At 36.7% G+C, this 144,179-nt stretch overlaps 1 long non-coding RNA gene across 2 annotated transcripts; it reads left to right on the forward strand.

The window, feature by feature from the left end:
* Positions 1–13,626: 13,626 nt before the first annotated feature.
* On the forward strand, positions 13,627–115,057 carry LOC148056736 (uncharacterized). 2 transcript variants are annotated; one of them, XR_015702777.1, is made up of 5 exons: positions 13,627–13,762; positions 94,680–94,787; positions 101,874–101,950; positions 113,980–114,048; positions 114,987–115,057. It is a non-coding gene; the product is annotated as an uncharacterized LOC148056736 (long non-coding RNA). The 2 variants fall into 2 exon arrangements; XR_015702776.1 differs by lacking the exon at positions 114,987–115,057 and having other exon boundaries at positions 113,980–114,521.
* The last annotated feature ends 29,122 nt before the right edge of the window (positions 115,058–144,179 follow it).

Below are 144,179 nucleotides of genomic sequence, written 5' to 3' on the forward strand. Positions count from 1 at the left end.
CTGGCTGTGCCCCCTCCCAGCTTCTTGTGCGCCGGGCAGAGCACGGGAAGCTGGAAAGTCCTTGACTGGTGTGAGCACTACTCAGCAACAACTAAAACATCAGGGTGCTATCAATATTATTCTCATACTAAATCCAAAACACAGCACTATGCCAGCTACCAAGAGGAAAACTCACTCTATCCCAGCTGAAACCAGGACAGAATGTATATCGCTGCTTCTGCTTAAAGGTCTGCCTGTATCTTACTGTGTAGTTGTCCTTAGCCAAAGATAACAGAAAAGATAATTCCTCTCTTCTCTCTCTTTAAAAATATTTACGTTAACATGTCTGAGATGGGATTTGCACTGTGTTTACATTTCTGGAAAACTACGAAGTATGATGTTCCTGCTAGACAGTTGGGTTTTTATACTTTTTATGGCCCAACTTCAAATAAACAGCATTTTTGTTCAGTACTTGGATGTCACTGAAATAATCAAAGGATTAGGTTAGATGAAAGATTAACACCAAGAACTACAGTAGACTGCATGTGTACCATTTGTAAAATTGGAAAATTGTTGAAAAGCATAGCAGAGAGCACAATGGCTTGTACTTTATGCAGAAAAACACAGGACATAGTTGAGAAAGAAAAAGACACTTGGCTGGAGATACATGGTTGGTAAGCAGTCTTCCAAAGGAAATAGCAGACGTAGCATCTTCTTTTACTCATTTTACCTTTAAATTTTTAATTACTTTATGTATTTGGTTTAAGATAAGTGTGTTTATTTTTCATTCTTGTGTCTTCACCCCTGGTTCAGGCATAAGCACTTTAGTTATCATGCATTCACTGTGTTAATCTCTCGACTATAAGCTAACTTTTGACTGTTCTGTACTTGTGTCATTGTACTTCTGAATGTTGCTTTAGAAACTTATTTGAGAACATGTAGTATTGAAATACTGTTTTTTCTTTTCTGATGTATTATGACAGCGATCAGCTAGCTATGTAGATCTTTTTTCATAACTGAATCACAGGTTGCCATCTCTTTAAGGTAAAGGTATACTTATTTTCAGAAGACACATCTCTGTCATCTGAATTAGTATTTTGTGGAGTACTTTGAATATTCTGAACTATCACCCACTGACACACAGCTGTGTAAAGTACTTGTCTAACTGACTCCTGATACTAAGAAAAGGTTTTGTATCTGTGATGGAAGCACGCATCCTTTCAGATAGGAGATGTGTGTGTTGGAATGCGATGTGTAGGCGTCATGCATATGAAGACAAAAATTTTCTCAGTGCAGAATTCTATAGGCTGTTCTCATCATAGTAGATGTTATTAGAGAGTTCAGTTTTTTGACTCTTCCAGCTGACTCCAGAGGAGTTGTAAATTTTTTGTGTTACAGCTGGTTCACACACTTAGCATTTGAAGGCAGGACTTAAAATATCCTGATACCGTAAAGAACAGCAGGCATCATACTTGACCAACCTAGCAGCCTTCTACAGTAAAATGACTAGCTCAGAGGAAGAGGAGAGAGCAGTGCATGTTTTTGATCTTGGCTTTAGCAATACTTTCAGCACTGTCTCCCGTAACTTCCTTATGGACAGGTTAATGAAGTATATACTAGGTAAGTGAACAGTGAGATAGACTGAAAGTAGGCTGAACTGTCAGGCACAAAGGGTTGCCAGTGGCAGGATGAAGTCCATCTGGAGGTCAGTCACTACTGACATATCCCAGTATCAATACCGGGGCCAAAACTGTTAAACACTTTTAGTCAGCTGGATGGAGAGTACAGTGTGCACCCTCTGCAAATTCACAGGTGATAGAAAGCTGGGAAGAGTGGTTGATGGATCAGATGGTTGCCAGGACAGACTAGATGTGGGCTGACAGGAACCTCATGAAGTCTAACAGATAAGTGTGAAGCCTTACACCTGGGGAGGAATAACCCCATGCAGAGTACAGATTCAGGCTGACCAGCTGGAAAGCAACTTTGCAGAAAAGGACCCAGGGTTCTTGGTGGATGCAAAGTTCAACATGACCCACTGATGCACCCTCACGGCAAAGGAGGTTGAGTGAGTGAGGTGTTCTTTCCCCTCTGTGCATCCCTGTTGAGACAGATATGGAGTGCTTTGTCCACTTCTTTGCTCCTGAGCACAAAAGAGACACTGGGATGAGTCCAGCAAAGGGCCACAAAGTTGATCAAGGGCTTGAAGAATCTGATGTAAGAGGAAAGATGGAGCTTGCATTGCTTGGCCTGGAGAAGAGGAGACTCAGGGTGGGGGAGGAGGGGACTGTTAAGATTTTATATACGTGTATAAAATACATGCTTTGACAAATAGCTAATGGAAGGGAGTAAAGAAGATGGAGCCACACTCTTCTTCCCATGGTGCCTAAGGGACAAGATACAATGAACACAAATTGAAGCACAAGAAATTCTGTTTAAACATAAGCTTTTTCACAGTCAGAGTGGTCAAACACTGGAAGAGATTGCCCAGAGAGGTTGTGGAGTCCTTGTCTTCACAGATACTCAAACCCAAGTGGACAATATCCTTAGCAAGCTGCTCTAGTTGACCCTGCTTTGAGTGGGGGGGCTTGGACTAAATGGTCTCCAGAACCTCTGTGGTTCTGTAATCCTACTATGGAGTTTGGGCAGACTCTTTGGCGCCAGCATGTTAGTTAACTGAGTCGCTGTTCCTTTTCAGTTTCTGTCTGTCCTTAATGATGGTACTGCTGACCGCAGTCAGAATTAACAGTTTGTCGAGATGTTTAGTTAATCTTCCACACTTTGGATTTCGTTGTTTTTGTGGTAGTGTCTGCACAAGGGAAATTTCCTTTCTGTCATAAAGAAATACCAAGATGAGTTTTTATCAAGGCTCACATATTTACTCTAAATGCTGATAGAGCAGCTTGTTGCTATGTTAAGTTGTTTAGTTGGAGGCACTGAAAGAATATAGTGAATCATTTTATAATCTGTAGTTTCAACAAGCATGTAATAAGAAGAATCCCTTGTCCTGTATGGGTGTGGTTAGAAAGTTGTCTAAAATAAATGGAAGTACAGCAAAAATTCTGCCACTGTGTCCTACTTACTTGAAGATTACAAATCCCACTGAAAAGTCACGGTAAGAATATGTGAGACTGTAAAAACTAGAGTTGAAGTGGGGTCATCTTTCCTTTGTGTTACTACCCCTCTGAGACAGATTTAACTGGCTAAAAATCTCTGAGAGTCTGCTTGGTATCACAGTTAAAAGTATCTGCTTTGTCTGACCAATATTAAAGTGTAGTAGACTCCAGATTCTATCAGTTAGCCAACCTTGATTTTATATGTCCAGTATAATTAAAATAAGATTCTTAAAACAGCCAGGGAAGCTTAAGAGTTAATACTTAGATATAAAATTCCTGATGTTTTTTTTCTTGAATGCTGTTATTGCAGAAAGCTTTCGGAGTTATCTGAACTGATGTTGTTTTCAAAAGCAGGATGTGCCCTTTAAAACAAATCAAGGGCATGTCTGAACTCTTAAATTTTTTTGAGTTATTACTGTTGGAAAAGAGGTCAGATTAACTGGAAGATGTCTCTGCTGGAGTTCTGAAACCTTGGCTAGTTTCTCACTTCAGACCTGCTTTAGAATAGTGATACACAAAGAAATAAAAGGAATCTCAGGGTTTTTGTTCTTTTTTTTTCTGAAGAATGATGTGACCTTTTCAGGGAAAGAAGTCTACAACGCCTGAAGTCACAATATATCCACAAACAACTCTAAAAATAATGGCTTACCATGTTTTTTTTAATTTTCAGTCTGAATAAGTTGAAGATTGTATTTAATGTGAGAGTTATACTTGAATATTTGAGTAAAAATACATACTGTAATTAAACACTCATCCCTTTCTCTTGTGCTATGAGGTATAAGTTAAGATAAAATATTCATTAATAATTAAGTTAGAGCCAAAGAAAGAATGATTCTGGGTAAACTAAGCAGTTAATCTCATTGCAGTAATAGATCGTAATTGTGATTTTAAATATGGTCTCTGAAGGCTGTGTGTCCTTAGCAAAAGCCCAGTAGAGACTAAGGCGTAAGTTTGGAAGATGCCAAAGACCTTTCTTTTTCTCAAGGGCCATCAGGTCCCAGGAAGACACAGTTTGGCCGCGGCATAGAACTAGAACCGACGGTCTGTATCGGGGGAGCAAACTTGTCCAGAGCTTCCCTTCTCCTGTCTCTCACAGGAAATGGTGTTTTGGCATTAAAGGGTGAGTCCATAGTAAGCAAATTGTTACAGTAAGACAAGATACAGGCAAGTATCTCTAGTCTCTGTAGAAGAGTTTGTGGTCCTCTAGAAACAGCCACAGGAAGAAAAGAACTCCTGAGAGTTCAGGAACTGCAGTGGATTTTCTGACTGTTATTGGAGCAAAGATGAAACTTATGGGAAAGAAAACCCATAAGGTTGGCTGTAGTTTTGAGTCTTCAAGCCAAGACTCATTGAAGTCTGAATTAAAACCTATGCTGAAGAGGGGCAATTTGAACTAAACCAGATAATTAGCTCTTTCTATTTAATTGTTGCAAGTGGTGATTTCAGAGGAGGGAGTATCGCCTCGTGGCAGTGTGATGTACTAGTCTCTCTAAAAATAGGTAAGATTACAAAAAGAAGGGGGCTTACTGAATGTAAATGCCTGACTGTGATACCTCTGAATTAGCTTGAAAACAAACCCAATAGGGCGAATCATTTATTGGTAACCCAATAGATATATTGTGTATGACCCATATTCTTAGTAAAGATGTCAGCAACTGTTTTATTATATACATATATGAGATTATATTTAGAAATTAGTGTTGAAAAGGCATGTTATGTTATCAGGTGGTTTGTCTGCCACTGTGCCTTGAAGTTGTCTCTTTGCTCACTAGCACTGTTTTCTTTATGTCAATTTTTTTTAAGGTCAGGTATATGTTCAGCAACAAAAAGGATAGTAAAGATGAAGAGCGACAAAGATTATCAGACTTGGTAGCATTACTTTACATCAGAAAAATAGATTATTGTACCTAAGGCCAATCAGATATTTTTCAGCAAAACAGTGTTTTCTTTTGGGAAGTGTGGATTTTGTTGAGTTTGAAGTGTTTTCTTTGAAACATCTTGGCTTAAAGAACTTCTCATGTAGAAGGCCCTGGGAATTCTGGTTGTTACCAAGTTTTTGAGGGAAACCTATCCAAGAGAAGCAATTGTGGAAAACAGGGAGTCTAAAGGGTAGCACAAATCATCCTGAAAAACTGAGCTAAAGTAGTAGCAAAAATTACCAGTGAATGAGGTCTTAATCCTTTTCTACCACATCCATTTCTAGACTTTTAAAAATTATTTTAATTATTATTAACTAGCTAGCTGTGTATGCAGGTGAGTGGTACACAAAATTTTATGTTTGGGTAATTGCATTACCTCATGTTTCTCTAGAATGGAACAAATGAATCTTGGGTTTTCTAATAGTTTTCGTGTTTGTTATTTTTATGTACTGGGCAGAAAATAGGAGTTGGAAACCTGTTGCTAAATATACCCCTGAAGTCAGTGCAGATATTTTACAAGTTTCAGTGCTTGCTGGTAAGCTTTCTGTTGTAGGTGGAAATAGTATCTGTAAAGATCATCATGACAAGAATTATCAGAGCTGTGGAATAGCATTTGTGCATGGAGAGTGAACTGAAGCTCTCACAGCTCGATTACAAGGATGACTGAGAGTTTTGAGTGATGTATACAAGATTGAGACTGTGTTGAAAATATGAGTAAGGAACTAAAGATGACCATTTTTCAGAATACAATAATTTAAGAGCACCTGTTGGATTTACTGGACATCTAAATAAATTTATCTAAAGCAAAGAAAAGGGAATATATTTTTGTCCATGCAGTATTAAATTGTAGTACTCACTGTCGTGGTATATTATAAAGTAATCTTAAGTGATAATTAAACAAGGAGCTAAAACAATTTGTGGATATTACATATAATGCACTTTATGACTAAATAAAACTCGAAACTGTAAACTGTTGAAAACAGAGCAATCATACATATGTACCTGTTTCTGATTCTCCTTTGTAGATGTTTTTCAATGTCTGCTACCAAAATACGTTTTTCATCTGCTCCGATATGGCAGCATTTAGGTTTGTGGAGGGTGTGTGTATATATAAACAGCTGTAGACGTAGCTATTGTATAATTTCCATTGTAAGAAACACCTTCACATGAGCAGCGGCTCTACATACTTGAGTAGATGTATTCTTCCAGCATACTATCAGTTGTTAAAGGTTGAAAAAGAGAGGATCTTTTTATGGCTATGGTTGCTGTACACAGCAATATTAATTCTAATAAATTGGTCTGGTGGTGGAAGGGCTTGTAATTGAAAGGCTGTTAAATGTGTATGTTAGGTTTGACGTTTTGTCTGGTAGATGGTCTGTTTATTAAATTTTCCTTTCGCTATTCACAAAGAAAAGTTCTAGTTTTGCTGTGATTTCTACAGAAAATTTTTACTTTGCCCTATTTTAACACTGTGTTAGAATGTTTTTTACTTAGTACAGGCAAATGCTTCGTTCCATGTTTCTATCTCTTTGTGTATATACATGTTCTCTTCAGATATATGATACAGTGGAATATCAACTAACTTGTCAAGCTAATATATTGTGTTAGAAATATGTACTAAAGAAAATTGTTACTTAAAACTACAAAATACTGTGTATAATACTAACAAATTTAGTGATTATAATTGCTAGAAGGTCTACACAAATATATGCTTTAGATTTATTCCTCTGAACAAAGGCAATGTCATGTTTTGATTGTATGTGAAGAAGTTTCCTTAAGAGAACTGAAAAGGAAGGTAATTTTGCATTGTCTTCCTTCTGTTAATGCTACGTTTGAAAACTGACAATATTTAAATAACCTCTTACATTTTTGCAGTAGCTTCTTTTTTAAGAAATCCGCCAATGTTTTGCCCTAAATGTTTGCCTAAATGTTCTAAACAGAAAACTGATCCTTACCTTTTTAAAATTCCTGGGCTGACCATTTTTCCAGTATTCTTTGGGTAAAGAGCTCAGTTTCTATAGACTTTCTAACTAATATTTTTTTTTTAGTTATATGTTGTTTTATGTACTTTGTAGTACTTTGTAAAGACAGACAAAATAAAATTAGGACTAAAAGTCTAAAAAGCAAACATTTCTTAATGTGCTTTATCAAAACATTCATTCTAAAGTATTTTTGTTTAATATACACAGAAACTAAACAAAGATTTTCTTTTTAGGATCCCCGAATAATTCTAATCTCAGCAGTTTTCACTCCTTAAGTACTCTGGTGAGCATTGTGATGCTTAATAGGGGTCAGAATATATTACGTGACCACTGTGCTCAGACAATGTTTACAGAGCCTATATTTTAAGAACCATTTTCACTGAATTGCCTTGTTTTATTTTAATGAATAGAATTGATTCAAATTTTAATAAATGGCAAGTAATTAAAACCTGATTAAAACGTCTTGGTTTATAATGCATTTTAACGAGAGAGGGAAATGAAAGAAGAAATAGCAGTGAACAATAACCGACATCCCTGTTGTGATGTAGTAGAATAAAAAAATCATGTGAACAAAAGTGCTTCAAGACTTGAAAAGTAACAAAACACAGATGCACTTTACTGTATGAACAGGTTATGTTACTGTTTGAAAACTAATATGTGTTACAGGTAGAAAGAAGCTGTCTCGTATGAAGCTTTCTCAGAGTAGTGTCCTCAGTCCAAATCAAAGTTACAAATGTGGGATGTGTAGTTGGGACAGAAGATGGTTTGACTGTCACGTGGAGAAGGCTTCATGACCTTGCAGGTAGGAAAAATAAAAGGAAATTCAGTACTATAACATGTACATAGGTAATAAAGGTCATGTATGTAAGGAATGAAGACTGTCAGTAATAATGGATGAGAAGGCTGCTGACTTGATCTGATCACTGTGGGCTGTCAGTGTAACGCTGATAATAATAAAAAAAAAATATTCTGAGAGGGAAATATTTATGCCACCTTATCTGGAATACTCTTTACAATTTGTATCAGCTATATTAAAGAAAGGATTACTTTTGGCTGGCATATATTTATGACTAAGTGATCAGAAGGCATGTTATATGGAGCAGCAGTTTTAAGAGTAGAATGAAGGAGCTTGATATTGTATGGTTGTTATTGACAAAATTATTATAAGGGTATTATTGAGCTGTAAAATATATAGAAAGAAGAGAAGAGGCAATAAGTATAACAATGAAAAGCTTTTTCAGCACATGAGCAAATAGGAGTGAACTGGCTATATCAATATGCTGCAAATGAGAAGTGACCTAACTGTCTTAAAAACATGTCAGTTTTCTGACTCACTTGCAGAAATTAAGATTACATTCAATTAACTGTGAACAAAGACTGAATTCTACCATTCAAGTTTTTGTCTGTGAATAAGGGGAGGAATGTCAGAAATAGCCCTTCGTTCCCAGTGAGCTGAAGTAATCCTGTCCCAAGAGCCTCTATCTCCTGTTCAGCAGCATAAATCCATGAGAAGGTTTGAAAATAACAACCACTTCTGAGACTGATATGTGGGTTTTTTGAATGATGTAATGTCTCATACATTTGTCCAGTTACCTCTCCCTTGAAAGTAAATTAGGCACTCGCAGTCTCGCTGTAGAGTGAGCATTGTATTTATAGCAGATTTTTCTCAGTTATTATGCAGATTGGTGCTTGATCGCTTCAAATCTGCAGTAGCAGGGCATAGAAGCAAAATGCACTCTTCAAACAGTTGCAGTTATTTCTGTGGAACCTTTGTGGAGCATCAGTAAGCCCAAATACTATTAAAGCAAAACTTTGAGCCAGTGTAATCGTAGATTTGGATCTTGAACAAGCTGTGAGTAGTGATAAGTGGACTTACTGAGCCCAGAGCTGGCTGAGTCAGACCAGTGCACTTGTCCTTTTTACAGATGAGAGATTAGGGATGTTTTTTTTTTCTTCTTCTTCTTCTTTCTCAGAAGAATGCTTTATTTTCCACTGATTGTGATTTATCACTCCCAGAGGTAATCTACTGGGAAACAGGAAGACTTGAGGAAGGACTCCTAAACTACTAGGTGCTTACAGTCATCTGAATCAAAAATTCTCTCCAATCCCTCCTCTCTTCTCAAACTTTCTGCTCCCTGGGACTAACTTTGGCCCTGCTCATTTCCATGAGATACTAAACTGTATGTTAGAAAGCAATTTGTTTAAAAAATTTGTACAGCAAGGTAACTACCAAACTGTTGTATGCTTATCCCTGTACGTCATCCACTACAGATCTTTTCTTTGATAATGTTACTTATTTTTTATCACCCAAGAATGTTGTTAATCACCTGTGCACAGTTGGTATTGATGACAGTGAAGTATTTCAAGGTTTGACGAAAAGTTTAGCAGAAGCTTTGACATGCTTTAGTGATAATAAGAGATAATACTAGAATAAAAAAAAAATACCATTCAGAAGCTAGGTAACAAATAAAATGATCAGTTTTTAAAAAGATATTTAATTGCACTAAATGTAAATCTAATTATTTTTGTGTCCTGACTCATGATATTTGAACTTTATGGTTGGCAATACTGAGACTGACAAAAAGAAAAATACCAATTGGTAACTGTTAGTGTCTTTTTGATAAATAATTCATTGAGAAATTGCTTAGTGTTCATCGCTTACAAGAAAGAAAAACAAGAAAGAACTTGAAATTCTGTTCAAAGCAAAAAAAGGTATACTTTTAAATACATATTTGTACTGAATATTTTCAAAAGTCAAACTAGCAGACACTGTATTAATTCTGGGAAATCTCCTATTAGTCAAACAGAATCTGTCAGTTTAAACTGGTTTCAGTGTAAATTTTTTGGAAATTACTGGAAATCATGTCATTAAAGACAGCTTAATAATGTAAAAAAATCTTGAAATAGTTAACATAGATGTATGTGACAACATGGGCAAAAATGAACTATGTTTGGAGAGCAGTTGCTTCACTAGTACTAAAGCATGTCACGGTGCTGAAGGAGGAAAGAGCTTCTAATGCAAAGTGGTGTTTGCCCATGAAAAAGATGCCTGAGCCATGTGTTTAATAAATACAACAAATAAAAGAAAATTCATTTTGAAGTTGGAATTTAATAACTTAGTCTAAGAAATGCATGGCAGCAACATATAACTGGAGGAAAGAGCACATCTGATTTTAATTTCTTTAGTTCCTAATATTATCTAAAAGGTTGCTAAGCTTCCCATCTGTATTTCTAACTTGTGACTCTGCTTGTCTTCCACGCAGAAATGATATAAATTCAGAGTCTTCTGGGAGTTAATTGAGATATTAAATAATTGCATTTAGACATCTAACAGCCATGTCTTTGCTTAAAGTGTTATAAACCCTTTATTCTCTTCGGACCCATTAAGCTTAGAGAGTTACTCAGGGCCTTTGGATTCTTGCATAGCATCCCGCAGCTGAAACTTTGTGTCTCCTGTAAGGTAAATTTCTCTCTATAAAAACAAGAAAAAAATAAAAAATCTGCCCTTCACCCATGGTTTCTGAGCTCCTGAATTTTGTCCTTTTACAGACTTGTAACATTGTTGCTTGTTGCATTACTGTCTGATGTGCAAATGTTAATAGCATATTTTCCTCCCTAAAAAATACCCTATATCTCATGAGATATGAGCTAAAACTGGGATTGTACATAATGACCTCAGGTTCACTCTTTCAGCTCTTTCTGACAAGCAGCAGGGACATTACCTACAATGTCTTTTCAAGTTGTAATGGAAATAGGAAATCCTTTTAATTTCTGTGTGTTATCTTTGAATATACAAGAATGTGTGAGGAAACCTGCATGAGAATTTTTAGAGAACTTGGGTAGCAAACTTTTATGAAAGCAGCTGTAAAATTTGCAAGATTAGAAGGATTTGCTCTAAAGGCTAAAAAAGAAAAAGACCACGTGTAGGTGAGCTGTCTAGGTTCCTCTTGTAAATAAGTGATGTATAAAATGTGTACAATGTAAAAAAAGGAAATACTGTAAGCTTTACGTTTTTTAATTCTGTTTTACTTAAGAGTAAGTTTTACCTGCTGAAGCTCATTTCTTGAAGAAGTGGATGTATGCAACAGGTGACCTGTGAGCTTACAGAAACACTGGCTACAGATTTATCCATTCTACTGGAGTATAGTAAGATATTCTAGGATTAAGAAATCTGTCCACCCTGGTGCTGATTAAACTTTTAGACATCCATAATGTTTTCCACCGTGCAGCTGAGAGATTTGTGATTCGTGCATTACGATGTGGTTAAAACATCAACTCTCTTTTCTAAATAAAGTTGTCATCTGCGTACCAGTTGTACCAGTGACAGTAAAATCTGTGCTCTTCAGAGACGAAGCACCTACTTGGAAACAGCTGTCTGGATTAAAGATACTGTTACCTTTCCCAAGTTATTGTGGTCCAGGCTGAGGCACATAAAGAGCGACACAAGGATTTCTAATGTATATACAGAAGTACACCAGGTGCTCAGAAGGGGTATGGAAAGGCCAGGTCTAGGTGAAAAACTAGTTTGTAGTAATGTGTAGCTTTCATTTAGGGGATCTTTAACAGCTGAGAGCAAAAGTCCTATTCATCTGCTCAAACTATATCTAGAACAACTTGTGTGATAGGGCCCTACTGAAGTGCAGTGTGTGTGTGCATACAGCAGCCATAAAGTGTAAAGAGATTCCAGACTTGCTCATGCTACAATCCTAGCACCGTTCTGATTACAAAACCGATACAGTTTTGTTTTTTTTTTTTTTTCCCACAGAGGCAAAGGTGGAAGAAGCAGCTCTAGAACCCAGAGTGATTTCTGTTGTAAAGTTTGATAAGATGACAGGCTCCTTTGCTGAGGATGTCAGTTTTATGGTGCATCTCCCCATAACGGCAGGGAATCGTATCTATTTTAAGCCTGCCCGACTTGTCTTTGTTTTTACTTTTTACCTCCTGTTCGAATTTCCAGACAAGGCACAGAGCTGCTGTTTGAGCTCTAAGTGAAATTCCTTCTCTGCTTGACTGTTCGCTGTCAGGCAGTGCTAACAGGAAGCCTTCCCAGCAAACTCTTAGGTGGAATAAGCTCTGATAACCTGAAAGAGGACTTTTTGTTGTGACTCCCCTAAACCCCAGAGGTGTGGGTTGTCTTTTCCTCAAAGCACACACTCCTCTAAATGCCAAGATGTTGGTTCTTCTCTTCCTCAAAGAATACAGTCACAAAGCTGGGGGGGTGGGTGGGGGTGGAGAAAAAGACCTTTTAAGAAAGAGATTCCTTTTTTAGTCCTTTTGAGTGTCTGGGAAATGGAAGCAATGGAAAGTAATGTGCCAATTCTCAAGGGCAGTCTGCAGGTTGATTCTTTTTCAAAAGAAAGGATGGAGTTAATGCATTAGCTTTACTTTTACTGTAACCCAACCTCTGTGGCTGCTCTAATACTGTCAGTTACCTGCAGTTTTGTTCCTACTGTGGTAGCACTGAGAGGTCTCATGCTCTTTTAAACAAGCGGGAGGTGAGGGGCAGAGGGAACCTTGCTGTTCTTAGAGCAGGTCTGCACACTCAACCCGGCACATCCACATCCTAACCATACAGAAGAGTTATGTGGTTCCTTTGGTATTAGTGTAATTTAGAAACAAGTTAGAAGTAGATGAATGCTGGGTGTTTTCCTCTTGTGCAGATTCTTTGTTAATACCTGCTGGGGAGATGTCTGGCAGTATTTGGGATGCTAGTATGGCTTAAGGTCCTAATGTTCAGTTTTTTGCCTGTGCTACTTTCTCTGTCGTCTTGTGGCCATCTTCTGTTTGCTTCAAGGAGCTAAGAAACTAAGGATAAAATGGAAAGCAATTCTTTTTTGAAATGCATTCGTGGTTAAAGCCAACTTGTGTAGAAATCAGTGAATGAAAACTGTATTTAGAATGAGACTTTAAGAGGCTGTTGTGCAAGTGGTAATTTTGGTTGCTTTGTTCAGTATTTATTTTGATTAACTGAAATGAATAGTTCCTCCACAAAGTACATTGAGCAATCAGTCTGTGACTGATGAATAATTTCTGCTTCCTGGAGCTTGCTGTAACTTTAAATGGTTCGATGTATTCAGGCTGTGTCACTTGTCAGTGCTGCATGGTGCCGTAGCCCAGATCAGGCACAATGGAGATCAATAACTGAAGGGGGTTTCCATTCAAATGAGAACATCTTGGGACAGTAGTGAAATGCAGCAGAATGAGTCCTGCCAAGCTTGCGTGGAGGGGCTGGGGATTTAGAGTGAATCTGTAAGGATGAAGATTAGAGGCAGGTCTTAAAAACAACAGAACCTGATAAATCCAAGGACATTTACTTACAGGTAAGATAAAAAGTAACAGAGAACTGCTTATCTCAGCTTTCTACATGTCTAATATGTGAGAATTGCTACTGGGCAATGACAGGAGAATGCATCAGCTGTGTTGGATCAAGTATTGAATGTAAACTTTGTATGAATCATGTTTGGAGAGGCAGCTCGTTTGAAGAGGCAGGACCTGCGTGGCACCACTGGGAGGGCAGTTCCCAGCTTCAGCTTTGCTCTCTGGTTTCTTTGCAGCTCCAAGCAATGCCACGTGTCTGCCACAGCCAGTCAGTTCCTGTGTTTGCCCAAGACAGGCTTTGCAGTGGGATAAGAGGTCAGATTGTGTAAACCTTGAAGTTACTGTGTGGAATTTTCCTGCTTTAGGTAACTGGCAAAGTGCACCTCCAAGGAGCATATTGGAGTGGCTAGGAAAACCTAGGCATGTGCAGGCCAGGATATGCAGCCAGTTGGTAAGTGTCATCCTGGAGTGGGGAGAGGTAGCTGTGTAACAGTGTGAAAACTGCCTTGAGATGAAAAATCAGTTGTGTAACATCTTTCAAGTCATCTCAGGAAGCAACACCTAGTCATTAGCTTGCTGCTGTTGTACTAGCCAGACAATTTATTGTTAAATGCTTGTCTGTAAAGAAAAATCTGCTTTTTCTGGGAGCTCTCGATAGCACTGACATTTACTCAGAGTAAATCTAACATGGATTGGCTCAGAACAGTACAGCTTGACAGACATGACATTTACTGCTGCCATACTTTAACCAATATTGTGATGATAAGGTCTTGGATATCCAATGGAATTGGTGAAATACAATTTTAAACCTAATGGATAGTCTATTTACCTTTACACTAAGCTGTAAGAAGAAATAAATTAAGGATCTTTCCATGCTTCTTGGTATACACTGAAAAAAACTCATGAATTAAAATTTACCCTTATTTCCATTGTCTCCAGACATTAAAAGCACAAGTTAGTTTTTCCTGTCCTTTTTTGGAGTTTATAAGTCTGTTTCCCACAGCCTTGCTAAACTGTAGGTCATACATGATCTTTAAATACTATACAATTATTATAAAAAAGGAAAAGGCATTTGTTCACATTCAGTGCCATCCATAAAAACCAAGAGAGCTCTTGCTGTAAGTGGCCTTTGATAGTTTTCCAGACTTCTTGAAAAATTCAGCTTGAGTTATAGTCCTGTCCTGCCCTGTGCAGTTAAGTTCTGTGTTTTCTGCTAAGTCTAATATAATAAATGAAACAGCACTTAGTGCACATCTAATGCTAGACACCTTATAGCTATGTGCTGGGATTGCAATACGATGCATTGCATGTTTTTTTCTGTGGGATACTAGGAAATTAATTATGGAAAGAGACTGACGTTGACAAAAAGGTGTAGCACTCATTAAACAGAATTTTTGGAGGTCTGTATGTGCTAAGGATTTGTATTTCTTAGAAAATGTTATTTGCGCACCTGTTGGTCTTCTAGTGATGGTGCATGCAAATGCATTGATGCTTTCTAAGTGTAATACCCCACAGTTTCGTTCTGTCCCTCTGTGTCCATAGCAGCTTCTTTTCCTTCTGTTTTCCTTCCAAGATGAAATCAGTGACACAAGCTGGAATTTATCCACTGATAGACTGCAGTAGAATGGCAAGTGGTATTTGTACGCGGTTACTTTAGAGTTTCTTAAACCAGCTTTAGTAGTGCATCTCTTAGATTTTAGTGTCAGTGTTTTGTAGTATAAAGTGTATAAATTAAAGTTTTATGATATACAATGTAGCATTGAGGATTTGTTTTCATAAAATTTAAAAAAAGTATCTAAGTGAAAGGTGTGTATTTTCCTCATAGCGAACACTTTAAAAAAAGAAAAAAGCTATATCATAATGTGCCTAATAAGCACAGACAGCTACAAGATCTTATCTAGCTTCTGAATTTTAGAAATGTTCCAACTTTTGAATTTTGTTACTTTAACTGGCTCGCAGTGGGTTTGTCATGAGTTGCTAAAAGGTAGTTAGTGAAAGCAGTGCCTTGTATAGCTACCCCACCTTCGGGTTTGCATTTATTGTTATACTAATGAAAACCGAAATTATCATGATGAAGCAGGCATATTAATCATAGACCCAGTTTTGATGCAATGTTTGAGAAGCTTCAATGAATTCCATAAATTAATTACCTTATAAGATCAATCTATTTTTAGGTGTAACTCTCACTGTAAGCTTGGGACTGTTTGTGTTTTTTGAGTGCATGTTGAGATCAAATATTTTGGTGTGGTGGGAGATTGAAACATGAACCAAAGACAATGTTTAGAGGCTTCGCTAGTTAAACCATTTTCTTTCCTCCAACCATATGAAAAATTTCTAAATTAGATTAAACTGGCAGATCCCTGTGGGTGTAAGGATTACCATGGTACTGCCTGCAAAAGAGTCCTTGCCAAGCTAGGAGCCAAGGTTTGATGTGCAAACCCCATCAGTACTCATCTGTGGCCCCTCATAAAGCTGATCCTGAAGGTGAGCCATGGCAGCTCCCCTGAAAGCAAACTAAAGCCCTTCCCCTCACTTACACCAACCCAACTCCCGCATCCTGAAGCAAGTCATAGAATTTTCTTATGGTAATTAATCCATCGGGAATAAAAGGTCTTGGTGAAAGAGGGGAGGAAAATACCAAGTTGGAATTACCACTTTAAAAACAGTGTGCTGGAAAAATATTGTAAACATTACTAGTATTCAGCGTAAGTGGGGAATATCTTACAGGAAATGAAATAATGTATTATTAAAAATATGAGTATTTTTATTTCCACTAGGAAATGAAAGAATTGCATGAGGATATCTTCTTTAGCTTTTTTCATAAATCATTCACATAATATTTCTTCCTTAATATTAGTCATAAGTTCAATTATCAGTAGTGTAGTGTGTCAGGAATTATTTATGTCTTGATGAGATCTAATTATATATGAGTTTATTTTGCCAGATTCTTTTTTAAAGTGTGTTGAAATAAAGGTTACTGTCCTTCATGGTTTAAGATAATCAAATTACACATGCAGTGTTATGGGGGGGGGAAGCAATTACCAGTCATGCACGCACAATTAAAATAAGTTTTGAAGCCTTCAGAGAGCTTTAACATTCCATTACCATTTGTAAGTAAGAATATTGTCATAATAGTTTATAAAGCTGCTAGAAAATCAGAACCTATTCTTTTTAATGCAGACGCCTTATAAATTTATTTCAGTGGATCTTCCCTTTGAATGAGTATAACATCTTTAGTGAACAGTGTAGTAGTTCTGTTGAATGATTCCAAATTATGAAGGTAGACATAGGAAGAATTAAGGAAAAACTGAATTGTACATCACCCTGGAGAAAGTAATCTCAATTATTTTAAAGCTATAACTAACTAGATCCTCTTGCTTTTCTGACTCTGGTAGGTAGCTCTTGCTTAGGTAGGGGGATTGGCCAAGAATATTGAATGAAACATTAACTCTTTGGAAGAATTTGAACTCATCAGTGTTCTACCTGTAAGTGCCCTTTGAGCATTTAGCCATTTGAGTATTAATGGTTGCGTTGTATTTTTGAAGGAACCGGAACATTATTCCAAACAATATATTGAATCACTATCATATGGCAGAATAGTGATTAGCAGTAGAAATGACACGAGGCTTGATTAAAGAAATTAAAATATTACAAGAACGTATCAGCTAGCAAATGGAACAGGACTCTTATAAGGCATCTTATGATCAAGTGCTAGTTTTGGGACTAGGACAAACTCTGCTTGCTTTGTAAGGTGCTTGCTATGTATGGTTTTGTGGAAAAGGATGCCAGGGAGTGTTGTTTACCATAAAAAATCAACATGTGTTCTGTCTTTGAAACATATGCCAACGAAGGAAACATCATGCAGTTTATGTCAAGGTGATGGCCATATATCAGAGTAAGAGAATTTTCCTTAATACGCTCTGGAAATAGCAAAGACTAGTACCAGTCAATAAGCTCAAATAGCAGCTGTTCGGGAGTTTTCCTTTTTCGGTCTGTCATAGTTCAGTGCCATCAAGTCTGATTAGTCAGAACGTATGCAAGGGGAGCTTGCTCTCCCAGGATTAAGTAGATGAGTGACCCATTTTACAAAAGCAGGGCCTTTCTGTTCAGTTTGAATTTTGTCTGAATTCAATGTGCACAAAGAATTTCTCACTACAGTGAACGTAGAGCTTGGAAAAGCTATTTTTACTCGCTTCTGTTGTAGTTCTGCTGTCACCTGCAGAACAGATATTAAAGCCTTGTGTGTGAGCCGTCTGCTAGCTTCAGCAGGTGTTTGCTTCAATTGGTGACTTTCCTATTTAAGTACTTGATCACATGCGTGAAATTAGTGTATCCGATTTCACTCTAAGATTCTACAGTATTGTGTACATGAAAAGAATAAGTCCTCCAATACCGCAACAAGTGAGAACGGAACCCTTGTTTCATGGGTTACTGAAAACGGCAGAAGTTACTAACCATTAGTGGAATGGTTGAAAATGCTCCTTTTGTTCCCTCTGACCCCCAGGAGTTGCAAGCTTTTAGGCAAAGGACCTTCTCAGCAAGGTGCTGCTCTTATTAGCAATCAACGCTGGATTTTAATTTAAGCATATCAGAATAGCTGTCATAATTCAACTCAGATCTTCAAAACCAGTTGAGCTTCTTTAAAGAATAAGGCAAAATTATATGAATTACATGCTTAAATCTGTGCACTTCAATCCAGATTTGAAGTGAAGAGAAGGTGTTATTAATCAGCCTGTGGATAAGTTTTAAGCTGTAAATTTAAAAACTGTAAACTTCCGTGTACTTAGAAAATGACAGTTTATCAAAATAGAAGTGTTCATAAATTTCATAATTGCAGAAATAAAGCCTGAGGTTGGGGTTCAGGGAGGGCTTGGGTTTTGTTGTTCTCAGGTTTGGTTGTTTTATTGTCAGGTCAAAAAATGTTGAGCACTTGATGATTTTTATGAAATTAAAGAGGACTTGCAGGTATATGTTCCTTACAGAAATGGTATCACAAATCCACAAAGAGCAATATCTGCAATCGGAATTTGAATGCAAAATGTAATGATCAGTAATTTAGACTGTAATTTGGTCTGTGACTGAATTGCTTCATGAATTTTTATGATGTAGAAAGGAGAATATTCTGTTAAGTGGGGTATGTGTGTATTTGCGAATTAAACAAAATTTTCAAAGCACTATGTTAGAACAAGGTTTGTAATAGAGTTCGTATCTTTTGTTAGACTAATTACCATAATTGTAAAAAAGTAGGAAAGCTTTTAATCTCGCAGACCCTTTTTCAGTTCTGGAGAGAATTTGAGAAAACTTAGGCCCCATTTGTGCTCAACTTCTTGTATAAGCAAAGTTACAGATAAATCATGGAAGATACTGAATTTTGCCACTTGAAATGGGGCTTGTACAACATAGAAAGAAAAAAAAAAAAAAGAAGCTGAAAAAAACTGGGGCTTGCTTGTGTACTTAGACCATCATGGCAGCAGCAAGACTACCCAAATTAAACTGGCTTTTGGAGGGATAATGTTCCTTATTTCTTTAACACATATTTTCCTGGTAAGTGGAAAGACAGTATAAAACAGCATGTATGTGCTGTTTTGAAGGTGTGAGCAAAGATTGCCTAACTCAACAACGCATAATTGATGAGATGCCGTTAAGATTTAATGATTCTTTCAAAAGTAACTTCAATTTCTTTTGCCCCTTCCCCCCTTTTTTGTTAGCCTTTAGCAATTTGGGGTTATATTTTTACACTCATCTTTGAAACTCAGAGGATTGATTCCCCCTTCCCCTCTCCCCCAAACTGAGCTAATGTTATTAAATGATGTTTTTGGCATGATTGTGTCAAGTGAGCCTTTCCATACAGTAAGAAAAAGCGTTATGCATGGAAAACTAATTTATGGTGTTCGTTGGATAATGTGCCAACTTTTCTAAAGATCACTGGAAAAGCATGATAATTAGTCTACAGTGTATTCTTCTTTGGAAGCTCTGTCTTCTGCAAAATCTTATCTTCGAAATATTTGAGATTTGGAAAACAAAGATAGCAGGAACTGTGTTCATTTCCCTACAGTTAGAAACCTGATTGTACAAGTCTTTCTGGGAAAACCTTTGATCAGGAGGCGGAGAATGTCCTGCTAAATTTGTAGAAGGTTTGAAATAGCTTCTTTTGTATGTAAAAATTGCAAACCGAAATATCTGAATGTTGAAATCACTGAATTTCTGTGGGTCACTTTTTATCCATCATTTTGTGGCTTACATATTAAAGCATGCACATTAAAGCGTTCTGACTGTGTGTAACTGAGAAGCAGAAGTTACTGGTTGAAAGTTAGAAACACAGAAGGTAACAGCCAACAGTGGAAAATATGAACTTGCTTAAACTGCGTACTGACAGATATTGATGTAACAAAGTTGTAAGTAATGGTGACTGGTGACATCCCAGTGGGAAGGTACTGGCATGTAAAGGTATGTGCCGACTCATTTTAAATCTACAGTAGATCAAAACAAGGCAGGTGTGAAATGTCATTGCGGTATTGCAAAGCTGGAAGAAGCTGACATTCTTGACAACAACTGCCACTGTTGTATTAGTGTTACTTCTGAATGTCAGTCGTTCTTCATCTGAAGAGGGAATGACCTACTTGGAAAATCAAAGTAACTTGCTCTTGTCCTTCAGGAAGTAATGCCACTTTTTTTCCGATTGAGTTACCACCAATTAGTAGATGGTGTATGAAACTACCACACGCAGACTTTGCCCTAGGCTGCAGAACAGGAGGAAAATTCAGAGGATAACCGTGTTTAATGGTACCTTGGCAGATCTAACCATTTCTTTAGGGTTTAGAGCACAGTGTTCCATTTAGATATGGTCAGCTTGTGAAGGACTAATTAAAGAGGGAAACTCTGTATCTTTCAAGAGGAAAAGATTAGAATTAATTTTTTCAGCATATAGGATCCAGAATGTTAGTGATGAAAAGATAAGGAACAGGGAAGGCTGTAACCTGATGCTCTTACAGCGAAGAATATTCCCCTAGATGAGTGTCCTCTTTTAAGAGGAGTATCCTAACAAATGTAGCCAAAACTGTCAGGCCTTTCATAAGCCAAGCTGTCAATTGCTGGCAGAGCTCAGCTGGTGTCTAAATGAGAGCACACATTTGATTGTTTTATTGTGTTCCAAAGGGGACTTGCTATTGAGCTCCGAGTGTCACAGGGAATGTTAGCAGCCTGCTCAAGAGGAGGAAACCTGGAAATAAATGCTCTGATAGAAACCAAAATCAATGTAAAACCCCAAATTATTAATTTCCAGCTTCTGTTTTAAGTCCAAGATCAGAACCCCTGTAAGAAAAAGGAGGGGGGGAATCCTCTTTACTGTGTGCAAAATAACTTAGTGATGTTGGTTCTACTTTGTTTACTGCCCATTACTAATATTAAGAGTGTAAGAGAAGGAACAGCTGACCTCATTTTTCAGCAATGATTTTGCAGTTTTTATCGCAAAATTGAAAAAAAAGATGTGTAGATACTTTTAAAGGTAGGGGAAAAGACATAAAAGGATAAATAGAACTATAATCTGTTTCTTATTCCCACTGTCACGCAGTTTGTCCAGACTGAAGTTTAATTCACCTTTGCTCAAATTGTCAGAAGTTTGTTTACTGCTATTTAAAAATCAGAAGGAAGATGGTAGGGTTCATAGAGTTGGATGCATCCTTTATGGTATTACCATTTTTATTGGTTTTGAGCCTCCACAGACAGTACAAGATCTGTCCGAGTTTCATGGTGTAGGAGCAAGGCAGGGAGCCTCGATGTTTATATTTGTGGTCCTTTTCCTGCTCTATCATTGCAGGCTATGGCTGTTAGACAGATTTTGGTTATCAAGGGAATGGTATGGCAGTTCTCCATAACCTTTTTGTTGTTAACAATCTCATCTCTGATGGCGAATGGAAATGATGCTAGACAGTCAAAGCCAGCTTTAATACGCAGCCAGTGGAACCACGGAAGCAAGTGATGGTGAAGTGGAACAGCTTTGGAATTTTCTGTTTCAGTGTGCAGGAGAAAAAACAGGTTTTGTACTTTAATTTTGCTGTCCACCACCAAGGACCGAGTACCTTCTCATCCTGTAGCATCCATAGAGAAATTAGTCAGAGAAATCAGTGCAACAACATAAGAGGAGACAATATCAAATAATAGAAAATAGTTGTTTAATCCGGTGTCAAGCTCTCTAAGACAGGATCAACTCTATCTGACTAGAAACCCCACTTCCCAGAGGTTTATTATCCTCTGCAGGTTACTAACAGTGGTTCTCAGAGGTAATGATGATGAAGAAGAATGTCATCAATCATCCCACATTGTCTGCGTTAGACCCTCTGGATGCTGTAAGAAGAATATTGAGCTCCTTTCTTTTTTGACTGTGAGATTCAATTCTAGCACACTTGAAATTGTAAGTAGACGATGAGTAGAGAGGAGAGCTGTCCACAAATCAGATTCTTTCTAGTTTAAATGCTATTTATTCCAAACAAAGTATCTGAAAAACAGCTGAAGTTTTGAAAGCGTCTGCGTGAAGGAGATAACAACGGTATTTTTTTCCCCAAATATTGAAACATTTCCAGTAGGAGATAAAAGAGAAGAGGTATCTATTATAGTACTTTCTGGAGTTCCTGGGGTTAACGTTCCTCAGAAAGATTTTGGAAGTTTACATCTTGACATGAGTCCCCGTTTCCCAGTTATGTGAAAATTGCAGATGTTTTTACCATTGCAGTTAACTCATCAGTAGCTGGGCAACCCTGAAACTTGGAAGTGGGTTCTCATGAACCCAGGGGTGAAGCTTCTAGGCAAGTCTTGGAAGTCTATGAGAACCAACTTACACAAATGCATTGCTTTCACAGACCCCTTTTCCTTACTAGCTGAAGCGGGGAGACAGAAAACCAGTGAAAATATTCTGTACTTAAAGTGAAAATCTGGGTTGAGGGGGAAAGAGGTTCCCCTTTTAAACCAAGAGCTAAAGCTTAGTGACTTACCAGTGCTTTTAGTAAAAAGTTATATATTGCATTTAATGCCGTTAGTGCGACTTTAAAAGAAATCTTAAGAATTCTCAAACTGTGTAACAAAACCCAGAATATATGTAAAGTGGACTATGCATTCGTTTTTATTTGTTAGCTAAATATTGTTGTAATAGTGAATAGTTAATGTTGTAAATAATTGTTAATTTTGTAATTTGTTAGATAAATATTGTAGCTAACAGTTGTATATTAAACTCATATCCAGCATCCTAGGTATTTAATGTTTCCATATTTTTTTTTTAATTCATGGGCTTTTGAACTCCAGAGTAATTAAAAGTTTAAAGAATATGTTCATTACTTCACCACAGACCCTGGCAGTTCTTACATTAATAGGTACACGAAAGCATTAGTGAGAAGTTGCCCTTTTACAGTCAGGTGGTAGTCACTAAAGACTTTGTGATCAATGATAATTTCTGCTTTGATAACCAAACTCTGATGGAATTGTGATTGGATCAAACCAGCAAATCAAAGCTCTGATGACATAATTTATTTCTCTACGCTATGATTATTCTTTTGCAAAAAACAAAATGAAGTCCATATTTTCTTTCAATGAATATGTTGCATTTAATAAAATTTAAATATAACTAGAGCACAAGACTTTAATGATGAATATTCTAAAAATTTCTTTATCAAGTAGCTTTGCATGTGACGATGATGGTTTTTTGCATTTACCAAAATGATTGTCTTGAAATAATATGGAAAGATTTTCTATTACTTAGACTACAGAGGTTTAGTTTGTATTGCCAAACCAAAATGAGAAACAGTTGTTAAGTGGTAAGCAGCATTTAAAAATTGCTGGCCTTTTGTACCTATGTTTACATTTAATGCTCAGTCTGAATTTTCTGATGCATTATGGTAATAAAAAATGCACTGCATTTCCTCTAATAGTGGTAGCCTTTGACCCTCTTGGCATCAAGAGATAATAACAAGCAAAGTAGGTAAACAACATATGCTTGCTGCATTCTTAAGCTTGAAATTGGCATCTGGTGGTGATGGAAAAACTATTCCAAAGCAGGATTGTCCCTGCTTTGAGATTTTATGCTATTTAGTAGCTCACAGGAGCTGAATACCTCAGTTGGTGTTCTGTTTGAAAAAGTTTACTCGTTCCTTGTCCTCTTACAGGAGAACAAAGCAAGCCAGGGAATCCTTGTGTTGGAATCATACCATCAACAAGCTGAAATACCAATGGAAAGGGGATGGTTGCACAGCATACAGTGATATGGTGTGGAGATTGCTGAGACAAGGCTGGAACAGAGCGCTCTGGCTCCGAAGGAGTACCTGTTTGCTGCTGCTTTTCAGAGCTAATTAATGGGGTTTAGTGCCTTTTTCCCAAGGTGTGTTACTTAGCAACTCTCTCACCCCCTAGTTCAGACCTGTAGTACAACACTGCATCCCCGAAACCTTGCCTTTTACGTCAATGTTGGCATCCAGACAAAACCCAGACCTCATTTTGAGAAACTGACTTTCAGAATAAATCATTTTGATCTTGTATTTTTGTCATAAAACAAGAGTGACTGGTAGTGGAAGACGCCAGTCCTGGGCTTTCTTAATGAGAGCTACAAGAAACGGGTATGATCTTCATAGGCACTTGTCTCTGGTAGCTGGAAAGTCCTATCTTCTCTCTGATGTCATTTCACGTTCACATACGGAAGAGGACCTTCCAGTCTCATGAGCTGTCAGAAAATCCAAATATATGTAGAAACTGTACTGAAGAAAGCATTTGTAGAAAGAGAGGACTGGAGTAGAATTTATATATTGATGATGAGGATTGAAGAGTGAAAGGCTTCTTTCTGAGGACTTGAAGGTGAGTGAGTACTTGAACCTCAAACCATTAATGCAAGGAAGTGGTCAGTACTGGTTTGTTTGGAGAGGATGATAAATACTTTGAATTTATAGATTTCTTTCCAGCAACTACTTTTTTTCCCTCCTGTACTCTTTAGGTAGATCACTGTATTTCCTAAAAAGGAGTGTAATTTTTGCTATTTCCAAATGAATACTGTAGCTGGAACTTGCAGAATAATTATCATATTTATTATAATACATTATATGAAAATAAAAAATAAATGAAAACTTTTTTGGGGGTAAAATATGTTAACATGGGATTGGCAGATTATCCTTATTCTTCAAAAAAGGAAGCATGCAAGGCTCTGTCTTCCTCCTGTTTGGAACATGAAAAGAGTGGTGAAAGCAAACTTTTCAACTCAGTCTTTAAACAGCACAACTACACACACATGAAAACACATTGTCAGCACTGATAAGAACTTGGGGTTCACAAAGAGAATTCAGCAGTCACATCATCTTTGTGTTAAGTCGTAACATGAACTCATGGTATGTAAAAGGCCAAAAACACCTGCTGAGTGCTACTATGCAAGACATAAGTCAAGGAAGTTGCTGAACTACAGGTATGTGTCAATCTGGGACTAAGCAAATTACACGTAGAAAAAGTTACTGTTAGTACGAATCAGAAATTTGAAGGCCAAGCCTGAAGCAAGTAAGATATTCTGTGATCATTTATGAAAAAGGAGTTTAAAAACTAAAAACAAATGAGAACAACTTCATGGTTAAAGCACTGCCATTACAGTGCTCCACATATAAGCATCACCAAATCTCTTCCATAAAATTGTGAAGTTCCAGTTGGTGGATCTGGGGTAGATTTCTTCCAGACTTGAATCAATATAGGAAACTTATTCAGCCACCTTTGTCACCAGCTCTCAGCTTGGTGGTTGCCTTAATCTCTAAAGCTTTCAAGCTGTTTCTTGCCTGACACCACATATGCTATGCCGGTAGCATGTCGACATTTTTATTCTCTCAACTGCAAAGAAACATAAAAATAATATGAAAGAAAAAGAAGCTGTTATGAGCACCTGGCCTAGATTTGAATCCTTTTTAAAGCAAAATGGTTCATGGTAACTTTGAATGTACCCTGCGTTTTCTGGGCTTTGTAATCTGCTGTGGAATCACTTCTGGAAGGACTGCTAAGTCTATGCATTAACTGATTCCTTGTAATCTCTATTAGCTTGAAGTAAAGCTAAAAAAGCCTAATGGTGCCATTGAATACTCATTTTCTCTCTTTTTATCCTGCTAATTTCTTTCAGACTGTGCCGCTCTGAAATACTACAGCAAATGTTTATTAGTCTGTGCATGTCTTAACTGGTATGGTCACACCATGGTGGTTAGTTTGTTGTAGGAGAGCAATGGGGTAAAAGCTTTGGTTGAGGATAAGGAAGGTGAGAGAGGCAAATTTCTGGAGCATTAGTGACCAGAGCTTGGGCCTCTGAGGGTACAGTAGATACCAAGACAGAAGCCTGAATGGCAGTGTTCACTATTGTGGAATAGCTTTTTTTTTTTTTTTTTTTTTTTTTTTTTTTTTTTTAATGCTTCAGTGGTAGGGTTCAAAAATCTTCACTTTCTGGTGTGCCCCTGTGGATTAAATGATTGCCTGTGGTAAATTATTACCTCTTGTTCTTTTTTTTTTTTTTTTTTTTTTTTTGGTAAATTTTATAAGTGTTGAACAAAATCCTGTTTTTGTATATCCATATCCCCACAGGACACTGATCTATGTTTTATTAAGATATATGCATTACACATGAAGTTAACGTGTTCTTAGTATTCTGCCTTTTCTTTAAAAGGGTAAGGTCCCTTTGTAATGTAAATACCAGTCTCCACTCAGAAGAAAAACTAATGTGCAAGAAATTCTGAGATATAGGTGCATTAGGGTTTCTTTGGTTTGCTTGCTGTGTGTTGTTTTGTTTCATTTTCCTCTTACCAGTGTATTTCTACATCTGTCCTGGTTTGGGACTATGGTGAAAGGATTGCGACAGTATATCTGAATGGCAGTTAATGAAAGCTTTTTGTGGTAATGCTTAAAAAAAAGGGAATAAAACAAAAACCAAAACCTAAGAGATGCCTCAAGGGGCACAATTCTTGCACCTATTAGCACAAATTACACCTTGATCTTGCAAAAATTTGCTAGATTCCTTTTTTCTACAAGAATTCACAGTGCCATACAACCAAAGAAGAGTAACATAAATAATGTTCCAGTTGCTGCTTTTGTGTATAGCACATGATTACATGGAGGGACTGTCTATGTCAAAATTGGAATGCAAAGAAATACCGTCATGTTTAAAATTTCAGAAGGCACCTTATTCCTAGTGGTAACAATGTGATGCTTAAAAGAATTCTGGTTGCTTGTACTTCTGCGCTCAGCTTTTGCATTCAGATGTTTTGTTAGGTGGTTTCAGTGCTTGGTTTTCTTTCATAGCAATCATTTTGCAGTATTCACAGGTGATGAAAATAAGTTACTTGTGTGAAATGAAAAAGAACTTTGTTGATGTTATAAAGTCTGTTTTGTTTGGAGCATGTTTTCTCAAAAGTGTTTTAAGTTACTGAAGTGCAGATGGCTTGCTCTGTCAACTGAAGCTTCCATTGAAAAGGTGATCTGATTATATCCAAAATGTGGATTTGAAAAGCATGTAGTAAATAAAGGCTGGAACACTTAACAGAGTTGAGGATTCATGGAAGGAAAATCCATCAGCGATTTCTAAGAGTGGTCTCTCTGGCTCACGGAGCTTTTTAGATCTCGTGGATCACTGAATGCTGGCAGTGTGCTCTTACACTTTTCTTGGCAATTTACTCTTAGTTCCTCTTACGGTTCTGGGTCACAACAGCTTTTACTACATAAAGCTGTTCTTATTTGTACCCTGCATGCTTTGAACAAAAAGAGACCAGATCCGGAGGAAAAAATATTGGGTAAAGATTGTATCATAATCTGCAGAGGTGCATGCGTGTACATGGATGAAGTCCTTCACTTAATGCAATGGCAACAACCTCAGAGTGTTTCACATCTCTTCTGCTTGGGAGGACCTGATGGCACATGTACAAAAATTACTGTCTTTTAATACTGTTTTCACAGGGTGATTCTCTAACAGGTTATAGCTAATTACCAACACAGCAGTATTTTTTGCAGCCTCCTGGAAGGGACATAGTAATGCCATAAAGTGAATGGCCAGTGTTTCAGCTGTTTTATTTCTGCTCTTCCCAGAAGAACAGGTTATAAATATGCATCACGAGTCAGTATTTCTTTCCTGTTTAGACTGCAATAATTAATTTTATATGTTTTTCTCCATTTTAATGGCTCACATTTTCTCTTACCTACCAAGTTCAGAGGCTTTGGCCTAGCAAATTGTCCAGGACCTTTTATTTTTAGAGTTGCCAAGTCTGGAAACTACTCGTGCTTCTGGGAAATGTTGTCTGTGTATTTATAATCCTCAAGCTATAGGGAATTTATTGTCCTTCAGTAAGCCTCCTATGTAATTTTGGCATATGATACTAGTTACTTAGGGAATTTTTACATTTGGCAGGAGCAGTGCAACTTGCGCTTTGAACATTAAAACAGCCTTCATGGGTTTGGATGGTCTGTCTTCACTGTTGATATGCTTTGTGAAAAGGCATCCAAAGCAAAGATAATTTTCTTCTTCCTTGCTTCCTTCATATTAGACATGGCATGTTTAAATTACAGAATAAAATTACGATAGTAGTCATACTCTATACTATGCTATATTAGTGGGATAACTTTCAGGATAGGTATGTTCATTTTAAGCAGCAGAAATATTACCTTTAAACTCCTAGGGAAGCGCATACCAGGGATTCATACAGGCCAAACCAAAGATTGTCATGACCTTTTCCAAGCAATGATCACCAAGGTGGGTTTCGTTGTTTTGGTTGGGGTTTTTTGTTTAGTTTGTGTTGGTTGGGTTTTGTTTGGTTGGTTGGGGTTTTTTTTGTTTGTTTGCTTTTACTAAAGTGCCTTGCCAAACTGTAGAGGCTTTCAAATGTGTTGCTGTTAGGGATGATGTCGATGGTGGAGGATGGTTATCTCCTCTATGCAGTTCTGTTTGTTTTAATTCAGTGTATGTTCTTCTTTGCTCCTGGAATCAAGGGCATCTCTGACTACACACGTTCTGGCTTTGCCTTCCTTCCTTCCCTTGCTACCTTTTCTCACTTATATCTTATTTCTCTTCCACTCTGTACAGATACAAGCGTATGCCTGTGATCTAATGAATTTGATGGCAATTTGTCAATGATCAATACTGCTGTGGGTTAAAACTAGATAACTCTGCATATAAAGTAGTGTCAAACTTTGTTTTAATTTGGTACAGTATTTCTATTTCAAGTATTTATCTGTGCACTCAGATCCTATCAATAAGACTTAGACTGATGCTTAATGCTAAAGAGGTTTTCTGTATCAATGCTATAGGCAATAAAATACCTAAGCACATTCATAACTTTATTTTAACTGGCTTTTGAATTACGTGAAGAACTCTTTGCAGAAGGTGTGTAATGTTACACTAAAATGCTTAGGATACTCAAACTCTTATTATTATTGTATGTCAGCCTATCGTTAACTCCTATTGAGAAGTAGTATGTCTCTGATAGTGCAAACAGGAGTCTTCAAAAATTTCAAAAAGTTCTGGAAAATGTAGGTATTTGACTGTGCCATTGAACACTTAGATAAACTTAACTCTTTGATATTGACTGAAGTGAATGTAAGACAAATGGGGGAATTTGACTCTGCCACTGTAAGATCTAGTATTATATACAAACTCACTGTGCTGAGAGATCACGATGTTTAGAATTCTTCGGGTTTAGTTTGATAAGAAAGCTGATAGAGAAGAACGGAGATACTAATAAATATCAAGCTGTGATGAAAAGTTGCCTTTCCAAGGAAAACTTTTCCTTTTCTTGCCTTTCCTTGTGTCTTGTTGTGTAGTGGCTTCATGAAGTAAGTGCATGCTTATGAAAGGTAGACCAATCTACATTTAAAAGCAAGTAACAGATTCATTATATATCAGATTACTGTCAGCTACAGGCAGGAAGGAGATAAAGCAGGAAGAGGACATTCCATGCAGATCACTGCCTAACTGATCTGCTTGATCCTGCAAACTTATTTGTAGAATTTATTTGAGTGAATACCTTGAAATAGTTTATTGGTTCTATACCAGTTTTAAGTACACTTATACATCGCCTCTTGATTTTGAGTGATGAGTAAATGTATTGAATTCATTGGAGGTGCTGCTGATGAATATTTATCAAGTACCAAAACATTTTTCGGGCAGAAGCATTTGCTTTCAAAATACATAAGCAACTAGCCATAATTGTTTCCAAACTGCATAGCTTTTATCATCTGACTATTTCTGTTCAACTGATTATTTAGTTAAGAATTCAGTACTATTTGTATAAAATAACTTGAGAAACTATAATATTTAGCGATAATACTTTAATTAGTAAAATCTATGTTCTTGAGAATAATTATTTAACAACATTTTGAGTTTAATTAACAGTTATATTATTCCGCCTTTTATGCTACAATAATTAATACGTTACTAATTCTGTTGGCACAGATAGAAGAAACTAATTACTTTAAATTTTCATGCCTATAAAAAGATGAAATTCATTAAGGTTACCATTAGAATAATTTTTACAGGATTTTGGGTAACTAATATTCTGATTTATTTTCTTTGTTTAAAAAAATAATAAAAGAATAATCAATTTCTAAGAAGTTGTATGCAGAAAAATTACATAACTCAATGCAAGTATGTTATAAATGAAAATCCTATTTTTGGTTTTATTCCAAAATCTTACATTTTGCAGCTTTCAAGATAGGGTGTTTGACGAGTATAGCTTTTACTGTCAAATTTATAAGCAGGATTGCTCACTGTTAAAATCACTATCGGATATAACTTACCATGGTGAATTACGCACCTGTAGGTAAAAGGGCATAACAGAATTTCAGAAAGAGCCTAGTTTGTCTTATTATTTACATATTTTAGTACTATTATGTTATCATTAGTTTGTTACTAATGTGTACATAGGTGCAGAGTACTTTCTGGCAATAACTGTAATGTTGGATGATGTAATATTCATCTGTGAATCATTACACCATTGTTAGTGTAGGCATAAGAGTAAAATCCTAAAAGATTTTTGTGTAAACTTACACTAATGTGTGGCCTGAGATATCCCTGCCTTGGGATGCCTGACTTTCTGACCATAGGGAGAGTCAGGATACTTAATTGTGCCTGGAAAGATGGAGCGAAGAGGCAGAGTGGAGAATTTGGGGGGCTGAAGATTAGAAGCTCTGTTTTAATGATACCGAGCTTGACTTGACATTGAGAGTGTGATGAAAGCCCTCAGTGAGGGGAAGGCACTCTTTGAGGGATTTATTCTCCAGGACTTTCTGCAGCATCTCCTGTTGGGCAACCTGAAGCTTCCACATGGTGGGAGTGGAAATGGTGTAATGGTTGTTAGACTAAAAATCAGGATCTTTTTGTTGTGATCTAGCAGGTGAAAAGAATGTCCAGTGCACCTGTTTGTACAGATGCTATGCTATGCACAAAATACTACCAGAAATTCATGTAAACTTTGCGCAGTCTTACTTCTCTTTCTCTCCTTTAATGTTTCTGACCTCAAAAGAAACATCGAAAATGACTTTTGCGATGAACTAATGATATGGCAATATAAGAGAGAGAGGACTCTGCTAGAGTTCAAAGAATCACAGAGTACTTGATGTTGGAAGGGACTTAACCTGAATAGTAGCCCAGTGCCCACTAGTTTAAAGTAATGAGCACTTTTATGATCTGTAGGCTGTTGGGTTTTTTTTTTTAGATCCACTCTGTCAAGTGGAGAAATATAAGCAAGGGAATACGGTTCTATCTCCACGTAATGCTGACATTTTATTCTTTAATTATACTGGAGCAGAAGGGGTCAATGGATTCTCACTAGGACTGTTAGCCACTCTATAACAGCAAGACAGCCAGCCTGTAAGGTTTGCTATTTTTAACCTTTAAATAGGCAACTATAGGTGAAATGATATCATTTTCCCATTTCTCTCTCGCTTTTAAATCCTAACTTTATCAAGCAGCATGCATTTCAACTGATATGGAGCTGCAGTACTAATGTAGTGGTTTAATGCATTAAACGTGGTGCGTGTTCAGTTTCTCAGGTAATACCAGTTTGTTAATCCTCATCCTTTGTCCAAAAAGATTTTGTGTGTTTGTATTCACACACACACCAATGAAAAATAAATGCCTCCACAGTTTGCAGCACAACTTATATGATTAGATCTTCTATTAAGTTTAGAGCTTTGAAAAGGCAAAGAAGTGCAGATTAAGACCAAGGTACATTAACATGGCTGTGTGTGATCCAGTTCTACCTTACTTACCAGTTGCTGTTTTGCATTTAATTTCAGCCTTCTCTTTTCAGGGTCCTACTCACTATTACAATCATCCGTTCATTGGATAGCTTGTTTGCAAAAGTCACTTTTCCTCTCAGTTTCAACTCAACTAGGAGGACAGACACTTAAAATCGTAGTGGAGGTTGTGGTGACTTACCTCCTGCTCTCCCCATGTCTGACACTCTAGAGGAAAAGTTTTGGTAGCACAGATCTGTCTCGTATCTGAGAAAGGTTTTGCTCATTTCGGTGTGCTGGTTTTGACGTCTTTAAGTGAAACATCTTAAAGATATTAATTGAAGAAAGTTCAGGAAAGGTATCAAAGCAGTTTTAAGTACTTAAATATTTTAAAGCGTGATATGGGGACAAGGTAGGTGAGAGATGTTCTTTCTCTTAGGACCCCCAAAGCCAGCTGCCCTTTTGCTTGCTACTTTCCATCACAGGAATGCTGGAATATGTCCTTGAGGAGTTTCCTACTTCTGGTATGCCTGACTGTGGTCAGGTGCCATAGGCTGGATGGACTTGTTAGTGTTAAGGTCTGCTGTGTGCTAGAAGTCTTTAGTATAACACATTACTGATGTTTATTTCAGCATTTAAAAAATATTTTCTTTTAGTGTGACTGAGTTCTCATCCAAAGCTGAAAAGTTGTTATCACAATTTGAACTAAAACCAAATTATGCAATAGAAAAATTGTGAAACAGAATTTCAGCTTTGCAGGCTATTAAGTTTTGTAGGCACTGCCAGGCCTCTGGAAACACCAGGCAACTGTTACAGGCTTGCAAAGCAGTGAGCTGGAAGAGTGACCGCTGGCATGGGCGTCACTAGGTAACGTTACCGTGAGTCTGATGCAGAGTTCAAGTCTTTTTGGTCAGTGAGGACAGGAGGTGTGCCGTAGATAGTCGTACATTGATTAATAGCTGTGCTCTATGCACGTTTTCTTGTCTGGATCTCCAGAGTGTATGGGACATGTTATGGCTAGGAGCTTATCCTGCTTTTATTTTAACAGGCTCCTAATGTAGATGTTAGGTAGAAATCTGTCAGTCTGTGTTATAACTGCTAATCAATAAAACATTCCCGAGACTTTTCTTGTTGACATAGGGATTAAAGAGCTTTACTAACTGAGCCAATAGAAATACTAATGAGGTTGCTACCTTTTAGAGAAATGGGATTGTCTGATTATGTGACTAGAAGTCACCATTACTGTGAATGGTTTTATGGAGGCTAATGACTAATCTTCTGCTAATGTTAGTCAAGTTTATTTTTGTATGAAATTTTGGCAGGAGAGTTGTTTTGGGAGGTTTCTTGGTTGTTGTTGGTTTTGGGGGTTTATTTGTTTTGGTTTGGTTTTCCTTACTTGCTCTAGTCTTTACTAAACAGCCATGAATGGACTTGAACAAAAAAATGCTGCACCTGTTAAAAAGAGTTTTTCTGTCTTACTTCATATTTACTGTTAGTGGTGGGAAAACTCCTTGTTAATTTACTCATATTCTTGGTATATCTACGAATGTACCTAGTTATTGTTATTTCTAATTATCTCCAAATATCTGAGGTAATTTTGTAAATATATTATTGCATAATTTAAAACTTCATTGTCCTCAAAGCATCTGGGAAGAACTAGATTTGTTGAACGGAATTCTACTATAATCTGTATTATACAGGAGTAAAAGACAAGGCAACAGCAAAGGTGATGGACCCTTTTGTTGTTCATGAAGTATGTTGTACTTTCTTCTTACCTTGAATAACTGCGAATATCCAGCCATCACTTGATTTTTGTGATTATAATAAAAGAAATACCATGTAGTGTTACCATTTGAAAATATTTTGGTACTATACTTTGGTACTTTTCCTTTTGACTCTATTGTTTACAGCAAATCTGTTAATTTCACCTTTTCTGGCATAATTCTAATGGATATCTGAATAGTAGTCTATGTACCCATTTCTAAACTCTGTTCCATTTACTAGTATGGACTGTTTACGTACAGAAATCAAAGCCCATTTCTGAACATGGGATATCTTTTGCTCATAATGCTTTACATATAGAACTCTGTATGGTAGTTTGGGCTGTTAAACATGACATCCATCATCTTATAATTTCTTTAGTGAAATGTCAAGAAAAAGAAAAAAGCAGAGGTATTTGCATTGAACTACTTCCAGGAAGTACGCTTCGTTCCTTGATAGGCATTTCTAATGGGATGGCCAGATAGATTTATACTGCTACACTATATAATGAAATTTCTAAGTCTTCATTATCGGAAGAGAACTGTGATTCATGCTGGCAATTCATGGAGAATTATAAAGCAGGGGAGAGGAATGAGCCCTTAGGTTGCTGATGGCTCTTCAATGCTCTACTTATTACATAGACATGTACTTGTGTACTTTCTTTTGGCATCAAATTCTGCAGGTCTGTAAACAGCCAATAGCCACAGGTGTGTGTGTTTGGAAAACAGATTTTGGTATCTTTCAATGCTTTTTGGTTTAATAGGTTATATGTTTGTTCAATATTTCTCTTCCATCAGTAGCAAATAATACAAAGGAGCTTTGGAAATTAAACAACGTTGTATCATGATTCTCTCACCTTTTGGTGGGGTTTCAGTTATGCATGAACTGGTAGAATTAAAATTAATAGTCAGGTCACTCCTTTCATAGTCAGGTCTTGCCTACCCTTCTGCACACTCAAAACCTCTGATAGTAAAACTTTTAACATCCTTTGCCATTTATTTAGATGCTATCAAGGATCACAAAGGATTTAGGACTGGTCTTGCTACCTTACCATACCTGTTAAATGCGTCCTTTCACGTAGCAGAGAATTAATGCTTACTATTGTCTTTGTAACTAACACAAACCATGCCAAGATATCATCAGAAATTTAGTACTATTATAAACTTCAGCTTATATATAAAGCTAAATATTTGTATAAACTGTTGAAATATTTGTTTTCTGCAGTTCCATGAATGGTTAAGCATTTAGTGTTAAGATGGTTTTTATAGAGAATGTTTCATTGTGATAAGAGTCACTTACCACTGGATGGCACTATTTAATAAATTATATCAGAGGAAGTTGATTGCTATGATATGCAAACTTTAGATTTAGAGGACATTATAGAAGTGACATTTAAAATTGCTAAATATATTCTGTCTCTGTTTTTTTTTTTAATGGCAAGCACAAAACACATTGGTCCAACGAGCACATGAAATGACCAATGAGGCCATTTTAGCAGTATGTGTTTTATATGAAACTAGGTAACTGTAATATAGGTCTGCCAACTAATGCATTTTATATATTATTGAAGTTCTGATCCTGACCTCTTCAAAAACATAAATTTTAAAAAGCATAAATGTTCCTTCTTTTCTTCCATCAGGAGAAACTCATTTTAATACAGTCTTGATAATGATACGTGGTGTTGAGGTCTGTTTCTATTTTATTATTCCTTAATATAAAACGTCAGCAGTTTACCATTCGGTAAGTTATCAAGGTTTTTTACTTTTTTCTCATGCAGGACCTTAACAGAAAAGCCGGTGTACAAACTTGGGCAATTCACAGAAGAAAGATTCCAGATAAAATGGAATGAAATCAGTTTCATTTGCTGGAAAGTAAGAATGCTAGAATGCTTTTTTCCAGTTTTTGAAAGATGATTGAGGAGGAACTTACACTGTAAATAGGCAAGCCTGAACTTTGTTTATAAAAAGAAAATGAATGTTTTAAAGAATTCATTGAAGGACATGTCAAGCTTCACTGATAGGAAGTGAAGAAATAAAAATTCAGTAAGGGAATTAAAGAAAGATAACTATCCCAGAATAATAATACAGCAAGGATGTGCAGAAATACAGGGAGCAAGATGATAGTATGGGCCCTGCTTTCCTTTCCTGCCCAGTTGGTGCGGTGGCTGCACAATTTCTGCTGACAGATGTTAAACGTCTGTATAGAAACAATGGCTTCTGTTTTCAGAGTGATGGTGAAGTTAAAAATAATCAGGATATAGCCTTGTGTTTTGCTGTTAGTATTTACCGCTTTCACTACGCTGAGTATCAGGTGGTCACGCTTTAAGCTCTGTATATATAACAGCACCTTTCCCTGGAGCTGTGAGTTTTGTGGAGAACCTGTACTGAACCTGTACAGTGTCATCTTCTGTGGATTCAGTACCTTGCACTGAGGAGCACAATTGGTACTATGCACAAGGGAAAGTAACCGAAATGGTGGAAAATGTTTACCAAACTAAAACTAAACTTCAGCCTTTTTATTTTCTGTTTGAGCATTTAAAGGGGTTTAGACCAGCATGCAGCAGTAGCAGTGACAAGGGAAGCGTTATTCTTCAGTAGCTCTACCACTGCTCATGCGGTATGTCGCTTTTAAAAGGAAAAGAGGTTTCACTTCTGATTTTAGTGGAAAACAACAAACCAGTGATTAGCTATACAGCCAAGATTTGAAGATTGAAGGCAACATCCATGAAGTATTTCTCATAAAGTATTACATTTTTTGACCCATGCATCTTCCCTTTCTTTCCTGTGGCACAATCCTCGTTTTTTCTCTCTCTGAATTGGAGACTTGATTTTTTTGTGCTTGCCAGATAGTAGTAATAATTCCAACACGACAACACAATGCCAACCAAAGTTCTAATTTTTCTTTAGAAGCTGAAGAACAATTGATTACCAATACACGGAAAACAGTCTTAAGTCCTAGCAGATTTTAAAGAAATTAAAGTGAAAGGGTCAGTTAAAGCAGTTCCAAGACTATTGTATTTACTGGCCTGCCTTGTTTTACTTTTCTAATCCATACAGAATGAGCTTGATTCTCTCTTCAGCAACAACTTCTGTATTTAAGAGGTGGTGTTCTGGATGTGACACAATGAGTAGAGTATCCCTATAGAGAAATTATGTTATCAATTCTGTGAAATAACTATTGGCACATATGTTTCCGTTCTCTGCAGCTAATGGGAGTGCGGTCATTCAAACTGGGAGTCAAGAATAGTATCTAACATGTTATAGTAAGAAATGAGACTCAGAGCTGGCTTGGTTTTCATCATTGCGTAGTGCGTGTTGCTTCCTTAATCTCGGAACAGGCTGCACTGTTTTCTTTATACAACTTCTTACCTTCCGATTTCAGAACCTGGAAGGATAAAACAGATGACCTTTAAAAAGCAAAAAGCAGTTTGCCAAGCAGCTGTTATGAGACTGAAGGCTCTTGGACTCTAGATCTACAGTGAAGTCAATTTTCTTGTTATCAAACCACTGATACATTTAGAGCATGGGCTACTTATATCATCCGACATTTTAACATCAGTTTGAGAGGTATTGTGGCCTGCTAAATCTGTATGTTATTTCTGATAAAGTGAGTTCAACTCCGTATCTCGATTTCTTCTTTTAACCTCTGCTAAGTCTGTTTGGATAGGGGAAAAAGGGAAGGGGAAAAAAAAAAAAAGGGAAAAAGTCTTTGCTCAAACACCAAAAAAGCTTATGGTATGTTTATTCAACAATTAGTCTAGGGAATTTCAAGCTCAACTGGAGCCTCTCTATGCTTCCATGACATGGGTCATTCTGTGTTCATTAAAATTAGGAGAAAAATATATGTTTGTTTACAGTGAATAAAGAAAATGAAACCGTTAATGTTTCATGAGTATAACAAAGTGGGCCTGCTTTAACCAGAAAGATAGATTTAGAAAGACCTATTACAGAATACCTGTAGCCCTGTGAAGAGTGGGAGTTCATCTTTTCTTCAAAATAAGGAGAAATTCAAGCACACTCTCATTCCGAGAGCTGTCAAATAGAGCTGTTTCTTGGAAACACCTTGTGGCGTGAGGGTTGGTACTAAGTGATGTGGATATCTAATTTATAAATCCTTGCAGAGCCAAGGACTTGAGTATCATGAACTGCTTAATTTAGGTTGGTACTAAGTGATGTGGATATCTAATTTATAAATCCTTGCAGAGCCAAGGACTTGAGTATCATGAACTGCTTAATTTAGGCTGGAATTTAAAATGTGTTTGGGGAAAAACTTGACATCTTAGGAAAAATGCAGGCACTACTGGAATTAGAATTTGAGGAGGTCTTACACATCTAAAACTTGGGTTTAAGCTAACTTTTTTCTATATCAAGATAAATGTTTTTGTCAGGTAAGCAGCTACCTACCCCATGCGTAATCACTCTTTCATAACATATTTATTGCTCATTGTATGTTACAAATCCTTTATGGTTAAGTGAAGGCTAAGTTTTTTATAGAATATGGTTCTTAAAAATGGCGTAAGGTCCTAATAATAATCGTTTTCTACATAAACTATGATTAGTCTTGCCAGTTGGCAGTCTTTGAGAAGCAGTTTCTAACAGAAGTTACCAAAATTTAGAAGATAATATAGTTCTTCTAAACTATTTTGTACTAGGATATAGCAAAATTTAGATTCTGAAGTCACATTATCCTATACTAATTCAGCCTAGACATATTGTCTAAATCTTAAATAAATGCTAATAATGATAGCTTTGTGACTTTATAAAAATTTCACATCATTCTGTAGAAATCGTGATTTGTAACTTGGGTGAACAAACCTATCTTTCTAATCTCTCTTGCTTGTGGCTGCTCAAAGGCAGTCTGTCACTTCATCTCTTGTGGATAGAAATAGAACTAATTCAGCTTAAGTTTTGAGTTAAAATATTGCAAAACATAAAGGTTTCTCAAGTTCATTGGACCTACAGAAGCTTCCTTAAAAATGACTAAAGGCTGAAATATCAAAATATGATTTAAAGTCTTTATGCAGTTTCAAAATGTTGTTTTTAATTGTAGGCTTTAAAATGTAAAAGCTCCACTTCAGGCTCTGTTATAAAACAAATTGTCTAGGTTCTACTTTACCATGCCATCACCAGAATTTCCTGCATCCAGTCTTACGTTATTGTAGCTGATTTTATCTAGGTAACTTAATATGTTACAAAGCATTCTTCTACCCAGAGAGCCCCATAAATTCTATTTTTTGATTCATCTTTGATTCTATTTCCATTATTTGTTCATTAGATACCTAAGGTCATGATTCTATATGGAAAGGTACACAGTCGCTGGAAGTCACTCTTAATGCAAAGCATTGTGGGATGAGATTAAGTTTTAAGCACTTCATGTTAAGAGACTATTTTTGTGTATGCCCAATAGTACTATAGGATATTCAGGACTTTCTTGGTTGCTCTCTACAGATTTTTCTAAGCAAAAAGAAGGAATAATTCCCATGTGTACGTACATTTATTTCTCTGACTTTAAATAGCAGCTTTAATGTTCAAATTTGGTAGGGACATATGAGTATTTAAGGGATATTTCTCCTGTGAGTTTCTTCTCTGGAAGTACTCTGTTACAACTGAGGATGGTAAAAGCTCTGTACTGTCCTCAGTCCTAGTTAGACTATGAAGTGGCAGTAAAAGAAGCTCAGCTGTGAACGCTTTACCCACACTGTATAAACTATTTATCTGACCTACAGCTGGTGAACATTCTTGCGCACTGCAGGGGATCCATAGTGCCAGCCTACAGACCCTGCAAGCACCATTTCCACCTGCAGCACCGCTGCAGAATGTAATGAAGACATTACACATTAAGGAAAAGATTATACCCTGGGGCAAGAAAATAGTGAAACAATCACTGTAGTAGTGTTTGGGTTTTGTTGTGTATTTTAAGTGGTGGGTTTGTTCTATTAATTAGTTGGAACACTTAGCTTTTAAATTTCCATTGCAGAAATACCACCGTGATTAGCACAGAAGAAGGGAAATAGGCTAGCTAGATTATATTGTTGTTGTTGTTGGGTTGTTTTTTTTAAAAAAAAGACAGAACTGAGTGACAGCTTTCCAAATCACGTCACTTGGTTTCACTCCAGATTTGACATATCCCCTGCAACCATTCATTCTCATCCTCAAGTTATACAAAACAATTTTTATTACAATTACATTGTAATGTATTTGAATGTTTTTTCAATGCTAATGAACTTTTTAGCTGATATCTTAGTTAAGCGGATGGCCGGATGAAAACTGCATATTCTGCATGCTTTCAGACAATGTTTTAAAAGTAACAGCTTCCCTTTCAAAGTTACACAAGCCTTCCTCTGAGACTCTTCTTGGGATGGTAAGTGTTAAGGAATTAATGAAAATGATGCATCAGTAAATACTTTGAACGGGTTCTTTAATACTTGTCTAGTTATGTAGAAAACACTGGAAAACAACAGTAATACTATCATATTCGAAAGAGATGAGTAAAAAATGAAACTAAAAGTAAAATCTTAGTAATTAGTAAAATTGCTCTATGATCACAATCTTAATAGCAAATTATGTTGCAACTGTCATTTTCCTTCATGAAATTTGACAGCAAGACTCCTGTTGCAGGTTCTTAAGCCAGTGTAAAATGTTTCATTTTCTTATAAATACTGAAGGGAGAAGCTTTGCAGAATTACCTATGTTCGTGCTATAAATAACATAATCAAAGTAGGTATACATTTGCTTTCTTTATTTTTTTAGAGCACCAATGTACTACAAATAAAGTTTTGTTGAATGGTGTCATTGAGACACATAAAATGACTCTTGCATAAAATGTGCTACTTCTACAAATGACGGCTTTTTTTTCCTTACTGCTATTATTAAAAAAACAGCTTCCCTGATTAGCCATATCCCTCATCTAGTTGTAATTGTCATACAGATTTGCCTGGAGTACTAATGGAGAACTTTGCTTACTAAAAGTAGTTTTGAATTAGGAGATTTTCAGCTTGCTGGTATTAGGATGGAAGACATCAATTACTTGTAACTGATAAGGTGAAATACTACTTTTGCAACCCCTTGACTTAGTAGAAGATTATATTGCGTTTTGGATTACATGTACAGGTTTCAGGCTGCTGCGAGCCCGAGGATTTCACCTGCATCTGCTCAGAACTTGTTAGAAGTCAGCTTGTTAGGTGGCACTACAAGGCGTCGGGTCAGACACGATCTACATTAGTCTGGAGTGTGCCAAAGAGCTTTCTGGTCAATCTGATTCTCTTAAGTAATTTTATCACATATAGGGCCTCTTATTACTACCTCACAAACCCACATGTTCATTAACCACAGATACATCTCCACTAATTACCTAGGAGAAATGTGCTGTGTTTCTGGGTATGGAGATCACCTGTAACTAATGTTGAGGAAGTGGAACACCTTGATTGGAGAAATTTGTCTTGAAATCATCCTTAATCAGAATCAGTGTAAAGAAACATGAAATACTTCCAAATATTTTTAACATTTGAATACTTTTAAATGGTGAAATGGAATGGTAGTAAGTTCATTGGTTTTCTAGTGCAAAAACTAGCACTTCTCATACAAACTCTCAAAGACTATTTGAGAGTCTTCAGAGAAATAACTCTGTATCATATTCTATTACACTTTCAAAAAGTAAACTTTCATATTCTTCCTTCATAAGGAAAAATAATTTAAAGCACTCTGTGCCCTTTGGAATTCCAGGAATGCATTAATGTGTGGAAAATATTCTTGAGTAGATTCTGCTTCCCTTTAACTTGTGGGTTTTTTCCAGTTGTTCAAATTCTCAAAACTCTTTGAGTGCTTGATATACAATTGCAAATTTTAAGACAATTGCCTGTAGTTTCCTTTAAGAGTAGTCATTAATACAAGAAATAATTTCAGAATAGATTAATCCATTATTCCCGATTATTTTCCCAACATGTATACATAAAAAATAATGATTGAAAAATGCTTGCCCTATGCAGCCAGCTGGGCGGTTCTACCCTTTCTGTTTTCCCAGCCCTGGTGCTTGTTAGACCACTCTGTGAGATGACTTAACTTGTTAAAATAGCATAAACCCTTGCAATTTTTTGCTTGGTTTGGTTGTTGCCATTTTAGAGAGTTAAATTGCTCGCAGGGGGCCTGGAGCAACGTACATTGTTGGAATTGCATAGCAGGAAGGAGTGGGAACTGCCTTTCTAATACTGATGGACAGTTTTTTGAGCTCCCGCTTCTGAAGCAGACACCCTGACACATCAAATAGAGTAGCTGAGCTATCATGAGAATGGGTGATACATTTTCACAGATGTATCAGACAAAGTGACAGAGCAGAAGCAGAGCCTAGTCCCTGTCTGTTGGGTACAGATTACAAAATGCAGATCTTCATCGTAGTTCCTGGTTGGAGTTACCTCCTGCTATTCAAGAGTGTTCAGTCTTTGTTGCGTCTTTTTTCAGTATCTTTGGAAATACGTTTGCTACCTTAACAGGTAGTGAGTCAGGGAGTTTTTCTTTTGCTAATTGTTACATTTTCAGAGCAATCCTTTCAAAGAATTGATTTCTATTATGTTGCAGCAAAATGCTGCCTATTAAGAAAAAAAAAAATTGCTATGTTTTCTTTGACCTGTTTATATCAGTTTTGACCTTTGTTCTTCATGCCTTCTCTGACAATTGGCTCTCAAATACAAAACCTTATTTTCAGTTCAGTCAGTCCTTTCATAATAACAAAGCCAGATTTGTAGAGATAGTAGGAGGAAAGTTCTTGAAAGTTGTAGGAGTTTCTAATGTATTAACAGTGGCATTCTACTACAGTGCCATTTTTTAATTTTAATTTCTGGATTTCATGAAGATTAGCACTGATATTCCTAGAATACAGCAAGAATAAGTGCCTTCTCAAAAAGACTTGGGAATTGGAGATGGAAAAGGCTTAGCAAAGCATTTGCTGTCTAGCCTACTGCTTTCCATGTAGTTATTCAGAGGTGTACTCCTCTTACATTCCAGATAAATACTTTTTTCTATAGAGGGTTCGGCTAGAATAAATTTTGTAATACATAAGGGGGGAAAAAAAAGCCTAAGTCTAAATCAACCGTAGCGTTGTGTCTGTCTGTGGAATAGGCAGTTATTGATTATCTATACATCAGGTAAGTCTCTAATGCCAGGAAGTAATTTTATTATGTCTCAAAGCATGCTTTTAATAAGTTATTAAAAGTTTATTCAATACTGCGGTGAATGATCTGTCTAGCTACTACTCTGTCTTAATAAGCACTTTGTTTAAATATCTTGTACTGGTGAATTTTAAGTACAGTATAATACAATTTCATTTTTTTTCCTTACATTTTCTAAGTCCACTGGGGTGTCTTTTTAACATTATGAACAAATATGTCTACAACTTTTCTTTGTTTAGTGTTTCAAAACCATTTTATACATGTCTGTTATGACCACATACGTGACTTCTTATTTATCCAGTTCCCCCTCTGAGTGTCATGCATTCTACACATTTTAGAAGAAATCGCCATGGGACAATAGGGCAATTCAGGTGCTTCGTAATTAAGAATGTTTCTGGACAATTTCCTCAGCAATTAAGGGCATGAGTGTTTCATATTTTACAAGGAAACAGGCAAAATCCAGCAGTAAGTTTGCTTGGCAAACTTCATGTATAAAAGTCATTCAAAGACCATGTAAGGGAAAGGGAGTACTATTGCTGGGCTTCTACTAATTTTGGTTTAGACAAAGTTCATAGGGAAACTCACTTAAAAGAGAAAGCTGAATGCTGAAAGTCAGGGGCAGAGATCTACCTGAAGCAGTCTGGGTAATTTTGTCACCCAGTTATATGGATGAAATTTCAAGCAGCCTTTGACTATGGAGTCCAAATGACTTCATACCAACTTAGAGATGGATCAAATGAAGGCAGCTGTCAGTATAAACCGTAACCGAAGCTCAGACTTGCAGTCGTGTTTAATGAGATGCCAGAATCTTCCTGCTGCAGATTCCCAGTAATACCAAAGGAGGTCTCCACTGGTTTCTGACCTATTTTGTGTATTCTTAAAATGTAAATCACAGCACGGACTAGCATTTATGTGCCTAAAAATGTCTTTATGAATGACTGAATATTTAGTTGCTATTATTACTACTACAAATATTTGTTAACTTGGAACCTACAAGGACCTTTTTAAATCATAAAAAACCAACCAAACAAACAAACCCAAAAAACAAAAAGCTGCCAGTCTCATTGCTGTAACTATTTGCAGGCTTACCTTCAGAATGGACCTTTGAAACACCTGGTGTTAATGTCTCATTTCCAATGTAGTTACTAAATAAGAGGTGCGAACAGCAGACAGTCAAATCAGTACTTAAAACCTGGGGAAAAACAAACAAAACTCTATAACCACAGAAACCCCACTGACAGGCTGTCCTGTGGACCCAGAGGCAAGTTTGGGTCCTTGCTACAGTCACAGCTATACTGTCTTCCAATTTTCAGATTGTCTATTTATTAACTTATATGATAAATACTACTATTTATGTTACTAATGGTTCAAACATACAAGCTTAAGACAAAATGTTTGGAATTTTATAGGTTGGGAATGTGATACTAAGACTTAAATGTTTCCACAGAAGCTGTTGGAATAGTTTGTATAGTTTCTCAAGTGTTGGTTTGTTTGTTTGGTTGGTTGGTTTTTTATCCCTTGTGTTGATTCTGATGAACATTTTAGAGTCTGTCTTGTTATTCAATATCTGTTAAGTATGTAGGTGTATCTGAATTTTCTGGAGGAGACTTTAATTGGTTTTCCTGTTACAGAGTAAATGTAGAATCTATGGCTGAACAGAGTGTCTGTTGAAGGGTCCCACACTTGTAGTCTGCAGTGCAAATTAAGGTAGACAGACCATAGACAGGGCAGTTCTTAATTGAATTTTATGCCTTTTCTTCCTCGTTTTAGCACTGCTAAGCATGGAGATGAATGTTTGTGGCCGTATCTCCAAGCCAAGATTAGTTCTCCCAACCTCTACAGATTGTTTTGCTATTTAGATTTAATTATGGTTTACCTTTTCCGTATTTTGTGTTTCGTAATATGTTTCCTGTTTTAAGTCTTCAGTGGCAGAATTCCCTTCATAGAAAGCTTGTACGGTGTGCTTTGGAGAAAGACTTAATACAGTATTTTCCTGTGTATTATATAATGTATTGCAAAACATGGCCCCACCATTTGGACAGAAATTAACTCTCCTTCTGCATTTGTTCCCCCCTCCCTTCCTCAAAGAGCTGCTTAGCTGCCCTTGCAGCCCTTCTGTAAAATCATCACAGCACAAAGCCACGTTTCTCTTATCAATATGAGCTTTTGAAACAGTTGTGATTCCCGTGATTATGTATCCATCTGTGTCTGTTATCCCTTTTCTTTAACCCTACTCCCCGTACTGACACCTGCTGCCAAGGGTGGGCATGGCAGAAGCACTACCACAGCCGACAGTACAGAAGGTTAGTGGCATTGCTCTTTTAGTAACCTCCCTGTTCCTGGCCTCCCTGAGAGGACCTTTACCTAGCAGAGTTAAAAAGCTAGCGACAGCAACCACCTAACCCTCATTAGCGCTTCTAGTATGCCTCATATCCTAATGATTGACAGTTCCAGAAGGGTTATATTATGTTTTCTGCCAAAAATAGAGTACTGCTAATAGAGGTATGCAGACTGATCTAAATACTGAGTATTTAGCATACTCGGTGCATTTGTATCAAAATTTCCGGAATCCCTTGCTGGTGGAGGTTGCAACAGTAACAGGGGAAGTTGCACAGAGAGTTGTTTCTCTTTTTTCATCTATAAGAATGTACAGATATGCGGCAATCCTTACTAAACCAAGTCACTACCGTTAGCAAAGATGTGCAGATCTGCCATACTCCAACCCTTTTCTGGCAATAAGTTCAGTAGTAGCCAATTTAGTTCTGTAGTGCATAAGGCGCTCGGGACATGCAGAGACAATTGTAGAGATAAGAGCCTGGCATAAAGGATATTTTCAAATATCACATATAGGATCCCTGCAGTTTGTTGCAAAAAGTGTTTGTTGGTGGGGAAAGAAAATATGTACTGTAGCTTTAAAGACAAATTGATGCCATTAGTTCACATTCATTATTTCATCTAGCAACCTGGTGAGGAAAATTACAATCCCCATTACAGCACCATTTGGTATTTTCTAAGGCAGCTAAGAATTACTGCTGTTTGGTGTCTCTTGGTATAAGCAAGTAGAACAGTTAACATGTGTGCATGGTGTGTTTCCTTCTGTGCAGTCAACTTTCTGTTCCTTGGAACTGGATATTCTTTGGAGTTGTTCTGTTTAAAATTTGAAGCAGATAATCTCCTATGAAACCACCCGCTGTACTTAGTATATCTGGCATACCAAATTACCAGTGTTACGTAATTTGGCACTGATGTCCTTGTTTGAGGAATGCAAATTCTTTTTTTCTAAAGGGATGGAGGGTTAAAGTTGTAGAATAATATTTGTGCTCAAAAAGAGACAGCGTTCATAGGCTAGGAAATGTCTGTGAATTCAACAGAATCCTACCCCTGCCTGCTAGTAACTTATCAGTGTATTGCGGGATGATAAATATGCAAGTTAGGAAGTCTGTTTTTGAGGGAGAGAGCAAAGACTGACTGACTTCATCAGAATATTTATTCTACTTTGGAAAAGTATGTATTTATTCTTGGCTGATACTCATTCTCAGGATTTTGAGTCCTTCAAAAATAAAAGAAGTTTAAGTTCATGAGTTTTTCTAGCTATCCGTTCTGCTGCAGAACTCCAAGTGAATTCTCTAGGTGGGTGTTCATACTTCATTCCTTGGACTGCAGGGCACAGAGAATGGCTTCTCTGGACCAGTGCTTAGCTTTTGGAGTCAACTTGCACGGACGATACTTGGATTTGTACAAAAATCATGGGGCACATGGAGAAGAAATGCATTGTTTATTGCCCTGGCTAAAACCCTTAATGAGGAAAACAACAAAGGACAAATTGGTGAGTACTCTGAAACTTATTCTTCTCCTCAAACAATTCTAAAAACTAAATGAACTTTTAGAACAAGTCAAGTTTTATCTTACTTCTTCCTGACAACTTTTTATGGAAACGGGGGTGGCATGTGGCATGGTTCAGCATACTCTTCGTTCTCCAGCAAGGGGGGCAGTAAGCAAGTGACTTGCTCAGCATGGTGGTTGCCTTAAATAGAGATCAAGTGAATCCTATCTGGAATGTCATTTTACTGATGTCTAACAGAAATTCAGGCTATATTCTTGGCTATCATCTTCAAGGATATGTTCTTTGATTTACATTATCAGCAATACTTAGTGCGTAACAAAGTCAAGTGTTCTCAAAAGTGATTAAAATGCAGATCTTCTGAAATATTTGATAAATAATTTTGAAGGAAAGTACTGAAGCATTTCTTTGAGTTTCTTAAAAGCTAGTTTCCATGGTGTTTAGATTCTGGTTTAACACTTCTCTATTTTTAACATCCATTCCAGAAGATCTATTTTCTTGCTTACATTGAGTTAGATAATCATTTTGTCTGTACTAACTGTAATCTTAAAGGATGTATACCCTAACAGGAATTGTCTGCTTTACTGCATACAAAAGATAGAATAATTTCTCCATGGTTGCCACTTCTATTTATGAAAGGCTATAACTGAATGACTGCATTTGCAGCTCCCTGCAAGTAAATAATCTAGGCTGCAGATGCCAAACAAGCACTGACATGTGACAGCACAATAGGAATATTTCCTGGAGTTCGTGCTAACGTAGCTGGTGCCACATAAGAATGGTTTGTGAAAAAGATGGCTACCTACAAATATTACTAACATTATCAGTTGTTTAATTTACATTAATTTTCCCTGCTGAGCAATATATAAATATTCATGTTGTTATCAGTTTAGTTTACATTTTTAGATGTTATCAGGGATGAGAGAGAAATTTGACATAAATATTTTAACTTTTCTAAATATGTTCCTTTGAATCCCTGATGATAGTCACAATAACATTAGTAGAAGAAAAACTTTTATAAAAGTTTTGTTTGCAGGAGTAATCTCTTGTGAAGTTGAAATATATTTATTACGTAACTGCTTGTGAATCCAGTGGAATTGTTACCTCGTAGGTCTTTCTCTTCTTTGCATGTGTTTAGCCATAGTTCAACCAATATTGATCAAACTTTGAAGAAAATGAATGAGTTCTTAATTAGATTGTCATTGCCACTGGTGTATATTGCCGAGAACTCTTCAAGTAGTATTCATTTTTCACACTTTGGAAAGAAGCACTGTAGCAGGGGGAAGTTATGGAAGCAAAATATATGATTAACCCCCAGTGAAGGGGGAAAGTGTATTAATTTCAGTCTCGTAGGTAGTAGCCATTGAAGTCAGTGTGAAACTTTAAGGGCTTATCTGTATGATTGGAAGAGGGTGACCCCTGTTTCTGCTGTATTAACCTCAAACCTGAAAATGCGGGAAAGCTTGGTAAAAAGCTTTCTAAACTGCAGGTGCCAGTTATGTGATATGTGTTTTATAACTGGAACTCCCTTGCTTACCTTGCCACTCTAAAGAATATAATTTGAATTGGTTGAATATGTTTTTAAAAGTCGCTGTTTCTCTAAGAATATTTTGTATTTTTAAATTATTCAAATATGTAAATGTTTGAAATGTTTTCTGAAAATGTTTAAGAAATTCAGTACAACCATTCAGTTTCTCAAACAATTTTGGTTTCTTTTTCCCTAAAGGTGCCATTTTGTGCAAAAATCACTTTATCGGAAAGTTCCCTATTAGTCTTAGTTAAAAGAGTTGGCATCCTGCTCTACCTGTTAAGTAACACATAGCTTTGATCATCGTCTCTCCGAATGTGAAGAGTCTTCACTTAGCTCTTAAACTTTGACATTTTGTGGCGAAGCTTCTGCTATGGCAATGGATAATTAAAATGGAAGTACAATGCCCTGACTACCTATCACTTCAGTTCTGTTTACAGAACTTTAAATTGTCTTTTCCTAAGGAAAGATTTTTAGATTCAGTCTTTTAATTAGTTTGCGTCTGTGTTTGTATGCGCACATGTGTCATAATAGTAGTAATAGCTGCCAGTATAACAATATTGGCCTTAGAATTTGTAAATATAATCTTTTGCTATTTACATTCCGTCATTTACAAGATCTGATATTTTAATGTCTAATGAAGAGATTTCTAGAATCCTGACCAGTTCTTTTATTGGTTTGGTATGTAAGCTAATGCTTCAGTGCCTTGCATGCCTCACCAGCCACAGGGAGACGATGTTTGTTTGCAATGCTTGTGAGCAATTTAATTAAGCATTGCAAAGGCCTCCTTTTTTTTTTTTTTTTTTTTTTTTAAGAGAGTTTGCTGAAATAGTCACATTTGATGAAATTTCTAACAGTAATTGTGTCATGGTCCCAGGTGGAACGTTCAATAAGCTAGAGACCCGGCAGCCCTTCATAAATGCTGTGTCCCTGCTGGATTAGAGGGTTTTAACCGTCTCTGCGTGGAAAAGGGAAACATCAGAAAAAAACACTATGAACTTCAAAAACAATTGGAAGTTCGAGAGCAATCAGTGTGGGCCTCAAAATACTCCAGGGAAGATGATGAGTTTTTCTGGCTGTACAGATGGAAAATAGACTCACAGCATCTTAACCAACGTGCTAAAAAATTAAAGCCCTTGGCCAGGCTGGTTTTGAAGACCTTTGTTCCTCACTCACTGTCATTTGATTTAGTTGTGACCTTTTGTCCTGAAACCTGTGTAAGTAAATGAGAAACCACTCTTCCGTCAGAAGCTATGTAGCCTTGAAAATAACAAGAAACCCAGTTACATTCATTTCTGTGTGATGTGGAAAGGAAGTAATTTCTATATGATTAAGTTTCACTGTTAGTTTTGTGGAGTTCTTGATATCAAGAAACTCTCAGCTTAGTATCTTAAACAATTTTGGACTCTGCTATTAATTTGTGCCATGATTGCTAGTTAGGTCTTTTGAAGATTGCTTCCATTGTTTTAACTTTTAATTTTTAAGAAATTTCTTAACTATTTATTGTACTGGAATTTTTAAAAACGTTTAATTATTGTGATTTTAATAAGGACTTGGCAAGAGTATCAGAGACAATTAGTATTTGACAGATGGGTGTCACAGTAATCAGTATGCAAGAAATACCTGGGCAAATAAAAAGAATCTTGTCACATTTAAGCTTCTGAATAGCTTCACTTTGCATAAACAGATAGCAGACATATTAGAAATCTTACAGGAAGTTTGCTGAGGTAAGACATTATTCCTTGCCAAGAAACACCGTTGATATTTTATAATTACAATACAAAGCTTGGTTATGTCACATTGTGACAGACTTTTTGTCATCATCCTAGTCATTACTATTAACGTGTCTTTGAATGCAGAATAAAATATAAAGCTTTAGCTCTAACTGGTTTTGATCTGACACCAGTTTTTGCACAGTATAAATAAATTCTGTATTACTGTTGTATCTGTGCTCAACACTCCCATACAGCCAGTCAGTAACAGCAATGCCATTTGGCTTCCTTTTTACTTTAAGAAACAGTACCGTGTTTTCTTCTGCCACCTTAACGTTGTGAAGACCTTCCCCTGAGCTTTGGGAGAAAGGGATTGTTATTACAGTAATTGGGTAGTCTATGACAACTGCTATAATTTCTTTATTAATAATGTTTCTTAATATGGAAAAATGACATCTTTGTGTGTTTGAATTCAGCTGCCCTGACAAAGCTAATTGCTCCTCAAGAGATGCCATCCTGGGATGTGCTGGGAGTGTGAAAAAGAACAACTGCTGACTTCAGTAACTTTTTTTCCCAGCAATTTAACATTTTCCATATAATTAGCCCTGGTGTTCTTCTTAGATTAACAGACCTACTAATAATATTGTGCTTTAAAAAAGCTGAAAACTGGGGAGAACATGACATAGAGCATATTCAAAGGGTGCCAGCTCATTACACTGACAGGTTTGGTAAGTACAACATAGTTAACCTTTAACCTTCACAAATGTTTAAATACATTTCAGATACAATCTTAATCATATATTGTAAGTTTATAGAAGTGTTTTACTTGAGTAATAGGGTAACCTACTGAAATGAGCTTTCTGATTATTTTGATTGCAATCAGATTCTTTCTAAAGAGAAATTACAAGTTGTCTGTATCGTCCACTTCATTAATTCAGAATCTAACTGGGGGAAAAAAGGAACACCCCATAAATATATCTGTCTTTATATAAATGTATATACACACACACACAAATATATATAGATATGGAACAGCATTTTTTCTCAGTAGTCCAAATAAGGCTTTAAAAGTCTAATCATCCAAATGGTCTAATTAATAGAGAAAAGCTCTTTAACAGTGTAGGTGAAGTTACACAAAGTATTCCTAGCGTGTGTCCCTTTTCTCTGGTGTTATCTTGCCCTATCAGCAAGCTGTGGGTTGACAGTTTAGCTCTGCCTCACGAAGGGGCCAGTGGGACTTCACAGCCGGTGCTTGGCAAGGTGAGGCCTTTGCTGAGAGGGCTGCAAGGCGGGGGTCTCCTTGCCTTGGGGTCTGCTTGGGGCTCTGCACATGTGTTTCCTTATCAGTTTCCTTCTTTGTTCTCAGGTGGGCGATGGCCTCTGCCCAGCCTCGACTGCAGCGAAGGGCTGTTGGCTGTTCGCAGCAAGTGCCTGGGCTTGCCAGGCCATTGCCATAACCAGTCCCCACAGAGCCTGAGCTACGCCAGGAGTCGTGTGGCTGGCAAAGGCGACAGCCCAAAAAACCACAGTCAAGGTCTGAGACCTACCCTGCCTGTCAGGTCAGTAAAGAGCCCATGGCTTTCTGCTTGTAATGACAAAAGTCATAAAGACAGGGCTTATAGCCCTTTTGAGTTTTTCTTGTGTAATTTTCAAAATCATCAAGAATTACAGTATTATACAGGGAACGCACAGATTAATATTCTCTTCCAAAGCCCTTACAGTCCTTGCAAAGCATGCTGGAACTGCAAGGGGAGATTCTTAGGAAAACCTAATGTAAAAGAAAGTGAATAAAACTATTCTGAACTTCAGTAGACAGATTTTGGAAATAATAAGCATCAGATTATTTATCATTTAGAAGTTATAACAGTAAAAAAAGTAGGTAGGTTAATAGCAAAACCAGTGTAGACTATGCACTAGGAAATGCTAGGGAAGGGATCTGCGTTCAAAAGCATCTGGTTGTAAAAGTGTCCTGCTGCAGAAACCAAATTCACGTGATGATTATGAATAATAAATGAGCTTCCAGACACTGAAATAAAATTTGCTTGACTTGTATTAAGAATTTAGAGGGCCTTAGTAATAAGGAACAGAAGGAACCAAGATTGAGTTGAATTGTATCTTTAATTTGCATTAGCATGTCAGCTCGTATACCTGTTTACAACTTAATACAGACTTCCTTCAGCTGAAAGCAACTATCTTTTTGTTATAACACAGATGTATTAAAATTGGTGTCTGAAAGTCTTAACCCATTTTCATTGGTGGAAATCTAGATTTTGAAGTAATACAAGCATAGCTAGTAAAACCTACAGGTTCGAGGGGATGCTTGCATAGATTATAAGATGCTAATTTTATCAATGAAATGGAAAATGTATTATAAAACAGTATGAACACAGTTATTTACCTCAAAGGAGATGGGCTGGAGCAGACCATAGGCCTTATTAACCTTAATTATAAGCCCTTGGGGTGCCCTAAATTCTTAGTCCATTAAGTATAAAATGCTAATCTGCAGGGGCTGTGGACTCATCATGCGCAAAATTATTTGAAAATGAAAATGGGAGTTATAAGAGAAACATCCATCCACGTCTGATCAATTCTTCACTGCTTCTGTCTCTATGGATATATACTCCCTGGTGTCTAACCACTAGCAGCTTGCCCACTTTAAGCCTATGAACTTGCTGTTGAAGTGCTCTAGGTGGTCAGATGGAAGCTAATCTTCAGACCGTTCATTACAAAGAAATACATATGGCAGTGTCTTGATGAAATTTTACTCCAGTTAGAATAGCAGAGGACTTCCAAGTCATTTGTAGTACATGATTTGTTCTCTGTGTATCCTGCAGACCTACTTGTGTCTATTCCTGTTTTAAAATGACTCGATGCTACCTGCCTCTATTTTATAACTCTTCGAAAAGTGACTAATTTGTGATGTTCATTTTCCAATTATATGTTATGCTTTCTCAGTGTGTTGTGTTGTAAAGTCTGCTTGTTTTAGTAATGTAAACTCAAAATACCACATGGAAATGAACTACCAAAAAAAAAAAAAGAAAACCCTAGAGAACATTCTCATACTGAAGCACAGAAATGTTGGAAAATTCTTAGTTTATCTTAATCACAGTGGTTTCTATGAAATGAATACTATTGACTTGTGAATGCTTCCAGTATGAGAAATACTGAGATTAAGGCTACTGTCACGGGCTGTTAGTTCTTAGTTTATGGAAACTGGGTTTGTGTATTGATATAAATGGATTTCAAGCTTTCTAAATACAAAAATATATAAACATACAAATATATGTTTATATATACAAGTATATATAAACATACAAATGGGGTATATATTTTCACTGGTAATGACCGTATGATAAAGAGTTTGAAAAACTGTTTGACAAATACTGGTTGTCTTTTTTGTTTCATTTCTGTTGGCTTTTGTTACTAAAGTGTCTTCAATAGGCAAGGATTTCTTGATAATAAATTTCAGTGAGTTGATATTTCTCTGTTAAGTTGAGAAAGAAAAAACCCACAGTGAAATTAAGATTTATTGCTTATGGGCCTGACAAGCTATGATTTTCTTGGCAATTGGTTACTCCAGTATACCTAATACCAAAAATAAACCAGGTATGGCAAAAAGTGGCACTAATCAGGAATATGTTTTATGTGTAACTTTACAGAAAATCTTTTCCAGTTGAAGAGGATAGGAAAAGAAAATTGTATCAAATAATACACCAGTTTAATGATGCTATAATAATGATATTTTCTGCAAACTTTTACACATTTTGATAACTTTATGTGTGTTTTGGATCGCTCAGTGTTCTCAAACACATCCTGAGTTCTAAAGGTCTAAAACTTACATACGTAAACTCATAATGAGATCTGCGAGACAGGAAGGCTGACATTGACCTGTTCTTTCTTTTTGTTTTGCTTTTTCCTCAGAGAAAAGCATACAAGGATGTTTGTTTAGGTCCACGCTACAAGAAATCAGTTTACCTGTGCTACAGATCTTATTATGAGTTTACTGAATCTGAGAACTCGGGTTTGCTTCCCCACCATTTAGCCAGATTTACTTCTGGCTATTTGGAGATTCATCTGATAATCATTTGGCCCATATGATCAGAGTATTTCCCATCCTGTGAATGAGGCCTTTGTGTACCAGTGTTTTAAAGTGTCTGTAAGATTCCTGTTACACCTGAATTTTGGAGGACAAATATTTTAGGAGAGACAAGTTATCCTTTTATATTTCTTACTTTCACCAGCAGTTCATTGCAAGGACCATTTTATTCTTTTCCTTCAGCAGCACAGTCATCACACTGAAACAGTTTTCCTAAGATTTGCTTCTAATGCAACCATTTCTTCTGCTAAAAATCAGCACTGAATCAGTGCGAGTGATTGAAGTTGCATTGATTGTCCTTCAATAAAAACGTTTAGTTTTTACCTATTTCAAATTTTAATTCCCTATCATTTTTCATAAAATAGCCATTTCATATACAATGCCTGTCGTACCTGTCAATTCATACTTGTTTTCAAAGATGACCTCGTGTAATTTCATATCTATGAAATAGTTGATTGCGTCTGATACCACAGCTTTGCGGAAATAAGTTGCAGTATGTTTTACTTAGAGCTAGATTGTGACTTTAGCCCATTTTTGAGCTGTAGGTTGGACTAGATGATTTCAGGGTCCCTTCCAACCACTAATCCTGTGATTTGTGATGCCCTTGGGAGTCCTCTGGTCTGTAGCTTGTTTGAGCAGGAAATTACTTCTCCAAATTCATGTAGCCGACTTGGTTGTGTTGGCAGCCGGAGTTCAAGGTCTGGCCATTCCTGATCTAAGTCTTTTATTTGCCTTTTGATTTGAACAAAAAAAAGTCTAGAACACAGGAACAGTCATAATGGCTGAGACCAAAGGTCTGCCTAGCTAGTGCCCTGTTTTAGCTGTGGCTGTGCGCAAAAGGAAGACAAGGAAAGAGAGCAAAGCGTATGCAAATCTTCCTTCAAATATTCTTCTAACCTGCAATTAATTTCAATTCAAAGATCCTGAGATAGACGTTTTGTTTAGGTAGTATTTTCACATGGATTTTTCTGCCATGATCTTTTCCAGTCTTACTTAACATCTTTTGCCATTGGATGAGAAAATACATTCATTGAGCATAAAGTAAAATAAAAGGATATTTTACTTTTTAAATCATAGCAATTCAGAGATCTGTAATGCCAGTGGAGGTCTAGCTCTCCTCGCATTAGGAAAATATAGAGGAAAGTGACTTAGTGAAGTTACTGTTTATCATTTCAAATATTTAGCTGTATTTTATATGTAGGTGATGAAGTTAGAGATGCCTGTAGTAGTCCACAGCCGAATTGGAACGATTGCCTCTGAAAGCAAATCGAGATAAAGGCCAGCTAAAGTGATGTTTGGTATCCTTGCTTTGGAGCGTGAGGACAGCCAAACTGAAAATGTGTTAGTCACTCTCACCTTTCTCAGATTACCCTCAATTGAGTAAGGCCTCAATTTTTGTGTTTTCTGAATTGCAACCAGATTGGGGAAGAATGGATGTCATTTCAGCATATTACCCTAAAAATAACACTCTAAAGGGTGTAAAACACTCCTTTTCCATAATCAGTGTTGCAAATATATATTCAAAATGCAATGTACAGAAGATAACTTTGGTTACACACTGCTAAGTTAGTTTTTCCTTTTAGAAAAATCATCCTTTATTACATTAAAATTTTAGAAAGATACTTTTTCATGCTACAATATGATGTTCAAGATAACTTTTTTCTTTAGTGTAATTGGTCTGCATAAGAGTTACAACAGTCTCATGTGAGTTCTTGAATTAAGATACTTTTGTCTTCTAGGAATATTCTTTAGAGCTGTTCTTCAGGGCAACAAAAATTGAGAGGAATTAATTAAGCATGAACTATGTATAGGCCACATGCTGGCAGTATCTAACTTAATACTAGATGAATTGCAATAATATTATAGTTTATGAAAGTTGGTAAGACTATAGCCTTGAAATTCCCAGCGGAATAAAACTTTATATTCATATAATTCCTTAACTTTCTTAATAGCTTCATAGCCATCTGCTTAGTTCAGCCTTGTGTTGATTCAAAGTAGTTAGCATATACATATTCCAGTGAAGAAATTAATAAAAATATCTCACTTTCACACAATTTAAACAGAATCAAGGATGACAAAGATTAGAACACAGCAGCACCAGGTAGTCTCAAGACACTTAACAGATTTTTCTATTTTTGACAATTATAACAGTCTATGATTAACTTTTGAGATGTGAGGAACAGGCTGAACATCTGCAGTCCTGTTGAGTGAAATGGAAATTTTGAAGTTACTTAAGTAACTCTGATCTTTTAAACTTTCGAGTGATCATCATCACTGTAGGCTTGGTGACACATGCCTCTAAGCATGAACACTGAAATTCTGTATCCTTCCAGATGTCTAGCTCTTTATGTAAAATCCATTTGTTGCAGAAATACCCTAGAATAGGAAGTGAGACATGGAACTCTTAAGAGACCAACATTTCTTCCACTGCTAGTATTGCCTGCCAAGGTTAGATTTTTGTTTCTGTTGATAATCAGTTCTACCTGTTGCTGTGAGAATTCTAGACCAAGTAATCCAAGAATTACACAGAAACAGAGAGAGATGATATTAACTGATAAAGTTTATTCCCAGAGGTTGGTTGAGCTTTTTTGTTATTTTTGGATGTCAAAGATTGCTGGTGTGTTAAGTCTGCGAACTCTTCTGTCCTAAAGAATTTATTGCCTTAATTTCATCAAATGCCTAACTTTACACAGGTGCATAATCTTAACTAGGCCCAAATATACCACAGATAGATGAGTTTTTATAATTTCAAAAACAAGGAATTAAACATACAGAGTCTTAGGTTTGTTGGGGTTTTTTGGGCTGTTTTTTGGGTTTTTGTTTGTTTGTTTTTATATTTCTCTCTAGGTATTATGATTAGTGATTTCTTTGGGAAATAAAATATGGCCCAATTTCTTAAATAGACATATTTTTCTTTACTTTCCTGAACCTATGCAAACTGGTTAATGGTTGCATAGGTTTACTTATCTAACAAAATCATTTGCGCATCAGTGCAAGATGTTTTTCCTTGCATTTTTATTTTAATTGTATCACTTAAAATGTTATTAGCTACTATAAACTTACTATCTGCTGTTATGTTTACAGCTCATTAAAGTGGTGGGTAACTTATACATCAGTTTACTGCAATGATTTTTCCCACAAAGCTGAAGACTAAATGTTTTATGTTGTCATTTTTATCCATGCCAGAGGTGACTCTTAATTATTAAAATAATTGCTTAATTCTTATTTTGTTAAAATACATTATCCTTTTTATGAGACAAGCAATCTGAAACCTTTATTCTCTGTTTTGTTGTGCATTTGGACTTTTTAACTTGGGCTTTTTTTGCACTTTGTGCAAGTTGGGCTGCTGTAATTGTGTGTAATTGTAATTTCAGCATTGTGTTCGATACATTGTCTTTGTTGTTCCCCATGGTTTTCGCTACAAAACAATAATAGGCAGGAATTGTGAAAATTTCTCACATATTTCCTTTTTGTTGTAAAGAGAAATCTGGTTTTAAATTCTAAAAATGTTATGGGAAACTATATTTAGGATGTATCTTTGTTTCATGGTAGATCATATTTAACTAAGAAGTTGCAAACAGCTAATGAAATTTGTGCAGCTGTAGAAATCCTCATCTATAGTATCTCACAACTCATCTTAATGAAGAAAACTGATAGAGTTATTTGCAGACAGCTAAGACACAATATGAGCTATTGGTAGACAGGAGCGGCATTTTGTCTGCATCAGGTTTTGGTATTTGTAACATCTGTGATCACAGAATTGAGGTTTTCATTGTAGTTATGCGCTATATCTGCAGTGTAGCTCTGCTGTCAGCCAGGTAACTTATGCTCGCCTCTTTTTGATTCAAACTGATACTACTGCTGTGGTTTAGGTGTAAGTCCAGTGTAAGATTAGTTTCTAGGGCTGATCTCTGGATCTCAGTGGAATGTCTTTTTATAGACCACTCCTGAATAACTATGACTCTTCTGGGAGTGATCCATTCTCGTATTGTAAGTACCAATGCTGTACTATTTGAGACCAACACTAAAATACGAATTTTATTTTGTATCATTCTTCCCATATTTGAAAAATTGCTATTTCGTGTGTACAGTAACAGTTTTTATGACATGTTAGGGCACAAATCAGTGTCTGACCTTAAAAAGCACTTTTATGCTATACTCTTTTATAGGTGTAATATAGTATCAGAGACTTTGAATCATAAGAGGCTATGAAACTATGTAAAGAACATTACAGCATATCTCGGGTTTTAGATGAGAAAGATGAGTTGCATCATTACTAAGTTTTTAATCTCGATAGTTTTTGCCGCAAGATACTGTTTAGGTGTTTCTCTTCTAAAAGGTTTCTTTGCAAAAACTGTGCTTTAAAGCTGAGGTTTCAATTCTAAGCAATCAAAGAAACCCCTCGGAAATTTAGAGAAAACATTTTCCATAAATGTTCTATTAGAAAAGCTCATTTCAAGGCAAAATTCATGGAAGAGACATCACTGTTCATAAGTTGGACAAGTTGAGGCATGGCTTCAAGCTGGCCCACAACGGGCTATACTGCTTACCTGTCAGCGGATTGCTTGGCGTGCGTGTACCTCTGCCAGCACGTGCTCTCCAAGAAATTGCTCGAGGATGGATTGAGTGGTCAAGGGGCTGTTCCTATGGTCTTAACCATAAAATTTAATGGGGGAAAATGGAACACGCCATATATACAGACTTGAGTTGTTGTTGGTCCAAATAGTCCTTTTAAAGTCTAATAATCCAAATGATATCATTAAAAGAGAAAAGTGCATGTGGACTTGCTACACAAAGTTTTCCTAGTGTCTTCGCCTTTTCTGCAGTAATGACCGGACTACAGTAGGCAGTATGGATGAGATTGTGCTGTTTTGTATGAAATGGTAAAGAACTTTGCAAGTTTTGCCAATCTGTTATTCCTCAGTATCAGTAAATGAGTTATGTCCTTTTCTATTTACTGTGTGTATACGTTCAGCTAGAGAGAAAATCAGATAGTTTCTCTGAACTAGTATGAAATAGCATGTAACGGCTTCTACAGACCAGTCATGCAATAGCCACTGGTTTGGCAGTCAGAGTATTCATCTGGGACTAAGATGTGGAGGCTCAGGAGGCTAGTGGAAAGTGCCTGAAGGAGTATGCTAACCGATGAACAGCATGGTCAGTCAGGGGCCAGTGCGCTTGAGACAATTGTGTGATCCTGTTTAATGTTGTAGTTAACCTAATAAATAACAAAGTGTTCATATAATACAGCTCTTCAAATTATGCCTAAAAGAGGGATTTTTAAGTGAACCACTTTGACTAATGAGTTTCTCTTGTGTCTTGATGATATGATGCATAATGAAAATTTTGGAAAATTTCAGCAGGCTATGCAAAATATTTTATGCTTTAGTACTGGCTTTTTTGTGCATATATATATACACACATATATTTTGGATGTTAGAAATTTATTAGCATCCCCTCTTCAAAAATAAGATTCCTTTTTCCCATTTAGTGTCATTTCTTAGCTATTCTTGAAAATCCTGGCTATAAATATGTCTATCTTTAGGTAACAATTAAAGTCAGAAGTAGAAGGTAGACAGAACTGCCACAGCCAGTCAAGCATTTTGAAGTATTCAAAAGTAATCCTAGCCAAAATGATTACTATTGAAACACAACAGCATGTTGTGCTGTTTTCTTAACCTGTTAAGATTTCCTTTTTTCCACTAGCAGAGCATGCAATGGTAATTTTGCATTACTTTTTTTGTGTGCATATGTGGACAGATGTTCATAATTCACAAAGTTTGGCTGTCAGCACAAATGATTTTGTTATGGAAACATTTTTAGATAAGCAGACACTAAATCCTTACGCTATCTTAAAGGCAATCACTCAAATAGGTAATTAGACAAAAGAGTCACAGTACTTTTATTTCCCAATTATAATCAAAGTGAGAGTGACTCAGCAGACACTTCACTTTTTCTAGGAACAGTGACTATGTAGCAAGCCATAGCTTGCATAATTCAAATTCCTGATTTTTGGCAAATACTTGGAATTAACAAGTGTTTATTATTATGTTAGAACTGGTTTGATAGTTAATTAATTCTGTAAATAAAAACAGCGTGAACAACAAAAGCCAGCCTAGAAGTGAGTGGAACATGCAAAATCCTTATACTGATTTATCACAGCACATTTGTGGATGCCACTGCTTCTGCATGTATGGAAGGATGAGGTAAAACCAGAATATTTCTGGGACAAAAATTCTTGGCTAAACCCCATGTGACTGCCATATTGTCTAAAGAGAGCTTGTTTATTCTCAGCTGAAGTAAAGAGCTGTGAATATGCCATGACTCTTGGTTTCTCCAGTTCATCACCTAGTATAACCTGGTTACTGTTCTGGATTTCTAAGTTAATGTTGACATTAAATGCATTCAGCCAAAACAAACTCTAAGTATCAAGAAGCAGTAAACTGATAAATTTGTTCCTTGTACTTAGGTTTTAAATCTGTCTCTCTGTTTTATATTTAAATATACATTTTTGTCGGGAGGGGTGGGGGTGGGCGGGGGGGGTGTGGTGTTGTTGCTGTTGCTTCCAGGACATATTTTTAGGAAACTTAGGCTTTTTTTAATAGGAAATCACCAAAGTGTTAGTGTTTTATTAATTTCTATTAGAGGCAACTTGATTTTTTTTTTTTTCCCACCCGAGAGCAGGGAAGACTCGTTCCATTATAGCCATCAAGATGTGTTTCTCTGTCATATAGTGGCCTGTTATCCCTGTTATCTCCTTAAATGCTTCTGTTTAATGATCATGAGTAAACTTTTGCAAATCTCTGAGATAGAATAAATAGGATTTTTATTCAAGTATGCTGGAAACAGGAGGATTGTGATACTATGCTATGACTCTTAAGTACTTTTTCCATGTTGGAATACTATTTCTCTTCACTACTTCTTGATCCCCCCCCCCCCCCCCAAGGTTAGTTTAGTAGAGCTTCTTTGAGTACATAGAAAGCAAATGGTGACATTCATCAAATTTATAGTGTTAGGGCATCAGCAAAGCTTCTGTTTATATATGTTACCTACTGGAAGTTCTTTTAGAAAGTCTCTATTTCATAGACATGCATGGATAAAAAAAAACCTCACAAGATAAAGATTCCTGTTAAAAGAAAATACTGTGACATTTTTGGTTGCAGTTGTGTTCATATTTATTCAACTTTTTGAGAGCACACCGAGCAAAATAACCTAGAATGTCAGATACATGAGGCAAGAATATAAAAACTCAGTGTTTCTTCCCCATTCAAACATTAAGTTATTGTAGCTCTGGCTGTGGCACAGTGCTGAAAAAGGGTAGGGGGGAACACCAGAAAAAGTGAAGGGAGAGGAGGGAAAGGAAAAAAAGAGACTGGGAGTGCAGCGCGAGGCTTGGTTGATCATGGTACTGATTTCACACATTGAGTAATAAAACAGCAATGTTGGTCAGAAATGTGAGATGAAGCAAGGATTGTTTCATTGTGGCAGGGCGTGAACCAGTTTGTGGAAATAATAACAAAACCTCTCATCTTTTCGAGAAGAAAGGTGTGGTTAGTTGGGATGAATATTTGAGTATAAACAAGGAACCACATAATCCATGTTGAAAATTAACTTTTTTTAAAAGGCCAACTTAAAAATTCCATCAAAATAAGCATCAATGTAAAGAAAGCAATACTTTTGTCTTGAATGTTTCTTTATATACCTTATGGAGCTGTGGTATATGTCATGCTGCGTATCTCTGAATATGCAGAAGAGACTTGGAATCTCTACAGTCCCCATTAACATATCTGTCATCTGTCTGTCTTAATTTTCTTAAGAATGAAATTCATTCTTAATCCTTGGAGTCCAGCTTACAGAACAGAAACCCTCAATGTACTGCGTAAATCATTTGAGGATGGATACACCGGTCAGATTCATTATTTCTTGCCATTGTCCTGAAGCATTTTGGAGAAGCAGGTATTAGGCTAGCAGAAAAAAAAGTGGATTAGGAAAATGATCGTGTGATGGGACTCCATCAAAGCCTGAAGCAGGTGTACCTAGTAGCAAGGTTATAACCAATAAATGTAAGGCATTTAAATGTGATTTTGCCTTTGAGAAGTAAAGAATCCTTGAGATGTCTTTGCTTTTAGAAGCTGATATAACCCTCCAAATGTGATTTGTACTTTGAAAGCTTATTTACAGAAGACAGACCACTGTTAATGACATTTGCATGGAAATTTCCCAAATGAATATTTATAAATATGAAATATGAATACAGTACAGTGTAGTGTATGTACTGGCACAAACATTTCTATGTACAGATGTATGATTTTTGTTGAACTCGGCATAACTGACAAATCTCTTGGGGAAACACCAAACAGCTTGTTCCACATACAGATGTCCCTTTGGCATCTTATTATAAAGACTCGAAAACATACTGTTTTACTGGCAATAAAGCAGCAATAGAATCTGAAAGAATAACTAATCACTTCAAATGCCTGAAATAAAGGGATAATTGAAGTTGCTTTGGGTTTAAGCCTCAGTAATTTCTTACTTTATAATAACTCAGGTGACTGTTTATATTTAATGAAGGGCAATAAAATAAGAGCACATTATTGATTGAGAACTTAAACGTTTGCTTGTATCTATAGTGTGTCTCATTAATACACATCATTGTAATGGAAGAAACAAATTATTTAAATTATGTCTCATTATGCTTAGTACAAGCCAATAACTCACTTGCACAGAGACTTTTCTTAAACTTTGTGAAAATTTTGATGAGTATGTTGCAAACTAACCCCCCAAATAATTTGTACTCATGGCTTTCTTGTTAAAGTGTGATCATTGAAATTGTCAGGGTTATTTCTCTCAAATACTCAAAGCTCTAGAGTTAGGTTTCTATTATCATATTTAAAAAATAAGATTAATTTTTATTGTTCTGAGTACTATAGTCTTTATGGTTAGGCTCTTAAGCTTTTCTCTGGAGATGCAGGCCCTTCAAGTATACCAAGGAAGGCAGGCAGTTTCCACCCTAATCCAAGAACTGACAGATGGTGTTTAAAGAATAGCAGTGAATGCGATATGAATAAGCAGCTTGATTTCCAACATTAAGAACCAATTTTACGCCTTTAGATGTTTTGGTAATGTAACAGGTTACAGTGGAAGCTCTAAAGGTGTCTGGTCATGGTCTGCTGGTCAAAATGTAGGTAGCATCATCACCATCACAACTATGGAAGTCTGCATTTAAAATTTTTATTCTAGGCATTTAATCTTATCCTGCTGCAGTATAGAGAAGCGTGGGATGTATTCATTATGCAGTTAATATGGCAGGAGCTCCTTTGTTAGCATTGCCTTTTGGAGGCTGTGCTGTCGGTAATGTGACAAAGGGTAGAGAGTTATATGTGCCCTATCAACTTAACAACCGCATCCAACAGTAGCAGAAATTCTCTGTCAGCACAACTTCTATGAAAGACCTTGCTTTTCAGTTTAAGGGGGGGGGGGGGGGGGGGCGGGGAAAGGGCAAATTATTTTTCCACGTCTGTGTGAACTGCTCTCCTGCCATTCCCCAAAACCTGAGCAACAGAAGTGGTGACATGTGCACTCTTCTGCACGGAGTGTCAGTTAGGTCATGAATCACACTTCCTTAATGTGCCTGTTACAGTGCTGAAGAGATAATTGCTACCTTTTTGCTCGCAGTTTCTGTTGCTGACATGGAGTGGTATATGCATGAGAAACTTTGGAAAAGAGGAACTAGCAACCCACAGTCTGTAGAAACAACGATTTCAAGCTTTTTAGAGGTTTTAATTTTCTTTAACTTTCTCAATATAAATAAAAACCTGTGAACTGGGGCTATTTCGTGTCTAGACCGTTGCAAATCACTTGGACTTTTTCACCGAGAGAACAGTGAAATATAGGTGAAGAATCTTGTAGAAAAGTTGTCAATATACCTTGAGCATCAGCTGTCTCCATAAAGTTTAGTAACCAGTGGGTTTTTCAAGGATGAGCTTAATTTTCAAATGTCTGGAATTACAGCAAACAGAATCCTCCTTCACTTCACTCCTCCTCACGGGGGAGGAGGGAAGCAAGCAGATTCTGTGCTTTTTCATGAAATTTAGATTTTGAGACCAGTGTGTGGTAGAGGGTTAATGGAAAGAAACTGTGCTGAGACAGCAGGACTGCGGTCAATTACTGCAGATTCTTTCAAGTCATTCTGTCTGACCAGGGCTCTGGCAAAATCCATTGACATGATAGCAATGCCACCTTTCTACAGATAACATAAAGTTTAATCAAGCTAAGCTGTTAGGACTGATTGAGGAAGAATTTGAGAAGCTATAATACAAAAACACTAGAAACACAGTTCAGTGTTTTACTTGTGAAATGGTTCTTCACTGGAAAACTATTTCATATAATTGCCGTGATATTTTCTGCCATGACAAGTGTGGAATCGTTTGTCAAATGTTTGAAAAATAACAATATGAAGTCTTTTGTAGTTAAATTGTATGGGTAACATAATTGAGGAACAATTTTTTTTTTTTTTCTGGAAATTGTTCTTCCCTCATTTGAATGAAGTAGTATTTAGTTTTAAAATAAGCATTTCTTGGCACACTTAACTTCTCTTCCATTCTTTGAATCTGTTTTCTTAAAACCAGGTTCCCTTAAAGTTGCTCTGTTTATTACTCTATCCTTGATGAATCATACTGCGATGCATCATTTTGGGTTATTTCAGTGATAAGGAATAGCCCATAATACACCATTTTGAGTAGCTGGTAGAAAACAGTAGAATTGTTTTACTGAAGATAACAGACAGCAGCTGATAACACAGTTATCCTAGATGGGATTTATTGAAGGAGAAAAATCTTGTAAATAAGAATCGATATTTCAAGCAATAAACTATAACATTTAGTAGTACACAAGTAAAGCAGTAGTTAGGTGATCTTAACAGGATATTTCTGCTATAAAATTATAATGACGTTATATTTTAAGTTACAAACTGAGTTGGAGATAGAAGCCTTAAATGTTCACGTTTTGTCCAGCGGGAATAATTCAATTCTGCTTTCTCTTATTTCATGAAAGTTCTGTCACTCATCTGGTTTTCAGGAGGTGCCCAGGACATTGCGGAGTAGAGCCAGAAAGGCTACATCTCAGTGTGAATCTGAAAAATAACCAATACTGGTTCCACTGTGTGTCAGAATCCACTCTGAATGTAAAGTTAATCTGAAGAGGGGGCTTGTTCAGTAGATGCTGCGGACCAGTTCCTAATATGTAGATTTAACAGTGGCTTCTGAACAGAAAAAGTAGAATTGCTGTGTAAGGACTGCAGGAAAGCAGCTATACAGCTGTAAATACATCCATATATATTTATTCTATACAAACAATGTCACTAAAATTGCATAACAGTACATGATGGTATGATATTAAAAAAAAAAAAAAACCAGGGAAATTTACTGTGTGCTGCAGCTACAATAGCTGACTGGCTCCAAGTGATGAATGTTATTTTTGTGTCAGTCACCCTGCCAAGCTCTGCAGGTTTTTTTTACTGAATGGACGAAAACTGCTGTGGACCAGATTACAATCAACAAACTCCGTTTGACTTGTCCCTAATATAATGGTGATGAGAATGTTTCTCCTATGCTTTCTCTGGTATCTGTTAGTAAATAAGACTAAACCGCACTAGAGTCAGCTGAATTTTTATTCATCATGTTACTCTTATTTCTCTGTATCCAGGGCTGGCACTGTGAATTAATATAAATTATTCCTCTGGTGTATTGTTATATTTTGAGGTGTTATAGTCGCACCCTCTCCTTCCCCTCTTCCCCCCCCCCCCCCCCCCCCCCCCAATGTTAATTTTCTATCTAAAATACATACCTGTCAGGTCTCATAGGCAGGCTGAATGCATTCTGAACTCTGCTTGCCAATGATTTTATGCAACACAAGAAACATTGCAGCATTAGTTGAATGTTAACACAAGAGTTCTTGGTTTTGAGGACTCTTCTCTTAAGCAAGGTGATAAGCTTTCAAGGTTTGCTAACAAATAAGTGAACTGTATGTTATTAACTTTTTTCTGAAAATATTTTGAATACAATATTTTCTACTTATTAATTTTGATGCATAAGTGAATTACTTACTATAAAAATAACACTTTAAAAATTCTTCACAGTGAGCAGAAACAGAGTTACTTTCTAAGGAAAGATCCAGGTTTTTTTAATCAAAACTATTCATGAAGTTGTGATACCTGTCTGTCATCCTGAGATTATTGTGTAAGAGAGATTGATGATAGTTTTTGGTGAAGAAGCCATCTATTGATATTTTTTTTCAAATAGTGTTTGTCCTCATCCTGTATTTGGGGAGAGCAATTTCCCTTTTCCCGTTTTTTTTAGTGCATAACATAAGGGACTTAATCTGTAGTTTTAACTTCATAGAAATGTTGATGTCATGGTGTTACCCTAGAGCATCTCAAAAATGCATGGTAGCTATTAGGATAGCTTTCAAATAACCCACAACACTAACCTGGTATTGATCCTGATACACAGATGAAAGGACGTGCACGAACGTAATAAAAAGGTAAAATGTCTTTTCTCACTCGTATCCATGGGGTGATCTATCATCTTCATACCACTAAGCCGAACGCATCTCTGCAGCTGTGCAGTGTGTGTTGGCATTGGGTGGATAACCTGGCCAAAGAGGTTAATGTGAAGGTGATTGTAAGCTCGAGTTGGAAGTTACACAGTGGTTAGTTAAGTCTAATGCTTAGTTTTGTCTAATCTGATAATTAAATCAGTGTGCTTTTTTTCTGACATTGGTCAACGTTTGTATCATTTCACTAAACTGAGCGAACAGGAATTCTTGAAGGAGAATGGGATTGATCTGAATGCCATAAAAAGAGCATTTGCCATGTTGTTTATCACCTACTCAGTGTCAATATTCAGAACAAAAAAAAGTCACAATGATGGGATTCAAGCTCCCCGAGGTTATGTATTAACAGAAAATCAGGCCATAATTCTGCTCTTAATTTCAATAGAACTTTCTGGTACAGTTCTTGCATAGATAACACCATCTTTCAAGGAATACTGAGCCACCCTGTGACATTCTGTTGGCTTGTTCAGTACAGTGAATCAAAGGTTGGACCAGGGTCCATAAAAACTGCCTTGCAATGTTAAATTTAGCCACTTTGTCAAAGCGAAGGAAGAAAAAAGCACTCACAAGGGGAAGCTCTGGTTGATATTTGGTCTGTTTATCAGCTGCTGCTGTGAAGTATGTCACAGGTTCAAGATGTACAAATTACATCTGTCTTGTGCATTAGTATAGTCTCAAAGCCACTTTTAAACCCAAATTTTCTTCATATTGGAATTGCGGTGAAAGCTTCAGCTCAGATGTCTTTAGCAGGTGTGTAAGCACGTGCCTCCATGCAGCATGCCTGCCCCAGCCGTGTAATACTGCAGGGAGGTTCCCACCCTGTGTGTACAAGCTCAAGGTATTTTTTTGCTGGTGAGCTACCAGTGCCTACTTGCTGCCTGGATATAGCACACGTTTCCATATGCAAAGTGAGTATGTAGCGTGGGCCGAATGAGTACACTCGGAGTGTAGGTCACATATCACTATTCAGAAACAGCCATTGTAGAAAAGACTTTCATTAGAACTAATAAAATTGTTGTATTTCAGTGGTTGATGTATCCAGCGTCATTGTCATAGTTGAATAAATATAGTTCTGACATCCTTCTTCCTGCTGTCAAGGAATGATATGTCTATTCTGGATAGTCTGGGATGACTGACCAGAGTAAAATTGTGTTCTTACCTCTCAAAAACGTAGTCTTCAGGGAGAAACAAGGTTTTGGTTTTAACTTCACTGGCTAACTGTGGTCTTTGTTATTGAAGTTGGTCCTATTAGTGTTTTTTCAGTTCAGTTTAAGCATGACAGAACAGTGAATAAAAGCAAATTGAGAAAGTACGGTGAATTTTTCCTACCATGCAGGATTTTTTGAGATTGAGTTGGTAGGTGATGTTTTGTCACCATAGAACCCAGAAAAAAAGAGTTAAAAGGCTATAAAAGTAATTCCCGGCCAAAGTGTATTTTTGGTGACTGCCCAAATATATACTCCTCAGAGGGCATGGAGCTGAACGTGACGCGATCACTCTATCGGCAGTTCCTGTTGGACACCGATTGAAGAAGCTGCTGTTGGCGATATCCCTTTTTGAACTTTTACCTCCTGTTGAAGAAATATTTTATATGAGATGTGAAGATGTTCATAACAGTTCTCTTTCTGAATCAATACACTTTGCTTCCTAAATGGAATCATGCTTAGCTCCTAAATGTTTGCAACTAGCTTACTCATTCTAAAAACAGAATGTAAGTTCTTCAGGTGGAAATGTATATGTTAAGGGGTAGAGAATAGGATTTTTTCTGACATTTGTGAACAATTAAAAAGTTTTTAAAGCAGTAAATACATTGTTTTCTTCATATTAAGAAAGTAGAAAGGAGATGAGCAATTTCATTAGAATTTCTAAGCATTAATTCATTTGGATGAACATGGCATGACTTCTCATTTGAATATCTGAATGTTAATTGCATTGACATTGTTATTAAAGCAATTAACTTATCAGCTATTTTTGACTATGGCTAATCAACTGCAATAAAGTAGTGTGGCGTGAAACTTTATAGAGCTATATTCACAGAATGATGGTCAAATTGCTCTCTATTAAAAAAAGACAACAGGGATTTATTTATGAATATTAATTTTAATTAGTACATATTTGTTGAGAAGTAATTCGGCAATCATCCTTAATAATATGCGATCTTGCCTATAAGCTGACTGTATATATACACATGACTGTATGTAGGCAGAAGGTTTTATTAGAGAAATAAATTAATGTTTTAAGTATTGGTTTTGAAGAATAATTTACTATTTACCCATTAGGGAGAGTTGTTGGTCTATCTTAACACACTGAAAATCTAATTTTCTTTTCAAAAAATATTAATTATTCCTCCTAGCCAAAAAGGACTACATCATTAAGCCCAAAGGAATGGTAATAAACAAAAATAGTTTAAAATCTTTATTAAGTTCTATTAATTGGTTGTAGCAGACTAATTTTGTCATGCTTTGGTAGACAGTGTATTGTAAGTAATTTTGATGATCTCCAATTGAGTTGGGCAAACAAGCCTGCACACTAAAGCAAAAATTGAATTGTCTTGATAATTACAAAAACCATTGGCCTGTTTGGTATTTGTGATAAATGGGTTAATTAGCTACTTTTTTATTACATCTAGGCTTTCAATGCAGTAGAACAGTGGTAATTTATTTTGCTGTGTGAACTAGTATAGTCAAAATTCTATTGTTCTGATTTGTTCAGGATAAAAATCTTTAGAGCTACTTGATTTAATATTAGATAAGTATGGCTGTGGATGTAGTTTTCATTATTTCCAGTTGGTTTACATAATTTATGGAACTTGGTTTTATGCTAGTCATTTTTCAGTCTTTTGCCTAACAGTAAAGCAAGCTTTGTCTCATTTCAGAGGGCCCATCAAAATCAACCTTAACAAAAATTAGATACTGATTCTGTATCTTTTAAATAGATGGCATATACATCGTAAGAAAGAATTTCTAGGAACCGATATATTACCCTGGTGGGTGAAAAGTTTTAGCTGAGCAGTATTTATGAGAAATTATTTAAAATGATAGTCAGGTAAGCTCCTGTTTTAATTCGGTTGTTGTTGTTGAGCTTGAGCTAATTTACAGAGCTTTGAAGCAGATCATATAATACAAAAGTAGTCATTTGAGCTCGGAGAAAGGTATTGTGTTGATCCAAAGTTTTGGTGGTGGTTTTTTTGTTTGGGTTTTTTTTCCAGGCCTCCCTAGAAATCAATTTAACTTTTTTCCCCAAAAAGTTATTCTGTTCTCCAGGTGAGCATGTGCTGCTGCACCACCAAAGCCACTTCCTTCGGTTCTGCTTAGAGAAAATCTTTAGCTCTATTCTTGAGAAAAAAAAGTATCAGACTGTGAAGGATTTACAAGAGATTTTCTTCCTTTTCCAGTTGTAACTGGAGTATACTCTGAAGCATTTAGGAGCATATGCTATATACTGACTGAAAAATCTAGGAAAATGAAATTCTTTTTTTCCATTTTAAAGTCTAGTAGTTTTCTTTGATTAAACTTCTAATGCTTTGCAATGATGAAATGACATTTTTTATTTTTAATGTTTTCAGTTTTGACTGCTATCTTCCTATTGACATTCCATGCTGTGTGTTATCTGACTTACTGGTATGATCCATTCCATTGTCTGTCGTCTGCTTCTTTGGCAAAATCATCTCAATCATGGTTTTCTCCTTGTGGTATTTTCGTGACTCTAAAACGCATTGTTACGTTGGCATGTAACGATTGGCTGGCTTTCTGGTTTTGTTTCCAAGATAGGAAAATTTGAAACGGAACACTTTTCTTTTTGAATCTACTTGAAAATGAATAGGTAAAGTTGTAGTTACAGAACTCCTCCTTTTCCTTATTTGTGTGTTTGATTTGGTTTGTGGCCATTTGTACGCACTGACGAAGTGTTATGAGCAGTCTTGGTATACAGCTCTTCCTCTGACTCATAAATAATTTGAAATATAAAAATGATTCATTCAAATTAGAGTTCATTAGAAGTCTAATAATTAATCATTCTGATTATATGTCATCTTATATTTGCCAAAATATTATTTTGATTAGTCATTTTGTTTAATAGTTGTTTAACTGTATTGGGCCATTACGAATGTCATATGAATTATAAGTTGTTAGCTTGGTATCATCATAATCATTGTTCAGTAATGAATGGTGATCTTGGTCTTAGCAAAATGTTTTGAACGATGAGATAATTTGTGTCTTTCCTGCAATATAATTTTGATATGAAAAAAAAAATCTTGCATAATTTTTTGTTTTGCAACTTTCTAAATGCTTACTCTAAGATGTTGCTTTTGAGGGTTTTATCGGGGGACTTGAGGGTTTTGGTTGTTTTGGTTTTATTTTTATTTTGACAGTAGGTCATGACAGTATGGCAATCTAAAAATAACAGAAAATGGAAAGCAAAAGGGAACACCAGGAGTATTTGTTTATTCTAGAGGAAATTGTAGTCATTATTTCTTCCCCAGGTCCTTTTTGTCAGTATGTGAGGTTATGTTTTCATACATCTGTTTTGATTCAGTACAGTTCTGCTGAAAGACAGTCAGCATGTGAAACAGTGCTACACAGCAGAAAGTGAATTTGCTTCCTGGAACAATTCCTAGTGTTACATATAACCTGCTGGATGTGCACCACTCTTGTATTTTACTTCTGTGTTGGGCTGAGACAGTCCTCCAGTACAAGCAGGTATTTTTATCATGGCAAAACTTCTTGAGCAAGTCAGAAAATAAAGAGTCTGCCCACTCTTATAAATAAAGAGATCCCCCGCACAAGACTGGGGAATTGGGGAACAGAGGGAATGGCATAGCATGTGTGTGCCACCTGTTTTAGAAGTAACCTTGTTAGAGCCTGTGCTTCTTGGTATACATCGTACATGGAGGAGCAATGGATGTGCTTCTTGAAACAGCCTTTTCTTTTAAATTAGTCTGTTCTTGCATACATGTCAATAAGATGTTCAGTTATTTGATGTGACTGATTTTTCTTTCATTAGGAAGCAGGCTTCTGAAACCAAGGAGAAATGGCACTTCAGTTATTTCCCGTCTCTCTGTACAGTCACTTTTTTTAAAAAAAAGTGATATTATTTTTAGAATGTTTATAGGCATTAGTATAATGTTTATTACAAAGCTCTGAGTAAAAACATTTAATTTTAACAAAAGGCGTTATTTGTTTCCGTTTGGTATATGTATCTGAAAACATGCAAGTATATTATATCTGAATTAAGTTTGCATGCATGGTTATAAAAACAAATAATGTTCCTTTTATGGCAGGCACAGAATAACATGCTTTCCCTTCCTGAATATAAAAATTGAAATGGATTTATTGGCTAATTTGGTCTGCTATCAAATACATACTGTCTAAAAAACTTCTGTATTCATCAGGAAGTAATTTGTATTTTGAATATATTGGATAAGGAGAAAATGTAGAAAGATAGTCTCCAATGTTGAATAGAGAATAGTTATAAATGCAATTCTAGATAAATAAATTTATTTAATATTATAGATAAATCTAATTCTAATTCTGTATTGTAGGAAATGAGCAGGATTGGGGCATAATTTTTTCTAGTGCTTCTTATCACTAGCATTCTTTTTCTAAAAATCATAAAAACACCTCCGAACTGTTTTAAAAGTTCCTGCTGTGCTCTTAATTAAATGTAGTCTTCTATATTTAGTCACTCTTTCAGGTGTGGATCACATGGGCATGTGTTAATGAGGACTCAAATACTTTAATTTGTATATACCTGAAATTTCTCTTTAGTGCACGGCAAAGGCAAAATTCTTATCTTGATCACATTTTATGGTTGTGTCTAAAATCAGCAGTCCCAGCTGTTACATAGTAATGATATTTGTTGTTTTCTGAGAAATTTTTACATTTAGAAGGAATTTATTAGCAAAACAACATCAAACAAAATAATTAAAAACCTGGATTATTACTTAAAATTTCAGCAACAACAGAATTCCAGAACACAAAATTCAAATGTATAGCACTGTTTGTATATAAGCTAAAAACTTAGAGTATCTGTGGTAGGTTAGATGAAATGTTCGTGCATTTAGCATCTTTTCTCTAGCACTGGTCAACAGTAGATGCCTATGGAAGCATGGAAGAACAGGATAAGCATATTTCATACTACTTCCAGGTGCTCTTCCAAGTGTCAGGCACTTCCTGAACGGGATGTGGCTTCTATTTACTTAGCATCCCTCAATGCTAAGACTGGCAATGCTAGTAGTCAATAAATAAATCAATAAACTTACCTTCTCGTGTACAGGTTGCAAAGAGAGACTGGTTAAATGTCCATCCTTGGAGAGGTCTGAACAGACTGAACTAACTCCGGAGCCTGTCTAACTTTGTTTGACATGTTAGTGAACGTGATGTTTGCGGACCACTCTATTGCTCCCTCCATTGTGTCTTTTTTCCCCGGTTTCTTCTTTGTTGTCCGTCTCAATTATAAGTTCTCTTTAGCAAGTACTTCCCCTGGCTGAAATTATAGTGACTACACAACCGAGCCTTTGAAGTCTCAGGGCACTGTGGAGCTCAAACACCAATTAGAAAACTAGTAGACATTAGGCAAGCTTATTTCTACTGCAAATAGTTTTACAAAAGTTAATATCAAGTTATGTGTCCTAATGCAATTGAATCAGTTGAGCCTGGTAGGCATTGCTGAGCTGTGGGACTTTCCATGGCTTAGTTATCTCCGAAGGACGTGACGGGGCCTGCTTGCTCTTCCTACTTGCCCAGTATATGGAAATGTACATTGGTAAGAGCTATCTATGTACGATAACAGCAGCATACGTATATGTAAAAATAGTGTGTAGAAAAGCAACATTTCCTGGCACATCATCATTAGTGTTCACAAAAAAATGTAAAAAGGGGAAAAAACCCACAAAACCTGGCATTTTTAGTGCAGTATTTAGTTGAGCATAGCAACTAGGCAGGTAGTAATGTGTTGAGGTTTATTTCAGGAGGAATACAATGACGATGAACTGGGCTATTTCCTACCTTTGAACTGACTAAAAAGAGATTTGGGGGAAAAGATATGACTCAAATTCCTGAACAACTCTTAATTCTTGATCCTGCATGTAGTGATATCTGCTCGTCACTGAGGTTGAAGTCATCTAATGTTTTAGTTGATCTGACAACTCCCCGCCCTGAAAAGGCACAGTTATAGCTGTCCCTGTCTGCCTTCCCTTCCGTTACTCTTCCTCTGTGCGTGCTGCTGGCTGTGCATTTCTGTCTCACCCTTGCACTGACTCTGGTGTTTGTCAAACCCTTCACAAAACCAATTCAGGAGCAATGTAGCCATTTTTTTTCCAGGTTAGTTTTCCTGGATGAATGAATTGAATCAGCTTACCAGGGAAGAGCTGGAGTTCTGTTAATAACAAGCAAAAAATGTCATTCTAATGCAACCTGTTCCAATTCTTATATTATTTCATTGAGCTGTACTCTAAAAAGTCAGGCAAGATTAAGTCTTTCTGTTCCTTGCTTGTAACTGACCTATTGAGCTTCCTCTCTCCCACTTTGATCCATTCTCCTTGGAGCAGGGACTGTTTTTCAGTGGATGTTAAGTCTGGCACAGTAGGGCCTGGAAGCATTCATCTAGTGTAAATGACTGATTTCAGCAGTGAGTGTAGGAAGTTTAGCCTTGTATTTGCAGTTGACAACAAAATAAAATCAACATTCTATGTCTTTTTTTTTTTTTTTTTAGGAGAATTGTATTTTGAGATAATTAAAAGGAAATACATAAATCCTCCCCCCCCCCCCCCCGCAACCTGTGTATTCATTAAGTTTAATAGCATTTTTGAAAGTGATAGTATTTCCAGACACACTGATTCTCGAAGAAATCTAATTACTTCTTTCTCCATTACAACTTTGGAAGGATTATTCAAATATTTTATAGTCCTAACCACACAGAGCACTTTAATCCTACTGTTTGTAGATTGTCATTCTCCTGCCTGCTTTCTGCTTGCAGTCTCCCATCACACAGTACAGGCACATCCTGGTAATCTCAAAATCCAGGAAAGTGCTATCTGGCAATCAATGTCTGCATGCCCCCTCTATTTACTTTCCACTCCTTGCATATTTTAAAATAAGAAAACTAGGCTCACAATCTTCTCTCTAGCACAGTACAAACTATGACTTAAAAAAACATACATAATTGGTATCTGTCCTTCTTAGTCCTGAGCTTGTCGATGCCATCTCTTCTCTTGATCCTTTATCTGCCTTCTGGTAACTCCAAAGGATTCACCTGTTTGCTTTCAGACAGGCATGCTGCCCTGAAGAAAGTATTAACTGAGTAAAATAAGATTCCAATCTCTTAGCTAAAAGGGAAAAGGATATGAGCATAGATCTCCAAGTAATGGGGCCTAAATCACAAAATCACAGCTCCTAAATTTCTGTGTAAAGTACTAAAGTGGAAGGGCCATGAATTCGCAAGAGCAGTAAGTCTCCATTTATTTCTTGTTCCCAGACCTCTCAAAGAGAGGCAAGTTCAGATTCAGAGCGTTGGTGCTGGCAAGTTGAGACCTGGTTCTTACCATGTCTAGTGTACGCACTGTAGCCTGTTTGTACATAATTGTTTGGTCAGGTGGCAATGCCGGTGATTTCAGGACAGTCCTTTTTTCAAACTTCCACAAGAATTGTAAGACAAGTTCTACTTCTCAAAATGTTCTTTACCACTGTGCAACTGTGGCTTTTCATTTTTAATAGAAGTCTAGAATTGTGTGGGTACATAAACATTTATGTTTACACATTAGGTACATAAATTCCATGTATTTTAGCGTAAGAAAACATTGCCACCGTTTATAAGAACATTAAACAAGTGAAAAGAGATTCATGAAGAGATAGATGCATAATCTTTTCTCTGAAAGATTATTTTTTTCCTTGCAGAGAAAGGGAAAGTGCCATAGTCTGTTAATGATGCCAGTATATCCTGCGCAGATGGCAGAACATCTTCCTCTGCAGTAAAATTCACTCCTTTTGATTGTTACCAGTTCTACCAAATGACTCTTTTTATTGTCACCAGTGCTGCTGAACTGGTGCAGAAAATACTTTGACTGGGATTTATGCAAAGTAATAAGGAAGAAGAGTTTCCGGACAAATATTTGGCATTTTGCAAACTTCTGTAAAGGAATAGGGAGGTAGGTAATAGTCCCATTGCTCCATTTCTCATTAACTGTTTTGTGCTTTGGGAATCAGAAGTGTGTATTTGCTGTTCGGAGTCATCGTTTGCTGTCACCATGGAACTAATTTTCAAGCAATAAGTGCCTTTCTGTTTGAAAGGGGCATTTGCTCTGTAGCACCACGTGACTGTTCTATTTATCACACAATTGAGATTAACTGAAGCCTTTTTTGCACCATCGTATCTTACTGTATCGTTATATATCATTTCAGCTCCTGGGGTTTTTACCTTTTCTGCTAGAGCAAATTAAGCAAATCAAATTAAGGGGATCAATTGTCATTTCCTAGCAACCTTTGGAATTTGTTGGGAGTGGGCTAAATGCCACTTCAGCCATTCTAATTTGCTTCTGTATTTCTTAACTCCTCTGTTGCAAAAGCAAAACGATGTGGGAGTTAATAGGACTGCACTTTTTATAGTTCTGCTGTTCATCAGCTGCATTTCATAGCATGGCATGTCAAAAATTAACTTATTTCTATCTGTGCTTCTGAAAATAAGTGTTTTAAGCCCAGTGTGTGGTTCCAACTTTTTTCACTGTATGTGAACTCTAACCTCTCCCATTGCTTGACTAATAAACCAGTCTGTTTTTCCAGTTCAACAGATTTGTTTCACAAGTACATTACCGGGTGAGAAGCATTCACAAGTAGCTTTGCTGACAGGGGAAGAGGCTGCCAGAGCAGATTTTAGAAATGGGGAGCTTTTGCCACCTGTATTGTTTGGAGATCTAAGAACCTAACAGACTGGTTAGTTGACTTGTTACAAGGCCTTCTGATTACCATCTGCCACGCACACCTTGCATGATAATTTACCAACAGGGGTGAGGTCTCCAAATAGATTTACAGCTGGCATGTACTTTTTACAAGAATTCACAACAGTTGCTTTCAAGTAAGCACCAGAAATGCTTTTATTTTATTTAATGTTTTGTTATAAGGCGTGAATCAGTCGAACACCCATAGTTGAATGTGTGATAACAGTGTGACTTGTTTTATGTTATATAAACACTGCACATTCAAACAAGAATCTTGTTCACTGTGCAATTGATTCTACCAAACAGTGAACCCTTCTCCTGATTCAAAGGAACTTTCGTTTGTCACAGTGTGTATGTACTTCTTTTGTCTTTTTTTAGAGAATTCAGGTTAGGTGAACTCTCTTGCACTTCCTTTTGCACTTCTTGGGTTTCACCTGTTGTGCTGGACCAAATTAAGTAGGTAAGTTTTTCCTCCAAGCAGCAAAGAGGAAGGATTATGGTTATCATCCATAATGGGAGCAATGTTGTGAAGAGGCAGAATTGCAGGAAATGGATACAATCTATAAGTTAGCCAATCTGACATCCCCTGTCGTAGCTCATACTGACCAGTGCTTTTTAATGGATGGAAGAAATGAAACATTAAAAAATGTTTTTCTGCTGGAATGCTTTACTTTCATGTACAGATTATTCTCTAGTGATGACAGAATAATTAAACTCCTTTTATTCATCATTTTTTCTTAGATACTAGCAAATATATGCATATTATCTTGAACATCCCACAAACTTCCAACCTGCCAGACAATACAGATTTCATTGAACTTATTTTTTTATTTCAGAAGTACCCTACTTTGGGCAAGGGGTAGAAGGAAATGATGTTACTGAAAAAATGGGGTTATTCTTTCATGGTTATAATTGGACTTTCAATCCGATGAGTATGTGCTAAAGAATGAATGTTGAAAGACTTGATAGAAGGATGGTATTTGGGATGCATTTCTGATTATCATGTATTTTTTGAAGTATTACAAAGATGCTATGTAAAGCAACCTTTGCCTAAATGTTCCATCAGATTGTTGAAGCCCATAAATTCATGGAAGCTTTTAAGTTCAGTGGAATTGAGTTTGGTAAAAAATGATATTCTATTTTCCCATTAGGTTAAGCAACTCTTACAGTTGTACCACTGAATATTCTGCCTGCAGTCAATGTTAAAATAAGGGATTAATGTTTGTTATTTATTCTGCTCTACTTAGCGTAATTCATTATCTATCAGAAATATAGTATCTCTTTTATTTGACATTTTCAATATTTTATGTTGTGACTAGGTGTTCGTTGTGCTTGTTTTCATTGCTTATATGGGCTACAGAAACATGGGGAGAATTGTATAATGGACTGCGTTTAAATTACTCTCTACCATAAGGGTAGGTATTTTTATATACCATAAAGTATAGATTGGTATCTTTCAGAGAATTTCTGATGGGAAAATTAGGTTACCTCAATAAAACCATAACCTGAAATCACACAATGTGAATTAAATTCTTTGGTAGTTGTGCAGGTAGCAATAGGAGAAGGTTCCAGGGATGTCAGTGGCCTCATACTTGAGGTACTTGGTAATGTATTGGTGTCATCTAGAATAGAAAGAGTTAGAATTTTTTTCTAATTTTTCCATTTAATAGAGAAGTGCTAATGGTGCTGTAATGCTGCCATGTATTTTTTCTACTTCAGTTGCTTCAAGGACATATGTCCAACTACCAAAATCTGTCTTAACCTTTCATTAAGAAAAGAAAAATTGGTTTATGGGAGGCAAGCATCTGGCCTAGAACGTCTTACAATTAGGAAATAGTCAATATATAGGATTACTGTTTTATTTCCTTTAGTGTCTCAGTTTTCTTTTAAAGCTAGTTAAACTCATCTATCCGTTCTCCTTTCTTCCCTAGCATTTTTGAAGCTTTGAAGCTGTCCCTGTGATTCTTTAATTTTTTATTTTCCAGTAGGCTGTAGGGCATAGTAGACTGGTGTGATATTAATGGGCCTAATTGAGATAACGTTTAATGGTTTTTCTCACACACTTCATCATTAGGCCAGTGGCACATTTTATTGTCATCTTTTCTCTGTGGTCGTTGTGTTAGCTGGTCCTAATTATAATTAAATGTTTCAAGGCTAGGTAGAATAAAGCTGCTTTTTTTTTTTTTTTTTTTTTTTTGATGCCTGACTCCTTCCGCCCCCGCCCTGCTGCTTCTTTTTTTCCCCACCATTATAAGGGGTTTAATTCCATCCTGCTTACCACCAGCTGGAACAAAATATTTCTATTTACAAACTGTTTTCATTCATCCAGTTAATGGCTAAACCAATTTGCATATAGCTCATAAAATCTGTTAATCATCTTTGACTAATGTTAAAACATACTTTAGGCAATCACAAGAATGAGTGTCATAAATATATCTCATGGACAAGTCTAGCTTCTTAAACCCCCTTAAATTGAGGACGGAATACTTCTTTCATTTCTGAAATGGTCAATCATGTCTATAGTGATCGTTAAGACATGGAAGTAAAAAATTTTCATGATTTATCCCGTGCTACTAATTCTGATTATTTGTGTAATAGTATAGCTCTACAAGTTTAGAGAGGATAATACCTCCTAGTGGGTAAATTTACTTTTTAAACCTGCAACTGAATGCATCTTGTGCAGTCAGTCCTGTTTTTGCAATTATGTTGTCTGTGTAGTAGAATGGTTGAATAAAAAATGTAAGGCATCCGTTTCACAGTAACAGAATTAGTTTTCTGGTGAATATTGTAATATTAAAAAGGTGCCCTGACAGAGCAGCTACTGAATTAATGAGAAGTGAAGGCGTTGTTAAGATGCGTACTTTTAAAGTATTACTGATGTATAGTTATGAGTAGCAGTCTTTAGTTCTGTTGTACGAACTGAGCATTCATTGTGGACAGTAATGCAATTCTGTCTTTAAAGCAGATTGCTAAATGTATTAAGGATTAAACTTGTCTTTGGCCCTATGCAGGGAAAAAAAAAAAAAGTCCAGTGACAGATTATATATCAACATTTAATGAAAATGTTAGTAAAGGTTTACCTGTGCCAATATGAGGCATAATGATTATACCTTTGAGTAGTCTTGAAGAAATAAATAAAATTACCATCTTAAAGAACTTGCAGGAGTTGCACTGAGTATTAGTCAGCTGTGTCATTTAGCTCACATCATCGTTTGGACCTGCTGTAACAGCCAGACTTTGCAATGCATCAGAAAGAGTTAAAGAGAGATGAAGAATACAGTCAGAAAAATTTTACTGTATTTCAACACCACAAAATGTTTATGAGTCTTTCCTGTAGTTTACAATTTTAAGAGAAGAAATGCTGACAAAAATTCTTCGATCAAATTCTTAGAGGCCACATGACCTCACCCCTGTGTATCCTAGAAGCACATTTATTGTTGCTAGCCTGTGTACAAAGGCTGCCTTTTAACACCTCTGAAGCAAAGCAGCTTTCTCCAGGTTCTATCAAACTCAAGTGCTGTTAGTTCATGTTCTACATTATGATTTGCTAATGCTTAGTTAAGTTCCCCAGCTATACTGGCCTTTGATAGGTCCTTCCTCTGATGACGATAGTGGTGACAATGGCAATAATCATTTTAGGTAAGGGTTTATGTTTATATGTATTAGTGGAGGTAAGGCTATATGTGAGTAGTATACAGCTATCGATACCTTTGCTGTTCTTTGAAGCAATTCTAAGTTCATTGTCTCCTTCCTTTCTTTCCGTTTCTGTGTTAACAGTCTACATAGACTTGGCAAGTTATGGTGTGTGAGCAAATATGATAATCCAGCTCTCTTTCTTTTAGCTGTTTTCCTGGCATCCAGATGGATTACTGAAAGTTTAATTTAGGCAATACAGTGAAAACTGGAAGTGAAAGTAGTCTTGGAGAGGAAATCTCCTGAAACAGGATGTGTTTGCTTCTGACAGGTATTCATAGCTCAGACCTACACTGTAAGCCACGATTCGCTTTTCTTGCACACTTTTTTAAAAAATCTGCAGGTATTTCTGGGCAACATTGCCAGGACACAATATGTAATTATAAATATGTTAGATGCGAAATAAATAGAAGTTAACTTTTCTGGAATAAAATTCAACAATCGGATTCGGTATGGGCATCTTCAGAATATAAAGATGTCTTTTTTGCACTTGGAGTTTTCCACAAATGTAGCTTTGATTTTAATTCACCACCTTGCTTTGTCAAGTTTGTTTGCAGCTGCTGTGTACATATTAAATCTGAATATGGTACATTCCATACTTTGGAAATGCAGTTGCATGCTTGCCTTGAAACTTGGTTTCAGAGTGGAAGGTATTGAGGCCTCAGTATTTATCATGGTTCACCTTTTGCAGTGCCATCTGGTGTCAACTAAAAGAATAGTAGATTCCTTGTTTTCTAAGTATTCTGGCTGAAAAATAAAAACAAGAGAATGAAAAAATACAACCAAAGTTCAGTGTAAAACCAGCCTAAGTTTTATGTTTCTTAGACATGTATTTTAAAAAAAGGAGGACTTGGATTTTAAAGTAGAATCATGGCAATTTATCATTTGTTACTCTTTTGAAGTATTTGTGATTAGTCCTATTTTGTGTTACTCATTAAGAAATAATCTGGGAAATAAGGTTTGTGGAAGTCAGAAAGCATTTTGGATTTCAGTGGTAACTTGGCCTGCAAATAGCTTCATGGCGCTATAGTAACTGGCTTCAGTTTCTACCTTCCAAAAAATAAAATTTTCTACCTGAAAGACTGATAACAAATTTTATCACTTTCCACCTTTACTTTAAAATATTAATTAAAAACTAGGGTATTATTTTGTCCATAAGGTTTTAATATATATGATATGAACATCTAGTTGAATTCTTGCATGTGGGAAGACACCTTGCAACCGTAATGGATTATTTCATATGTTCCTTTGACAGTAAATTTCTCATAAAGAAAAGCATACCTGTGACAGAATTCTTATGATTCCAGAATATTTTTCTTAGATTTAGGTTAAATATAAAGATATTGTGGTGATGCATTATCTGGGTAAATAAATTATTAGCTGACATTGGCTAACGTAGGCTATAGCAATTGATAGCAGTTAGCCAGATGCAGTTCCAATGAGTATGTTGTCTGGAAACTTTTCCTGTTTTGCAAGGTTGGAATATTGGTAATATTGGTTGGTTTGTTTGTTGGGGGGGTTGGTGGGGTGGGCTGGTACTGAAATTCCTGCCAACTTGGGTATGGTGTATATTTATGGACTTCAGCACTGATATCATCTGGGATTTCTACCTGGAGAGTATCTTCCTATTTTTTTTGTGGTCTCAGAGGAATTTGTTCTTTTGAAGTTAATAAAAACTAAACCAAAATACATAGTTCTTTGCTGACGATGGAGGTCTTGGTTTTGCTTTATTCTGAATCTAACAGATGGTATTTTAGAGGATAGAAGGACTTGCTGGCTGTGCAAAAACTTGATCTCAGTACAACTCTCACTTGAGGGTACTGTAAAAACTTACTAAGCAGGTTATTCTAATTGAACTGATTGACCCAATCCTTTGTCTCTTTCAATTTATCCTTAATGTATCCATCAAACTGTGCCTTAGAAAATGTCTAATTCTGAAATGCTAACACTTGGAAGACACCTACCTTGATCCCTAATACCTTTAAGATTTGTGATTGGGGTAATTTGATTAACTTTAAATGGTCATTCTTTTTGATTAGTCAGAAACTTAAAAAAAGGCACCAAAGAAGTAGGACCATTTTCAGAGGTTAAACATCAACATTAACTATTTCATTTTGCTTCTCTGTGCTCCATCTAGAGTTTATCCATCAAAGTAAAACACAAATGTTTATGTTCTAGCCTGAAATAGGATCATCAGAACCTATTCCTCCATTTTTCTGACTGTCTTTACATCGTTAATAGTTACTGCATACACTTGAGGTCAAGGAGCTAATGAGAACTGTAGGGCTTATGCCATGTGTCTGCTGTTAGTACAATCACATCTGCTGCACTGGCATTATTCTTTTCACCAGCACCTGCATCCTCTTTAGAGCTACCTTACAGTCTTGTTTCTATGTAGGGTTTGTAACTGTGTGGCTTGACTTGCTGTAAAGGTTTAGGTGCTTTTTCATTTAGATCAGATTCAGAGTTCATGAAAAGAAAGATGGAAAAAGCTATGTTTCTGTCAAGCTCAGTGTAATAATGATGATGACGATAAATTCACCTACTAGCCTAGAGTTTAGCTAAGCGTTGTGCTTTGAAGTGTATCGTCTAGGCTTACAAAAACATAAATACCTTGAAAAGCAGGTAGGTACAGTAACTAACTCCCATTGGAATAAATACAGGCTTGCCATGAAGGTTTAGTAGAGAAAAGAAAAAAATGCTGTCTGTATCTTCAGTCTCTTGAAAACTTGACCCTTCCCTTTATCTTTTTTTTCTTCCTGTATTGAGAAAAATCTCTTTAAGCATTATAAGATTTGGGAATTTGGGGAATGTTAACTTTCAGGATGTCTCTCACCCGTTTTGTAATCTAAGGTTGTAGCAGAGGAAAAATACAGTAGACTCAATTATCCAACAGTAATCACGTATAATTATACATTTCATGTAATGTAATCAAGCATTTCATTTTAGCTTTCATTGTTATCTTGTGTCAACAAATTGCTTCTTTTCACTGTCTTCTGCTTGCCAACAGATGGCAGCAAAGGATTGAAAAGTAAATTTGGTTTATTTTGTTTGAACAAATAATTATCTAACAGGAGCAATCAAATATCACTGAAGGCATGTTTTCTTCATCTCAGCAATATAAGATAAATTTTTAAAGATGCTTTTTAGTGATCAGACAACACAAGAAAAAGAAAACTTGTGATTATTTTTCAAGGTTGTTTTTAAGCTCATCTATCTGTTAACGTGTGTGCTTCAGACTGAAATTCTTTCTAACATAATGTGTTAAGGAACACTGACATTCTGTCATCGGCATGCACAAGGAATGAATCATACTCTTTGTTTTTTTCCCTAAAATCTATATTTCAGATAAGCTTATGGCACATGACAATTTCCATGGAATTTCCTGACACGAAGGCCCAGATTCACAAATGCTTTAGGAGCTTGGCTTCCTGCATGAAGTTCCCAGCATATTTTCCCATTTCTGCATGGATGCTCAGGAAAAAAAAATTGCAGTAGCCAGTATTTTTGAGTGGAGAGCCACAGGAGTAGTTGAGAAGAAACAAACAAAAGATACACATGCGAAGTCCTGTTGCTCTCCAGAACTTAGGTGCCTACCATCTATCATAAAGGAATTACCTTTGCTGCCTGGACAACCTTTGGCGAGAGACTTAAGGCAGCACAAGTAACCAGAGCCTAAAGTTGTAGGTGACTTCCAGTACTGAAAGCATTGTTGCAGGTCAGCTGAGCTGTAGAACTCAACACTTCCTAGCTTGGTGGCAGTGCCACACTGGTGTGGTCGTACTCCTTCCAAACAAAAGCTAGAGTTTCTGTAAAATAATGCATTATTCCATGTGGCTGTGTAAATCTGGATTAGGACTTTTGGACAGTTAGGGATTACTGCAGGGCTGGGATATATTTTATGTTGTCCCATAGCCCATGGAAGACTACACTGTGCTTTGCTTTCAGAATACAGGGGTAGATGGGGGTGGTTCCAGCTGCATCTTATGTGATTGCCAAACTCAGCAGTTGCCAATCTGGTTTGCACTGGTGGAACTACTACTTAAAGCTGCTTTTTCTCTTTCTTTGATCATTCTGTTTCTTTTTTCTCTTTTTTTTTTTCCTTTTTTAATCTCTCTATACCCAGTGCCTAACTGCCTTTTCACTCACCCTAGTCTTGTCATGCTGCCTCTTTGCTTTCCCTCATCACATACTGCTGCTCTCCTGCTGCTGCTGTCTTTGTTGGACTTCCAGTGCTGCAAGGAGGCACCAGCAATATTAGAATAATGATGTAATTACATCTTTAGCTCCCTTTCGCATCCTTACAGCTGCCAGCTCCCAACAGCAGCAGATGTTGCAAGGAACCAGCAAATCATGGTGGTGCTTACTGCCTTGTGCTCTGCCTTCATGTGGTGTACGAGTAAAACTGGTGTTGGATCTGCTGAGGTACCGGTTAGAACAAATTCCTAGGAAGTGAAAGATTTAGGTTCCGTTTTAAATCAGCCGGGGCACACGTATTCCACGTCCTTGGACAATGCCCAAGCCACAATTTTAAAGGCTACTGGGTCACTGGTAAAAGAAAGGTAATATATTCCTGAGGTGAAAAACAGGGTACAAAAGTAATGAGAATATATACTTGTATGACAGAATTCGGTTCAACTCTGTTCCAGGGTCCATCTCTGTATTTTGTCTAGTAGTTGCTTGACTAACCCAATTGGCTATGATTTAAATACGAAAGTAAGAGAGATACATGTCTTTGAGGAGCTGGACATTATAGCAGTGTATTATACAAAACAGACTGAAATGCAAACATGGTATAACTCAGTTAACATCTGTATTATAAGAAATCTTTCGAAGGTTTGCTTTACAGGTAAGGGAATGTGAGCTTATACGTCTTCCATGTGTAGATTGTTCTCTATTCAGTTCAACAGAGAGCTGAAAGAGTCAAATATTTTAATCATTTTCCTTAGTATGCATTTTCCAGTAGCCAGTATAGGACCAGGATAATTGGTTCTAATCTGAATGTTAACATTGACATTATTATTGTGCTTGACAGGAAATTAGGACTAATGACTAAAACATTGATAAATTGAATAAATTGATATAAGTCATATTTAATTTGCTTACTTGCTATGTACTGTAGTGAAATACGCATGTCAGTCTGGATTTGTACCATTACGTCTGCAAATTGCTTTTTTTTTTTTGTTATACAAAGTATCTTGCTTTGAAAAGGCACATCATTACATCTGAAAGTTTTGTTCATGTCTAAGCAGGTATATTTTGTACTACTGCAATTATTAAATATGATATTTCGATCTCGCTACTTTGAACATAGTTCTTTTTCAGAACCATAGAAGGCATTGAGTTTTGTTCACATTACACAGAGCTGATACTGTAGAATCAGGAGGGGTGGGAACTTTCCAGTTGAGTTTGCAAAACAGTGAGTCTGAGAGCTGATATAATCCGTTACAGTGTTCATTAGTGTGAATGTTCATAAGAGAGAAGATTATCTTTTTTTCTCATATAATGCAATTCCATCCATAAATGTGTAATTTCATAGTTTGTGAAAAAGAGATGCCATAAATACACTTAGGAAAAAGTTCCAATTGTACTGTGCGTATAGATTTGCCATTACATGAGGTCATTACCTATACAGCTGCCAATAGTGCTGTCTCTGGAGGGCTCCAAGAGTAAGAAATATGAGACATTATATATATATATATATATATATATATATATATATATATATATATATGACATATATTTGAGAGGCCTGATCTAATAGTGAACTACCCAAAATGATAGTGGTTCATCTTGAAAACATAATTCAGCCTTGATAATTTTTGCCTGAAAATATTATGTTAAATGGTAATGTAAACTTATACCAATTATAATGAGGCATCATTTTCTTGGAGATAGGAACAATAGTTTAGATAAATGATCTCAAATGTTTTTAACAGTTATTATTTTTTAAAGTTACAGTAGACAGAATAAAAGTTGCAGAAAAATATAAAGCAAAGTAGGATGAGGGGGGAGTAACAAAGAGAAGGGAAAAGAAACATGATGGCTTCTGTGTGCTGGGTGGGGGTAAGATGCATTTGAATTTCAAACATCCCCAATGGCTTTACTCAGCAGAAATGGTCTGCATCTCCTTTGTGTAAGTAATATCTCAGCAAGCCTTGGAACAAATCCTCACACCCTACTGACTTCTAATACTTAGCAGAAAATGAGTTGCTGAATAAAAGATGCGACAAGTTAAAAGGGTCTTTTCATTGGGAGTCAAAATAAATGCTGCAGAGAGTTGGTGCTTTTGCTGTCAGGAGCAGGTGAATTACGTTTCCACTCTCATCCCATCTCACGCAACTGCTTACAGCTTTTCTAACACATACCTGGGGATCTCTCTTCATGTGAAACTTAATCCATTTATGTGGAGGACAGTTAAGAGACTAGTCTGCTGCTCATTAAGGAATGTAAAAGGAAGCCTAGGATAAGGTACATGTTTTAAAACAGTACCCAGGAGAGGAAAGAGGTAGGCAGGGGATTGGAGTATGAGTATTAAAACAGTTTTAACTGTCATTATTTTTTATTAAGCATTGAGAAGTCTGAGGAGACTTTATAATAGTAAAGGTTTAATTCTCTATATGGTTTAGGGGCTGAGAGAGAGGATGTGTTTTAAAACACTGAAGTGAAAAAAAGTTGCATCATGTTTCTAAAGGGATAGAAAAGATACAAAAGGGAGGCTCTGAAAGCTGGTAAAGTCACTGATTCCTGCCCTCTCCCCTCCTCTAAGTAATCATTAACTGAAAGTACCAGAAAGCCTCTAATATTTTTATAAAGGTAGGTCTAGATTAAGCTTCAGCTGTGCTTAGCAGGCAGTGTATGCAGAGCTCACCTGATGGAAAAAATGCTGGGAAGGTCTCTAGAAAATTCCTTGGAGAAAATGAGTTTGAGAAATCAGTAGCTCACTGAAAATAGATTGTAAACATTTATGACAAGTTAAAAGAGTTTCTATGGCAGGTTGGCAGCCTTATGCCATTGAATTACTGCATGAAAATAATGTGTTTTTTCTTTCCTGTAGTAACCTGCAAACACTCCTTTTAAATATGTTAAGTCTCTTGTGACAAGTATGAATGAAGCGTGATCTGCAAAAGAACTAACATTTTTAATACTTAAAATTACCTTATCTGTTGTATGTTGCCATAATGCAACAGCTTGCTGTTTACTATCAGCAGTAGTAAATCTGGATATTAAAGACAGCTTTTTGTCCCTGGAATCCAGAACAGATCAATTTTGTTCTAGATAGCACTGATACCACTTTTCTGGCTAATGAAAAAAAAAAATCAAAATCACCCCCAACAAAAAAACCCCATGCTTTATTCAAATTAAATTTCGAAATTAAATTTATATTAGTAGAAGGAAACATAGACAATGACGTATGGTCTTCTCAAAAAATATATTTCCTATAAAACTATTGTTTAACTTTCCTTTTAAAAAAAAAAAAAAACAACAAACCAGAGGTGGAAATCTATATGTATATTATGAAATGCATTTAAATGTCTATGTTCTATCCAGTAGACACTGGAATCTGTGGTACCCACACTGCATGGTTGATCTGTGAACATAACTCTAGTATGTTAAAAATGCTTTGGATTTGCATGACCTCAACCCTGTCAGCACAGATTAAGTCTGCTGTATTTCACACGTGATTTCATGTCCTGTAGTCTGTATAGCTAACCTTGAATGTGGAAGGAAGGAGAACACGCATAGTGAACCCAAAGAGTCTGACTGTTGTTGAGGCAAATTCATGTCTTAATTGCTTAGAAGAAGGACTTCGAAGACTCAATAACAATGGAATTGGGAAGAGTCAAGTCAACAGCAGTGGCTTCAGCCCACAGCACCAAAATACTTTGTTGCAGGTTTCTTAACTTTGCAGGCTCATCCTCAAAGCCTTGCACTGTGACGTTCCCCCCCCACCCCCAGCCTTTGAGTTGCTGCAGGTTGGTGAACAACTTCATTCTTTCTTCCTTTCTTCTTTTCCCTGGATCTTCCTCTTGCAATAATTGTCTATAAGTAACAGAGTTTGCTGCCAGATAGCTACAATAGCAGAAACTTTCTAGGAAGTAATTAGCTCAGTAGAGATTTCATTTCTTCCTGAAAAGGCTGACTGTTTCCTTTCTTAGATGAGAATTTACAGATCCAGTTTTGTAGTGGGTAGCATTTCTGAAATAATGTCATAGTTCAGAGATATGTTTTAATTGACCCATGTACAGGAAAATTGAGTGTGAATTCTGGAATCTATTGAAAAGCCATAGACATACAAAGTAGAGAGAGATAATATGGTTGCCATAGACACAATTTCATATTCTCTTCTCTGTTTACTGCATTGGTAACTCCTTTATTGAAACCCAGAAAAAAAAAATCTGTGGATGTTCTGAAAAGTCTGTTGTCCTTGCTATCATAACAAGGCTATTTTCAGAGCGCTTCAAACCACTAATTAGCATAAAGAGATTGTCCCACAGAGCTCCAGTTAAATATTTGCATATGCAAGAATATGTTCAAGATCAATATGTAATTATGATATGCATAGAAAGGTTTCATAGCCTAATTTAGTAAAAACAGATGGACTTGCTACATATGGCTAGTAGAGATTTAAAGTTAGTAGGAAAAGTATGATTTCTGTAGATACACAAGAATGTAAGGTTCCTTATTCTTCCTTATCAGGAAGACAGTATGCTAATTCATCTGCAGTCTGCTGCTTTCTTCTTTTGTACATAATACCTAAAATGTCAGTAAGAGTTGATACATATGTGCATGTGGGATAGAGAAATCTAGAGAAGCTTTTCTCATAGTTTCTCATGTTATTCTACTAGTAAAATTCTCCATCAAATAACTGAAAGATATAATCTGTTCTTATGCTGTTTGGATGTCATCACAATATCCACTAAGCCCTTGAAAATTCTGTTTATTGGAAATGGATGTGAGATAGAGAGATTTTTAAAATATCAAAGGGAAGACTTCATTTTGTCTAACATAGAGAAAAAAACAGACCATTCATTTTAAACCTTTGCTAACTGGAAGCTTGCAAGCATATTATTGCTTAAGAAAGACTTGACAACCCAACATGTAGGGATTTAGTAGGTAACTCCATTAACTCTAACAGGAGCAGTTCAGCTAATCTCTGACATTGCAACTAGGCTGCTGACAAGCTCAGCTGTTCTTTCAGATGAGGGAATTGTGGCAACTGAAAAGGTGATAGTCACATAGTGAAAGGTGGTGTCTGAAGAAGAGTTAGACAGGATTTTTTCATTAACATTAAAGAGCTCTTGCTATTCATTAGGCAACTTGCTCTCAAGACCACATGAGAATTGTCGCTCATAGTATCTTTTCATAAGAAATGTGTGTATCATAGAATTGCATTTTATGTGTTTCCTTATGGAGTTTCTGTATAAAAGCCAAATACAGGCATTTTGGATTTTTTGTTAAAAGAATTTATTTCATCCTAAGTTTTAAAGTGATTGACTGGAATTAAAAGGCCTTTTACTTTTATACTCAAGTTAGCGTACTGTGTCCTGAGCAGCGGTGGTGGCAGCATTCATATGTAAGAGTCTGCACCAGACCTCAACAAAAATGCAGTTTCAACTTTTCAAGGCCAGGTTCACTTTCCTTATGCACTTGCATTGTACTATGTTTTCCTGGTGTTATACTCCACACCAGCATCCTTCTGACACATGGCAGGGTTACTCCTTGGTTGTAAAACACTCTATTAAAAAACAGAAGTAGTTTCTAGTTACACAAGTGATGTTCAGGAAGGCTGAAGAGGAGACACTCATCTCAGCTGTGCAATTAATTACTAGATTGCTCAAGACAGCAACAGAACAAGCAGCTGGCCAGACAGAGATTTTATGGCCCAGTTACTAATGTCCAGTCTACGCAGGACTACAGGTCTTCTGCCTGTTGTTCTGTCTTCTAAAAGGCTGTTCTAGAATATAGGCGGTCAAAGCAGGAAACACTTAGAATACAGAAAACAAATGTGAATGCTTCAAAATAAGGACGTAGGAAATTGATTGGCTTCTGGTCCCTCTTTAAACTATGGCTAAAATACTTGCCCAATTAAAAATGCATAATAGATGTAGGATAGAAGATACCAAGTAGCTAAAAGGAAGATAATAAGTGGTTATGAATTGAAGCTATGATGTCTTTGCTGACGACTTTGCCATGTCTTTGCCATGACTTTAGTAGCAGGACTCCACCATATGCATTGATCATAGTAGTCTCGTGCTTGCCCTTTCTATGTAGCTTGAATAAAGAATCTGAATTAAGAAATGTCACTGGAAGAGTGCCTTGCGTGGCCAAAGGAACCGGTACGTCTTCAAGGGAACAACCAAGAGTAGCCAGGTATAAAAAAGACGAAATGAAGCTACATATAGCCTTTTCTAATTCAGAAGCACTTTGCTCGGTAAATTCCTGCACAGTGAGGGCATGCCATGTTTGCTCAGGATCACATGGCATCACGGATTTACATAGTTGCTGTGAGAATTACAAAACACAAAAGTGTTTCTTCTGCTCCTGCTGTTTTGAAGTTTATTTTGAGGTGCACCAGACTTTATTCCTGTCTGAAGTATTCTTTGATGATAACAAAATGAAAAATACTATTTCTGAACTTTATCTGTATATCTCATAATTTTGGAGAAGTCTATAACATTGTCTTGCTTACAAACAACTGTGGCCTTTTTATTCTTTTGAAAGTGTTCCTAGCTAACGAGAGCCATTTGTTGTTACCAGTCTCATCTCCTATGCAAACTAGATTGTTCTGATGGGATTCTGTTGGGTTTATGCTTTTAAGGAATGAGCTTGTAGGAACAGACAAGAGAAATGAAACTGAGAATTAGTTGGTTTTTAGAGATACATTCAGGACAGTGTTTCTTCTGCAAGACCCAATTAAAATAAGAAATGTTTTTTTTTTTCCCCCTTGCTTTCTTCCTTTTGTTCCTTCATCACATTCTTCCTTTTAAAGTGGCAGTTATAATTATAGGGTTGTACATGTAGTCGATATGGAAACTTTCACCAAAATGGAGTCCCAGAATTGGAGGGAATGCAGGAAATGTCACATTAAAAATTATCTAGTGCTAATTTTACTGTATTTTCATTTTGTTTCAGATATTGTTTTGGGTACGTTGCTTGAAGGTTATAAAATCATTAAATCTTTAATCTAAAATTGTGATTATCTAGGAGTAGACTAATAGGAAATTATCTCAGTAGAATTACACGAATACGTGGATTGTTATTTAATTAAAAAACGTGTCAAAGATATGCTGCAATGTATAAGTTTATACTTTTGGTGTTTAGGATAAGTAAAATATGTACACTGTGGATGTTTTTACATCTACACTTTATGGGGCAATAATAAACCTTTATCTAGATACAGATTACTACCCTCCTCCATTAGTCATATCTAAGCTTTTATTTTAATTTCTTCTTCCGTTGTCTTTACCACTGCATTTAAATGTGGAGCTGTACTGTGATGTTCCATTTGTTTTTTAATTGGCTTTATTATCTACTGTGTAGGACTTAATCAATTCTATTGGATGCTATCTGCAGGTGCCTACAGTAGGGGCATATTACATTGATTTTTCATTTTTCACATCAAACCAACTGCATACATATAGTTGTTGCTGTGTTTGCTATTGACAACAGGGTTATTTACAGGCACTCAGTCAAAATGTAACATATAGCAGGACAATTACAAACTCCATAGTATAGATTTATTAGACAGCAAATAAGAAAATAGTAACTTGTGGCAGCTGACTATCCAAGATGAAGGATTCAGAGGGCCTGAAGAGCTCGGGAAAAGCATTCCATATTGGCATAAGAGTTCTCCAGCTGAAGGTGAATGTCTGCCGAGATACTGTGGTGAGGAGTGAGGTACGATGCTGCCTCCCGATTACGGGTATTCTTAGGCAGGCGAGTATTTGATTTTGTCAAACTGCGGGTCAACGTATTATCCTTCATGTTGAAAATTTTAGAAAACCTGTAAAAACAGTTAAATTCCAAAGATAGGGACTTTGGAGGTAGATGGAGAAAATGTATATGCATACTAATCATAATTTAAAATTGAATAACGCATTTTCACTGCATACACAAAAAATTCTGGCAATTCATCTTAACTGTGAGGAAAGGTGAAAGAGGTAAACCTGAAAAGGCAGATGCAATGTGTAGACAATCTTAACATCAAACGTAATCCTGTCATCATTCACTGTATCTTTGTCCTCTAGAGCACTGTGTCACAGAACATTATACCTATATTTTCACTTCAGAAATGGCGGACTCAGGTGCCAGTTGGCCATCTGAACAGAGCTTTTGGGGAAGATGAGCTTTTGCCTACAGTTTGGAAGTGTCCAGACTTGAAAACTACCCTTGTGTCTAAATTTAATGTAACAAGTTTTAAATAGCCTATTTTAAATTGTGCTTCCTAGTTGCTCTTGCCCCAGAGAGCAATATTCTATGCAAAATAGATAATTTTTTCTCTTGTGGTAATTGTTTATCAGGGTTTCCAAGGTAATCTTAGAAATCTTAGATTCTCTCTGCAGTCTTATTTCCGATGCTGTGGTCCACACAGAGTTAGGTATTATCAGTTTTGATCTTTTTATTTTTTTTTTCCTTCCGTACAGTAGAGGTTAATAAAAATCTACAGCCCAATTTTGCACCCATTTTTTTTCTGCTTGTGAACACAAAGTGGATTGATTAGAGTCACACAACCATTTGGGAGTGTAGCTGTGTTCTGACTGAAGAAAAGGGCTGTAATCAAGCAGGCTGTCAGTGGACACTAGAGAAATGCTGCAAACAGTCCTGTATTTGTGTCAGATTTTCTTTCTAGGCCTAGCTCTGTTCTTTTAAACCACAAATAACTTCTTTTCTCTTGCTTTAAGTTCTTATCAAACTGTGGAGAGGTTTGGGATGGTTTAGAAGCCAGGTTTTATATAAAATCAACGGTTTCAATTGACTACAATTGGTAAATTACTTTTGGTAATATGTAAAGACTTGCTTGGCTTGATGAGGAGTCCAGCAAGGGTTTTTTTCTTTTTTTGAGATATTTTGGACACCAGTGAATTTCCTTAGAAGGTAGTTAGCGTTGCCTATGAATCTATGAAAGTGATTTTTCCTTTGTCTTTGAAAACACATCTGTACAGCCAGATACAGCCTGGCCCATATACTGAAAGGCTGGCATGCTGGAAGTAGGTTTTACCTTGCATCTTTTAGAGATGCACTATTTCTACCCAGTCTCTTTGTAGGAGTGCTGAAAAAGAAATCTGTTTTAAGCTCCATTGAGTTAGAAAGATTGATGTTGGAGAGATTTCCCTGTCGTGGAGAAGCCACTAGTCTCTGCTCGCTGCATACCCTTGAACAGTGTTAAGTATTGGGTTGCATCAGTATAATGCATTACTCTTTCTGATAAAAAAGAGCAGTGCATTTCATTGCTTAAATGGAATTTGAATAACACTGTTGAAATCAATAGTAGCTTCTTATCCATATAAAGATAATTGATCTTTTTGAAGCTCTTTAGATACAATGAGCATTTGATTGTGTTTCCTTCCATTGTTCAGCTTAAACCGTTAACAGAGTAAAATTAAATGTTGCTTGTAAAATGACTGTAACATTCAGTGATTTTCACTTTTACTACACTTCTTTGTGGTCTGTTTTAGCAGATTAGCTGTAAATGAAGATAAGAGCTGCTGCTTTGAAATGGGCAAGCACATTTCTTTGCAGTATACGGAAATCAGTCACTTCTGTGGTCTCTGGTCATCTTACAGCATGCACTTCACACTCCAGCATTTTTGGCTTTCTTAATTTCTAACATTAGTCAGATACCTATGTTAGTCCCTCTGTGTCTACCTGATATGAAACTTAAAGTTTGGGACTGGAGATGCAAAGTATCTTTTATATTTCAAAAATATGTATACACACCTTAATCCTGCACTGACCCAGAAATGTGCAGTTCACTGCATATGTATGTTAGAAGCATGAAGCAGAAGTAACCTGGGAGGTTGGTGAGAGCACAGGTTTTCAGGCTCTTTTCCCTAGGATGATACAGTAAAGAAACAGCTTCAGCTAGTGTGTGATGGGTGCCATCCTCTTCCCACTCACGCCATTAGTTCCTGCTGGGATGTAAAGAAGTACAGAACAAGGCTGCCTCCTAACATTGCTAAGAGGCAGCTTTTCTTATATGTCCTGTTTCTTCTAGTATACAAGGTGTTCTGCAGACTTGTAACTGTTAAGACTGTTAGAGAAAATCCCACATCTTTTTGTTTTAACATCTGAATTTTCATTTCATTTATATTTGTGTATACTGAACATCAAAGTGTGTTGTTGTGTATTAGTCAGAGCAGAGGCTAAAGGTCTTTGAAATTTTCACAGTGGATCACCTCCCATAAACAGCTGCCAATGTTAATCCATTAGCAGCTTCCCAAAAGAGTACTATTTATTTTAATTTATTTTGATCAGTTAACTATCGCCTCAAACTTTTTAGTTTGCTTTTGCTCTCCATTTATCTCTATCAATCAGTTGGTCCTTAAACGTAAATAAAACCTACCGTGATCAGAAGTAGAGCCCTATCAATCTGCACTACAACTACTCTGTATTTTGTATCACATTTTATGTTTGAACGATTACACAGTCTTTAGACTAAGCGGGTGAAAGTGTTGTTGAAAATTTTAGATATGTGTTACAGTCTGGAATGGAAGGGGAAAGCAAGTCTTTTCTATGCCATACACACTGAAACTTTTATCCAAAGATTTTCTATTTTTATCTAGTACTAATAAATTTTACATTACCTTTCATCCCACTGCAGGTGACAAAATTTATCACGTACACTCTGACAGACCCTATGGCTGATGAAGCGGTCTTGTTACTGAACTGATGATAGCTGATCACCGTTACCTTGCATGTGTTCTGTCAGGTAAGTTGTACAATTAGTAGCTGGCCTGTGAAAATACTGCCATATTCCATTTCAGCACAAACATTTTGAACCAGCATAGCAGCAAATAATTTATGCGTAGAAGACAACAGAACTTCAAACTTCCTGCAAAATATATTTGCTTAAGTGCAGAAAGTGTTAGTGAACAAGTAAATATAAAAAAAAGAAGCTGAAATTATTCACTGGATATCCAGTTCAAGGTCGCTGGATATGGTAGCCTAAAGGAGATGAGGTGGGCACAGCTCTCTGTTCCCAACTCCAGCCAGTAGCGAGGCTGGACATGTGTTTGCAGTAGGTGCTCACACACACACCTTTCCAAGCAGCTCAAGACAGACAAACATTCAGCACTCATGTAGACACAAACAGGATCAAAAGCCTCATCTTGTTCCCTTCTCTGGCTGATCAGGATGAATGTCTGTTAGTGGGAATATGGGTATTATATATATATATATGTTTACAATGTGCACCTCTTCAGTCGCTGGCATTAGTCAGGCTAGCCTGTGGTGGCCCCTGGATCCCTGGTCTCCCCAGGGCCCACAGCACCACTCCAGTTGCTAGTACAGAGCCAACTGGTCATTAGGGAAAAATTCAACTGAGCAAGCTAAAAGAGAGCTTCAGGCTGGCCAAGAGGAGTTCAAACAAAGGCTGACAAGCCTGATGCCTGAGGCCTTACAAAGTCAGCACAAAGCCTGTGGCCTAGCAATGGCAATACTATACTTACTGGGCTGCAGGGCTACACAGTACAGTATGTACAGGCAAGGTAAGTTGAGCAATAGATCTCAAGATTATAAAATAATGCCTGTTCTGTTGGAAGTGGAAAATTTTGCCCAGAAGCATACTGTTCAGCTTAGGAGTTTCAGTTAAGCATATTCAAACATGTACTGAATTTGGCACTGTAATTTGACAACAGATTTCACTAAAAACATATGCCATGCAGTGTATTGCAAACTTGCTCAATAAGGTAGCATGTTTGTAATAGCGTGGTTTAGCAGTGTGGACTATTTGGTCTTTAGAAGTAACCAGAAATGAGCCAGTCCTGTTGCACCTCTTTTTTTAAGCTTACATTGCAAATCCAGTGTGACCTACGCAAAACAGTTTGCTGGATGATGATGATGATGAGCTTTGCTATAAACAGGAAAAAGCAGTGGTTCTGAGGGGTTTTTATAATGTTTATCAGTAGGAAAACAGAAGTGGCAATTGCTTTTAATTGCCCAATAATTTTATTATTCAAAAGATGGAATTTACAGGAAGCAGCTGCAGTTGTAACTGAACCAGCTCTTTTAATGTGTTCCTGTTTTTTCCTGTATTATATTATCTAATGGCGATAAGCTGCCGGCTTCAATCAAATTTTCAAATACAGTAAGAGTTGGATTTATCAAGCCCTGGGATGAATACTCCAGTACTCTCACTGAAAGAGACCTTTATGTATTTGATGGTTCCGAATTGCCTATAGAAATCCTATTCCTTAAATTATATCAACTTTCATTCTTTGTTCTCTCAGTACACAAGAATTTTAAGATTCATAACCTATTTCTGTTTGGTTTTTTCTGCCTTTGTAGTTTTTCACCCGTCTCTATTTTGTTATTCAGTGTGTAAGAAAATGCAGCCCCACAATCAACATGCACTCTGAATTAATTACCTACTTTCTGCAAATACAAATAAATGACAGCAAGATCAAAATGAAAAGCAAAAAGGGGAGGACTAGCTACTGTCACACCCATAGTGTCAGTGTTCCTAATTTTAGAAGATGGTTTCAAAGGTACTGTAGTTCCTGTACTGCTGAATGATGTCCATTGTCAGTGATGCTGCTCTTCATGTGGCAAGGTCCCACACCATAGAGTTGTCCCTGAGGGTCACACTGAACCTAAAGCAGACGTACGGTTTCCTTTAAGCATCAGATCTTGTTTGAAGGATTGTGAACAGCTATTTAGCTAATATGACTAATAGAATATAACTGAGTCATCACAAATGACCAAAATTGTCAGTAGACCACAAATTCCCCTCAGCACTTTTGAGATTGTGTTGAATGTAACTTGGCCTGCTCAACAGTGAAGAAACGAGATGCCAGTTAATGTGCATGTTCATAATTCTTTCCCTATATGACAGTTTTTGTCCAAAGTTAGGCAAATGCAAATGCTCCCTATGTGATCAGGGATGACTATTTGTGAAAGAAGCAGAATTTTGTAGAGCTGTCTTGTTCACTGAAGACTAAGACAAGAGTTTACTGTTCTTGCTACCATGCTTTTCAGGGATTTTTGGTAATAGCCCTGATTTGCTGGCCTTGTCTTCCATTTGATATGATCTTAATTCACAGCTGGCAATGGAGTATGGAAAACTGCAATGTTGCCTGTTGCAGACCAAGCATATATTAAATTTGCAGCTTAAATATAAAAGATGGGAAAATGAATATTTTAATTTGCTTATTCTCAGCTAGTTACACGTTTATTTAAAAATAAAGGTGTTCATAGTTTACAGAGTTTAAAATCTTGGGTGATGGTATTTTTATGGACTATAAGACAGTAACGGTTAGCATCGTGTGCCATGTTCTTCGACCAACTTACCTACGTTCCACATTAATATTGAATAGGACTCCAGAGAGATATGTCTGTGCTTTTTGTTAATCTGGACAGGCAGTTATAAAACACTGTTGTAATTAAATTTCTCTTTTCATTTGAATGGTGGAATTAAACAAATATTTTCCTTTGGAGAAAAGTAACAATTTGATGTTAATTGCTTCTATCTGTTTCTCAGCATTGTCAAATAACCTAGTGTAAAAGCTACTTAATATTTCCAGGGGAATGCCACATATTGCATAACTTATTTCCTTTGCTGGTTATTTCATTTGATAGTTAAACGGTAATTGGAATGAAAGGAATAAAGAAGCACTTGTGGGTTGGGAACCACTCAAGGGACTGAGAATCTAAAGCAGAACAATGTTTTAACATTTTTTCTTTTGTTAGGCTTTTTCTTTTCATATGTGAATTACATGCAAGTAAGAGAGATTATAGGGAGAAAAATAAAGGGAGAATGCAGAACTCATTTAGATCAAACTCACTGTGCCTAAAAAGCAGACAGAAAATCTACAAACTGCCTAATCTTTGCAGTTTTTTCTTAGCCTTCTTAGATGTTGTAGAATTCACAAAATCATTCTGAGAAAGGAAATTAGCCTATTAAAAATGAGAAAACACAAAAACAAAGCTTCAGCATCATACCAAGAGATATGTGGCTTCTAGTTACTGTGGAAGGGGCAATCAATAGAAAAAGCAGGAAAGGAAAGAAAGAACATCCGCAGCAGAGATTTCCTGGAATGAAAAATGTGCTTTGATTGTTACTTTATTGAATTTTGCTACTGTAGGACATATTAAAGGACAAATCAACTCTCAAGCATCCATCCAAAATATACAAGGTATTTGCATGTGAAGAATGTCTAGATATATGTTCACTTTCAAATACCCAGTATCAGGAGAGCTTATGGGCTATGTAAAAGGTAGTAGAGCTGATTACTTACAAATACTTATATATGTATATGTGTATATCAGTTTTTAAAAGGTGTGGCTGAGCAGTAGGCAAGAAGGTCTCGTTTATCTTGTCCTAGCTGCTGGGTTTTGAGTCAAGGAAGGTTTGTTCAGGGGAGAAGCTGGTTCTTTCCTGAAAACAGCCAACCACATTCAGCTTGAAGAACTTTCCTGGAGTACAGGATAGAACTGGCAGGGAGACACAGAGTAAATTGTATTTAGGAACTGGGCATCCTAACTGGAAGGCCCCTGTGAGGATCAGGGCAGTTCCACCTCAAGGCTCTGGGCATCTTGGAACCTGTAGAGAGTTTCTGAGCCAGGAGTTACAGAACTATGAATCAAACGTTTCAGTGGAGACATACTCAGCTCTGCATGTAGCTGTCTTTGAAGGGAAGATGAAATTGTCAATGACGTTAACCTACCTGATTGTTCAGCGTGAGCTGTGAATCAACCAGTGTCACCAGTTTTTTTGAGGTGCAAAGTGAGATTTTTTCCTTACATTTCTGTCACAACTTGAGTCTGTCCTCCCTGCTGAATACGTGCTGGTTTGTGAAATCAAACCACCTATGTCGAAGAAATGGGTTACTGATTTTTTCAATGTATCATAAAACCAAAACCATTAACCATATTTTTCACTTATGAAAAAAACATTTCCAGATACTTAGTGATTAATTATTTTATGTAAAAAAAAAAAAAGTAAAATATACAGGTAAAATTCAAAGAAAAATATTGTTTTGAAGTGAAAAAAATGTACTTATTGCACTCTCTAACATATTTGAAGTGTATTCTACCTTTATTCAGTGTTCTGAAAAAGAATAACCCTGACTTTTTTTGTGTGTGTGTGATTTTTCTATTAACTGAATTCTGTCAATGTGACAAATGAGTGAAATTTTGCTGGGCTGATTTTGCATCTTTCTAACCAATGAAAGATGTGACTGGTTTTCTTTGTTCACCTTTACTCTTACTCAGTATGGATTTGGGCAGTACCTGATTTTAGTTCTTATTTCTGACCACTTTGTGACTATTCCTGGAGGCTGACACTTTTCTTGGGTAGTTGGTTCCTCGGACTAAGTGTTTCAAGCACTGGAGCTATTGGCAGGGCTGGGGGTTTTTTTGGGTTTTTTGGTTTTGGTTTGGTTTGTTGGTTGTTTTTTTTTGTTGTTTTTCCAAATTTCACCTCATTCTCGGGACTGAAAACTTCTTGCATGTTTTCTTCAAGGGCAACGTGACAAGACAACCACGAATACAGGCCAAGCAAAGGAAGCTTTTCAATACAGAGAATACATGTTTATGATGGAAAGTGCTTTGAAAAATGTTCTTCATAAAACTAGTCTTGCAGCTTTTGTTAGCATTCTTACAACAGACCTTATGTATTTTTGTAATGTGATCTTCTTACATGGTCTGATATATGAAGAGCAGTCAAAAAGCTCTGCTTTATTAAAAGGCAAAGCAAAACAATCCGTATCCTTCCCCACTAAAAAAAAAGAGAGGAAGAAGCAGCTGTAACTGGCCTGTTTTATTTCATGTGATTAGCTGAAGGAGCTGCAGACTGCACTGCTGCCCAGTCTCGTAGCACCAGCTTAATTTCTGTGCAGTTTCATCTTTAGTTAATATTTATATAAAACCTACCTATGTATGGGAAATAGCCAGCCCTGGTGATCCTCAGTGGCATTGTCACAAATCTTCTGGTATAACCTTTCCAAAGTGTCAACTTCTGTCCTAGCAAGTGACTGGACGAATTCAGAGAGTATACGTAAGGATCACGCTGCTGTTCAGAATGTGAAGTCAGAGTTTTTGAAATCTAATAGTATTCACAAAACACAGGAGCCCACAGTTTGATATGCAAATATATGTCTGGTAGGCTGGGATTCCATTTTTCTTCTCTGATATGGAAAGTTGCTTTTAGCTTAAATGGTACTATTTATTTACTCAAAAAAAAAAAAAAATTCAGAATGCCTAAGTGGATCACAGAGACGTTTTTGCTTTAGTGAAATGGAAGGAGGCATACCTCAAACTGGGGCATTACTGGCCTGCATGCAAATCTCCAAGTTATTCTTGGCATTTTTTATGTGAGAACTAAGAAAAATTAGACATGTTGGAGCATTTCTTCTCTTTCATTAAAAAATACATGTTCAAATACTTTTAAGGATTTCAATTAAGTATATTTAGACTTAAATTGAAGTGTTGCTATTGTGTTTTCCTTCCATGTTCACTTTTTAATTAGCTATAAGAGTATACATATTTAATCATACCTTATACCTTAAGAGTATTTTCCAGAGATTTTATTTTATCACTACTTCTGTCACTTTAAAGCCTGTAAGTCCATCCATCAGCTATTTAGAATACTTAACTTGTTTTTCTGTCTTTTAGTGTCCTAGTAACATAACTAAATACCCACCAGATGTGCATTTGCACCTTAAGGTGAATATGGATGCAGAGCCAGAAATGTAAGAGCCAGGAACATAACCCTCTGCCCTTGGATTTCACTTGCTCACGCAGTGAACCCGTGTGGCGTTCATTGCCTGCTTGTACTTTTCAGTCTCACAGTTGCTCTTTCATTAGCAAAGGGTTTTTTCCTTCAAAGCTTTGCTGTGCTTTGTGTGTTTTTTACAAATTATTATATAGGCTGCTGTACCTCTTACAAATAAATACTCAAGTCTAAAAATATAGGTTAGCAATTAAAGAATTAAAAGTGTGGTTTACAGTTTCCGTTTAAGTCTTTATCCCAGCACGTCTGAAAGCTTTTTTGTACTACAGCCAAATTTGGAATAGCTCAGTTGCTGACTATAAGTAACAAGTAAGAAATTTGAAAATGGAAAAACTCTGAATAGATTGCAGTAGGTCAGACCAGTTGTACCTGGAACCATTATGGAGATAACTGCGTGGCCACGACTTCCTCATCTCAGAACAAACAAAGACTTGGTCAGAACTTCTTCTGAAGTAGGAGGAAGGATGAGGAAAAGATGTACAAAAGTTGGTATACCATGTTCTGTGTCCTTGGAAATTAGTAGCTTGTTGTTTTCCAATATTTTTCAAAATAATTGTAATTGGTGTTTGGAACAATAATTTCTCTCTCCAATAGATTAGGGCATTCTTGGTCTTTGCTACAGCCTTAGCCATACCCTCACAACCGGTCATGTGCTGCAAAAGGATGAGATCATTAGGTAGAAGCAGTCAGTACTGAGGCTTCTACGGCAACTTTAAATGCAGTCTGGGGTTTTACTTTGTTCCCTTGGCGCAACAGCCGCGGCATGCGTCTGGTTCAGAGCTGTGACAGACCCATTCCTGATGTGGATCCATATGTTCCCTCAGGGCCCATGAATTGGGGAGTTGAGTTCAGCTGCCTTTGGATGGCAGTTTGCATGCACCAAACTCACCTGACACGTGGGGAGTCAGAACAATCAAGGGTTTTCTTAAAAACTGCTATACTGCTCTCAGCCAGTATGTTAGTATAGGCACAGTCATATCCTTATGGATATTCTGTATAACAATGAGCACGGACAGGGGAGACTGAATTTGTATGGGTCACAACATCCTCTTTCTTTCCCAGCAGGCTCTGCAAACTTTATCTAAAAGCTGCCTACTTTTGTGTGGTGAAAGGAGTCCATTTGGGTTTACAGTCCGCCTTAGGTGAGGCCAAGCCTTTTATGTTTTATCAATTTTTCTAAAAATTTGAAGCTTTATTGGATGTGGGTGAATTTCCAGGGGGGCTGTAGAAACAGTTTGGTTTGTGAAATAACTAGTTCTTTTCTGCTTTGATATTTTATTTGCCTTGATGGGATGGGACTGTTCTTGTTTTGACATTTTACAACTAATTCATTAAGAAGTAATTAAAAACCTGTAAAATTGGAAGGTTCCCTGCTCTAGAAATAGGTGTTGTGCCCTAATGGAGTTGAAGACCTTCATATAACTACTTACAAATGTGGTGGAAAACGAATAATAGAAATGTATTTGAGGTACAACATCTAAAAGTTGGATTGTATTAAAATACCCTTCATTTTGCAATAAGGCTCAGGGCTCCTCCGTACTACAAAGGTTCCCCTGCAAGAGACCATCTGACTCACTCTCTGAACACAACTGTATGCTGATCACTGTGTATCATTAAAGGTGATTGTGTGTGTGTGTGTGTGTATGTGTGTGTGTGTATGTATATATATATATATATATATATATATATGACCTGTCAGCGATAAGGCATTGTGTGACTACTACAGGAGGAAGTCTTTGCCTTGGAAGGAGAAAGCTCTTTTAAATAAATAAATGCTTAAGAAATTGTGTTACTTCAAAAGTAGGGTATTTAATTGTGTACTTCAAAAGCAGGATAATGGGATAATGGCAACATTGGACATTGCTTTGAGTTTAATCCTGAAGGAGAACAAACACAGTGTACAGAAGTTTGTTGGGAATCAGCACAGGTGAAAACACGGAGACCTTGGGTCACCTTGCTTTATTTGTTTTTAAACACACTTATGTGGTGATCGCACCTATTACTAGGTAGGTTAATAAGAGTAGAAAACAGTAATAGGAACATAATCTTACCCACTTAATCAAAGGCGAAAGTAAACTAGCATACCCTTTCAAAAAGTAACACATTTGAGTTCAAGGTGCTGGAAGATGTCCAGCAGCAGAGGGGGATTCTCAGTCAGTTGCAACATGTGTAATTATCTGCCCAGAGCGCGCATGCGGGGCAGGCACGGATAGAAGAGGTTCATTCTCTGGAGGGGAGAGTGGCTGAACCGGAGCAGCTAGGTAATTAGAAGCTCTTTACAGGGTTGTTGTGAAGATACTGTGTGTGAAGACTTTGTATCTTCTAATATTAAAAAATCCTCGCATATTGTCAGTAAGTCAGATTTAGGTTCCTCCTGACACGGGCCTCTGAGATGGAGATGGCAGTTCCCTTCATTATCCATGACATTCTGTTGTCTGACTTCAGCTGCAGGCTGCCTCTTTTGCAGGGTTTTCAGGTTTCACAAGAACTGCATTTGTGCCCCCCTTTGCTTTACGGGATTGGGAGAGAGATTTGGGTACAGATTCTGCAATAGGTGATTGAACGAGCAATATGAGAATGGGCTGGAATTGAAGAACAAGAGTAGCTCCTGGAATCTAATAGTTTTGCCAGGCATGAGCTGGAAACTGAATTTTGACTTTATAGCTGAAGTTGCTTTGAGATAAAAGTCTTTCAATCTTCCGTTAAGAAAATTGGCCCACCAAAATCTCACTGTCAAAGTCCTTCCCCTCCTCTACCACGAGTGTGTGATAAATGTTTTAAGTAAAGGGTTTCAAACGATTTTTGCAAAGTCTCATAAATGTTCCATATGTCACTTTCTCTAAAATTATAATCTATTATCTCACTCAAGTGGAATAATAATGCATTGAAAAAACTAAATTTATCCCAGGTGCCCCAGCAGGTTGATTCTTCATTATGTGTTAATCGTTAATGGCAATTTTCCATGGAGCATCTGCCAGTTCTAGTGAGCAGAGCTTCCAGAAATGATATTTTAATTTTAAGCATAGACGCTAACAGAAGACAGAGGGTGGGGGGTTTTTAATCAATACTTACTTTGTGTGTGTGTATATGTGTAAACTAGCTGGGCATAGATATTATTTCAAGCAACAGTACAAAATATTTGATTTATAGACCTTGATTAAAAAATTAGTCTTATGCTGGTCTAACTTAGTGGAATGCTTTTATTTCTAAAGTACTGAGTCTTCACTACACTATGGGTAAGGCGATGACAATTATGTATATACACATTAATAATACAATAATACTATACAGTATTAAGGTTTAGGATTTGGATTAAGTTCAGTTGGTGTTGAGGAATTTCACTGTGCCACTTTGCTACAATATGATATAAGCCTATATTTTACCTTGTTTCAAGGTAAAAGAACTGGTGAAAAAAATATTAAAGTAGGATAAAAATTAAAGTTGTCTTCAGCTTTTTGAGCTGTGCTACTCAGCACCATCCACACTGTAGATTTAAATGAATTTGGTTAAGGGGACTACATGTATGTCTTCACTTTGTCCCATGAATTTAAAGTGGCATTAACAGTATATTTTATAAATACATAAATGGATAATAGTAAGTTATAATTGTTTTGAGAACATAAAAATAATTGAGGTTTACTACCTTTACTACCTTTTACTACCTTTTTAGTCTCTTTCTGTCTTTGGGCTATGTCTAAATTGTGATCTGTTCAAGTTCTTTATGTTCTCACATCTGACTGTGTCTTTGGCTGTGTCTTAATTCCACCTCATTTAAGAAGATTTGAGTGCAAGGTGGGAGAAAGCAGTCATTCTGTCTGTCCTGATCCCTGATCGCGATAGTTATGTGACCAAAATCACAGCAGGTCATGGCATAATCTTTGTGTCTCAGCACGCCCTCTGCTTTCCTTGGGTTGAAAGTTCATGCTACAGGAGTAGTATGGATCCAAATGTTGTTTCCATAGTGAAAAAGTATACTCCAAGAACGTATTAGCAAAAAATATATTTTCTTTTCATTATATTATTAAAAAATGCTATACCTGTGTTAAACAATGACATTATAGCAGATAAATTTACCATGCATATTAGAACTCTCTTTTAAATTATGTCCAACCGATTATCCAGGTAAGGAACAAAAGGAACAGTGGGTTCAGGATTGTAATTCCAGTGTTTTGCTAACTGCTTTCCAAATACATGGAAACAAATTATTTTCCTGATTAGTCTAAATGGGCAAAGCAAATAGCAGATTGGAAATATGGATCTAAGAGAGACGGAGAGCAACGTGGTATGACCAGTTGTATTGATGGGAGACATCGAGTCAGTGGTTACTGTCTGCAAGTAAGGCCCAGTTGCTGGGTTTGGTTGGCTTTTTTTTTTCCACCTTTGAAAACTGAGTCATTGAATAGACAAAGGTAAGGGCTCCCATAGAGGAACAGCTAACGCGGTAGCACTGAACAGAGCTAACATCTGACAGACATTTGAGGAAGTGTGAATAAGCAGTTACGGATAGTAGCATTTCTGTCTCAGTTCTTTCGCAGAATAAATTATAAGTGAAGGACAATAAAACAACGGCAAAATTAAAATACATTAAAAAATGTACAAAAAATGTGATATCTTTTTCTGTGTAATCTAACATACACACACATATATATTTATATAAAGGTGCAGAAAATAAAATTTAAAAATGTTTTTTAAAAAGTGACTTGAAGAGGCTCCTGATGAAGAGTATAATGATGTTACTTAACAAAAATTCAAATTCAGTTCCTGATTGTGTCATTGAAGCATGTTGTATTTTCCAGTACTACATTTCTTTCACATCTTTCATGTTCAGTATCAACTTCTGCTGTGAACTTTGTTTATATTGTAGAATTTATAAGCAAGCTTTGCTATTTAAATGACCCAAATAATCAGGAAACTGATTATATAAAACATGTTAAAGATGATGGGAAGAAAAAGCAGAATATATTACTCCCTGTTTGTAAACTTCTATGTGATCTTTTTAATGATAAATGCGTATTTGAGTTGAACGTGATTCAACATGTGATAAATACGTCAGTATTTTCTTCATACGTGGCCAATTTCCCTTGAAAGTCAGGAAAGCCACGTAGTTTTCTGTAACAAATACTTTTGTCTTGTAAAATCTTTTTTTCATGTGAATGCAATCCAGACTAGTGAATTAGAGACACATAAGAGAAAATAGGCATTCAGTTTACAGATGTTAACAGTTCATTTTTCACACTGTCTTGAGTAGAGGAAGAAAGGATCTTCATTACAAGGTAACAAATAGCTTAAGATTTTCTAATACTTATTCTGCTGAAACCCAACACAAAATTTTGGGAAGGCATCCATGACAAAATGATCCGTTCTTTTTCCTATTTGCAATATAATTAAACGCGTATGATTTTATCCTGTCAGGAGGCCAGCAGCCAGTTTGTTCCCATGTTATGAGTGTTTGTATTTGATACTCAAATTAATCATTGGTTTTGGTTTTTCGCAGTCTGGTTGAAAAGAATTTTATAGATATCTAGAGCATGTATTTATGCAAAAAAAACTGATTCTGTTTATAGTTCATACAGTTTTGTTACATTTGTAAGGAACCAGACAAAGAAGCAGTATAACCAAAGAGAATTGACGGTGGGAATATAGAAATTAACCAGATGAGCTGTTTGGGGTAGGACACAGAGCAATCATATCTCAGATAATGAAGCTGCATTTTAATTCAGATTTCCAAGAGTGGCTGAGGGGATTTCTAGGATAGAACCTGATCATGGGGCGTACTATATGCAATCAGGCTTCTGGATTCCTGTTTTTGTAAGCTTGTATAGGAAAAATGCTGGAAGATCTTGCAATTTGTACCACAGCTTGGCTGTTCAGGTGAAAATGCTGAATATGTTAGAATTAATTGGAGAGGTTATAGTGGTAAGAATTAGGCGTGTGCATGTGGTGGTGGTGGGGAGTCTGGAGGGAATTGGTTTTCTCTTCAGTAGTCCAATTAGTTGTTTTGGAAGGGAGATTCTTAAAAGTAGCATTACTTTTATTGGTCAATTAAACTGTTTGCTTGCTATAAAATTGCAGTATGTAATAGCAAATCTTTGCTGTCAAATTCTAGTTCAGACTTTAATACCTCACAGGACTCGAGAGCTCTAGGAAGAGTCCTGCATATAATGTGAAACTAATGGTCTCTGATGGTTTGATGGTTTTCTGTGATTTTGCCAGTGTATTTATTTCTCGAAGTGAGCAATTTAAAAACATTGTAGGAAAGTCTGTTGTCCAGCATTAAAACTGCAAAGGTCTAGTAATAAGAAGGGCATGGTGCGATTATGATAGTGAGCGATTGGTCTCCGAGCTTTTTTTTCAAGCGAAGTTTGAGCTTGTGACATTTTCACATTATAAATTAAGAAATAACACTGTACAGATGCAAATAGAATAACAGCCTGGCTGAAGAACTGGACAGGTATTTAAAGAATACTTGGATATATTGATTCTCAGTTGAGTAGAAGGTGCTTATACAAAGGGAAAGCTTAGGATTTCTGAGATATCAAGCAGTTGCTTATATACTTACTCTAAAATGTTGACAAACTTCCAAGGCAGTGTTTGCATTTGTCTGGAAAATGGAAAGTAAATTTAGAGTAAGAGAAATCAACATGGAAAAAGTTAACCCTTTGAACTCCAAATGATGCCATCACAGTTACTATGAATTTATCACTTTGCAGACTGTACGGTGGGAAAATACAGTGCGGTGCTTCCCACGAGCTCTGCTGCTGCGGTACTCATGGAGGATGGACCCAATAGTAACTGGGTTTGTGCAGGGACTCCAAATGTGTCAACAAAATTGTGACTAGTCAGGTTGCTTTGCTTAGCTTTGCTGAGTACTGAGTTACAGCTTCATTATCTTAAGTTCTAAAATGCTTAATAATACGATATTTTTATTTGCGTAAGTGTACCTGACTAGAAAATGTCGTCAGCTCTTCTGCAGTCCTGAAGTCATTACATGTCTGCAATGCAGAATAGTTTAGAGTAAAGCTAGATTAATCACGTGCTAAAGAAGGACAAAAAGGATGTATAAAAAAAAAAAAAAAAAAAAGATAGAAATGTTTTGGCTACATCCTTGTGCAGAATACATGAGTCCTGAGAAAGGAGCCTGCTATCTTCCATTGACATCATGATCTAAAGCAATGTATGTTCCAATTTCTTTGGGTTACAGGAGTTTTATGGATTCAAAGTTCTTTCATAGAATAAGCAGCTTAATGGGATATTACCTGAGAATATTTCTCAGGTTTATGAGACACACAATATGTTTATGTGTTTCTCTAATGTTTCAAAGATCATTTGCGTTCTCATACAAAAGATATTATCCTTTTGAAGTATTTTTCCATACACTTTTTGGTATGTCAATAATGGCCATTTCTTGTGAAATTTCCTGTCAAAATCTGGAGATCTCAGATGTTTGTACAAATAATCAGACTAAGAGGAAAATTAAGGAAGGGGACTTTCTGCTATGAAAGAGGCTTTATTCTGCCAATGGTGTTTTTAGCCCAATTAATATGAGATAAAAAGATATTCTCTTTCTGTCTTTACTGATAAAGTAATTTTATTTTCCAGACAATGTTGTGGAAAGTCTCTTGAGTTCCTGTTTAGAAAAACTTGATTCCTTTGAGGACATGGTCTGAAATAGAATTAATAGGCTGAAGTCTTGTTGAAACTGCTGAATTCCTTTTCCCTGAGGATTTGCAGAGAAGCCGCAATGACTTTAGAAGCAATAGGGTTTTTTTTCCTCCATTTACCAATATAGTATCTAGATACAGTTGCTAATGATTTTGCGTGTGTCAAAGACCATTTCTGTTTCAATTTTTTTTTTAATGTTTACCTTCCTTCTTGAAAAGTACATGATTATCCTTGGCTCATTTCAAGCCCACTGTATTACTCTTGCATGATAATCATCTCCGTTCTCTGATTTTCAGGCAGTATTTGCAGGTTGCTGTTTGATATTCTTTACTGTATGTAACCTTTTTAAGTATCATATAATGTGACAGTGATACTAGGTTCTGAACAGGAATAAGTGGTAGCAATCCATTTTGAAAGATTTATAGCACAATGGGAGATGATCTCTACTAATCATGGAGGACCACACTTCAAATAATTTTCTTCACCAGGGGTTACTATTTATTTTCAGTCTTGTAGTGGCTGGAGCTATTTATCATTTTTAAAATGTTTCTATCATAGTATTGGTCTCCTGCGGTTGATCCAACAGACCAAATTGAAGACCCCCTGTATTTTTTGCATTTAAAGTAAATTCAACAGGAAGGCAGCAGAAAAGATTTGGTAGTCTTCTGTGAAAAATTTTATCTAAGTAGACCGTATCCTCATAAAGAGTGATCTTCAAAATTAAAGACACTTGAGCCTTTAAGACCTATAAAAATGTTTTTAAAAAAATGAGTAGCAGAATTTATGGAATACATCCTTGATGTACTTGAAATCACTCCGTGGCTTTTTTTAATTAAAAATATCAAAATCTCAACCTCTCTGAATGGAGTTTGTTATATAGCGTAAATCAATGCATTTTTACACATCGCTAGATCATTCTGCACTCAATGCTCAGAGATTTCTGAGACCCAGTCTTATCAGTGCTCGTGGGAATTTCCAAATACAAAGAGTAGTTCCTAATACGGATGTATCTTTTCCCGGTTACAAATACAATTATCCTTTCTGCATCTGGAAAGAAATTCCCCAGGGTACCCTGTGCAGATAGCAAGGCACAATCTTTTCAAACCAACTTAATGAAATGTGTTTGTCCCAAATTCTATGTTATTTGTTCAACTCATCTTTGTAGGGAGACACTCCTATTGCCTTTGTTTAAAAGAAGAACCACCCCATGTAAAGATTTGTGTGTATATATACATATTACACAACATTGAATTTTATTAGCAATACAATTTTCATATGGCAAAAACACTGGTCAGAGTAATAAGTATATTGAGACTAGGAAATGCAACATTTACTTAGCCTCTTGAAGTTTATAAAAGAAAGTCTTTCTTTTTGTAATTAGTAATTTTGTAATCTCAAATTTACACTTCATTGCTAATTGCAACAATGTTTTTTTTCTTGCACTGCATTTGTCCACACACCAATAAGTCTACAAAAACATCAGTTTTCAGGGAGTTGCATGCTGCTTGGCATTTTCTGAAAAACCTTCTCCATTTAGCTCAAATACTTTTTACAAATAGCTCACCATAATTTCATAAGCCCTTTTTTACATTCGGCTTCACTAGCCACCAATTTAATACTCAAGGTTTTTTAGTTCTTTTGTTATTTCTAGCAATAAAATAAGTAAAGTTACCTTTTCATAACACAATTTCTGGTATTGCCATTCTGTTGCTGAGATTCTGGTGCTGATTTTCAGGGTCTCCTAGGTTAACTTATCACTGAGAAAAAGTGATGCACTAGCTAACTTGTACTGTGTTCAATGTACCTGAGACTTGGAACAGACTCAGCAAACAAAATCCCATTTTATCAAATTTCCATCCTTCATCACTATTCAATTCTGAGGAAGGTATTCTGTCTGAAATGTTGATAGTAGTTGAACAGATTTTTAAAAAAGGAAGAAAAAGAATAATAAAAAAAACCACCCTCCCTGTTGCTCAGCAGAGCTTTCTTTGTTTTCATAATTTAACAATACATTCAGGCTTTGTAAGCTTAAAAATTACTTATCTGCCAGCTTAAAAGACTATATACAATAGTGTTTCTTGCTATGATCTCTGAAGTCAGTATCCCCTACACTTTTCCTCCACCATCTAGCTGAGGAAGCTTGGAGATTCTCTTTTCCCCAACTGTTCAGACACTCTGTTATGGTTTTTTATCCATTTTTCAGTTTCCTTTCTTGCATGGTACATTGGTTCTGTTTCATTTCTGAGCCATTTCTATGGTGCTTTATCCATTCTTTTCATCTAGTCTTAGTTTCTCTCTTAGAAACCAGATCCTTTTTAGAATATGTTATGCTTAGCTCATATTGTAAAATTTTAATAAGTATTTCTAGATTCTTGCATTCATATATTAGTTGAAGCCAAATCCACAGGATATTTTGTGACTGGGAGACAGAAATAGAAAACAGTCTGCTGGACAGTAATCAAACACTTCCCTGTCTGTTCAAATAAGGAGCAAAAAGCAACATATTACATTGTCTACTTAGCAAAATGTACAATAGTCCCAGCCTGTGAAGTGAAGCCTCACCATGGGTTGCTCTTAAAAGAAACCCCTATACCTGTGCTACAGAATATAGTTTCTGCCATCAGATAGGAATTCATGACTCCTGCCAAGAATACAGGTTATTTAAAAAAAAAAAAAAAAAAAAAAAATAGAACCCTGATAAAGAATGAAAACATCCAGAAGTCACAATGATGTTACAACTCTAAAGCAGGAAAGAGTTCATATATTTTATGTACTTTTGAATAGAATGCAGCAGATGATAACATAGCAAACTTGTTTCTGTGCATAGGAGAAAAATTGAAAGATATTTTCAATAAACATTTAAATTCTTGAGGTATAAAGCAATATGTTGGACAAATATAAGGCTTTTTATACATCATAAATATAAACTTTAAATATAATCTATGCTCGCAAGCTACCTGATGTAGTAAGTGTAGCAAGTAGGTCTGGTGGTTGGTAGAGAGAAATAAGTACTAAAGTTTTTTATTCCTTTGAATAATTAGCTTGTTGCATTAGTTAACTTGGAACATGATGGGGGATAAATTGTAAAAGAAGGTTTCTATATAACAGAATACCTTTAACACTCTTAGCTCTTCATAAAGCAGAGCCTGTGAACCCTCAGGAAAACTTTCATGATGTGTCTGGGGACAGAGCCTGTTTTTGTCTGTCCTCACTTCGCTTCCAGGAGTGATTCGACACCCTCTGTCCATACCACTGCCTTTTGGGTCAGACCTACTTCCTTTGATACTCTTGTATTTATTCATTCCTAACCCCACGCGCACTCCTCCCATGTCTTGTAAAGTTGTGATTCATTTCTAAACATTGAAACAGCATACTGTGAGCACTGACTGATCCAAAGGGAATCAGATCAGTAAAGAATCCTTAAAACAGAGGAAGAACAGAGAAGGCCAAAATGAAAAATGGCTTTAGAAATTGTTACCTAAACTAGAATTTGGAAGTCTGGAAAAGAGACACCTAAGAGGGATGTGGAGACAATGATAACATTAAGATTGGTATAAAATAGTGATTAGTGAATTATCCTCTAATCCAATAGAGGAATCCACCATTGGCCCCACAAGAAGCAGGGTAATGTGCTAGATTGATCTTGGTCTCACAGCGTGTGACTCTTCTAATGATTTGTTCGTTACTTGCTCATTCTCATTCTGTTCATTTGTCTCTGTTTCAAAAGCAGTAACACCACCAAAAAATGTAACAACAAACAAATCATGGAGAGGTAAGGGTGCAATCAGGGTATTAGGCTGAGGTTTTTGCATAAGAAACCTTTAAAAAAAAAACCAACCCACTTTAATATTATTTACAGAATTGAGAACAGATTATCATTCAAGTTATTTCAGTGTAAAGGCTTTCAAAATGGTTATCGCTCATTGCTAATGAATCTTAAGATTTTTTTTTTTTTTTTTTTAATTAGGACTCGATCCATAGCACATAAGTCCAGCATTTGTAGTTTCTTTGAGAGAAAGAAACTACTTTGCTATCTGTATGTGAAGTATCAGAGCAACAGCCTGTTACCCTAGCCATACTTCCACTTCAAGCGCTGGAATTGCTTCTTTTGACTGCGGCTGTATTGCATGCCCACCTCAGCATGCCAGGTTAAGTGCTTGCAACTCAATAGAACTGGAATATTTATTCACAGTCTGTGGAAGAAAAATGCTTATTTGTCTTGATAATTCCATCAGACATGTTTTATCCTTGCTACAGGTTCAGAACTGTGAGTTACTGAGCGATCTGAATGGTACCTCCACTCTACTCTTGGGACAGGGCAGAGGATATTCAAAATGTACATGCAGATCTGACGGTCAGGATCTAGATCTTGGATTCATGGGATATGTGGGTAGAGAGAGAAGACTGTCCATATGTGAACAAGATGTGTAAAACAGTAGTAAAAATTGTAATGAATAATTTCATTTGCTCTCTGTCACATCACAACGTTATGAACAAGGTACTGTGTGTAGATCATAGTGCTGTGCTAGTGTTAGCCATGGATAGCCAAGGAAATAGTAAATCCGCTTTGTGGCATCCAAGCATAGGAGTAAACGTCTGAACTATGAAACAGTGACACACAGTAAGAAGCATGTTCCTTGGGGTTGCCTAGCAATAATTCATTATGGCTACTAACAGAATGATAGGTTTGCTGCAAAGAGCTTTTAAGAAAGTCAGGTGGGTAGATGCAACAGTACAGTATAACATAGGGAAATTAAGAGGAAAAATAATCTTTATCAAAAGCGACAAGACTACGCAGAGAAAGCCTATTGCAGTGGGATGCTGTAAAGATAATATAATCACAAGTTTAGCATAGGAATTTGCCTCAGGGCAATTACTGTTCAGTCTAGTTGCATAGGAATAACTGGCTTTAACCTTAGAATTTAACCCGACTTATAATGAAAAGTAAAAATGCTTCATTATTCATATTAGCTTAAAGTAAAGCATGTGAATGAAGTAGTTTTCATCTGCATTATCCAGCTTAAGTGCCCAGTTTACACACATAAGAGAAATTAGTAATGTATGAACAATTGCTAATTTAGTGTATCTTGCATATTACCCGAAGTTGGAATAAAGGCTGCATGTACATGTGCTCTTACAGAGAATAAAGTATATACCTAACCTCGCGGAGGTCCCATCCCATCATTTTGTCACAACTTCATGCTCAAATGCATTTATTTCCTGCTTTTTGCAACGTGGAGCACTTACTGTTTTAAACCGTTTTTGTTAAATATCTGCTGTGTTTCCTTCCTGAGGGAATTGCCTTTCGGTTCCTGAAGTGATACTGATACAGATAAAGTGCTTTGGTATCCTTTGGAATAAAGCATGTTTTACAAACATGAAATGGTAATTAAAGACCGCTGGTAACTTAATGGTGACCATTAAGTTAGCTCATAGTAATGAGACACATGGGAGTCTTTTATATTTGCCTCCTTTAAATTTTCATTTGATTTGTGTTTTTGTGTTTCAGAAGGAGTCTGAGAACAGGCCGCTGCGATGAGACCTGTCTGGAACCATACTGGTGGTTGCCACTTTAGAAGTAATGAAAACATATACAAAGTTATAAGCTTCATGCTCAATTAATTATTGCTCCTGCAGTGTGGGGTTTTTTTTTGTTTTGTTTGGGGTTTTTTTTCATAGGCAAAGGTCACTGCAGGATTTTAATTTAATACTGAGAATACTTTAGAAAATAAATCATAAATAAATGAGTGGACTAAAGATCCTAAAGTGCTTCAAGAGGTGTTAAAAGAGTTTTGAGTGGTCTTTGCTATATCCTGTAGTTATTTTTTAATTCTTCCAACCTTTATGTTTCACTTACCTCCTTTCAGGTATGAGCGCTCTAATATAAGTGTTGATCTATTTCATAATTTTTCAGAGTATTTTAAGTCCACTAATAGTCTATAGTATAAACTATCAGTATAATAGTATATTAAAATTTCCCTCAAACGTCTTTATATGTGAATATATTGTATATTCATATACATTGCATATCTGAAAATTCATATATTTGTATAATGGACCATGTGTGGGGTGCTACCATCTACTGGAGTGCTGGAATTTCAGGGTGGATGTAGACTGTGGCACTTGAAATCTCTATAAACTCTTAAGAGTGTCCAAAAAAATGTAACTTGTCATCTTTCCATGTTATCAGCACAGTTAGGTCGTGCTGTCATTTTAAACTGTGCTTTCAGAGAACACCGTTGTTTGCTGAAGCAAAAATAATATTTCATGGATTTTTGGACTGTCCACGGGAAAAGCTAGATCATATGGCTATTCAGATTAGCTTTGGTTTACACACTATTGCATAAACGTAGATCCACAAACAGTCATGTCCAGCCATTTGCATGTTCCCCTTCATCTGCAACTAAATATCTTGATCAGAACATGTTAAATTGCTACCTATCTGTTTCACTTTGCTGGAAAGGAGTGGTCATAGTCTTTGCTGTTTAAGATGGATGGTTCACTTGTTGTTCACAGGAGGAGAAAAAATTTCCAATCATTCTGCACCACTGGAGTCTGGCATGAGCCGCTGAGAGAAAGGAGGATAAATGCCATCAGAAAAAAGGCAGATGTGAGGGTGCTTTCCAATGTAGAAACTTACTCTTGCTAAAACAGATGGCTCAAATGCACAAAATGCCAACCTAAAAGTGATACAACTTAGAGAGTTTACCTTGTTTTAAATAAACATTATGAATAATTTAGCACAACTGACAAATATTTTTTCCAAACCGCTTACATATTGAAGTCATTCAGTCATAGCAGTCTCAAGGTATGTAATAGCTTATTTTCTGCTTATTATGTTTTTTTTCCCACTGTTTGGAGAAGTGCTCTTTTGTGATCATATGTTAAGTAGTGCCATGAAATTATTTTGGGTTAGTTGTTACCATAAATATAAAAATTTCAACTCCAGGGCTGCACAACTTTTCCCATCTTCCGTGCTTCTTGTGGAGAAGGCTCTGAGGATGTGGGCGAGTGGTTTGGGAAAAAAAATGCAGTGTTATAGCAGGCTTTAATCTGTATTTTCTGGCTCTAGCCATGATTTTGTAAGTGACTTGTGGGAAGCTATGTCTGTTTTCTGTGACTGAAGTTGTTTGCTGCAGAGTAGGAAGAAGGGAGCAATAATTTTTACTCTTTTATGAGAATGCTTACTACTCTGCTCCTGATGAGATATTATTATGAATATTATTGTATAATTCACCAGTTCAGTCCAAGGATTAAATCTGGATCAAAATGGACTATGTCAATAGGTATGCAGGAGAAGCATTTTAATTACTTGAAAATACAACTAGAAGCTTCAGGGTTGCCATTTCCTTTGGCATTATGGGACAGTGCTTTTTTTTTTTAATCGTCTTCCTCCTCCTTCCCTTCAGCTACTTGAAGTTGCACTTCTGCATCCTGACTTGCAATGAAATATTTTACGTGGCGTACTGTGTCTCAAGCAAAAGAGAAAAGGCGTAGATCTGGGGTTAGTGGCTTCCCAAATAGTATTGATATGTGTGTCTGCCTGGGAGAGAAAGTCAAACTAATTAAATCTGATTTTGCTATTTCTTTCCAGTTTTCACTGTTCTAGTGAATGTAGTTTTTGTTGCTTGTACATCTAAGTCTTCTACCACATGCTGTTGCTAAGAAACAGCGCTATTATAAGTGATCCAAATAAAAGAAGAAATTCCTATTAAATTCACTATCAAAAAAGAGGGGTAATCTGCATGATATTAGGATTTTTGTTTCATGAAATACACCAATCAGATGGTTAGCTTTCAATTTATATGTTCTTGATATAATAGTAGATGAAGTCTGTAATGTTGACTGTTTGAATGTTAGAGTGTATTTGAATGATCCCTCCAGCTGAAAAGCCCATGATGCTCTTTAAAGAGTTTATAGCTGTCTGCTGGGGAAATGAAACCTTGTATAAGTTATAGAACAGTAGAATTCTGTGAATAACTGATTCTTTTGGTTACTTAGCTGAAGCAAAATAAAAGAAAACAGGAATGGTCCAATATGACCTGAACCTTGAAAACGGTAGAGAAGTTGACATTTAAAAAAGGAAAAATACTTTGGCTCAAGTTTAATGTTTTGAATTTTTTTCCCAAAATTTAAAAGAAAAACTTCATGTCAAAACAAAATATCACAAAAAGAAATCAGCACATCATGAAAATATAGGAAATACATTTTCGCAGGTAAATCTCCTTGACAGAGTTGTCATTAATTACCAAAGAAAAAAAATTGTTTGGCATGAAATGAATTTCTAATTAAATAAGCTCTACCCTGAAACTTCTTCTGAATAAGGGATAGGGCCTAGTTCTTAGAGATCTTCCTCAGATTGTGGCTTAGTGTGTGGATGGAAGGAATGCTTTTGGAGCCAAAAATTATGTCAGTGATTTCTCCAGAGAACCTGATGACGGAATTCCATAATATTTTCCAAGGCATAGATAATAAATTACAGTATTCATATATTAATGAAATTTTGTAGCATTGCTATAAAGTATTTTTGAAAGCTTTTTTCCTTTAATTTATGTTTGACTTGGAGTGAGCCTGAACTGTCTATAGTGAAATGGAATAGAGTATGTGCAGGTGAAACTAATTAAACACTAGCTGTCGCTCTTCATTTTGAAGCCCTGATTTTTTTTTTTTTTAGCTTGCTCTCTCAACTTTGATTATTAAAATATGTATGGTAGCTCTCACCCCACGTTACCTGTGAGTGTTTGTCCTCTTTACTAATTAGGTGTCAGGATGTCAGTGATTAATGTAAAATCATGAATAAATTAGAAATAAAAGCCATACATATGTACAGAGCCATTTAACTAATTAAAATGCTATGCAGCATGAAGTACACTAGTGATAACCGCTTCTGACCTTTGAGTTGGAGTTTCATTTGCCTGGAATTTCACTGATTGATTAAGTAGATGATAATAGTAAAGTCAGAGCCACAGCTGTAAAACTCATTTGTCACAACAACGCAAAAGACAATCTCCATCTGTCATTGAAGAGAGTTCAACAGATTTGATCTACTTTTCAGTCCTGTACCTATTTGTCATTCAGCATTTACATAATAGGGGAAAATATGATTAAGACTGTAGTCCCAAATAGTGATTAAGACTTAATCATGACAAAAACAAACAGGTAAAAAATAGAGATAGGTCTGGGAAAATCGTGCAGTCTTGCTTAAATATGCCTGCTTTTTTTTTTAATTTTATTTTTTTGGTGGAAGGAGGCTCCAGGCGTCAAATTAAATGTGATGAGAGATGGACAGAATGCAATTGTAATCATTCCTGGTATACCTGAATTAGAAGGAAAAGGAACTTAGGAAAGAAACTGTCACCAGCACTTAGCTAGATACATCTCTGGGCTTCCTTAATGTCCTGCAGGGTTTTTGACCTGCATCCAAGTGCAGTGGCAGTGGCTGAAGCCTAGACAAATTGATGATTAATAACTGTGGGTCATAGAATCCAGTCAGAGATGCATATTCCTATGCTACTTTTGCTAGGTAGTACCAATGTCATCTTGTCTACTTAGCTGTTCAGTAACTTCAGGGAGATCACATCAGATCGCACAGATCTCATGTTACAGGGTTTTTTTGAGGGCTTTTCCCTGAACAGGTGACTGTTGTTTCCACTTTGTCTCATCTATTCTTTATCAGAGCCATTATGATTTTTTCATCTCATGAGTTACGTTTTGGATATTTTAAGAAAGGGGGAGATTTTGCTCAGTGGCCAACCTAAAGCATTTTGATGTTTCTATTTCTTTTGAATGAGAGATTAAAAAAAAAAGAAGCCAACAACAAAAACACTCCTATCCCCCAAACTCAGGAAATAAAATATATAGCTTCCAAACTCTATGAGCTCTCTCCATACCCCAGCTGCATTGTAAAATTGTTTTGTGTGTGTTTCCGTTTCTCTTTTTCTACCTGAATATCAATTTCCCTGAGCAGATGCAGGGCTCTCAGGATCTGTGCTTTATGGCTGCTCTGCCATCCAGACTGCCTAACCGCTACAGGACCTGGGAACCCAGCCCAGAACTTCCAGGCTTCCAGCTCTGCAGCAGGGCAGCCCCAAGAGTCCTGGGTTCAACCCGTAGTTTCAAGGTTTACAGTTTTTCTAATGCCAACAGAGAAATGGATAGAGCAGTGGTTCCCCAGGCTCTTGGCCTCCTGGTTCCAGAGCAGGGAACTTGGGGAACCACAACTAGTTCAAGGGAGCGTGGCACAGGAGCACCTCAGATGAGTATAGCTGTGGGATACCCATCAGCTCTCCAAGGCTGACCTGATCTTGCGTCACTAGTAAAAACCTTGGTATCAGGGGAGAGTACTGAGCATCTCTTTACTGAATTCAGTTCTACTTTAGATGCCTGACAGCTTCTGTAGGTCTGTCCTTCAGCGGTTTACATTTAGTCTCATGGTAGGGGTGCTTTGTAACAGACTGGTTGCATAAGTCCAAGTTCCTATATCATCTTGACTAGTCCTGTATCTGGTGGGTGCTACAGCTCCCTTGCAACCCAAAAATGGGGCATTAGGGAGGTAGAGGAGGCTATGTATACTCTGATACGGGTTCAGTTAGGAGTCTGCACCTAATCTTTCTTGTATAATTTTATAGAGATGCTTTTTGTCGGATTCATGTTGTGTCAATGTCTCCTTAAGAAATAATCTGTTGGAGAATTGTGGTTCTTTTTGTTAAAACACAGAGCTCTCAGCAATACAAAAACCTTTCCAGTACCAGATCCAGGATTTTCCAAACATCTGGTCATTCAGCAGAGCTATGAGAAATGAAATAAGTAATATAAAGAAATTGAAATAAATCTTTATTACAGATCTGTCTGAAACTTTAAAGTCCAAGATGAATGGATTTAATTAGCTGGGGACACTTTGGTTTTCCTATAACTCATATGCGTCAGCTTTACAACATGCAGGCCCTTAGGCCATCATTTGAAGTGAGTCATCTTTATTTTACAGTGTTTAAACTGGGCATATATTCTGGGTTTTGTGATACTCTGTAAAATCTGACGGATTGTGACTGGGGGCTTTATTTTCATACCTGTAAATAAACAAAGAATTGTTTTACAATATTCCAATAAGTCTATTTTACGATCAGTCGTGAAAAAGCTCAGAGAACCATTTTCAGAACAGGCTGTGGCTCTGCATTATTATGCTTTCAGTTAAGGTAATGGGAATTCAATAGAGTCCTGTCTGAAAGGATATATCCTACCAGTGGTGTAAATGCAATAAGGATGAATTTGTTAGGCTTTAATTACTTTAGTGCTCATCTGGTGAAATTCCTTTTTTAATTTTTATTGTGAACTGTGTATCACAGATCTAGTACATATGCACAAACCTAGACCTCTTTCCTCTTTCAGACTTTTCAGCAGAGCTACAGCACAGAAGGTGCATCCAACAGTGTGGAGTGTGGAAAGAGACACACGATGTTACTGGGAGCTTTAAGTTCAGGTCATCCCTGCTTTGGATCATTTACTTTTTCTTCCTTCAGGATTATGTCACAAGCTCTTTCCTTTAAGAGGACAGGGCTTGCACTAGATTTCAGTATTGATGTGAATCTGAAAATGCATGAAACAAATAAAGACATCAGCCAGGGGCCAATTACATTGCACACTATCAAGTGATACTAAGAAGACCTGAGCTTCCCATTCAGAAATGACACTAAGATATCACACTTGTGAGAATATTTGATTTGCTTTATAAAAGGCTGTTCAGAAAAAGACAAGATAAATTGCTAGTTTTATATAGCTGTATAGACAAATTAAAACAATAGATTCTAGGGTGCTGGAAAATTGTCCTTGCTCTTTGGCTTCTGTCCACATATATTCATTGAGATCTTGTTTATACTGGGGATTTACTTCGATTTCAGTCAAGGACAAACTGCTGTCAGAATAGCTAATCTGTTGTAAATGCCAGCCCGCGTAGGGTGTCCCATTACCATAGTCTGCCCTCTAACTTACTGTGGTTTCAGGGAGGAGGCGTTTGTGCCAGTACAAGTAGCAAACTTCATTACCTACACTAAGACTGGGGTCAGCGTGAGGTTCTGAGCTGGGTGAAAATATTGCTGCTTACAGCTGTTCGTCACTGCTCTGTCTCTGCTCTGCCCTGGAAATGAGTCCTCTCTCTCTCTCCTCCCGTTCAGCTCTGCTGGTGTAGCAGCATGTGTGGCTGGTCCCTAACTGGGACATACACAGCTGTGAGGGTAAATTTGGCAGAGTGCCTATTCTACCATGGGAGAGGAGTGAGGGCAATGAGACACTTGGGGTGGCTAGTAGGCTCAGCTGCAATCTAGCCCAGTCCAAAACTGCATTGTACAAGTAACCCACTAGCTGATTGCTGCTAGCTATAGAGCCTAGCAATATTTTTGCTAATAAAAGCTTTTTAGAGGCAGCAAAGAAACCTGTTGCTAGTGCCTCATCGGTATTTTAAAGGAGTCAGAATGAACAACCATAAGCAAATAATCTTACAGTAATCTGAAACTCTTTCCGGATGATACCACTTCTTGTCTGTTTGCGGAGCAGAATGCCAAGCTTCTAAAATGGATGCTTTCATCATCTCTATTAAGGAGTAACCCATTCAAAGTGATGAGCTTTTGCAGAGGCTTCCTACAGAAGAGTTCAGTTTGCCGTTTTCATTCTTTTTGGTGTTAATCTGATTCTTTCCTCATTGCCAAAAAGCTTGAAATGCTGGAACCAAAGAACAGATAACTTTGAGGAGGTCTAAAATGTTTTAATTCTCCTGGCTCAGATATATAAAACAAGCTTCCCTGGTGAGGTGTTTTTCCTTGTTAACTCATTTATAAGATAACTGAAGCTACAGGTGTTCAGCTTTAATAAGGCATTAGTGAACAATTATATAAGACACTAAAAATAAAGCTAGAGCCTTTGCATGAAGGAAATGAACAAAGTGGAGAAGTACTTAACAGCAAAACTGCACAATCAAATGGAGGAGAAAATTTTTAGAAAGTAAAATTGTTGGATAAAATCTTTAATACATATAGAAAGGATCTTGTTGAAAGAAGGAAGGAAGGACTATATATTTTTATGTGTAAGATATGAAAAGACACCAATAATATATAAAGGAATAACTGATGCTAACACTACTGATAAAATAATTTTCTGCTTGTATTAAAATGTTCTTTAAAATATTGCTTTAAAATAGTGCAGAGCCAGCTTGCCTCTAACAGGGAATGTTGTATTCCCTTGATTTATGAAGTCTCATTTCAATTGCAAACCACTGGCTCTTCTGTGTTTGTGCCTGAGCACTGTGTAATTCTGCAGACAGCTCAACCAGCAGCATTGCTAAGAGAAAGAGGAAATTAGATGTATTAAACCTGAAGAATCAGTGACATTCAAATAACAGTTTTGCTCTTGTATTTCTCATTTGTTAGAAGGAGTTCCTAATAAAATTTCTAACATGGCTTAGCCTTAGAAACAATGATCTGTTTTATTAACCTCAACAGAACGAATTTAGGACAGAGGTTCTGACACTTTCTTAATTATAAGAAGGTATCTGGTGAAGTGCTTAGCTCCCATTTGTCTTCATCTGAACTTACATTTTTACTCTTCATAGTTGTAACACACTCCATCTCAACTTCCACTTTAATAAGAAATGATAAATTGGACCAATGCTCATCTCTCATATGCAATTCTTGTTAGATTTTGGTTTGTAGCGATATGAAGTTGAGACAGAGGGAGGTTGCAACTTTAACAGTGTTTAGTGTCATACAAGTGCGCAAGTCCTTCTACCTTTGGTGTAACTCATGCTCGTAAGCCACTAAATATGTTTGTAAAGTCATCTGTAAATGCCATACCTAAGATCACATAAGATTCTATACCTCAGTTTACTCATGGGAATGTAGTGAAATAACGAAGTGAGTTCGAAGTGGCTTACCACTTACCTATTTGATGCTCTCAGGCAAAGTGAAGGGCTGTATAACAGAGGCATGAGTTGTGCAAGAAGACTGAAACACTTCAACGTGTGTACATGGCTTTGAAAACGCAAGAATGAGTCATTGTAACGAGTCAGTGCACATCATTGTCCAGAGTTGTGAATACCATCTGCAGTTGTGGAAATATCTCTGCTAACAAAAGGGCTTTGTGATAACTTAAGAATAGAAGGCACTGCAGTTTAAGATGCGTGAACAAGCATAACATTTCCTACATTTCTTAGTCATTCCCTAGCAAAACAGAGAAAAAATGGTTGATCTTTGTAGATCTGTGAGAACTACTGATATTGGACTTAATATCTATCTATGCTTACAGTAAATGCAAGACATTGTCCAAACATTACAGTTTTTAATTGGAGGAAATTGTAGTAAATTTTGATGTTTTACTTCCATTTAAGTTAGCCTTGCCATGTGTTTCAATGCAGGCATATATTTATATCCCTCTACCTATATTTATGTACATATAAGTAGATGCATCTACCTCTTGTTAATACTAGAGACTGTATGGTCATAAAGCTTTTTTATTTTTTTTTTAAATGTTTAAGGCTGGAATTGAGCCACTGTTTTTTACAGAGACAGTCAAACTTACAAATTTTTGGCGGCTGTACTTGTCTCTTTTTGAGAATGTAGGAATAGCATTGTTTTCCTTAAAAGCTGGTTGTGTTTTTTGTTCTTGCTGACTAATTTCTTAATTTGGCAAGCTAAAGTTTCCGAACTAGCACAGGAAATATTATTCTAGGGTATTCTTTCAGATTCTCATATTTAATGCCATTTGTAGATATGCAGTTTCATGACGGAAACAGAATATCTTTCTCCCCCACTCACCCCCCCACCCTCCTGTAAGTTCATGAAAAGCTTGGATATCTTCTGGGGGGGTTATTAATAGCTTGGTATTACTACCTGTAAGTCATAGCCAAACTGAGAAAATTCAAGCAGCTTGAAATAAGTGTGAGAACCTGGAGGCAGTGTTAGGTACACAGGTATTTTTAAAAGATAAGTTAGGTTTGAATGAACATCTAGAATAATTACATTGCACTGGGAACAGAAAAGCAATCTGTTAACTGTTACTTATGCCATGATCCCCTCCTCTTCTGTAAAACCTGGAATTCTGTGGAATTCCGTTTTATATTCTGAGAGTTTTATTTGTTTCTTCATTAATGTAAAATCTCAGCTGTCTCTGTTGCATGGGAGAAGGGTTTTAAACCCATGCTCCTCATCGAGAAATCGAAATTGTAATTGTGTTTGATCAATTTATTTTGGTGAACGTATTTTTCCATGAGATGTTAATGCTCTAATATGTATTCCTTTCTGGTTTTCCTTTCAGTTTTTCATTAGGTTTGTATCTATTACATTATTTATATTATAAAGTTTGTATTAACTATATGTGATTTGTGGTGTGACTATAGTAACAAATCTGACAGATCCTTAAATTTTGGAATTTCTTAGTTCTGTCTCTCTGGTTATTGCAATTAGACCTTTCTGTAGCTAATGAAACATATGTGATTTGTTTATGCCTGAGGACTGAATTTGTTGCTGAATAATGCAAAAACATATGCAAGGACAAGTATAGTAAATGGAATTAGGAACGTGTGCATAGAGGATGTGTGAGCAAAGTCAACTGAAAGAGACGTTAAAGCGTTGGCTCTATCTCTACCTACTCAGTGCAGGTGGAAGCATGTTTATGTTAATACTTGTGTGAGTGGAAATTCAGCAGAGGCTGCACTAGAATACCTAATGTTATTTGACAAAAAATTAGTAACTCATACGGATTTTTACCTTCAATGGAATTCAAAGCAGCAATCCGAACGGCTCAGACGTCGATTGGCTATTTGGCAAGATACGAACGTTTGCTTTCCTGCCCTGTGCTCTGCTGGCAGATTCTGAGCAGAGTAGTCTCTATACAGCTATCTAGAAAAGACAGAAAATGAACATCCACGTTTCCCTTTCAAGTAAGTTAGTATTTGAAACCAGGCCTACAGCATAAATATTTTGCTAAGATCTGTTCTGTGAGATTTCAAGGCAGCTTCTTGTTTAGGAAAAGGCTAATATAATTCCACCCTGGATCAACAATTTGAATTTCTTTCCCTGACACATCTAATCATTACTAGTCCACGTGTTAAACCTGATATTTTTCAGGCAGTAAAGATAAGACGAAGGGAAATCCAGTTTGTTTAATTAAGAGGTATCAAAATGCTGCAGACATGTTAGTGGATTAGATTTTCTCCCAGAAATAACTTCAGTGGAACTGCATCATGAATGAATGTGGTCCAGTTCATTTTATAATTATATTTTGAAGGAGTGTAGAAGTAGGGAAGAACGGAGTCTTATGGATACAATCTTGTATAAAAAATACTGCCTTTGATGTTTCTTTGATTGAGAAACTGCTCTGATTTTTATAGCAGCATAGTGGGTGCAGAAGTTGCATTTCTTTCATCCACACCTGCTTTTCTCTGGCATCTATAGTGGTGTGCAGTGTCAATACAGTTTTACTCATAAACTTTGACAGATTCAGTATATAATCTCTGCCCCTGCAGACAGTCTTCAGCTCTGCTGTCCATGTTGTGGAATTAATGCCACACAGCTCAAAAATTTGCCTTGAGCATGTCCTTGTAATATTTGACTGGCCTCTCTCTCAGTCATTCACTGTATTTTAAATGGCCATATAGAGATAGCTCTGAGCAGTATTTATCTGACATATGCATTGAATGCCCACACCAGCACAACTAAGCTTGAAGGATCACTGGTTCAATGCTTAATATTTTACTGTGAGTTTAATTTGACATTGGCTATAATATCAGCCAAGTATCCTCCATGGGGATTGTATTGTTCAGCTAATCAACTAGCAGAAATTAATTGAAAGCCTTTGTGCGTGGTTATGGATATAGAGTGATTTTCTTGCAATAAGGAATTCAGCTAAATTCTGGAGTACAACGTAGCTCTTGTTAATATAGAAAGGCACTCTCCTAAAGTATCCTTAAGTCTTCATTCTCTTATATGGCACCCCATTGTATATTTACACACAAAAAAATCAATGCTTCTGGTTTTACAAATGCAAACCTATCTTCTGTATTTGAAGAAATTTCAGCTGATGCATATTCTTTCCAAAAACAACCTAATGAAAAAAGAGCTAACTTGTAAGAGATTATTAATCAAATTATTCATATGAATGCATAATACTACTGATCATGGGGTCTGATGAGTGGATTGTTTCCCTAAGACAGTATGATTAAAAACAATGCACATTGGACACTATGTATTTGTAAGCAATAACTTTGATGAGATATTAATGTTGCCTGTAAAGAAAAGGTCAGTTGCATTTTAATGCCAGTTTTCCTAGAGGAACAGAAGTCCTGCCTTGCACAGTTCAAATATTTTATCTCATAATGTAATATGTAGGTTCTTATTAAGGAGGAAGGGGTACCTCCTTACGTTCTCTTTTCATCATACTTGGAAAACACAGTATTATTTAAGTACTAAAAATGGGTCCTTGTTGCTAGTAAACTTCTTTGCTCAATAGATTAATTGTATACTTATTAATAATACAGGTAATATGCACTAGTTAGAGAAAACAAAAAGAATTCACGAGCTCCATATGTCACACAGAGATAATAAAAAGGGCAGTCCAACCCACTGATATCCACGAGGTATCTATTACCTTTTTTTAATAACAGCTTGATATTTTTCTTTCAATACAAGTGACCTGCAGGGGAAGGCCTTTTCCTAATGGGCAGCAGATACACTTATTAGAAACTAAAAAATGATTGCAATTGAATTGCTTTGAGAATCTTGCTTTCTAATTTGTGAAACTGATATTTCTCCTATATAATCTTTGTTTCAGTGACCTCACCGTAAACAGAAAAAGGATGTGAAAATATTCATTACTCTGAGGCAGCTTTCTACTGCTAGGATGTTTGCGTAATGAAATAAAATTAGCTATGATGGATACTTCTGTGTATTATGTTAAACTTCTCTACATTAGTGAAAGTAGGTTAGCCGATACCTAGTGAAATGCCTATTCTAGATATATCGCTATTTCATTGATAAGAAATAATACTTGTTTAATAGTTTTAGTGGTTTTGTGCCATTAGTGTCTTGTGCTGGTGACTACTTTAATGCAAAGGATTTGTCTTCTTTCCTGCCTTTTTTCTGTTGCTTTCTCTGAAGGAAAAAATAGAAAACAATCCAAAACAGAAGGCTGGGGATTTTTCTTAAGGAAATCCACAGATATACATTTCACACTAAACCAGTCTATCCAGGTAACTTTTTTATTTGCATATAAGACCACACTAGTGAGTGTGTGTGTATATTTATGCCTGTATGTATGTTTGTGTTTTATCGTGGATAATAAAGTACAACGTAGTGGTTGGTGCACCATTGCCTGGGAAGGGAGTTACTCGGAGTAGGTATCCCCTAAGCCATATAGTTGTTTCAGCACTTGTTTAGCCAGTTAAGCCAGAGCATCTGAGACCTTCACAAAAGAAAAGTTTTTACTGTTTTTGTTTTGTAACTGGGACTATTTTATGCTTTATTATTTTAGGGAGCAAGCATGCCTCTGATCACATGCCTTGTCTCTCTTTCTGGCTGATTTCCCTTGTCTGTGCATTGCCTGAGGCTATTCTACTTCAGGTGAGCGTCAGATGTTGAGGTTGCCTTTGAATTTCAGCATTACCATGCATCAGATCACAGAGTCCTCATCTACTGTGGCATGGAAGGCAGTTACATTCTATCCTGAATTAAGACAGCTTGCATATGCTTTGAGCTTTAATTATTTGAATCATATTGAAGTCATTAAGAAGATGTAGCCTGAAGTTTTACATGCATATGTGGGCAAATGTTTGCAGAATCAGACTCTAATCTCACACATGAGTTTTGTGGTGAGACTTAAGAGACAGGCAGAGTTTTATAGATTGAGGGGAAGGTGGAAAAAAGAACAGGTTTTTGAGAAAATGGAAGATTAATAGAAACCATATGTAGGACTCTAAGTGATTCAGCGGGGTCTAGACAGTTGCCCTTTCTTTCTGTTCTAATGTTGTGTGCAACAATGACAGAAGCCATATGTGAGCAGCAAATAAACCCATCCTAACTCCTGTCTTCTCTGTTTAAAGTTTAATCAGTCTGTTTTAGCTGAAAGAAGATGGGTATGTAAGAGTGAAAATGTCACACAAACAGCATATCGGCATATTATACCACAAGGTATGTTATGAAACTTGTAGTTTAACCCCAGCAAGCAACTAAGCCCTACACCACCGCTCGCTCACTCCCCCCACCCCCAGTGGGATGGGGGAGATGATCGGAAGAGCAAAAGTGAGAAAACTCGTGGGTTGAGGTAAGAACAGTTTAATAATTGAAATAAAGTAAAATAATAATAGTAGTAGTAGTAATAATAATAATAATATACAAAGCAAGGGATGCATGATGCAATTGCTCACCACCCGCCGACCGATCCCAGCCAGTTCCCGAGCAGCAGCCCCTGCCCCCCGGCCAACCCTCCCCAGTTTCTATACTGAGCATGATGTCATATGGTATGGAATAGCTCTCTGGCCAGACGCAGTCAGCTGTCCTGGCTGTGCCCCCTCCCAGCCGAAACCAGAACAGAAACTCAAATCATATTGTGTGTATTAATTCCTTAATGAAATTGAGTGAAAACAGTACCTCCAAAATCTCTAGCTATCTTATGACGGATACATCTCAGTATTAATTATGACATTTCTTAACCTCTCCCTGTATTCTGATTTTCTTTTACTTCATACATGCCATGGGGTTTTGACCAAATGTATTTCCTCATCTTTGTTTCTTTTTATCATCTTCCTGTCTGTTTTTTTCAGGATGTTTTTTCCCATTAACTTCTGTTACTGCTGATAATTAGACAATTGGGTGTGTTTCTCAATGCTTTGTCTGCCTGCCTCATTTTTTACATGTGAATCTCAAATTTTAAAGGAAAAAAAAAACAAACTTTACTGCCTGTTTAAAAAATTTTCATGAACAGTTACAATTGAGGAAGACATAAACTTGTTAGGAACTTCGATTCCATTTTCACAACTGATTTCAGCATGAAGAAACCAGTCTTTGCTATCTAATTTTTCCTGATTAGACCGTTCTTTTAGGTAACATTTGAGAAAGACTATATGTTCGAAAATCCATTGTAAAGGATCAAAAAAGAAAGAAGGAAAAAAAAAATCATAAATTCCTCAAAGTTCTTACAATGATGCCATGATTATTATTTAAAAGGGAGCGGCATAGAAGAAAGAACAGGAAAAGTACTTGTTCTCCTATGAGTTGTATCTAGTACCAAGTTCTCAGTCTTTAAATGGCCTGTGTTTTCCTTCAGTTTCTCACAAAATCTGGTCTTCAGTTGCCTGCCTCCTGTACAAAATTGTGAATACTTTCTTTATCTTGAAGTGCAGCTTTCCCAGAAACTTTCTGGCATGGGTTTTTGTATTTTCCTGTTAGTGTCATACGTTAGCTAGTTAACACCATTTTTTTTAACAGTGGTAAAGAAAAGTAAGAGGTAAGTAAGGTGAAGAACGTTGTTCTTAATAGTGCTGTGAAATTTTAGGTGCATGAAACAGAAGTAATTATACCATATTGGGGGGGGGGAGGAATCTTTCAAATGACTGTGGGCTTTTTTCTGAAAAACTGCATTATGGAGTGTTGGATGCCATCAGGAGAAAACTGTCTCCTTAATTAGCATCAGGTTTTGTGTATCTTGCCAGGAGTAACAGTTTGTCAGTTGGTAAATAAATATTTGACTCAAATGTAATCAGTGACTTCAGCATTTACACATTGTATAGCTGTCATAATATTGGGAAATTAGATTTTTCCTAGGCCAGTGCAAGCCTTAATGTTCAATCCATCACAAAGCTTAGGTAAGTCCTGACACGCTTTTAAAGATTTATACAGTAACAGTACATTTACTAATGGTAATAAACTGACTAAATATTATATTTCACTGTAATGTGCATTTCCAAGGAGTTATAAGTTATTCAGTCACTATGTAAAGAAAACACATGTAGATAGCAAGACACGAGATCTTGGAATTGGTCTCACTTTTAAATCAAATTATGTGCTATATTAACAAATGGCAGTATAAACTGAGGCAGAGTAGAATAATTCTGCCAAAGTAAATGCTCTAAGAGCTGAACTATTTTCCTTTGTATCATTGCAACTTTTTGTGTAACTGGTCTAAAGAGCAAGGAGATTTTCTGCTCGTTGGGTTTGTGGATATAGTTGTTTTCTTAGGATTTATAGTTGATCCACATTTTCACTGCAAAGTATTTAGAAATTCAATTAATTGCAAACAAATACAAAAATATTTTCTTATTAAATTAAGTTTCTTGGTTTTATTACTGAGATTTGGAGCTCGACTCTAAGGACACACCACAAGACAAAGCACCCAACATCTGCAGTAGCTTAAGAATTTCTTGTCCTGCTTTTGCACGATTACTGTGCTCACACTGTGGCATGACATTCCCTCATTTGGGCTGGAACAATTTCTTCAGGATTATGCTCTAAACTGCATCAGGGATTTGCTGTGTTTTCTTTAGAACCTGATCTGGGTCACTGCAAGGCCTTACAGTGTAAACTAAAGGGGATGTAACCCATGAAGAAGGCCAAAAATAGGAAGCAAATCATTCAATCAGAGTTGTCACTAATCCTCTCTATTGGGGAACTGTTTCTTTACCTAACGGCAGAAGAATTCTGCCACAGCTTGAGGTGGACTTTCACGCTTCTGCAATATTGTATATGTCATGTTAGGTGTCTGTTGTTCCAAAAAGTGTCAGTAGTTTTCATAACAACTACTCCCAACCCAACTTCGGGGAGATAATCTTTTGGATTTATTGAAAGTCTGTCTTCCAGTAACTGAGCCTACTAATTGAATATACATTTTAAAACACTTATGCAAGTGAACAGTACTGCTGAAATAAATTGTGTAAAAAGACTAAGTAAATCTGTCAATTCAGAACAAAGAAAAATGTCCAAGAAACTACAGAAGATGATTTTCCCTTAACACTCTAAAAGGGTTTTTATTATAATATGGAAAACTTTTTTTTCCCCAAAGCCAAAGTGCCTCATATCTGTGGATTGTTTGTCTATACTGCCTATATCCTCCTTTCTCCTGATGAAATTTCCAGAAAGTTATGCATATTCTTATTAAATGTGTGATCAGACGCTAATATTTATTCCAGGTAATGGAAAAAGTAGCTGGAAATTGGATTTCTGTATTTTGCAAAACACACAGAAAATAAATTATCCTCTAACTTATTCTCATCTTTGAGCACTAGCCTTTATATTATTTACAGTTCAGGAATGTTCCAAAAAATCTCATTTAGTGAATGAAATTATTTTTGAGAGGTTTATTGTCAGTTGCCTTGCTGCTTGCTTGGGCAGCTCATGTCAGCTCTACTTTCTGTCTATAAAGGCTTCAAAACCACAACTTTGATTTTCTCAAAGGACTTCAGAAGTCTTTTAGAAAAGTTTACATTTTCTGTTGAAAATAACAATCAGGTAAGTTCTATTAAAAAACCCCTTTGAACATATTTGACTCTGCCTGTTTCCCCAGGTCAGTATGTGACAGAAATTGTGAAAAGGAGTCTGTAGATATCTGATGCCTAATGCTACTGAGAAGCCTAGCTTTGCCTAGTAAGCTGTCAGTCCAAGAATAGTCCAGGGCCCTACAATTTACTTTAAAATAAAATACAGTTCTCTTGATATCCGTACCATTTTTTTGGTGGTGGAAAACATCAACTATAAACTTCATCTTGGACATATGAATAAGTAATATTTCACTAATTTTCTTCAAAGAGTTTAAGACAACTGATTTTAAGCAGGTCAATATTTTTGTGTAGTGTTAATATAAACCAGTAAGCTAAGCTAGACTTTTGTTATCAAGAATGGGTAACTAGGGCCTTTGAAAAAATCTCATATGCAGTGAGATGAGAAGACTGGGACTGTTTATCTTACAGGAAGAATGAATAAGAAGGGGCACAATAAAAGAAGTCACAATAAATAATTGTGTGTCTAGGTAGATTAGTTTATTTGTTTAGGGCTTTATTCACTGTAACAAAATAAGGCATCCAATCAATTTGAAGTATATGAATGAAAGTAATTTCTTTACCATTCCCAATTAACATATTGAAATCACTGCTGCCAGAAAAAAATGGGGACTGTTTCTTAAGATTCAAGAAGGGGAGTTGACACTTACAGGGTAATGATAACACCTGCATTTCCAACCTCGTAAAATGAGTAGTACTTCTACAGTATGATTAATCCTGTTACAGAAAAGTATTTTACGGGAAATATATTTTCTCACTACTTAAGCAATGAAAAACTGAGGCAAAGAAAAGCATAGAGACTTCTCTTTAGCGATTCAGTTTTTACCTGACTTGACAGTAGTCCCAGGCCCTGAGATCTCCATTGATTTGGGAGAAATATGGACACTTCCTTCAGAAAACAGCTTAACATCTCACCAGTGCTGGCTGGAAGGAACATGTAAATGGAGCAAGTTAACTTGGAGCAATCTGAACACTGTGAACTTTCCTTGGAGACATCTGCTGTTGCCTGGTTTAACAAAAGTAAAATGGATCATGGAGGACCACTGTTGTGGTCAGGCGTGGTGGTGCGGTACTACTAAGCTTGGGAAAAAACAGCAAACAAAACCCCACTTTGCTATTACTGCAAATAACAGTAATATGACCATTTCCAAATGTTCTTTCAAGGCCTGGTATCTTTATATGCAACGTATGCCAGTTGGTCTAAAAGTAGGCATTTTGGACCTCACTGGTGCCTTGTCTTTTCTTTTTTCCAGCTGGTAAGAAATCCTTTGTTTTCTTTTTTTCTCCTTCTGTCCTCTTCTTTTAAGTAACATTTTAATTTTAGTTTTCCGTATAACTACTTCAAAAAATGGAGACATTTTCTTCAAAATTGTAGTTCAGTTGTGTCATTTTGCTATGCTACTCTGTTTATCCAAGAAGTTCAGTAATAGGGATTGAAATTGTGTACGATGGAGTTGGAGACAAGAAGAGTGCTGAGCAGCCAAGAAAATCAGCTGAGAATAAGGCATAATAAACTGAGAAAACTTAGAGTGAAGAAAATGGAAATAAAAAGGGTATTAGAAGTTAGTTATGATGGAAGACAACAGTGAAGAAGATAGAGAAGCAAACAAGAGGCAGTCAAACACACTGGCACGGGTAAAGAAAGTATTTAACATCCTTTGTCCAGCAAATATTTGCTAGTGTATTAAGAAGTCCAGAAGATATAATGTCTAACAAATCTGAACTCCCAAAACATCCCGTAGCCGTAGAAAAGAAGAATGTAGTCTGGATCAATGCTGGTAGATTGATACCATATTTTCCTGCCAAAGGGTTAATCACAGGCTCTCTTTTTGTTCACTTTTCTCCCTTTTGTGTTATGAATGGCTAGCAAGAATGTTTAATATTTAAGATATTTTCAGAAGGGAGCAAAAACCCTCTTTATTTTGTCTTATTTTGCTGATCACGCACCGTATATCTTAGTGTGGCAATATTCTCTTCCTGTGAATGGTTATTGTGAACAATTATACACCTAATCATTAATTGTTGTCTTTAAACTGCACTTTAATTAGTAGGTTTCATTGATACTTTTACATTTCTTAGATTTGTGTCTTGATATCAGCAGTGACTGAGTCCTAAATGGCATCTGTAACGAGGAAACTTAAACACACCAGGCTCCCACTCCGCTTCCCAAATTGAGTTCTTTGTTTCTCACTGTGCATTTCTATAGGTGGAGACTTATCTTACTTGTTAATGCAGAAGGCTGATAGGGCTTAAGATAGCCATAATATTTCTCAAGATGGTGCTGCAGTTCAGTGGAAACAAATGCAGTAATCTATCCAGGAGACCAGACTATCTTGTTTTCATATGCCAGGATCGCTTCTGGGTCATCTCACCTATACATTTATTTAGCATTCCCTTTAACATTCCCTTTGTTAAAACAGAAATTAAAAGAATTAAAAGCTGTAACTTGAATGAAAACTGTCTGCAACGTAGATAAGATTGGGAAGAAATAAAAGGAAATCAGTTTTTGGTGTCTGACAAAAGCAGACAATGGAGCCTAAACACGCAAGGCAAATAATTAAGCTGAGCTAGAAAACTACGCTTAAGGAAACTCAGAAGAACCAAGCCCATGGTTACATTTTAAAGCACTGGATGCAAATTCAGACATCCTGTAAAATGATGAAATTATATCATTGTGTTTGGAAAGCAGCCAGCAGTATTCTTCACATGTTGGAAAGGAGATGAAGTAATCCCTGACTAAGGATTGCAAGAGTCTCTTTATGAACATTGAGCCATGCAGGAAAAAAAAAAGAAATTGAATTCAGAGTCAAGGCCACACTGTCCTGTACTTGGTTTTATTCTATATGTAGTAAGGGATATCAAAAAAAGATTTTCATCTATGTTTGGAAGATGTCCTACCTGGAACATTAAAAAGACACAAAAAATTGAAATGTATGAGAATGCCCTATGCACCTCTATGATCTAAACCCCAGAGAGATCTATATTAATGTTTTTTTTCTGAAATACAGTGTTAAAAATCAAGGCAACAAATCTTGTGGTCTGACTGCTGCTTTAGCTACCTAAATCCCAAAATTGTATACCTCCACTGCCAGCAGTAAAGTCCCCTTGATCTCCAAATTGTCATTCTTAAATCTTACCAATGTCAAAAGCTAGGTGACTCTCTCAGACTTAAACCTCCAGTTCCTTTGTCACTAATACAGAATAAAGTAGCAACATAGCAAATATATTGATGAGATATATAAAAAAGAATAAAGAACAAAAGAAAACTATTTTTGTCATAATTAAGGAAAAGTGCCAATTAAAACATTTTGGATATGTCTAGCTAGGTTAAGGATTCATTTGTACCTTAGCAGGTAGTAAATTGTGTGTCATATAGTGGGGCACAGGAGGGATAGTCACTTGTATGTATCTACTTTGGTTTTTGAACTTTTTCTTTGGTGTGTACACAAGCAGATTTTTTTCAGCAGTGTCAGGTCTGCAGCAGCAAACTTTTATACAAGAAAGAATAATGTAAACTTTCTGTTCAACTTTCACTCAGCATTATGGTGCTGGGAAGCGCAGGTTACTGAGTACATCAGTGATTTCAACATGTTTAGCATTTTGTCATTAAGCAATGGTTAGCATGTAATGCTAGCTTATTTATTGTATTTTTCATTTACAGTGCTTAAGTTTTTTTTTTTTCCTATGACACTGCTTAAGTGGCATTGGTTTTAAGATAACCTGAATATCTACTAGTGAAGACTTCATATTGGCATGTAACATACCAGTGACATGAGGAAAATTTGATTTAAGTTTCTACTGCTACCTGTAATGAGATAGGAAAAATCAGAAATCCAGGTTATGCAATGTTACGTAGTCAAAACGAAGAAAATTGAGGTGCGCATTTTCAGTACGATGCACAGTGAGTTATGAAAATCACTTGCATTAATAACAACAGACATTGGACACATAATTATTGTAAGCACAATCAACTTTTCTCAATGTCGTCTGAACAAAGACCTGTGATAAGCTGAGGCTTTTCAATTCCACCAATGATGTTTGTTAAATTAAAGTTCGTATTTCAGCTCGAAGCTAGCTGGCGCATAGTGACACTGAAGACCAATTACTGTTGGAGTTCCTGTTGTGATGTTTAGTTTCTTAGCCTTTGAGAGAGTGAAAAGAAAAAAAGAAGTAATTAGTTTTATAAGTGTCATAGTCCATTTCTTAGCTTGATTGGTCAGAAACAAGAAAACAAATTAAGTAGGAAGAGATACTATTTGTTCCCGTGCTCTCACCCAAAGATATTTTGTTTTTCTTAGTGCAAAAGCCTCTGCATATCTCTAAATGTTTCTAGTCCCTGTTAGTATTTGGCCATTTCCCATGCTAGTATATTTGTCTTGTCCCAGAGATACTAAATTAGGGAGAAGGCACTATTGACATAAAAGTGGGCATGGAATATTACCTTCTGTGTTTCGTTTGCCAGGCAGTTAGTGGTGCTACAGTATAGTACCACAGCTAGCAGGAGTTTGGGTTGGGTTTTGTTTTTGTTTGTTTGGTTGGTTTTTTTTTTATTATTTTCAGTCATTAAATTAAACCAGTTTGTTTCTACAATAAAAATGATCAATAATAACAGAACCCAATACTGCTATATAACCAATCCTCACATGCTGTAAACGCACAGACATTTCAATTATTGTAATTTGCTGTCCAAGCAAACATATATTACAGCTTGGAAGATTTCTTTGTTCTATTATTTTCAAGCACATTTATCAGGCACCTTTAAGCAAGGTATTATCACCTGGCTGTGGCTTACTGATGAGATTACAGTAACTGTCCTTTTTGACAGTTGCTCTCTTGGCCTCAGATGTTATACCCAATTCTGAAGTGAATTTGTCTTGCCATGCCCAGGACAAGATAGGGCATAGTTTAACTGAAAGTCTTAACCGCCGAACTTACCGCATGTAACATTATTATTATCACTAGCATTTGTCTTTCTTTGAGATGAGATAATATATCTAGAAATGAACAGTATTTTGTATTGTAAGTATGGACATATCTGTATCTCTTTACATGGCTGTCAAGGAAAATATCTGGGTTTCTGTTTTCCTGAAGCCCATACTGTTTTTATCTAATTTATTTCAGTTACAGCAATGTGTTGCTTGGAGAATTTCACTGTTACTAATAGCTCTTTCATAAATCCAAAACAAATATTTCTTTTTTCTTTTGGAAGTAGTGGTTTACATCTTTATTTTCAAAGATTAATAAAGCAGAAAACTTAGCAAGAATGTTTATAAAGCAAAAGCACTAGAGCTTGTAAGTGTTTGAGAAAGGATAGAGTTGCAGAGATGGAGTACTGCTTCACCACGGGAAGATCATTTACTTAATCCTAGTCTGCTTTAGTGACTGAAGGCTGAGGTTTGAACAGGCGTATGGAGCCAAAGGCAAAGTGTGATCAAACTGCAGAGGCGTAGTCGTAGATATTTGTGACCTTTCCTGCAGGCAGCTTTTCTTCTCCTGACCCCGATATCACAGGCTTGAGGTCTTTTTGCTGACTCCATATAATTAGCCTTTCTTTTGTTTTGAGAGAGCAGAATCTATTTCACAGCTTTTCCCTCTAAAACCTCGGCCAAAATGATTCCTGGTTTGGTTTGGTTTGGGGTTTTTTTGTTTTGTTTTGTTTTTTAAATACAACTTAAGGGGAAAGCTAGATGTCATCTATGATGCAGATTTTCTTGTTTGGGCCAGAGTGACACCATCCTAGCTCTGAGAAAATCGGCATCAAGATATTCCAGAGCTTCTCTGAACTTCACTCTCTTTCTCTCATGTTTGATTCCTCCTGTAGCCCTGGCATTTACTGAGCTTCTAACTGAGCAACAGCTTCATGTGAATAAAATCCAATCTTGTATTCATTCACTATACAGCTCAAAGTGCAAGCGGTCAGCTCAGCCCATCAGTTGGGTTTGCCCTCTATCTCTTGTCAGCATTGCCGTCTGTCAGAGGGTCACCTCCCAGTCCCTGAGGAGCAAAGTGCCCTCTGTTAGCTCTGCTGGCCTGTCAGTTTTAGTCACTGGACTCTTTGCAATAAGTTAGAGTGAATTTGCATAAATATTCTTTGTCAGGTCCTTTCTTTTGTCTTGATTAGGTGAAATTAATATTTGTTCCCGTGCTCTCACCCGAAGACATTTTCTTTTTCTTAGTGCAAAAGCCACTGCATATCTCTAAATGTTTCTAGTCCCTGTTAGTATTTGGCCATTTCCCATGCTAGTATATTTGTCTTGTCTCAGAAGAGCACCGTGCAGCCTCTTAGCACACAGGTGGAAACTCAGGGAAATTAAATTAATTGGTTAAAGTCATGCAGGAGGCTGTCATAAAGCAAGTCTTCTAGATTTCTAATTTTCAGTAATGCTCTGAGTTGGTGGATGCTCCTCCTTCCCTGGTATATTTTCTAAGCAAACCTCCTCTTGTTCTTCTTAAGCTATTTTCAAAATATCCTTTCCTGCATATACAGGAACCCCTTCTGTAACCAAGCTGACGAAGTATATTCTTTCCTGGCTAACAGTTAAGGTCATTTGTATATTTGTTCTGTCCCAGTTGAAACTAATATCCTTTTCCCCCCATTACTCTTCTCTCCGGCATCTGTCTTTCCTGGCTGCAATCCTTCTGGATTCTAATTAGGCTTCCAATGGCTTGGCTCAGGGTGTAACCATAACCAATTTATCATTCTCTTCATCTCCCTCCGGGACATTCATTGAAAGAACAGTACCTGAATATTTCCCCTTTATCTACAATTTCCAGTCTATATCAAACATGAAATCTTGACAGATGGAGTCCAATCTGTCACAGTGAGTTAGTGTATTTTTCTTCTGATTTAATTTATTTATTGCACAAAGAAATATGGAAAATTTGTAAAGGTGAATATTTAAAATTTCAGATATAGAATGGTTGGTTGGGTGGGGCATTTCTTTTGGTTGTTTATTTTTTTACATCTGAGGATGTGGATTATATTAGATGAATGAGAAAACACCGTGAGACTTGTTTTTGCTGTGATAAGAGGAGGGACAGATCTGATCATAACAAAAACAGATGTAATGTGCAAAGCCATAACATAGTCCCTCATGTTATCTACTACACACTCTCACGCTGACCAGCAGAGAACGCAAGGAAACGTTCTGCCTTCTGCCAATAGAGCCTCTGCCAGCGAATCAGTGGGTAAGATAGTTCCTGAAATACATTCTGCTGCAGAAAAGTGTGATAAAAAATTATTCTGCCAAAGTGCTGGGCCAATCAATCAAGTGTTAATGATGGATCATGAAACCCATTTGTTGACAAATAAAACCTTGTGTGCTGTGCCAGTGAAACCAACTGTGTCACCCGTCTCCCAGTGACTGCCTGAAATATCATCTGCAGAAGCAGAATTTATTGATGGAAGGGGCTAATGCTACAGCTAGCCCATCCAACTGAATTTGCAGGTGCATTGTAGTCTTAACTCTTAATGGTGCTTGGCTCCACAGAGGATACTGAAGTGTTCCCTAGACCGAGGGTTCTGTGGGAGGGAATGAACCAAGCCCAAGCATAGCACTGGCTCATTCATTTAGGCCTTGCAGCTGGTTTCAGTATTTTTGACTATGTGATGCAGTTAGTATGGCTGCAGGCTTAAACAGGAATACTAAATGAAATGTTTTATTCTGGGAGGCAGCAGAGCTAAGCAATTATGTTTAAAACCTCAGAGGTTCTCCAGTAGAGATCAGAGCTGGAATTCTTTCTATTGCCATGCCTACAAGCAGAGTTGGGAAGCTTTCGTGGAGAGACTGAGTCAGCTGTCTATCAATATGGTGAGGCTCTTTGTTTCTCATGAGTAGTTTTTCTTTTCCCAGTGCTTAGCTGACAGGAGCGAGGAATAACTGACTGTCCAAATAACTCTGAGTGATGCTGTGTGAGATTGCCAGTGTAGGAAAGGGAGCATTTGACCAAAGGGTTACTGAGGTGTGTATTCAAGGATCCCTGGCTCTCTACCTGCCTTTACATGCTTAAGCAGTAGTGCTTTATTCATAGAAATTGAGGAAGGAAACTGATATAAACCTTGTCACTATTTGTTACTTCATGTTTTCAACTACTTTGACCCAGCCTACACAGAAGCAAAGGGCTAGGCTCTTGAGGAACTTTAATGTTAAATTGCAAACCACCTAAGAAACGGCACAGTTACCTCCAGTATAGTAGGTGATGACTGGATGTTCTGAACTGTGGTACCTAAAGACCTCTGTATAAAGGCATTCATTTCTTTGTATTATCACATAGTTTCTTCTGCTGATCTGTTTTTCTGTGCTGTGTTTTACCTAAAAAGCAGAGTATCATAAGCCCTACCATTGAAAGAAAACATATTTCCTATTGCCTTCCTATTCAAAAGGACTATTGGGATGAAATGTTTCCTAGGAGAGAGATTTCTCAGGAGAATTTTTGAGCTCTCAAGGTTCCTTAAGTGATGTGAAAACCCTTTGAGTAATGAACTGGAATTTGTTGTAGTGCCCATACGTGAAAGAATCACAAAAGGCACTTGTTAATAATACCTAATGTTAGGAGAACTAAAAGGGCAATCTTTTAGCCCTCAATATTATTACAGATTTTTAATTCCCTTAGCAAAGGGCAGAAGTTACCTTCTAATGGAGAACCTGGGTGAGCATTGGGATTTCGAGGTTTATGTGCCAAATTTTTGATCTGGCATTTGCAATTCCTTTTTTGTAAAGACACGCAACCTTTCTCCTCCCCCTCAGTTTCCCCCTGCCCCCTTCCTTAGCTTTGAGAATATTTTGTTAGTATCTGTTATGCTATATCCTATCTGGCTTTAAGATGGTTAAGGAAATAAGAAACTAAGACTAGAAAGTCCAAATTATTCCAGAAGTGGCAAGTAATTTTTTCCAAAATAATGCACGTCTTCTGTTCTGCAGTCCAGAAAGTATTTGACTGATTTGTACTGGACTCTCATGAAATATTCTTTTCTTACTTGCAGTGAAGCATGAGAATTTCATTTCAAAAGATTTGATTTATTCAGCACAGTGTTAGGTGATTGATGTCATATTCTGGCATAAACAAAAATATTGATTATAACTTAAATAAGAAGCCAGAAGCTACAGTTGTAAAGATGAGATCCCTTTGTCATACTTTTCACAGGCAGATATAAGTGGTTGCAAGAAGCCGCTGTTGGAGATATTGACGCTCATCATGCTGAATCCTTCAACACGCTATTCAATATAAAGGACATTGGGTAATATGTAAGAGTTCACTTCCCTGACTGACTAGCTTGCTTTTGGGAAAAAAAATCCACACTTTGTTGTGCATTCAAATGTTGCCTTGGGTTTTGGACACAGACAGACCATCATATGCTGCAGCAGTCTGTGCTCTTCCTAGCACAGCACAACCCCTCTCTCTCTCTCATAATCTCTTATGTTAGAGCAACAGCTCCCCAATCATTTACAGGCTCATAAACACAATCCAGCAGCATCCGTCTGCCCAACAGACCAGGGAAACAGCTCAGAAATGAAAGCCAAATAAAACAATAACTCACAGCAAACAAACAGGCAACTACAACAATCAGATCATGCTGCAGGAGCTGTTCCAACTATCCAGACACTTCATTAGGCATGGAATAACAAAGGAAAATAGACCAGAGTCATCTCATTTAACTCTCTTAGGCAAGTTACCTCTCTCAATTTTTTTTCCCCCCAACTCCTATTTATTCTTATTTTCTGCTTGAGGTAAGGAAATGCAACTTGCGTCTGGAGACAGAATGAGCTGTGTTTTGCAGCCACAGGACTGGGGAGTGAAGAGTTCTTGAGTTCTAGTTTTGCTCTTTCATTGACATTTTTCATAGTCTTTGGCATTTTAGTAATTTTCAAGCTCTCTTTTTTTCTTTCTTAATGTATATTCTGCTCCACACTTGACCATAGCTTTAAATCCCTAGTAGAGCTATGTAAAAGAGAGAGAATTGTCCTTCACGATGTATCAGTTATGGACAAAATGCTTTCTGTCTCGTAATATTTTACCTGGGCTTTATTTGACACACTTGAATTATGTGCGTCCTTACATTACAAGCCATTTGAAACCAATGTTTGGCCTTGTCCAGAGGGGAGTTACAAGGTTAAATCAATTAATGGTTGTACAATATTTTGCTGATATGAATTTCAGTTGAAACAACTAAGGTTATTTTAAATAGTATATAAGATCTGCAGTGCCCCCTTCTTTTAATGAACTTTTCGTATTTCATTTCATATGTTGGGGTTTTTTTTCATGCATGGATGCTATGTTTTGTAGCAGCCTCTCCTCCCCAGTGCTGGCTCAGAGTCGAGGAGGCGGCTGTTGCCGCTGGCCCCAGAGAAGCTCTGTGGCCTGGTCCCTCCCTTCTCTCCTCTTCCCATGTACTTGGGTGCACACCCTCATTCCCTGCAAGCTTCTCAGACTGAGGCTGTTGGGCCTCAAGTGTGTGATGGGGACTACCTGGGAACATAAACAGATAATGTCTAAAGTTTTGATCCTTGAAAACATCTCCTCACATGCTACCTAAATACTAGAGACCAAACTGGTTTTAGGAACTTTTTTTTTTTTTTTAACTTAGAAGATAAGAGTTTATTAAGTGGTCCAAACATGACAAGTGCTTAGCACAATGTACCCTAAAAATGCCAAATGTTAGAAATGCCAGTAGTTTAGCAAGATTTAAGTATTTCAGGTCTCCTAAGGGAAAATAACTGATGAAACCAAGGTGTTGATTAAGACTGCAATGCTGATGATTGTACCAATACCAATATACGTCATATGTGGAAAATACTTTCAAGTCGTTATTGAACAGACATTGTAAACAACAGATATTCTAAACTTTGGAAAAGGTCACAAACATCTACCTCCTTCCAGCGGTTTGTTGAACAGGTGGGTGGAATAGTAAATCTCTGAGGTACTTATAGCAGTACTAAACCTGTGAGGTACTAAAGCTGATTTTCTTACCTCAGAGGGAGCTTCAGATCTGTGAAAAGCAATTTGGAGCCTGGGGCTTTGGACTATCCACTGCTGCAAAGAGACAATTTTTATTAAAGAAAAAAATAACAAATCTTCAGATCTTCACAGTCTGTTGTTAGGATCTTTCTTGTTGGGTAACTGATCTAAACAGACTTCCATCATTTAATCAAAGCTGACAAGCTTTATAAATATTGTTGATCAGAGAACACTTTTTCCTAGTGTTATGCGAACTGGGACTTTTCCACAAGATATCCATGTGACACTTTCCGTGACTTGTTTGTGAAGAGGATCATTTTGCATGCCCTGGTTATTGAATTGACACTCATGGCATTTGATACTGCAAGCAATGGATGATAGCGATGGCACTTCTGGGGGTTTTTAAGGCAGTTTTGGCTGGCACACCACAGCTTCAGTGCTGAACAGGCCTCACTGAGCCAGGTCATTTCACTGATAGGCATGTCATTAGATAAGTAGATATTAAGGGAGAAACTGAACAGCAGAAGGTAACTTCAGTCTCGTTTTGTAGTCCTTGTTGAACGTGTAGGTGGTAGGCTTCACAGCAAGCATTTCAGGTGTGGCGAAAGAATAGTGCCGTTTATGAATTATCCGATTTAAACCAAAGTGAGTATCGCTGCTATGCAATGTTCAGCTGGTAACATCTCTCCATATGTGGAAATTTAGAATAGTTTTTATTAGTTTTGTGACTGGTTGTGTATCAGTTAGTAAAATGCTAAAGTTCTTCTATACTGACATCAGTTGCATGTCCAAATGTGAGGTGCTGTGCTAGGCCACTGGTGATTAGTGTGATTTTTTTTTTTTTTCTGTTTTGTACCTGTTAATTTGCCAATGTGCTGATTTTAAAGTAGACAGCAAAATGCATTATTTCAGCTTTAGAAGAAAGCTATTCTACTAAAATGCTCAATGCTTGTATGCAATAATTCATTCACGGATCTATTCTATCCCTTAAATATGTAGAAGTATGAGATGTCGTATACCTCATGCATATTTATTTCTTTGGACAATGCTAGCTTACATTCTGTGTAACAGTAAATTGTTGTCCTGAATCCTAGCATTCAAATCTGGATCTCAAAAACAGTGTAGGCGTAGGAAACATCCTGAATCAAGGTCACCATATCAGTGGCAGAGACAAGGACACTCTGATGAAAATCAAATTGATTAAACTGTAGCATTAGCCAATACTATACAAAACTCTTGTATATATGAAAAATAAAACAGTATAGCTAGGTTTCCTGAGTGTATCTGATTTATCAGGTGTGAAAGGGAAGGGTATTTTTGTATGAATGCAAGTACTGCACTCTCCTTCCCTCCGCACACACTTAGCTGGGTGTCGGCGAAGGTGCCCTACCTGCCTCCTCTTTAGCATTTTGTTGCTGTGTTTTGTTGAGAGATATCCAAGGGAAAATGCAGCCTCTGATCAACACCTTTGTGGAGACCGGGAGAAATACTGCTTTACGCAAAACGGGAAACCCTCGGCTCAGGAGGAAATCCCATTGCAACCTACTTACGAGTGCTTTAAATATTTAGTTTAATTGTCAGAGACCTGATTAATCACCCCCTATTGTTCCCTGCCTAACTTCTGTAACCCGTACTGAGCAAAACTGCCCGTGTTGCTTGGTGCTCAGGTGCTCTGTTGACCGGGTTCTTCTTATCTCCCTCCACAGACCAGTCAAATTCTCTGCAATATAAAAAATGTTTTCTTCATCCTCTCTCCAGCTAGATTTCTGGCTATCATCATTCATGTGAATGAAGGCAATCTTTCTTTTAGTTTTTGGACTGAAAGCCACTCTGTTCCAGTTCAGAGACGAGCAATCCCTTACCTTTATTTATCTTCCCCGATGAAAATCCATTGGCTCTTGACGCAGGCACTCTTGCATAAGTCGCTGCTTTTGCAGATGGCGTGGTGCCTGCCCAGTTTGCAACACAGACAAACTGTCGCATCGGAACGGTTCAGGGTTCAAGGACACATCAGGGTGCTGCTGTTAAACTGTGGTCTTGTTTACAGTGTATCCTGCTAATTTCATTTTAGCAGCTAGATGTCTCTCTTTCCTCCATTATTAAGAAATAATAGTAGGTGAGCTGCTTTTGCCTTTGGAAAAAACTTGTTGCCCTCCATCATTTGTCCATTTTGGAGGCAAATTTAAGATCTGGATTTGGCTATAAATCTGTAACTCAGTGAGCATGTG

Source organism: Nipponia nippon, unplaced genomic scaffold, assembly GCF_047370975.1.
Source record: "Nipponia nippon isolate SJK-2023a ecotype South Korea unplaced genomic scaffold, ASM4737097v1 scaffold_12, whole genome shotgun sequence".
Classification (NCBI taxonomy): Eukaryota; Metazoa; Chordata; class Aves; order Pelecaniformes; family Threskiornithidae; genus Nipponia; species Nipponia nippon.